Source organism: Hippocampus guttulatus, chromosome 4 (genome assembly GCF_054856545.1).
Source record: "Hippocampus guttulatus isolate MCC_2025c chromosome 4, RoL_Hgut_1.0, whole genome shotgun sequence".
NCBI classification, from domain to species: Eukaryota; Metazoa; Chordata; class Actinopteri; order Syngnathiformes; family Syngnathidae; genus Hippocampus; species Hippocampus guttulatus.
Genome location: NC_141264.1, coordinates 4,536,074 through 4,644,284, shown reverse-complemented (window position 1 = coordinate 4,644,284; position 108,211 = coordinate 4,536,074). Strand labels below are relative to the sequence as shown.

Genomic DNA, 108,211 nt, shown 5'->3' with positions numbered 1-108,211 from the left:
ATTTGACCACAACACTCTCCCAATGTACTTTTGACGCAGAATAGTATTAGAAATGATGTCGTAGATGATGTTTTCACAATGGAGGCAACAAAATGCAAGAATTATGTTGGTTACCTTTTCATCTCCTTTTGATCAATACACTTTTATTGCATGTTCTAGCAGACATACAGTGGTATGATAAACCACTCATTTTTTTTAATCGATAGAGCTTCAAGAGTAAATATGAATCAGCTATTGTCCTCAAGTGTGGGCGACCCCCTCTCTTCAAATTCCTTCAAAGAACTCATTCATTCATTCATCTTCCGAACCGCTTTATCCTCACTAGGGTCGTGGGGGGTGCTGGAGCCTATCCCAGCCATCTACGGGCAGTAGGCGGGGGACACCCTGAACCGGTCACCAGCCAATCGCAGGGCACACAGAGACGAACAACCATGCGCACTCACACTCACACCTAGGGACAATTTAGTATGATCAATCAGCCTGCCATGCATGTTTTTGGAACGTGGGAGGAAACCGGAGTACCTGGAGAAAACCCACGCAGGCCCGGGGAGAACATGCAAACTCCACACAGGGAGGCCGGAGCTGGAATTGAACCCGGTACCTTTGCACTGTGAAGTCGACATGCTAACCACTGGACTACCGGGCCGCCCCTTCAAAGAACTATCCATCTCAAATAGTTTGTGTTGCAATAGAAGATTCAGGTATGTATGAAATTAAACTGAATCTGAACTGGCTTTCACACCATACCTTACTCGTAGTCCACTCAAACTCTTGTAGCAAAATCTGTTTTGGTCCAATGAAAATGTAGCATACAGCCATATATAGCGATCAAAAGGTTTGCAAAAAACGGTACTGGGTCACAGATTCCATCAGAAGATGCAGCTCTGTATATACAGTATACCAGGGGTCACCAAACCTTTTGCGATTGGGAGATACTTCATGTGTAGTTATTGTGTGAAGGGCTACCAAATTGATGCACGTCTGAAATAACATCTGTACAAATAAATTTAATAATATTAGAATGTGTTATTTTTAATACTTAATGATTTTAATTTTCAGGCTCTGATCATCTTAAAGATGTCTCACAATACTGCCAGTGTTTGCATTTTTAAATCATAATTTCTACTAGCAAATCACAATCCTAGCACTGGCGGGCTATTGATGTGGTCCTCATGGGCTACCTGTTGCCCACGGGCACCACGTTGGCGACCCCCTACAGTATACACACTTACACAGGTGGTGGTTGACTGGTTAGCGCATCGGCCTCACAGTGCAGAGGTGCAGTATTTGATTCCAGCCCTAGCCTTCCTGTGTGGAGTTTGCATGTCCTCCCAGTGCCTGTGTGTGTTTTCTCTGGGTGCTCCAAGTTCCTCCCACATTCCAAAAACATGCGTGGCAGGTTAATGGAACACTCTGAATTCTCCACTCTGAATTGTGTGCCCTGCAATTGGCTGGCAACCAGTTCAGGGTGTACCCTAAAGACAGCTGGGATCGGCTCCAGCACGCCTGTGACCCTGTGAGAATAAGCGGATTAGAAAATGGATGGATGGATGAATAGATGAATGACAAGCACCCTGAAAATTACTAGGCATTGGAGTGGAAACCACCCTCATACTCTTTAGACCAGAATGGGGTGTGCATATAACTTCATAGTACCCACAATTGGAATTTGTTGACATTCAGGCCCATTCCACATCAGCGCACTAGAAAGGCAACCACTTGTTGCAACTCGTACACCCACCGAAGGGTAGTGCTTTATTTCATGTAAAACCCTGTTGACAGACAGATGCGGGACAAATGTACAATTTGTAACAACACTTCTGGATGTAATAGTGAGTTAGTTCACTTTAACTAATGGCTTGTTTGTTATGTCTGAAAGTATGTTTCCTTACTTCCGATTTTATAGTCCACTGTGAGTAGTCTGTATGTCATAATATTTAGGTTTTCATTCGTGTTATAGATACGTGGTCGACCCAGTTGCCCGATGGAACAAAATTATTATATACTCCAGGCCAGGCAACGGAAGTTTGACAACATCTTTTACATTAAAGTTTTTTCTTTTTTTTTTCTTTTTTTAAGTAACACCTCAACAGTTGGCGGAAAGACCTGTGGAACAATTCTCTGTTATATATCGTTTATCTTTTAAGCAGTAAAGCAGAAACTCTTCTTACCTCTACATTGACATTCTTTAGAATGTTAGAAGTATCATAAAGAGTTACAGTCCTGCACTGGTTAAGTGTAAGAGTCTCTGCTGTGACCTCATGGTTCAAGATGTGCATCTTTTTCTGCTGCCTAATTTCCATCCATCCATCCATCCATCCATCCATCCATCCATCCATCCATCCATCCATCCATTTTCTGAACCGCTTTATCCTCACAAGGCATGCTGGAGCCTATCCCAGCTGTCTTCGGGCAGTAGGCGAGGGACACTTTGAACCAGTTGCCAGCCAATCGCAGGGCACACAGAGACAAACAACCATTCACACTCACACTCACACCTAGGGACAATTTACAGTGTTCCATTAACCTGCCAAGCATGTTTTTGGAATGTGGGATGAAACCGGAGAACCCAGAGAAAACCCACGCAGGCCCAGGGGGAACATGCAAACTCCACACAGGAAGGCCGGAGCTGAAATTGAACCTGCTACCTCTGCACTGTGAGGTCAATGCGCTAACCACTCACCCCGAACTATTAGAACAGTCTTTGAATGGAAATATTCTTTGTATTTTAACTGAATTCCAAAATTTGACTCAATATGTAACAAGCATCAATGTGTTAAAAGAAAATAGTTGATAATTGCGATGATTGAGTAAAATTGTGCGATTAATTAGTTCAAACATTTCAGTTGCTTGACACCACTCGTTTATATGAATGCTTCGATTGCATTATTCGTGTTTTACCTACATTTATGTTTATTGTGAACTCAAATTCAGCATGACTGAGAGCACTGGAGTGGTAGTAGTAACTTTGTTGACACTACTTTAATGGCAAACCCCTTTTCGGTGTTATGCTTATGCTTCATTCACTTTTGTATGCAGCCACTTTTGGTAAAAGATTATAGCACACCATTCAAGGCTCCCACTGAACTACGTCAATGACTTTTGTATAAGGGCGGACTTGGACATCTTTATTGGTCTACTGTGATATGTTCGCTGATTTCATTGGTTAAAGGTTATGAGGCTACCTGTAAATCTTTTAGCTGTGTGAAAAGCAGTAGGCTTCAAAGCGTGGGGAAAAAAGTAGCGGCTTGTGGTCAGGTAGGTACAGTGCAACTTTTAAAAAAAAAGCATTGTATATTTTACATTTTACTTTGACTTCATGGTCACTGTCGGTGTCAGTCAGAGACTAAGGTCGGGTTGGATGTGGCCCCTGGGCCGTACTTTGCCTAAGCTTGTTTTAAGTTAATGTGTACATGTGACAGCCATCGGGATAAAGGACCGTTGATACACTGTCATTGTACTCAACTTACTGGACACAGCAGAAACCAAGGTTAAACTTTTGGGCAAAAAATCCCAAAAATATGTTTGGCACAAACACAACATTGTTCATCACCAAAGCCACACCATTCCTCTGAAGTGAAGCATGGTGGTGGCAGCATAATGCTTTGGTTCAGTTTTTCTTCAGACAAGGTTGAGGGAAAAATGGACAAGTTTGCAGAAGCATTCAGTGTTAGCATTAACCCAGGCTACCTGCTAGAAAACAAATGAAAATGCAAGGAAAAGCTATTATAACAGTGGAATTTATATGGGGTTCGTCATTGTCGCTTGTGTGGTGGCAGGTGTGAAGTGAGGTCCATTTAATGCTGTACCGGTATTTTGAATGTGACAGTTTGTAAACACAGCCACAGTCCAGGTATAAGGGTATTCACGTGTGCAAACTTATTTTTACTTCCCCTTTCAAAAAGAAAAAATAAAAAAAAATTAATTGAGCTGCACTGGTAGAGTTCAAGTTCAAAATGGCAAGTGTGTGCACTAATAATGGCCAAAATACTGCTTATAATGCATGAATCATCTGGCACCCGCTTGCAGATCAGCAGAAGTCTCATACACACGAGGTGTGTGGGAACACCCTCCAGAAATCGATAATTAAAAGCAAGAGACAAACAGAGGGTCCCCGGAAGTGGACTGGCCAAAATAAATAATCAAGTACAGTAATAATAAATCCACAGAAGGAAGGTCTGTGACACCACATCACAATTTCCTTGGTAAAACACTAATTAATCACGAACACAGATTTAGATTGATTTGCGAACAATATTTGAAAGGGATAGATAGGCCTTTTGTGTACACTCTTAGAGCTTTGAGTTTAGCTCATAAAAATAAGAGCAAAAAAAATTGTTGCTATTCTATTTGTGTGTGTGCCGATTAAAATTACTTAAAGATATATATTTATACATTGCAACGAGTCAAATACATTTTCACTGTCAATTTGTTGAACACGATGCCAGTTCTTTGTTCGATCAGAGATGGAAAAAGAATAAGAACGCGTCATGAATTGTCAAATAAGTTAATACCACTAGATGGCAGCGTTAAGTCGGATAAATTCAAATGAGTCGTTTTTGTCATTGTGCCTGGAAAAGTTTATGCTGTTGTGGAAATCTTAGCAATATATCCCTAATACAAATGAAAGTGTCAACTATAAAGTCTCCAATACCTTGGGTATCACACTACATAGTTTTTGATAACATTGGGAAATTACATTTGTCACATCTATTTTCAAGCACGCACGTACATTCGTATTACGTATGTCTAACAATGAGAAACATTGTACAAGCAACAGTATTGATGTATCAAAATACATTGTGTCTAATTTTAAAAACATATTTTATAAGAGGTTTGATGGTAATCCTGCTGTGAACGGCATTTATTTTAAGGAGCCTAATTTAAAAAGAAGTAATGTACAGTACTACGTTCATATTAATTCCGAGGTGCTCTTGAATGCATCGTGGCTGTCACATGGCAGGTGGAGTTGATGGGGCTTGCGCTACAGTTGAGCGACTGACTACAAGCCAGGCAAGTTTTCTCTTCGACCAATTCACCTTGCGTGCGACACCCTGTTGTGTCACTTTGGGAATGTTTGTGTTTCCCCGTGCTCTCATTTAATCGGGAAGTGTCTTCAAAAGGATACATTGAAGCATTTATAGTTCGACAACCGTCTAGAGGTGACGCCTATGTAAGTAAAACAAAGCTACACATTCGTGACATTTGCCTTATATTTTGTCTGTTTAAAATATAGCTGACGTTGAATTCCATGAAAATTATCTAGTGCAACTGTCTTGCATAGTAACAAACCTGAACTCTGGAAACGCATTAAAGCCTGGTCCGAAAGGATCACCGGTGTTGCCAAAAGGAACGATAGTTCCCAAAAATCAAAGACAATGTTGCATTAATAGGTACGGTAATTTTACGGAGTAATTATGACATCCAATATTGCACTGACTGATGAGTTTTTTGTACCGTAGGCCTATTGTTATTTTCGGTGGCTCCACTCTAGAGTAGATCTCGGAGACTTAGTTCCATTTTTTTTGTACACCACGTTATGTTTGGAATCCAGTCATTAAGTAATTTCTGTCCAACATTTTGCCTTCCTCCTTAAGCGGTGTAGGTATCTTGTTTTTTCGGGAGACATTAAAATGCTGCTTTTTTTTCTCTTCCCTAATTCTTTTTGCGTCAGTGTTGGACAGTTCAGCAAGTACTACACGACACATTCCAATTCTACTCTGCAGGTGCCATGTCAAAGACACTGCTCCAACTGTGACACATGGTGTCTGACATAGCTATAGTTACAACCACTTCGTGGCACCAACCTTTTTTTTTTTTTAAATAAAATGTTTGTTTAGGAAAAAGGCACCTGTTAAAATTGGAACATTTATTTAAGCGGTGATTATTTGGAGGTACGGCCATCTTTTAGAGTGGAGGCCACTATTTGAATTACGTATTGAACATTATTTCACGCCAAGTCTATAGAACAGTGTTTCCCAACTTTTGTTGAGCCTAGGCACCTATTTCAGATAGTGCCATAGCTTTGTAAGCCTTGTATTGTGCACTTTTTATGTACTGTTATGTATTGTATGCCACTTAGTCATTGCATATATACACCCCCCCCCCCCCCCCACACACATACAGTATATATAAACTTCATTGCAATGTCTATCCCAGTTTGCTCCTCAATGCACTGTCAGCTTTGTGATGCTAAATGATGTGTTGTTGCTCTGACACATGCTGTGTAATTGCACATCATCAGTTTCTGACATGGAAGAGAAAGCCCGTACGCTTTGGGGGGAAATAGGGGGTGGTGCAGATCAAAACTAATGAGCAGCTCCCCTCAGCTGAAGCATCTGCCGCATCTAAAACTGGAGATGCATACACACCACAACACAGGGGACTTGAGAGGACATCTCTTCTGTCGCAAAACCCATTTAAAAGCGAACAAGTTGAAAGGCATCACTGGCACAGTGAATTGATTATGGCTGCTAAAAGGGGTGGCATCAGCACTTAAAAACAACAGGTGATAAAATGGCTCTTCACATGGAGTGATGCAAGATAAAAGCCTACAAGTTCAATTCAATGTACCATTTAATAGTTACAAAACATGTTTTCACGTTTTTTCCCCGTCAATATGTCACCTGTAGACTTTTGCATATCATATTTATGATGCTGTAGCCATGCAGATATGTAAAGTGGACTAGGGGATTCTGAGATTCTCCCTTTGATCAAATCATCGTTATACCTACAGCCATGTTTTTCCCTGTTGCTATACAGGATCACAGGATTTGTGTGTCATTTTAACTTTTGCAGCTAATCACATAATTGTGCGTTCACCCTATAGAGCACAGGTGTCAAACTCAAGGCCCGGCGGCCAGATCTGGCCCGCCATGTCATTTTATGTGGCCCGCGAAAGCAAATCAAACATGTCAACTTCTACCTTGATTGCTAAAATCTGGACCAAAATTTCAACTTCTCATATGTAATAAATAAGAGGGATATTGTAAGCATTTTCTTGTTACCAAATCCCTCATTACAGTAACTTTAACAATCGTTGAATCAACCATTATTCTTGACTTTTTTCAGTGCTTTCATAGTCATAACGGCCCTCCAAGGAAAACGGTCACTTCAATGTGGCCCGTGACAAAAATGAGTTTGACACCCCTGCTATAGAGATTGACTGCCATCCGTTGTGAGCTGAGCTGTTGAAAAAGGATAAAAAAAGAAAGAGAGGTGTGATCGAGAGGGATGAGAAAGAGAGGAACGGTGCAAAAGGGAGTTGCAACCATGAAGCCAGTCATGCTGCTAATCTGCAAGAAATAATCCTCTGTTTACTGTAGGGATGGAGGGTAAAAAGTGAAAGAGAGAGAGCAAAAGGGAAAATATGAAGTGACTGCAGTTTCTTAGTGGTTATCTGCTCTCTTGTCAGCATAGGGAAAAGTGGGAAGGGAATGTGAAAAGAGGCAAAGCAGGGATGAGGAAAAAATTAAGGAGCGGGAGAAAGTGCAAGAAATGAAACGCATTCGCAGATATCACCCATTCCAGTTTGTTCCTTTTAAAGACCAAGCAGGACAAAGATGCAGTCAAAACAAGTCATTTGTGACTATATTTTTCTGACTATATATTGGACTACCGTGGGACACAATGTGCACGCTGGGTGCGCTCCACTATGTTCATATTAAGTTATGCGTTTCCCCCAGTGAATAATGCAATCCAATAGAACACAAAATAAATGGAAACAGAAATCATATGTTTCACGGTCCCAGTGTGCCAGCATAAAAGTAACATCGGCAGTGTTCCAACACAATGTTTTAAATACATATTATGCTGTGATGGCGCATTTCCGACACGTCATATGGGGAAGTGAGCCTGTTTGACCTCTGTTTTAGTTTTTCAAGAAAAGCTTGAATTCCCAACTGTAGAAGCTCCTGGGCATTCACATTTTGAGATTCCGCTGTACTTTGGTCGAGCTCTCTGCTGTTATTACAGCACGTTTGAGACCTGAAGCTTTGTGGTGCACTCTGCAGGGTAAACAGAGCAACACATCCTCTCTCTTTATTTGATGATCATCATTATTCGTTGTGTCTAAAACGCGCTTTCATCATAATGACATGTTAAGGAAGTGGAATCCTGCAGAATGACCGCTACCTTGATAGTCAATTGTAAGTGCTGCAAATATTAAAGTTCTGCATCAACATGAACATTTTTGGATATTTGTTCCGTGTGCAGTTAGGCATCATATGCATTTTGACTGACATTTGACAGCAGATTGAAGGTCAAGTCAGGCATGTTCCTTTTCAGGCCTCTACTATCCACATTTCCCAACTATCATGAATATCATTTTCACACAGCGTGAATGAATACCCTTTGTTGATTCGCTCTTTTCCACAGATTGAACAAATAATTTGCAATCTCCAGAAGGTTTTCTTGCAGAATTGCACAGTATTTAGCTCGATTCATCATCCCGTCAACTCTGACCAACCCCCCTGCCTCTACAAAAGAAAAGTATCTCCACAGCATGATGTTGCCACCATCATGTTTCACAGTAGGGATGGTGATGAACAATATTCCCTCTAATTTTTCAAGTGTCTGAGCATACACACAATTCTCGCTGAGAATTCCTTCGATCACTGTGAGCAACATCTGACGTGCACGCTGTGGCTCCACCAATATAGCACCTATTAAAATTCTTATATCTTATCAAAATAAGAAGATTTGCCAAGTGGTTTCCTGAACCTTTAACCCTTTCAGGGCCATCGGTTACTACAGTGGACAGCTTATCATGTTATTAGGTTGCAGGGTGCATGAAGGGATTAATATAAGTGATTTGGCCCACTTGGAACGCAAAAGACAATCTTGTTTTTCATGAGCTGTTTAATACAGTAGAACTCCTCTACAACAAAATCATGTTTGCAGCCAGAAATTTTTCACAACGGGAGTCTTTTCACTATAGCAAATTTGATCTCAGACGTAAACACACACAAAAGACGTATATGTGTACTTTAAATTTTTATTCCAATAGCGCGTAAGTAGGAGGATACACGTATTTGACACTTCATATAGCCAGCGTAGAAAGAAAAACAGGGAAAGAAATTGTGAAATTTACAATCAGCATTCACTTACATCAATTTCTTGCACAATGTCTTTTAATTTGCTTCCTCCATCGTTCATCTTTATTACTTCTATCCTGTGTTAAAGCTTTTCTTCCGTTTTGGTGGCCTCAGTATTGCATCTCTGCTTTTTGCAGATGATGTGGTACTGTTGGCTCCTTCAAGCAGGGCTCTCCAACTCTCACTGGAGCGTTTCGCAGCTGAGTGTGAAGCGGTTGGGATGAAAATCAGCACCTCCAAATCTGAAACCATGGTCCTCAGTCGGAAAAAGGTGGCGTGCCCTCTCCGGGTTGGGGAGGAGATCTTGCCCCAAGTGGAGGAGTTTAAGTATCTTGGGGTCTTGTTCACAAGTGAGGGCAGGAGGGAGCGAGAGATCGACAGGCGGATCGGTGCAGCGTCTGCTGTGATGCGGACTTTGTATCGGTCTGTCGTGGTAAAGAAGGAGCTGAGCGAAAGGGCGAAGGTCTCGATCTACGTTCCAACCCTCATCTATGGTCACGAGCTATGGGTTGTGACTGAAAGAACGAGATCACGGATACAAGCGGCCAAAATGAGTTTTCTCCGCAGGGTGTCTTGGCTTTCCCTTAGAGATAAGGTGAGAAGCTCGGTCATCCGGGAGGGGCTCAGAGTGGAGCCGCTTCTCCACCACATCGAGAGGAGCCAGATGAGGCGGCTTGGGCATCTGATTCGGATGCCTCCTGAACGCCTCCCTGGTGAGGTGTTCCGGGCATGTCCCACCGGGAGGAGACCCCGAGGATGACCCGGGACACGCTGAAGAGACTATGTCACCCAGCTGGCCTGGGAACGCCTCGGGATCCCCCGGGGAGAGCTGGAAGAAGTAGCTAGGGAGAGGGAAGTCTGGGCTTCCCTGCTAAAGCTGCTGCCCCCGTGACCTGGCCCCGGATAAGCGGTAGAAGATGGATGGATGGATGGATGGATAAAGCTTTTCTTTTCTTAACTCCTTGGTATGCAAAGGTCCGTTTTGTTGCCATTTTATACCAAGCAATGCAACGTTCGTGCTGTGTCTGAAACTACGAGTGACATTTCTAACCACGTGCTAACAATAACAAATACTTCCTGTACTACTGCGCAGAGTGGTGGGTGCTGTTGCTGTTTCTGAGCTAAGCAGAAGTGGTGGCTGTGGAAGGCTGGATTAGACTTTTGCGGATGGCTTGTTTTCATTGTCATGAACCTCATTGCGAGGCAAGGGTGGAGAAAAGGATGTCATATTACACTTACAGGGGGACTTTTCGTTGTAGGCGAAAGCAGAAAACGGGGAATGGCTTTAATGCATGAAGATTTTTTCACACTAGGGGGTATTGTCTCACATGTAGGTTTCGTTGTAGAGGAGTTTCACTGTATGTTGTATGGCAGGGTGATGGTCCTTCTCTGGTCTGGGTTAGGGTCCTCTGGAAAATTTGAGATGGATACCTTTCAGAGACCCAATATTGCGCACAAAAAAAACAGTAATCCCTCGTTTATCGCGGTTAATGGGGACCAAAACCACCCGCGATAAACGAAAATACTCGAAGTAGCGACCAATTAACATATACAGTATATTTTAAAAAATTGCCCCACGTGGGCCTTTGCGCTTGAGCAGAGCGCACACACACACACACAAGCCAGCGATCCCCCGTGCAGCAGACGTGTTTATGATTAGTCAATTAAGGTTGTTTAGACAATTAAGGATGGAGAGACCTGCTTTTGTTCTTATAAGTCTCTCTCTTTCTCTCAGCAACACACATACACTCACCTGCGCGCCCATGCGTGCACGCATACACACGTGCCCCACGTGGACCTTCCGTGCTTGAGCAGAGTGCCAGCACGTATAGTGAACAACACTTAGACACTGATTCTTGCGGACTTCAAAAAAAACAACAAAACATTATGAATGTTTGAAAAAATCAGCGATGTACCGAAGCCGCGATAAACGAACCGCGAAATAGCGAGGGATCACTGTATTAACAATGACCAATTGCAAAATGACAAATAATATGTAGTAAATTGTTGTGACCTTTTCTATAAAAAAAATAAAACATGAGCATTTCTATGACAAATGCTAATGAAAAAAAAGGACATTTTCTACAACTCATACTCTAATAATGGACACTACAGCTTCGTGTTTGCTTTCAAAGCTTGTAGCAGACGTGTGCACATTTTCAGCATGATGTTTCTGATCCACTGGTGAGAAGACACTTTGATCCTCTCCTCTTTCATCTATAACTGCTTCAGACAACAAAGTGTATGCAGAAAAGTGGTGAAGATTGCACGCCTGTCGGAGTCCTATGCGTTGTGTTGTGTTATTTTTGTTATTGTGACTTCAAAATGGCGCCGCGACAGTAGCTGCTTTTCCAGCAGCTCCGATATTTTGTTCTTCTACTTCCTCCTTTCATAACTTTGCTGCTGTGAATTGGGAATTTCTCCATTGCGAGACTAATAAAGGTATTCTTATCTTATAACATACATACTGTATACAAAGTAATATCTAGTAACATGTTGTCATTAATGTCCATTTACCTTATTTTTCCCATTTCTACAGTGATTATAAACTTTGTCCAGATTGATGACCCCGTGTGCTTCTTGTTTAGACTTTATATGCATCAGCTGGTTGAAGTCCCTGCTTATTTATGTGTGCTCTGTCAGGAAGAAGTCAAGCTAACCGCAGCTAGAATTGTTCATGCTTTATGTGACAGTAACACACCACCAAGGCAGTAAGAAGGTAAGATAAGATAAGAAAACCTTTATTGTCTCACAATGGAGAAATTTACAATGTACAGCAGCAAAGTTCGGAGGAAGAAGTAGAAAAAGTAGAAAACAAGTATTTGCATGCACAAAATAATAATAATAATAATAATAATAAGAAGAACTGTACACAGTACAGAATGCAAAATAAAAATAGAAAATATAGAATATAAGCAACTGTGTATGTGCTGCATAAGGCCAACTACAAAATAAACCTTTCCTTACCAAATAATATATGGACATCAATGCCTTGGCACACTTGTATTTTGAAATTGTTCCTGGCAGCATGTCATGGCATAATGCCTGACTTGACTCGTATTCCAGACTATTTGGGGCGTTTATTGCTGTCACGATCTGTTTCTATTGACGACAACTATACACTGTATTGTATGGCGCACCTTTGGCGCTCTCTTTTAGCTCCTCACATAAAAGTGTTGCCGCGAACATGTCTGAGTATGTGCTGATCAACCCCGAAGCTTTTGCCTCACGATGTACTTGAATTCCGTCAAATGTGGGTGGTGGAAATTACTTCAAAGTAGCAGCATCTGTTGATTCATATTCAAAATTAATGTCTGCGCTCAATGGTATTCAATTTAAAATCGACATATTTATTATGTTACAGGTCATTAATACATTCCGGGCTGTTATTACATTGTGGGGGTTCTACTTTTCAGCTAATCCAAAAATCGGACTTGCTTGAGTTACCATACACTGCTTCGTTCAAGTTGGTGTTATACTTTTAATCGCTGTCATTCTGTCACGAATTTATTACACGAAAAAAAAATCCCCAATTCATTCCATTGCCATTAATAAACAATGAGAGCATAGTTGCCACTTGCCAACTTTCCATATTAGTTTTGTTTTCATGCATCAGAACAAAAACCTATAATAATGAAAGCAAAACAACTGCTACATCATCTGACTCTTCCCCAAACTCTTTGTGGAGGTCTTAAAGACATGGGTGATGGCATAGATAGGCAATTGAATCACTAAAATCACCAGCCCTAACCGTGGAAACGTAGACTTGAGTGGCACCACAATTTTATAAATAATGTTCAGTGAACACTTATGAACTATGAATTAAAGTCTGTTAAGTATAATGTTTGAGTGAAATTAGTTTATGATATCTTAAAAGTGACTTTAAATACGAGGTCTTTGTTATTTGGCATAAACGATCATCATGTGGTGTGACGGATTATAGCAATAATTACATCAAAATAAATACCTAATTTTTTTCACTGTGTGTAAGACCTGATAGTCCATTAAAACTACCTCCTCTCCTCTCTGTTGTATAACATGTAAGCCATGTTTGGCCTCTTGTCAAACATCTACAGAGATGTCAGTGATTTGCAAAAAGGGAACCAATCACCTTTGAAATTTCAGTTTCACCCGAACCTTCACAAAAGGGCGATTTGTGAGCTTCAGGAAAATCATTATTCATGTGACCCCATGTGATGGCCAGCAACTGTTAAATATTACCACAAAATAGGCAAATCTACACAGAAGGAGGTTATGTGTGTGAGCGATTCCTCTTCATTTGACGAAGCCTGTTTGGATTAGTGTCACCAGCTAGAGGCCAAACCTAAGCCGCAGGCCCTAGATACAACTGTGTGTGTGATTGTGCCTAGTTGAGCCAACTGGAGACACCAGATTCTTCACCAATTAACATCAACAAGACAGCACCTCTGACATTTGAGATTTCTACATTCTCTTATATCTTTGAGCTCAACTGAAAATCATATTTATGGCTTCTGGGTGACAGAAACTTGATCTGTAAAGATATGTATGGAAATGTTCTCCGTCTAGATCGTGTTGCCCAGTTTAGACATACTAAAATTGGTTGCGCCTCATCATTTTTGGAGTGTCCGTGGCTCATTGTTAACGACCTGCATCGGGGAGGAGCTCTGGGCTCAATTAGTCACTGTAAAAATACAAAGAACTATTGCTGTTCAAATATTGTCAATGTTGTGTATAAATGAAATAATATTGAATTCATTTTCATGTAGAGATGGGCAATAATACAAGATCAATTTCAATAGAAAATGCCTTCAAAAGTTTGACGGAAAAAAAATCAGGATGCAACCCTGATTCCGGCATTATGCATGTTGGAGGTAGCGCATAGCAGACTCCAAAGATGAAGTAGTGCAACCAATGAAGAAGCAGCAGCTAAACCAACAAAAAAGTAAGACACATACCAGAATCATGATCATAATCATAATCATCTTTATTGGCCGAGTATGTGGAACGCACAAGGAATTTGTTTCCGGTAGAACACGCTGCACTAGTATCATCATAAACAAGGACATGACAAATAAGTATGGAAGGACATTCCGTAGTATAAGTTAACCGTTGTGCGGTGGTACAGCCCAGTGACAACTGTGAGACAATGTGCAAAGTACCAAGCAGAGCTAAAGTGATCAGTAGTAGAAAAATACTCTTGTACAGTTGGTGCAGAAAATCATTGAACCATTTTAAAGTGACCTGTAGCAGTATTTGTAGTATTTCGTTTTCGTTTCGCTTGTTTATTGAACATAAAACATATACAGTAATAATTTGACAGAAAGTAAGGTAAGTAAAATAGTAAAAAGGAAAGAGAAATCAGTCATCATTCAACACAGTTATGTTCAAGGAAGTAGGAAGAAGTAAAAAAAACGTATCTAGTCCTACCCCCGTGTTATGTGTTTATATCTAATAGATCATTTTTATATCAATCAGAAAAGAAAGTAAGAAGAAAGAAGGCTCATGCTTTACCCTTAACCGTGCTATTTTTACAACTTTTGGTTTGTATCGGGATTTTATACATACACACCCCGGCACTCTTGTGTCAATTTTCTCTTGTATTCATAATGGATATTGCAATACCTTTCTCTAGTTATCAACTTAGTTCTGATTTATTATTATATTTAATGTTTAGAATTGATCACATTAACTCTGTTGATGTAGGTTGTTTGTACTATTTTTTTTGAATTTGTTTTTGAACTCAGCAAGCGATTTACTCATTTTCAGGTCAGTTTCGAAATTATTCCACAGATTAACACCTTTGACAGATACACTTCTTTTCTTGATATTTATTCTTGTTTTGAGTTTTTTGAATAAATTGGTCCCTCTTAAATCATAGCTGCTTTCTCGAATTTCGAAAAACTTCAGAATGTTTCGGCAGAGCAGGTTATTGTGTGCTTTGTACATTAATTGGGCGATTTTAAAGGCAACGAGGTCATAATATTTCATCGTATTTAATTGATAAATAGTGGATTTGTGGGTTCCATATATTTTGATCTATTAATAATTCGAATTGCTTTTTTTTGTAGTTTTAGAATAGGGAGTGTGTTTGTTTTACAGGCATTTCCCCATATTTCCACACAGTAGGACATATATGGCAATAATAATGAAGAGTAAAATGTGTACAAAGATCTCTTATTGAGCACATCCTTGGTTTTGTAGAGGATCTCTATGGTTTTGGCTATTTTTCTTTTTACGTTATCGATATGTGGCTTCCAACATAGTTTTGAGTCTATTACAAACCGAGAAACTTGGTTTCATACGCTCTTTCTATCTCAATTGAGTTTAACCATCATTTTAGCTTGGTGTTTGATTGGTCTTGTGCCAAAAACAATTAACTTTGATTTTTCAAGTTAAGTGACAATTTATTTCTGTCGAACCAGTTTTTTAATTTGTTTAATTCGTTTTCTATGGTTGTCAGGAGCTGTTTCAGATTTATTCCAAAACAGTAGAAAGTTGTATCATCAGCAAATAGGACACATTTGAATTGTTTTGAGACCTTGCAGATATCATCTATATACATATATAAAAATTCCTTGTCTCACCCCTCGGGTGGTGTCCGTCCCTCATTCAGCTCGGGTCCTCTACCAGAGGCCAGGAAGCTTGAGGGTTCTGCGCAGTATCCTTGCTGTTCACAGCACTGCGCTTTTCTGGACTGAGATGTCCGATGTTGTTCCCGGGATCTGTTGCAACCACTCATCTAGTTTGGGGGTCACTGCCCCGAGTGCTCCGACCACCACAGGCACGACTGTCACCTTTACCTTCCAGGCTGTCTCCAGCTCCTCTCTGAGCCCTTGGTATTTCTCGAGTTTCTCGTGTTCCTTCTTTCTGATGTTTCCATCACTTGGGACCGCTACATCCACTACAACGGCTTTCCTCTGCCCTTTATTTATGATCACGATATCTGGTTGGTGCGCCATTACCATCTTGTCAGTCTGGATCTGGAAGTCCCACAGGATCTTCGCTCGGTCATTCTCCACCACCTTCAGAGGTGTTTCCCATTTTGACCTTGGGGTTTCCAGTCTATCCTCCGCACAGATGTTTCGGTCGACTATGCCAGCCACCTGGTTATGGCGTTCCATGTAGGCTTTCCCTGCCAGCATCTTATCTTATATAATATATGTGTATATATATATATATACACTAGTACAACAAGTGTGCAATTATGCAGATGTGCAATTAAGCAGATGTCCTTGAGCACTTTAAAGTGTCTGTTGCTGTGGAATATAGATCAATGACAGTGGTTCAAGTGAGTACAGAGTTGGAGCTATAATAACTATAACGGGATGCTGCTCCACAGGGTTGTGCAAAATTGCAAAGAGCCACCATACAGGTAGATTTGGGTTACTGTTTAGGGAGTTAATGGCTAGAGGGAAGAAGCTGTTTAAGTGTCTGCTAGATTTGGTACGCATGGATCGGTAGCGCCTGCCTGAGGGGAGTAGCTGGAAAAGTTGGTGGGCAGGGTGCGGGGGGGGTCCAGTAGGATTTTTCGTGCCCGTGTCTTGGTTCTTGCAGTGTGCAAGTCCTCAAGAGTGGGTAGGGCGATGCCAATGATTTTTTTCCGCCGCCCTAACTGTCTGTTCAAGTCGGATTTTCCTTTTTTGTGGCGGCCCCAAACCAAACCGTGATGGACGATCACAGGATTGATTCGATGACTGCCGTGTAGAACTGTCGTAGCACCTCCTGTGGCAGGCCATGCTTCCTCAGCAGCCTCAAGAAGTACATACTCTGCTGGGCCCTTTTCAAGATGGAGTTGGTGTTGACCTCCCACTTCATGTCCTGGGCGACTGTGATTCCCAGGAACTTGAAGGTCTCAACGGTTGACACAGGGCAGTTGAATAGTGTGAGGGGCAGCGGTGGTGAAGGATGTTTCCTGAAGTCCACGATCATCTCTACCGTCTTGAGCGTGTTCAGCTCTAGGTTGTGTCGGCTGCACCAGAGCTCCAGCTGCTCCACTTGTTGTCAATACGCAGACTCGTCGCCGTCTTTGATGAGACAGATGACCGTGGTGTCGTCTGCGAACTTTGAGTTTGACAGCGGGGTGTGTTGAGGTGCAATCGTTTGTATAGAGGGAGAAGAGCAGTGGAGAGAGGACACATCCCTGTGGGACTCCGGTGCTAGGGTGTGTGTTGATGATGTTGTTCTTCCTAGTCTCACCTGTTGTGTCCGTCCCGTCAGGAAGCTGAGGATCCACTGGCAGATCGTAGGGGACACACTGAGCTGGAGAAGTTTGGGGGTGAGCAGTTCCGGGATGATGGTGTTGAACACAAATCTGAAATCCACAAACAGGATCCTTGCCTAGGCTCCTGTGCTGTCGAGGTGCTCGAGGATGTAGTGCAGCCCTATGTTGACTGCATCCGCCACTGACCTGTTTGCTCGGTAGGCAAACTGAAGAGGGTCCAGCAGGGGTCCGGTGATGTTCTTTAGGTGGTTCAGCAAAAGGCGTTCAAAGTACTTCATGACCACAGATGTCAGAGCGACAGGCCTATAGTCGTTCAGTTCTGATGTTGTCTGTTTCTTGGGAACTGGGATGATGGTAGATTGTTTGAAGCAGGATGGGACCTCACACGGCTCCAGGGATTTGTTGAAGATTTGTGTGAAGACCGGAGCCAGCTGGTCAGCGCAGACCTTCAGGCAGGAGGGGGACACTTTGTCAGGCCCCGCAGCTTTCTTGATGTTCTGCTGCTTGAAGAGCCGTCTCACGTCCTGTTCATGGATCTGTACGGCAGAGAATGAGGGTGGGGGCGTGGATAGAGTAGTTTCTGGTAGACATAGAGGTGGGCGTATGTGGGAAATGGGGGTGTCCTTTTCAAATCAGCAAAAAAACATTAAGCAGAACAAGAGTGTGGAGTAACTTTATTCAAATAAATGACCAGTCGACTCAGCATAACTCTTGCAATAAGATGTTATTGTGCATACTAACCCGATTAAACACCTCTGTATAGATTGATGTGTAATACAAGTAAAGGAGTTCCAAGTAATTGACGTGCTATAGTGCCAGTGATAGCCATGTTCGACCCTTGGCATCGGAGGCAAGTGAAATATGAATGGACTCTGGCAATAATGGGTTGCTGAAAAGATAGCCGTCTAGCGCAAATAAGCGTTTGTAATGCAGTGGTGAAGTAACTGCACATTACACTACATTACAATGTACAAAAAACTGTTTATTACTTTCTATGTAGGTAAAAAGAAATCAAGCACATTTGTTTAATGTTTCAATTGACCACTTTATATGACCTTTTCATAGTAGTGTTGACCTCTCATTAAAGGTTATGTAGTAAATAAAATTACCGAAATACAGCATTTTTCTTTGGGTCCTTATTTTCAATTGTAGAGAAGAAAGACAAAAAATTCTCTCTCTCTCTAATATATATATATATGTGTAATATGTATATATGTACAGTATATTATATGTTTATCAGGGGTGCCCATTACGTCGATCCTAAGCTACCAGTAGATCTAAGACAGGTCCCAAGTAGATCCGAGGATTGTCGAGGAGTAAAAAAAACAAACAAACAACCATTTGTGTGTCTTTGTACATATTAGTAATATATATTTTTTGTGTTAATGTACGCTGCACCCTAATCATCCTATCAGTCTCATTTTCACGAAAAAATTAAAAAATAAAATAAAGCAGGTAAATCTTGAATTTACGGTGGTGCGTGATTACGTCACCGGAAGTTGTTTAAGCTCAGCAGTCTGCAATTGCAGCTTGTAATCGGAGCTGTTGCGCTCTATCTTTTATCGTCATTATTCTCATTCAGAGTTTGCTTCGTGTACAATTCACCGAGGGCACGGGCAAAGAATAGGAATCTAGGAGGGCCCAGGGAAGCACTTTAACGTACGGTACGTGTGAGCTATGAAAGTTAACAGGCTGCAAAAGTGCATCGCATGCCTCGGTTTCAGGCTGTTTCTCATCATGGCGTGTGTGTGTGTGTGCGTGTGTGTGCGCATGCGTGCCGGTAAGGGTAGATCCCGGGAGGTTAGTTGATCGAAAAGTAGATCTTCGGTCCAAAAAGTTTGGGCACCCCTGATGTATAAATCAGCATGTATTGTATTGTATATAATATATATATCTCAACCAATATGAAATACTTATCGCGATATTCTCTTCAGTCATATTGCCCAGCCCTCTACAGCAGCAACAATTTGGGTAGAAAGAAGAAAAAAAACAAACACCGTTCAATTAAGTGCAATATAAATACAAATATGGATAAGGTCGCAGTGCGATTTACAATTGTTTTTCACATCATTTAATTAATATTTTTCTTTTTATGATTATTATTATTTTTTTATTCAGCAGCCTGACTATTTTTTTTTCCATCATACAGATGAATTGAGTGTGGCCTTAAAAAATGTCCGATGGTGTTCATTATCTCAGAATTATATATATATGGATGGATTAATATATATATATACAGTATATAATAATAATGATTATTTTTACAGGTTCTCAGAGGCATCAAGTGTTTAATAACACAATGTGTGTTTTTCTTTGAATTCTTTTCAACAATGATCTCTTACTTAAGTCCCATACTGCCACCTTCTTTCCTCCAAACATGATGGGTTATCTCGCTTACCGCAGGACTATCAGGACTTCTAACAGTTTCCCTGACTCCGAACAGTCCTGACCAGCTGTTTAAAAGGGGTAGAACCTCCCGTTATCTCCACTCGCAGTCCAATTTGTGCAGAAATCCAGGTAGTTTCCAAGGCTTCACATTCTTTTTCTTACAATTGTACTTGTTGCACCCGTCAGCATCTGTTCACAAAGTAGTCCCATTTGTGAACTTCCCAAAAATATGATGGAATCGCAGTTTAGACGGCAGCATGCTAATGTACATTGACTGTGTGCAGATTGGCAGTGTGAGCTGTGTGAGTGAATAGTCGCTAATGTTGATGAGCATTAGGACGATCTCTTGGGGGCTTGATTTCCCCTAAGCAAGATTACATCACATCATCCCCTTTGCTTCCTTGATGATCATGTCTTTCGAAGTTGGCATGACAGTACACACGATGAGAGCCTTAAACGAGAAGATGAGAAAAATGGCAGACCAAAGACGGAGTTAAGCAAAACAGCATAATAGTATATGGAAGTGATGAGCTTATTACAACCATTCTGAGTAAGTGAAATGAAGAAATTATTGAATTTATAAATTATGTTGGTTGACCTGGGGCTTTATAGATTGCATCGCTTACATAAAACATTGGAAAAGAGACTTCCAGATGTGTTAGAAAATGTGTTTAAACTCATTTTTTTTTTTTTTTTTTTTAAATACACCTTTCATTGCAGATGGGTCAGACGAGGCATTTCAGTCTTGCTGCCACATGGAAGAGGCATTGGCCTCCCTGTCAGGCAGAGGGAAACCCACAAGCAGGATTAACCATCTGCCCAAACGCTGGCGGTAGTTGCCTGGCGGGTGACTTGTGGCAACTGGTTAGAAAAAGAAAGGGTTTACTGATCTACAGGGTCCGGCAAAATGATCTGACACATTTGTAGGTTAAATAAATAAATACATACATGCATACATAGGAGTGTGAAAGAAGTTTAATTCTGAAAATGAGGCGCATTTTGCCTGTGCATCTGTCAAAATGAGTTCAAAAAACAAACATATTTGGGGGGCTTTTTCAAAAAGGGGAAAAGATCATTTCTCAGAAAAAAATGAACCTGTATTTCAGAGACAATATCCACAGTCTTACTGAAGTTTGCTATTCCAAAATGGTCTGATAATACCACCAAATCGTCATAATGCCTGTGGAGTTTTTTGAAAGGAAAAAAATAATTTCAGCAAACTAATTACAGCAACTCCATTCAAAGTAATGGTGAGTTGTATATATGATGGTAAATGTACTGTCACTTTATAGCGCTTTGCTCCCTTCGGTAATTAAAATGCTTCTGAATGTTTCCTCATTTACCTACTGATGACACAGCATCAGGAGGAACTGGGGAGTCAATATCCTGCTCAAGGCCACTTCGACATAGTCACAATGGCTGGGGATTGAACCTCCAACCTCTGGGTTGGGAGATGACCACTGTACTGCTGAGCCATGCCCCCAGGAATTGTTTTAATCCATTCTTTGTCAATACATCAAAAAATTAGTCTGGTGCAAAAAAAAAAAGCTTGAGGACTGCTGGTGTGGGGACCTTTAAGATTGTCCTTTGCCTTTTTACTAAATACAGGGTGACCCAAAAAAAACGGGCCCCAACTCTAATTAGGCCCCGTTTCTTAGAGTTTTGTCTGAATGAAATGAAACTTTGGCCATAACTAGTTTATTATATTCAAAACATCACATCAAAACACTAGGGTCTTTGGCCTTTTTTTCTCCGTTCTACAGCATATGTTTTAGATGGTCTCCATTTAGCTCCGTGCATTTCTTGAGGCGCAGCACGAAGTTGTCCATAACGTTCTTACAGACTGAATTGGTAATGGCTCTCATCTCCTCCCTGATGGCTTACTTGAGTTCCGTGATGGTTCTGGGTTTCCCTGCATAGACTCTGTCCTTAAGATAGCCCCAAAGAATAAAATCTGGGGGTCTTGGGTCCGGGCCATGGGGTGCCCACTCAAAATCAGTCTTGAGACTGATCACTTGGCCTCCGAAGTTCTCTTTCAGCCAATCCCGGGACAGGTTTGAGGTGTGAGAACTTGCTCCGTCTTGCTGGAACTAGAACTTGCTCATGAGCGACGGGTAGATGGTCTGGAGCTCATTCTTGAAGGTTTTGAGGACCTCCACATACCGCTCCTTGGTGACTGTCGCTGCTGCGCCAGATTCTTCGATGAAGATTGGTCCAATGATGTCTCTGGCTGAGATTTCTGGTTCCAGCAATTACCAATTCAGTCTGTAAGAACGTCATGGACAACTTCGTGCTGCGCCTCAAGAAATGCACGGCGCTAAATGGAGGCCATCTAGAACAGGGGTCCCCAACCTTTTTTGCCCCACGGACCGGTTTATGTCAGACAATATTTTCAGGGACCGGCATTTAAGATGTGGCGGATTAATACAACAAAATAATATGGTATGAGCTGCATGAAAACTGTGGTGTTTTCGAAATATAATAATAAACACAAGGAGCGTCTAATCTGCCGCAACACTGATCGCTATGATAATGTTTAATGCCTTCAAAATACGATACAGCGCAAATTCAAAGTGCATGAAAATGACGACTCACCACAGCCCCGAGCTTGATTTTCTGCAACTAGACGGTCCCATCTCGGGGTAATAGGAGACCATGACACCTCAAGTGTGTGGTTTATGTCCAGTCTACTTCGTAATTTTGTTTTAGTCGCCTTTGCTGCAGAAACCCCCCACCTCACACAGGTAGGATGTCGGAAATAGCAGCAGTGCTATTGTGGCGATCTCAGAGTATTCAGCCATAACTTTAATCCAGTTGTCTCGAACGTACTTTTAAGGCCGTCGTCATTTGCGATCTTAAGCAGTTTTTTAACTCATTTTGCGACCTCCAACGTTTTGTTTTTAGCGTAATCGGTCACGTGACGGAGAAGTGTGGTTTGACGTGAGTCAAGCGTGACACAGACGGATGTAACGGACAATCCGGTAATTTTTCAAAATAAAACATCTTTCGTATTCCGAAATAAATAAAACGGAATTAAGGCAAGTTCTTTCTGTGTGGCCTGGTACCAAATGCCCTGCGGACCGGTACCGGTCCGCGGACCGGCGGTTGGGGACCCCTGATCTAGAACATATGCTGTAGAACGGAGAAAAAAAGGCCAAAGACCCTCGTGTTTTGATGTGATGTTTTGAATATAATAAACTAGTTATGTCCAAAGTTTCATTTCATTCGGACAAAACACTAAGAAATGGGGCCTAATTAGAGTTGGGGCCCGTTTTTTGGGGGGTCACCCTGTATTAATGGCATTCACCAATCTTAGAAAAGGTTCATGTGCCATGATTTACAGCTAGTCTTTGTTATTAATGAATCACACCTCATTGCAGTGTTGCTGATTAACATTTTGTGTGTGGTGGATATGTCAGAAGTTTGGATAGGTGGATTTGCATAAATGAAAAGCACATAAATCAAGGTGTTTTGAAATGGACGTAGGCGTGAACGGGGCGTTATGGGCCTAAATTAATAAGGCTCCATTGATGCTGAACTGTAAGTTAATATTGTCATTGTTGGTCGTAATTCTCGCACCTCCAAGATGACTATTTTTCAGGAGAAACAAAAAGTGACATCTTTCTTGAGTTCCCAAACACCGCCTCAGTCAGGCTGGTATTATACATTGTCTTGCAATCTTATTGCGTTGTGCACTAATACTAACCCAGCACAACATTTTGAGGTAAAAAAAAAGAAAAAAATATATATATACTGTATATCATGTTTAGTTGCTTATTTAAGATGCTACAAAATAATTAATTGCTTATGCTGTCATTGATTAAAAGGGTTGAGAATATGTTGCCGGGTATCCAGTCCACATCACAGTCTGTGCTCATCCCGAGTCCCTGACTGTCCAGAAAGCCTTTACTACTTCATGAAACGCAAACCACCATGTTGTCAAACTTTTTTTTCCCCAGAAGTCTCTGAGCCATGAGTGATGCATTAAATAAAACAGTGGTTTGATAAACACTGGGAATCAGCCAGATATTAATCTGCTAATTAAGTGTCTCACAAGCTTCTTTCTGCAAAGAAGCATTACAGTGATAGTTTTTAACCAAAGAAGCCTACTCAAACGTATCCAACCCGTTTTCACTCGTTTTATGAAAAAATATCCGGACTTTGATTCTAGGTAACAGTTATGCGGCACGGGTCTCCAGAGTCAGGAAACAATCGACGGTTTACACTTCTCAGCCGGCGTTGAGAGCATTAATAGATTTGCTCTCAGGCTATTTTCAACACATTAAAGTGGTTAGTGATGCATAGAAAGTGTGGAAAAACCAGCTCATTTCCAGTGGCCTTACCTCAAACGAGGGTAAGCGGTATAGAAAATGGATGGACAAATGGATGACGCCAAAGTGGATAGTGTGGTCATGCCTGTGATTTATTTTTTTCAGTTTCAGGATTTTCCTTTCTTATATAATATATATAATAAACAGCATCCTCATCACTGTGTACCAACATCTTGTAGAAAGCAATGTTCACAAATAACTTTGTCACTGTTGTCTTCTCTGCAGATACATTTCTTGAGGTCTAATGCTAACCACCATTACCATGGAAACTGAGGCTAGTCACATGCTCGAGGCAGCTCTGGAGCAGATGGATGACATCATTGCCGGTATGGCGCTACCTTGCAATAACTTTAATTCAGGGTTTGTGAAAATGTTGTCATGTCGTGTTCCAGTTTTTAAATGACTTATGGGGACTAAAAAGCTTCATTCTCAAGATGGTCTATCAGTTTAATTGATTGTATTTACTTAAAATTTAAAGTATGAGTACATGCCTGATTGCTATATGTAGTTGCACATCTGCAAAATGTGTTGTTTACTTTGACATCTGCAGTTTTCGTCACCAAGATTTAACATTTTTTTTTTAAACCCAAGATCTACTTTTCAAGCAGCCAACCTCCCATGATTGAGAATTTAAAAAAATTGAAAAACATTGTGTGCATGAGCCTGATAGGTTGTGCACGCTGTAGCATATGTTATTTTTTTCTGTCCCTCTGCATCACTCATGGTCGACTTGGTAGCACTCTTCAAACCCTGAACCTCTGCATTGTGAGGCCAACGTGCTGCCCTTTTTCTTTGTCTTAACCCAAAATGAAGATTTGGGTTAAATGAGGCAAAAATCCTGTCCAAAAAAGGGAAATGAAAATCTAAAATAAATGCAGTATTGAAAAAAAAGTGAAAATATTTCATGAATTGCCTTCATTAATGACCAATATTATGCTTTAGCCCAAAAATATATAACTCATTGTTTTGTTCTGTGGAGCATTATCTTTTCTTTTCACACTCTCATTAAAAACTCTTGAGTAAATTTATGCAAGTTTGTTCAGGAATAAGCTTTTTACAAATGTCTTCTGAGTGTTTTGCTCTGATTAAACTCTATTTGAAGTTATACAGACCTCTTACCGGTCAGTCTCTTTGCAATTTATTTCAGTTGTACCCCAGTAATGAAAGTATTTTTTTTTTCCTCCTCTTGTTGTCTCCCACATTCACCTTCAGGTTCAAAAGCAGCAGCGCTGGAACTCACTAATGGCATGTATGACCTTGATTCTGTCGTCAGCTCCGGCCCTTTGCAGGTCATTCAGTTGGCTGTAGACCTCAAACTTGCTTTGGAGCTTCAGCCTAACCAGGAAGACAGAGAGCGCCTCAGAGCACAGTTGCCCATCGAAACCGCAGAGGCTCTCAAAGACTGGCTCCAGAGTGGAGATGTGAGTGTACATTGGGTGCTTGAATGGCTCATCTTTTTCAACTATCATTATTCCTTATATCAAGGCATGAGAGTGCAGAGGGTAGGGCCACAGCATTTCCTCTAAAAACAATCAAAACAACCCCCCCCCCTTGCCCCCCCCCCACACACACACAAACAAACACAGCCCACTTTACAAAAGAGAACGATTTAAAAAGCAAAACAAATGACAGTGAAGAGTTGAAACATTAAATGTTACTACCACAGCAATACTAACGAACACTGTGGCCCTATTATCCTTTTAAAGGGATCATTCGGTCGGGATGGCCCAGTTCTTGCTCAAAAACAATTTTTTGATCAAGAAAATTATATTAGCTTGCATTTTCAATTTCATCAATTAGTTTCCGAGACATCAGTAAATAACTACAGGTACCTCTATCGAAACGCCCTTTTCTAGTCAGAAAAATAGCCACGTCTCTCCGCCTCTTTCCATGTCTCGGTAGGAGTCAGCGGAGGTCCATCCAAAATCATTATACATAATCACTAACATTTCTGAAAATGGCAACCAGTCAGCCCCAAAATGTATGTGGCCATCTCTACTTATGCTCACTTCACTCTCTGAAAATAGTACAAAGGATTAGCCTCTCCATGTCTTACTTATGAGAGAATGAAAAAATGAGCAGCTTACTTGTTCTCACCCTGCTTGCATGGGTTTTCTCCGGGTACTCAAGCTTCCTCCCACATTCCAAAAACATGTTTCTTTGGTTCTTAGTATTTTGTCTTACCGTACTGATCTATCATTGTAGTTGTAGCTCTCTACATACTTGTACAACTGTCGATCAATATTCCTCAGCACCAAACACTTAAAAGCACCAAAGGACTTTTCTGCAACATTGCACACCCAAAGTTGCAAAACAATTATTGCTAGTGCTGCTGGTCACTTTATAGTGCAACCATTATCTGCATCATCAACCGTTATTTTATTGTATTTACCGCACCACTGGTCACTTTATCATCAATGTAGAAATCTCAAGAATGACGACCGATTTAAGTTTTCTGTAGGTGTGAACGTGACTGTGAATAGGTGTTTGTCTGTACTGTTTGTGCGCTGTGATTGGCTGGCGCCCAGTTCAGGGTGTTCCTCACCAAATGTCAGCTGGGATAGGCTACACATAAGTCGTACAGAAAATTGATGGATGTATGGTTGGATGGATTTCAAGCTTAGATTGAATAGGGCTTTTGACATTTTTACATTTTTAGAATGATATATTTTCACAAAAACTATCATTTTAAACGATTTTATATTTATTTAATGTGGCTGGTGTTGATGTGAACCACAGTATTTCCTGCACTCTCAACCATCCAGCTTTTAATGTGACACTGTTTATCTATGAATGTCTACTGACAACATTCAAGCCGCCAATAGATTTTACTAAATTTTGCTCACATCTTACCTATGAAATTAGCAAACGAGTTACAGTGGACCGATGAAATTGTCTAAGTCTGCCCTCATTGTGAATATTCATCAGCCATTTGCCGTTGGAGTGCTTATGCGGGGTGCCTGCAATGCGGAAATCTGCATGCGTAGTGGTAAGTGGTTCAGTAGGAGCAAATATAGAATATATAGTAAAGCGGAAGTAAGCATCTGCATAGTGAAAAAGTGCTAAAAATACAGCCATCTCTGCAGTGTGACCTCTGCCTCTGTTGTTTGTTTCGGGACCAACTCCCAACATCCTTGGCAACTGTCGACAGGCACTAACGGCTAGCCATGGAAGACGGCATTTCTGGCCATGGAGTGACGTGCCCTGTGTCTCTCAAACACATATAAGACCGATTTCCAAAGGCTGCACTGCTGCCTAATGAAGCTCCTCTGCAAATTGGTCTCATGTGACACGTGTGACTGGGAGAGATTCCAGGGATGCCACTATGTAACTGGCTGTATTCGGGATTGTTTGATAGAAAATGACATTTACCGGTGTTGAAGGTAAATGTGTGACCTCTTTCTTTACAAATATCCCATCTTGTAATGTGGAGATACACAATGCTTAATACGCACCAGAAAATGTATGTACAAATGTGTTTTTATGACTGAATTTAGCATTTGTGGCTGTTAGTGAGGTCCGAAAATGATGGTGTATACTTATTAAAATCAGGAACTCAAAAAATATTGAACAGTGACATTGAAATGTAGAACGATAAATAGATTCATTTAAAAAAATAATAGATTCATTAAAAAAAATACATAAGAGTAACAAACTCAGGCTGTGTTCACAATTGTGCAAAAATTGCGCAAATATTAAACATTTGGTAGAGCAATATTGAAAGTCACTAATCCCTTCCTCAGCTTGTGAACATCACATGACCAAACTCAGAAAACAGGTGGGCCGTGATTGGTCGTTACCTGAGCCCGCAGGCGCTGTATGGCAAGGACATTTTACAAAATGACCGACATTCAGATGGATAAAAACATTTGCTGCTTATTTCATATTCAAGAAATTCAAAATCAATTTGAATACCGTGTTTAGATGGTGTAAATGGCCATGTTATTGTAAAAACAATTTTAGGGTTGACTTCTCCTTTAAGAATCGAATATTTCTTCTACCCTTAATATGTATGAATTGTGTAATGAGGAAAAATAGGTACTGTAGTCAATTAAGTCTCTTGTGTTGTTGAATTGTGTGTTTCAACCTAAAGACAAAAACTGCTATTGTACAAAGCACCTATACAGTAAATACACCCAGATCATCCACAACCATGATATTGATTTATTTTTACAGATCTGGTTTACAAGCTTGTCTGGATGTCTCTTTGAATAAGAGTTTTGTTCAGTTTCGCATGGGAAAAGGCAACGTGTCCAATACCGCATGACTTAGATAAGTAGTTAATCTCTTTCATGGAGAGTCAGCTGGTTTTAAAAAGTGAATAGCCTCAAGCTATTTTATACTTTGATTTAATCTCATTTATGCTTTATCGATTTTTTTGGGCACTTTTATACGTATATATTTACTTGTTGTGGATAAAGTGCAGTTGCAAATAAAACTTGAGTCAAAGAACAAACCACATGAATTATCTAGTAATTAATCATTGAGTGTTTTCACAGTCCAAAGTCAGTCAGTTGCAGTCTGGTAACACAGGGTCAAGTGGATGGTCAGAGTGAGGTGAGGAATTTGGCTGCTGTGTTACAGAAAGCCTGTTTATTTTCAGAACCATGCATAATTTTGTTCCTTTTCAAACTGATATTTTCTATTTCACAAATTAATTTGTGGGTCGAGTGGATGGCAAATCCGCCAGTTCTGAGGTTGGGGTTTCAAATCCGTGTTCTGGTCTTTCTGTGTGAAGTTGCATGTTTTCCCCATGCTTGCCTGGGGTTTCTTTGGGTATTCCAGCTTCCTCCTGTATTCCAAAAAACATGGATGTTAGTTTCATTGACTACCGTACTCTAAATTGTCCAAAGGTCATGAATGTATGAATGCATGGCTCAAAATAACCTTTTTCTTTGATTAGCAGTTTTCATAATCAGTAACCTCATTTGAGGAGCAATTTATTAATTTTGAGGAGAACATTTTTGGCAGGTTAATCCCAGGGACCTGAAGCAAGGGTTTTGTTCAACAATCAAAATACATAAAACAGTTGATGTAGGGCTGTAAGTACAGTATTGAATATTTCAGTATACCCTACTGAATATTCTGGAGAATAATCATGTATTCAGATAAACTATATTTTTTAAGGAAATGCATTTCACTTTATCACAAACAACCACTTGTTTTCCTTTTTAATGTAATCAACAGTTTTACTTCTTAAATTCACATACAGTAATCCCTCGTTTATCACGGTTAATGGGAACCAAAACCACCAGCGATAAACGAAAATTCGCGAAGTAATGACCCCCCCCCCCCCCCACCCCTATAGGTACATGTACATAATATTCATAAGTCAAGTCAACAAGTCAAGTCAACAGTATTTATAGAGCACTTTCAAACAGCCATCGCTGCATACAAAGTGCTGTACATGGAGCAATTTAACATGCACAATAAACAGTAAGACAAATCGGTAATAAAGGCGGTAGAAAGCACCAAACAGTAAAAACAAGAACAAATCTAAGTCATGCTGAGTCGAATGCCAAAGAATACAAGTGAGTTTTGAGGAGGGTAAGGCCAAATTTAATGGTATACATGCATGTAGAAGTAAATTTCGAAGTAATTAACATGACTTAATGCTGTATACTAATAGATTTAAGCATTGGATTGGATCCAAGTTTATTGTCAAATGTGCTACAGCACAGATGAAATTTCTTCCCTCTCAACATAAAACAAGAAACAAGAGGATGTATAAGTTAGGTTAGTTTATGAATAACAAAATATAGTAAACATATACATGTAGTACTGTATATGTTGCTCTATGTGACTCGCTGTTGTTTTGCTGACTTTCGCTGCTTCTCGCGGACCTTTTGCGGACTTAAAAAAAAAATTATGAATGTGTTTGAAAAAATCCGCGATGCACTGAAGCCGCGATAAATGAACCGCGAAATGGCGTGGGATCACTGTACATGAAAAATGTGAATTTATCCATCCACGCATCCATTTTCTGAACAGCTTTATCCTCACGGGGGTCGTGGGCATGCTGGGTGCCAGCCAATCGCAGGGCACACATAAACAACAACCTTTCCCACCTTAGGACAATTTAGAGCGTTCCATTAATCTGCTATGCATGTTTTTGGAACATGGGAGGAAACTGGAGTACCTGGGGAAAACCCACGCAGTCACGGGGAGAACATGCAAACTCCACACACTGAATTTGAACTCACGACCTCGACACTATGAGGCGGATGTGCTCACCTCTCAATCACCATGCCGCCTTGTGCATAACAACAAACGATATTTTATTGTCTCGAACTATTCAGCTCGGATAGGCTCCAGCTCACCCACATAAGGATAAGCGGTATCGAAAATGGATGGATTTATTCTTCACCTCAAATTTTATCCATCTACCAAACAATTTTGGATACCACTTGTCCTAATTACCATTTGTCCACTACACAACTTGCACATGCCTACTTCATAGTTGTTACATGCCCACTAAACACAGGAAAAAATAACTCATGGCGTCAACCCACAAAATTAAATTAGAACTTTGCAACAGCTGCCAGTCTTAAAGGAGTTGATGAACAAACGGACACAATCAGTTGGTGGAGAAACTTCTAACCCTTTTGGAACTAGGATATTGCTCTGGTCAGGAATATTTTGTGGATGATGGCTTCCTAACCGCAAGCATTCTCATGCTACAAATACATTTCAAGGTTTTAAGTGACACACCTACACTGCCACTCATTTTAAGTTGTGTGTGTGAAATAATGACATTGTCAATTCCTCAACGTCCATGGCATTGCTGGTAAAAATTAGTGCAATGTAAAGCAAGTATCATGTCTGTACTTATTTTAATAGGATACATACCAGCAATTCTTCAAGTAAAGAAACACATAGGGAGAAATATGTCACTCCTTTATCACAACAAGAATATACACAGGGTGAGCGATTGGATGTTCGAGCTTTGATCGGACTCACCGATCATGCACGTTTTCACGAATATGAACAGATTATTATCGGCCATTTTTTGATCAGGTCATTCCTAACCAAAAACGCTAGTTTCCAAACCAAATTATCTTGCAAACCCAATAAAAGAATACAAAAGATTCTAAGAAAATGTAAAACCAAAAGGAGACACTTCATTATCAGTTGAGTGTTTGCAATGTATATTCGGCACAACAATTTCCTCAAAAACCTTTACTGTTGCAATTGTAAGTATTATGAAAGACAAGCTATATTCTTGTCCCCCTTCTCTTCTTTTGGGGTTCCATAAACTTTCATTTTGTTTTTCCTGGTATAGAAACATGTTTTTTGGGGTGGGGGGTTGTTTTTTTAAAAAGTCTGCTCCAGACTTGTGTTGTCCTGCAGAGGCTGCTGTTGTCTTCATAGAAAGCGGTTTGACAGGATATTCAAGATACTTGGATCCAGTTCAGCAACTTTTAAAATCCTGCTTTGTTTTAAAACAGTAGCTGTCTCAAAGGGTTCCCACTGCACACCCTACCTACCCCACTGTCTTTGGTTTTCATCGTTGTGTTTAAACACAAATGAGTATGAATTTACAATGGACTGTTCCCGTACTACTTGTGCGGGTTAGGGGCCTGTAAATAGGAAAAATCTGTGCATAATTGAAATGCATTGGAGTGAGTTTAGCAAAATTATTGTTTGTCCGGTCAATTCCTGTTTTATTTTGAAAGAGTGACTCTCCAATCATTTCAGGCTACTTAACCTTCCTCCTGTGCCTGATTGTCAGCCCCACCCTGATTGCTTTCACCTGTTGTCCCTGACCTTGTGTTTAAATGGTCCTTGTCTACCTTTGTACTGTGCCAGTGTGTTTCCTCCTTGTATGTGCACTCCAGGCTCTCGCCACAGATCTAACCAGTCCATGGCCTGTTTACACCGCCTTGCCGTTTCGAGTTGTCGGTCGCTGATCCTCAAATCATTATATCTTTTTACTTTGCACCCTGCAACTGTGTCCTGTGTCCAAGCCTGGTTCTGACAGTACACACTGGCCAGTATGGACATGGCAGGGGCAGTGAAGCTAGCTGCAGCTCTATCTACACAGGGGATTCGCCTGTCTCAAGAAGAGCAGGTGGCTGCATTACACCATGGATTCAAGGGGCTCGCCCACAGCCAGGAGAGCTTCAAGGCAGCCGTCACAGCTGGGCAGCTTAATAAACAAATACAGCAGCTACTCATTCTCTTAAAAAAACAACTGTGAAAGCCGCCAAACTTTAGACCCAGCCTGTCCCACCAGCTCCAGTTCAGCCAATCTCCCATGTCGGAGCTGGAACCTGGCAAGCTTCTGCTGAGCGTTTTGCAGGAGACCCTGTTTCATCTGAAAGGGAGAAAGCAAGGGAGCAGAATGGACTGAAGGCAAGGGAAGGAGTCTGTCTGTGACTATTTTGGATTGGATACAACTTTATTGTCAAATGTGCTGTATGTGGAACAAATGCACAGATGAAATTTCTTCCCTCTCAAGACATCCATCCATCCATCCATCTTCTACCGCTTATCCGGGGCCAGGTCGCGGGGGCAGCAGCTTTAGCAGGGAAGCCCAGACTTCCCTCTCCCTAGCTACTTCTTCCAGCTCTCTCCGGGGGATCACGAGGCGTTCCCAGGCCAGCTGGGTGACATAGTCTCTCCAGCGTGTCCTGGGTCGTCCTCAGGGTCTCCTCCCGGTGGGACATGCCCGGAACACCTCACCAGGGAGGCGTTCAGGAGGCATCCGAATCTGGCTCCGCTTGATGTGGAGGAGAAGCGGCTCGACTCTGAGCCCCTCCCGGATGACCGAGCTTCTCACCTTATCTCTAAGGGAGAGCCCGGACACCCTGCGGAGAAAACTCATTTTGGCCGCTTGTATCTGGGATCTCGTTCCTTTGGTCATGACCCATAGCTCGTGACCATAGATGAGAGTTGGAACGTAGCTCGACCGCTAAATTGAGATCTTCACCCTTTGGCTCAGCTCCTTCTTTACCACGACAGACCGATACAATGTCCGCATCACAGCAGACGCTGCACGAATCCGCCTGTCGATCTCTCGCTCCCTCCTGCCCTCACTCGTGAACAAGACCCCAAGATACTTAAACTCCTCCACTTCTCAAGACAACATGAAACATAAAACTATGCCATTCACGACAGGACTGGCTCCTGAGAGTGGGTGGAATGCCACAGCACTATATGATGTCTTTCTTAGAGGGCTGGCGGGCCCCGTTCAGAAAAGGCTGTTGCCCTTAGACTTGCCTTCAGATCTAGGCTCTCTCATTGCCCTAGCCATTCAAACAACTGGCTTCAGGAGTTCCAGGCCCACCAAGGATGACGCCAACAGAGGCCCGCCCGCAGCACGTTCCAGTCACCGGTTTGCCTTCCAATCATCCACTGGCAGAACAACACCAGTTTCTGCATGTGGAAAAGGAGGAACCCATATAGCTGGGCAGAACTCGGCTCACTCAGGCCAAACGCCTGTGTCATCTCAAGGAGAGGAGGTGATTTTACTGTGGGAATCTGGGCATCTTGTGGCCGTCTGCCCAGTCAAAGCAAAGCATGTGGTGACCCAATTCACTTATTCGGCTTTGCCTTCACGCAGTTTGACCCCTATCAAGGCAAGACCCGAAGCCACCATCACAGAATTGAAGGCTTTGATTGACTCTGGGACTGATGAGAGCTTAATCAACTGGGGGCTAGCCAAGAAGTTTGGGGTAAAAACAGATGCCATCACGCCACCCATTAATAATGTTGATGTTTGCTCCTGTAAGAAGCTGCAACTACTGGCAATGCCGTGATTGGCTGTATAGCGTCATTGCATCATATCGTGTGATTGGCTGGACACCTGTCACTCACTAAATTCCACAGCAAATTGATACAGAAAAAAAGTTATGTCTAATTCATTTTTCAGTGCATTCATTGCACTGGATAGGTTTTCTCATGCGTTGAGAGTGTGCGACCAGTGCGCAGTTGCACAGCTTAGAGGAACATTGGTGCCGTTGCATCTCCAGTAAATGTAAATCTAAATGAAAGATACCTTTCATTGTCTTGCCTCACGTTGGAAACTTGTCTTGTCTCGAAGCATAAGGCAATTTCCTAGCTGCTGCTGTTCCCTACCGGTATGGTAGAGTACTAAATGATTACTCTTCCAGGCGATCGACCACACAGGCATACATATTGTGTAATTTCCCACGGCACACCTGACAATATCTTACAAAAACGTGGAACAAAGAGAACAAGAACAACTATGACCGCGCATCTCACAGGTTTCACACTGCCTTTGTCCCACCCTCTGTTCCTTACGCTCCCTTGATCTATGTCAGCAATTCTCAAACTTTTTACACCAAATGCCACTCAAAACAATTGAGCTCTTCAAGTATCGCCACTGTAATGACAAACATAAGAATTTAAAATACAGTCTTGGTGTGTTCATATAAAATCAGGCAAGGTTTATTCCTAAAAAGTATATTTAATATTTAGTAGACATCACAATATTATGCTATTTGAATATTAAAAACTTATACATGATATATAAAAAAATACCTGTACAAAATGAGTCTATTAAAATGTCTCACACATAATAGGAAAATAAATGAACCTAAGTAAAGTTTTGAAAACTAAAGTTAAATACAACTGAAGTGAACTTAGTAGTGAGTCTTTAGTCTTTAGTTAGAAACCATTAGTGGTAGTAATTCACACGCGAATCATTGACCTATCCTATTGTTGATGTCTGAACAGTGTGGTCAGCTGAATATGCTGGCCACAAATATTTAATATCTTCTTGTCAGTATGCATGGTGGATCACTAGATTTCATGTAATATTCTGATCTATGAAAGCTTTGCAACTTGACTTGGTATGAGGATTTTGAAGTGGCACATGAGAACCTTGCTAAGGTCCCAAAACGCACATGTGCTTAATCAATTCCTATTTAGGATCATTGTGGTAGCAGAATAGTTCAACACGAGCTTCTTCACTCACCAACCCTTTTCCTCTGAGTAATATCTAACACATACGAGGTACAGAGTTATTCAACATGAGCTCATTTACTGTGGATATACAAGTAAAAAGTCTACTCAGCCTGTTCAAATGCCAGGGGTTGTGTGGGTGTTTTTTCCTCCCACCATTTATGTGACCTTTAACCCGAACGACTCAATTGGAGGATCAGGGGGGTGGTCTCTTCCAGAGGAGAAGTTAAACAACTGGGATCATGAGGTTGCAAAGTGTGCTATACACCCTCTAATAACTGAGGATGTGGCTGTTTTCAGAAATCTTATCTCTTAATCTTAATTCTGGTCTTTTTTAAATCTCATTCACTTCCAACAGGGGTGTGTTGACTTTTTAAAAATACTTTTATCCAATATGTTTTGTAATGGCTAAGATATTTGCCACAGTTTGTTTTGGAGGGTTTTCAGCGGTGCTAGAGGCTTGAAGCTCGATTCTAATAGCCTGATTGATGATTTCGCAACTATGAGGATATGTGTATGAGGATGATCGATCCTTCTTCTACGTGGAATTGTACTTGTACTTAATCTGTCCACCTTTTGCATTTCGTTTTCCTTCTAGCTGACTTAGTGGAACAGCATTAAATATGTTCGCCCTCTACAATTATTCTGACCCCTGGGGGAGTTCTTTCCATTGGATAACTCCATGGAGAAGCACAAACACATCTAAACACAGGAAGTGATTTGCAGGACTTTGTGATTGTACAGTAATTGCTCGGAGCATCACAGGCCTTTCAGCTTTAAAATGTGTAGTCCTGCGCAAAACAAAACTGGTGTTTCAGCAATGTTAGAAGTGCCGATATATTGACATTGTTACATAGCAAAACCAGAGACCTCTCTGCCAGGGCTGAACTGGGAAAAAATACTGCAGCGCCATTTTTCTATTTGTTTTGTCTATCTGTTAGTTAAAAGACTACTGATGCTGATGAGTGACACCATTACGATTCTGATGATGTTTATTGCGCAGAGATTTTAATGGACTTTCCGAGGATCCGGCTCAATGTAGCTATCCTACTATTTACTGGTTTGTTATTGTATGGCAAATGACGTTCATAAAAGAACAAAGCTATTGGACTTAATTTTTATCACGTCAGAAGCAATGAATTGCCAAACTGTTATTGGTAATAACAGAAGAAACAATTTGGGACACTCCTTTTCCATACCCTTTGTAGTGGAACTTGCATACTCGTAGTTTGGCGACTTGCATATTTGATTTTTTTAAAATTTTGTTTTAATATATTTTCTTTTTTGCACCTAGTATTTTGAAAATATTTTTCATATTTTCCCCCATCCCTTTTTCCCCGTTTTTCTTGGGAAACGCATATTGAATGACTATCAGCATTTTAAAAACTAAAATTTAGGGCTCATTTTTACTTTTCAACGCTCGTCAACATGCAAATTTTCACTATTAGTGGACCGTCCCGGTCCCTATCCCCTGAGAATAGCTGGGATTCCCTGTCTTGCACTGCATATGTTAGTTTTATTTGGCCAAAAGAAAAAAAACAAATTCTGTGGAGGGTTACTTTAACATAATCTTGCGTAGCGCCAAAATGCATTACTACTACAAACTACATTATACAACATCAAACAAAGCCCTATCATTGGCTACTGTATTTTTACTTTTACTTTCATTAATTTTTATCCAGTGTAATGCAGCGACTTCTTGATCACACAGTCCCAAATTTTGTTTAAAATGTTGACATGGATGCTCAGGAAGTAAACATGTTTTTATCCATATGATCTTTTATGGGTGGGATTTATGAATGCAGGTCTCCCTTGTTGATGTCATGAGATGAATAGCTGACAGTTAGTGAGAATGGTTCCATTGGACACGCGCTGAATCGAAACCAAATTATGTTGTCATGCAGAGTCAAACTCTTGAGAGAAAAGAGAAATACAGGATGTCGACAGTGCAACATTAACTCACTCTGACACTTATTTGTAGAGGTCTTTCAAAACCACCACAGCTCCACACAAAGTGCCATACATAAGATAAAACTCAGATTTTAAAACTTCCATCCAATTTTCCGAAACAAAAAGTTATAAATTAATAGCAGAGAGCTTAAATACAATATTTTACTAAAACAATGGCGGGTCTCATCCTGAGTCGAAAGCCGAAGAATAAATACAGTCTGTGTTTTAAGTTGGGTTTCTAAAATGAATATACATGTGACACAAAATGAAAATACATGTGCATCCACGAGATTTTCATATTAACATGTTAAGCAGATGTTTGTATGTGTGCGCGCGTAAGAACCTGACATTGCGCCAAGATGGACACAAACAGATGACAAAAGAGGCCAACTTTTTCAACCACCCCCTCTTTCTGGGCTTGGCCATTTGGCTGGAGGACGGACAACTGAAGCAGTGGGAGAAGGGAGCTGAGAAAATATAGCATGAAAGGCGAGAAAGCAAGCAAGGAAGGAGTATTTGTTGATAATAGGGTTAACATGAAACACAAGTGGTGGGGAAAAGGGGGACAGAATGCAGACAAAAGAGGTCAGTTGCACTAAAACAGAGAAGGAAAGCGAGCAGCTGTATGAGCGGGCAAAACAGTGGAAGGGAGTTTTCCGCTAAGCAGAGATCATTAAAATATATAATAGCCGTGAACAGTGAAGTGACACATTTTCACACTTAACAGTACTTTCTGCAAACTCAAGACTCACTTGATGTGGGCTGGGTCAAAATACGCACAGAGGGAGGGAGGTAGGGAGGGAGAGAGACAAACACACACACAGTCTCAGATTCTGCCCATCTGAGATAAAATCCGAGAGGAAATAGACGGGGCAGAAATGGGCTGGTAGCATGGAGACTGCCATTGATATCTATAAGCACTTCTCGTGGCTCAAAAAAGTAAGTGTTTAAGCTTCAGCATGTCATTTCTCGATGATGTCATTTCTTGATCACTTCTGCTCTTCATTTCCAAAAGCACATCACGCTGAGTCAGTACTTGTGTAGAGTAAAATTGTGTGGTGCTGAAAAGTTGTTTCTCTAGTAGTAGATGATTACTTTTCTAGCTTGGATGCTTTCGATTATGAGACTATTTTCAGGTTTTTTTTCCAGTGTTATTTTTTTTTATTTTTTGCTGCTTCTTAGCAGAGTTGTCAGGGCATTTCCAGGGACGCATCACCAGGGCTGTGCTATCAAATTATGCATCAGCTGATTCCTGTTGACAAAGAGGCATCTGATACTGCTGGATTCAATCACTGAGAGAGACATATTTTTTTCTTTTACAGTACTAGCACAGCATTGACTGAGGACTCGCTTTTGGGCTTTGTTGAAGTTGGACGCATTTCATGTCATTGGTTTTTAGCAACGATTTGGTGTTCCTTTGAGCTGACACAGCGGAAAGTAGAACACAGACGATGGTAATTGATGGTAAATGTGTCTGAAGTCGCCAAGCACAAAGCTGGACAAATCTGAGGGATATGACTGAGAAACCTGCTATGATTTCAAATAATTCAGTATTAAATATGAAAATACAGTCCTCAATTCAATGAGGTTGCAAGGATCCTGGCCTGGAGAGTTGGGGGTTAATTTAAGAATCATGTTCAAAGAATTTGCTGCTCATCATTCATGACACGAGACTTATCAGCAAGGATCCAAAGATCAATTCTCTTTTGCGTTGGCTATCTATGGCTTTTCAGCAACGTATGGGAAAATATGAGCTGCACTGATGGATAGTTTCTACGTTAGGCGACGTTCACACTGTAGGGAATGATGCCCAGTTTAGATTTTTTTTTCTTAAATCCTATCCTTTTTTACATAGTCGCTCACATACCAAAAACATCTGACGGGCATGTACACTAAATACATCACATGGCGCTGTGTGTTTATAGAAGTAAATATTGCCCCTCATGTAGGTCTGAGTCGTGATACATTTGTGGCAATTTCAAGAATTTTGTGCTTTTACAGACCACTCCCCCATATCTTTATCAGTTTGAAAGCATCTTATCTAAGACCATGAGGGGATGTCACTCCATGGCCAGACTTCCCTATGCTCATGAAACTCGACTCAAGATGCTTATTTTCATTCGACTATATACTATATCCTCTATATTCGCGCCTAAAAATCCGCTGACCGCTACGCACGCACACACACACACACACTGTCACGTTCCTGTTTTGGCTTGGCCAGCAGGTGGCACCCTGTGCGGATTTGATTTCTGATTGCACACCTGCTGCCAATCTATCCATCAAGGGACTCTGTATTTAAGGACCCATCTTCAGTCAGCTGGTCGTCGGAGTTTTGTTTATGCCTTGCTGCTTCCTTGCTCATAGACCTCTTTGCTATAGACCTCGTTGTTTTCGCTTTTGAACTCTCGGTACCATTGGTTTTGTAATTATGGTTTTTGTTTTGTGATTCAGCTTTTGCATGCGTGTATTTTGATACATTGTTTTTCGTTTGTATTCTCGGTTCTTGTTTTCCCCCCCTTGCCTTTTGTGCAAGCGCTTTTTGTTTTTCGTTTTTGTGCTCTCTGGTTCTTGTTTGGATCAGCGCTTTATGTTACTACTTTGTCGGTGCGATTTGTTTTTGCTACGGAGACCTTGTTTGGCGTCTACACTTTTGGGATCCAAAAAAACTTGATTCGGTTTGTCCGAATCGTGACGCACACAAAACCTACGAACTTGTTTCTCACGGCCCACATGGGCACGCCAACCACACATGGGTAATGAATATTCAGTATGAGGGCGGACTCGAATGGTTTCATTGGTCCTCTGTGGCATGTTTGTTAATTTTATTGTTCAGATGTGACGTGACTCTGGGTAAATCTATTGACTGCTTGAAGCTCATCAGTAAAAATTAAAAAATAAATTGTTTCACGTTAAAAGTGGCAGGGTTGAAAATCTTGGGAAAAAAATAGCGATTTATAGTGCGGATTATATAATAATCAGTTATCAAATTAACTTTTTGATAATCAATCAATCATTTAAATCCCTTTTTAATTTAAGATTGTACAAATGCTAGGATGGCCCTGTGGACGAATGGTTAGCGTGTTGACCTCACAGTGCAGAGATTGTGGGTTCGATCCCCGCTTCGGCCTCCCTGTGTGGAGTTTGCATGTCCTCCCCGTGCCTGCCTGGGTTTTCTCTGGGTTCTCTAGTTTCCTCCCACATTCCCAAAACATGCATGGCAGGCCGATTGAACACTCTAAATTGTCTTTCGGCGTGCGTGTGAATAGTTGTTTGTCTCTGCGTGCCCTGTGACTGACTGGCAACAAGTTCAGGGTGTACCCTGCCGACTTCCCGAAGACGGCTGGGATGGGTAGACTGCAGCATGCCCTGCGACCCTTGTGAGGATAAAACGTATCAGAAAATGGATGGATGGCTGGACAAATGCTTGGAATTTACGCATCCCAACAGTAAATATACGATTTCTGTAGTCCTCAATGAAAGTGGTGAACCAAAATAAAACAAAATAAAAAATGGATGGATGGATGGATAGATTATTTTGTAGATTAATCAAGGTAACATATTTTTTCTAAAGCAATAGATTACTTGATAGTTGCAGCCCTATTTAAATTTTCACCATAGTCTACATACTGTGTGTATCTACTGTAGTAACAGTCATTGTGGTAGTCAGATGCGGTCCTGCATGTTGTGCAATATTTTTTGGCATTCTTCAACACTTGTGTCATGCATTGTCCCACCCACTATTAAAGCATGTGTTGCATGTATATTGCATAGAAGGATGGACAAGTTACAACATTTAAGCATTTTAAAACCATTGCACATCGTAAGTGAACTTTATTTGAGACGAGTACGAAATTTATATTTTTGATTTGCGTGGGTAATGCTGAACATACTGTAACCCCCCCCCCCCCAAATAAATAAGCCTGAAAGTCAAGCCAATCCTTTCTCATCAGCACTTTGAAACAGTAATACATGCCTTTGTCACATCCCGGCTGGATTACTGTAATGCATTTTATTTTGGAGTTAACCAATCTGTTAACCAAGTGTCTCCAGTTGGTCTAAAATTCTGCTGCTCGCCTCTTGACCGCTACTCAGAAGAGGAAGCACATAACTGCTACTCTGGTGTCCCTTCTTTTCATCCCTTCACTGGCTTCCTGTACATTTTAGAGTTCTTTTTAATATACTATTTTTTGTTTTCAAATCTGGAAATGGTCTCGCTCCACCTTACCTTCCGGAGCTCCTGCCCAAGTGCCCTAGGTCTGCGGACCAGACGCTATTAGAGGTAACCGAGATCGAAGCAGAGGTTCAGAGGGGAGCCTTTTTCATTGCTGGTCCCTCTCATTGGAAAGACCTCCCGCTGAACGATAGGCAAGCCCCCTCGCGGTCCATTTTAAAACTCGTCTTAAAACAAGCATGAGACTTGATTTGAGTTTTACCTTTTTTGTGCTTTTTACTGACTTTATTCATTTATTGTTTTTGTCGTTTATTATTGTACAGCTTATTTTCGCTCCATGTAGAGCACTTTGTGTACAGCAGTCGTGGTTTTAAAGTGCTCTATAAATAGAGTTGAGTTGAGTTAAATATAGGATACATTAATTCCTTACATACTGATGTCTTTAAAAATTGTTTTAGTTAAAATGAAGTTCGAAGTTAAAGAAAATTAATACATACAGTCCTTCCAGTTAAATATCTTGCCTGTGGGTAACAAGTCGGTAGCCTCGGCCACAACAACACATCAAAAACATGATAGTGTTGTGGAGATGCGGTAAATGATGAGATGCAGAGGTAAAGGCCAGTTGTGTCTCTTTTTATTCTCCACACAAAATTAATTGGTTTCAAAGCCAGCAGCAAGCTACTTTCCTTCAACACTTTCTTGGGGTGTAGTGATACATCTTTTTCATGGATGTATCAATCTGTCTGCAGGGTTTCGCCCAGAAAACTTGCTAAGACTGGTGGTAGAGATAATAAAATACTTTGTTTTATTAATGGTAGGCCCGTCAGAACAATTTTTTCCTGGATAATATATTTACCCAGAAATGATCATGATAAACGTTGTGATAGTATCGTTTGTTACGATACTCCCGGGCTTTCACACGACAAGCGTCGAAAACGCCTCGGCAGTGGTGATGCCATTCAAACGAAGGCGCTAACTACACAGAACGTACTCCGTCAGCCTATCATAAATCCTGTAACTTGATTGACATAGATGGCAACCAATCAGATGACTGCATCACCGCTCATACGCAAACAATGGCGCTAAGCGCTAAGCTAGTCAGCGAATTACCTCTGATTTTAAAGCAGGGGTGCCCAATACGTCAATCAGAATCGACCGGGAACCAGCGAACTGGTCTCAAGTCGCCCGCAAACGCAAATCAAACATGTCAACTTGATGCTTGCTAAAAATCTGTACCAAAATGTCAAATTCTCATATGTAATAAAAAAGAGAGATATTATAAGAATTTTCTTGTGACCAAACCACTATTTGTAGTAACTTAAACAACAGTTGAATATTATTTTTGACTTTTTTTTTATATGATTTCACAGTCATAACAGCCCTCCATGGGAAACAGTAACTACAATGGGCTTGACACCCCTGACTTCAAGCAACATTTATACAGTATGTGTTGAAATGGAAGGTTAGAACATTCAGAACAACTTTTCCATTTCGTTAAAAATAATGTGTAATAACTGAATGTCATTTTATTTTCCCCTCTACAGGTATTTAGTCAAATACCCAATTTTCCTATTCATAATTATATTCATATTTTTCTCCATATGTATAGAAATCTAAGAGTCTTCCTTTACCCTGCAGCTTTTTTATGTTCATTTCGGAAGGTATCCACAAAGATTCATGAAAATCAGTGATGGAACTGAGGGTGAAACCAACACCTGGCACGTAATAGTGGGATGATTAAACGATTTTGTCCCCTAAAATAATCTATCTATATTTTGTAGACATTAGTTATCATCCCCTGTTTTTGTGATACATGTAATTATGACGTGTTTGACTTAACACACTCGATGCTCAGACAACAGTTTCATTGGTACCAATTAGTTCAGCAAATATAATGATGTCTTAAAGTTTTGTTTGATTTAAATTTGTATTATTTCGACAGAGGCAATTGCACAATCCTCCACCTCAACTGGCATGATATGTTTATTTCTGCTTGGTGTGGTTGTCCAGGTGAACCTGTGTCCTCCTGCCAACAATGAAACCTACCAAGAGAGACTGCTCCGCCTAGAGGGTGACAAGGAGTCCTTGGTTTTACAGGTACAGTAAACCATTTCTGTGTGTGTGTGCGTGTGTGTAAATTTCCTCTTAATTTTAAGCAACTGCAAAAACACGAATTCAATTGTGTTTGTGTTGATGTAATCATTGTTAGCGTAAATGGGATGAGTCTGGAAGGGTTGGTGCCACACTTGATAAGCATCTCAGTTCCTGGTTCTGAAAATAATCTGTTATTCCAAATAAAGCATGCTTGAACAGCTTTGGCCCATTCAAGCAGGTACTTGCATTCACTGGCAACGGTTGCTGTCACAGGCAGAGGTGATAAAGTCAACAGATTCTTCTGATTTCACCTTAATAACTACTTCACGCAGCACTGATAATTACAATGTTCACCTCAAAGTCAAAGTGTCTTCACTACTCCTCAGGGTCATTAATCCTGTGTGTGGCAGGTTTGTTTTCCCCCCCTTTTGGATGAATCAACTTTGTGGCATTTATGTGCACTAACCAAACCTGAAACTGAAAAAATAAAATTATAGCCGTTTTGATGTGATTACGATTGTTGGAACGTGTTTTTCCAGACAGGAGATTGTCTTGATACGTTTTGGCCCTTTCACTGGCCACTTTTCCAGGCCTACCTGTATTTGTGTGTGTTTGTGCATTTGCGTTACTAACGTTAAACACTACGTTTTCACAAACGGGCCTCGCTGTCACTTAGAGGGAAATATTTCTTATCTTAATTTGTGTGCCGTGTTCGTCCCAATTTCTTGTCGTATGTTGCACAAATAATCTTGTATTTCTTGGCGGCAAATTATGTGTTGGGGGGGGCACATTTTCACATGTACTGTACATGCCCTCTATCATAGATTCTTTGTAATCAATCTTGAGACAGTTCATGAAACAGCAGCTTCACTCTAACAAGAGTACTTGAGGTTAGAAAATGGCTGCGGGGTGAACATAATGGCAGTTGAAATGACATTGAAACAGCTGCTGTCAGAGGAATCCCGCATCATCTCATCGAAAAGATTGGGCGTCTGTCTGTGCACAAGTCTGTACTTTGCAGGCTTGGCAGGAGGTGAGTGTCAAGTCAAGGGGATCATTGTAAATGTCTAGCCCAGATTCCTGGGTGACAGGCTTGCTGAGTAATAGAATTGTGGTGTGAAGTTGAGCAATGTCATGTATAACGTTGTTGTTGACTGATGAAACACAACACGGAAAGGTTGTTAAACTGGCTGGTAAAACATTGTTTTCGCACCTTATCTGTTCATTCACTCATACTGTGTGTATGTAATAATGAATGACTGTGTCAACCATTAGGTAAGCGTACTGACTGACCAGGTGGAGGCTCAAGGGGAGAAGATCAGAGATCTCGAAAGCTCCCTCGAGGAACACAGACAGAAACTAGCTTCCACTGAGGAGATGCTGCAACAGGTAACACTCACACTGGAAACCTGCCACATCTGAAAACTTTTTGTTTGGGTACAAAAGGATGTGTATTTATACTTGCACATTAACATCCTATAAGATTGTAATGACTCAGTCATAATTAATATAACTCCAACATTTATAAATAATTAATTGACCAGTTATTGGCAGTTTCAATTACAATTGTTGTTCTATATCGTCTTTCCACTAGTGTTATTTTGCACAGACTTTTGACCACAGCCAGCCCGGGCTCAACAATGCAACAACTGAGTGTGTACCAGTGTATCTCTTCTCTGTTCCAACTTCTCAACAGACCCTTTGTCTTCTGCATTGTCAGCAAAGTAAAACCCTGCAGCTGAATAAATATCCCACTGAAGCATGTTTATTATTTGTATTTAGCAAGTTTTTGTAACCCACATATTTAAAAGTAAAAAGATTAATCAATACCATTCCAACAGTTTATTTTTTTCATGAAAAAAAAATCAGATGATGGGAAAATGTTTTCTTCCTTGCGCCAATGTCATCCATAACACAATACTGTATACAGTTTTATTTAAGAGGACAGTGATTCCTTGCTATATCGTGGTTCATTCATCGCAACTTCAGTACAGTAATCCCTCGTTTATCACGGTTAATGGGGGACCAAAACCACCCGCGATAAATGAAAATCCGCCAAGTAGCGACCAATTAACATATACAGTATAATAAAAAAATTGCCCCACGTGGGCCTTTGCGCTTGAGCAGAGCGCACTAACACACACACACACACACACACAGAGGCCAGCGATCCCGCTGACATACAGTAAACGTGTTTATGATTAGTCAATTAAGGTTGTTTAGACAATTAAGGATGGAGAGACCTGCTTTTGTTCTTATAAGTCTCTCTCTCTCTCTCTCTCTCTCTCTCTCTTTCTCTCATCAACACACATACACTCACATGCGTGCACGCACGTGTGCCCCACATTGACTTTCCGAGCTTGAGCAGATTGCGCACACTACATCAGGTTTTTTTCCAAAGTACTGTATTCAGAAAAAAATGCAGAATGGCTTAGAGCTTTTGTACATGCAATGTACTGTACTGTATATGCAACGGGGACTCATTTAAGGCGCATGATTGGTTCCCGGCGCAATGTCGACGAATGACAGCACGAGTGGATTTATCCCGTGAACTGATTGGCTGCGCATTACCGCACCCACAAGAAACCGGTCTCTGGCAGAAATCACGTTTGGGACCACTGCCATAAAGAGTGTATGGTCATAAATGTGCTCATATTAAAAGTACCTTGTAAGTGTTTTAATTAGGCACTAATCTTATAAAATAAAAGTGTCAATGTAACAATATGTTACAGTACTTTTGTTTCATTTTTAAAATAATAACTATAAATTAATACATATATTTTTAATGTACTTTTCAACGGCACATTTTAATCAAAAATCACTTAATGTGTCAGGGTTTTTTTTTTAAATCTTTTCATTTTTTGCTTTTAACGTTTGACCGTTAAAAGCTTATGCAATACGGATTTTACAATAATTTTGCCATGATGACGATAATGTGCAAGAGAAACGACCAGGGCAGATTTGGAATCAATGCAAAAAAAGCACACCTGGAAGTTTTCTTCCATCTCTGATTTAAAAAAATAAATATAACTTTTATTTGCCACTATTATTATTCCCATTGTGGCTTATGATCTTGTCTTTGTTAGACCATGTTGCGTGTTACTGAATATTACATATTTTTGCTCTAAAGGAATTATCAAAGCAATTCAGAGCTGCTAATGCAAAGTGCAACGAGCAGACAAAGAACCCTTTTTGAATCCAACATGGGATTTTCTTAGACAGCTCTTAAAAAAATAATAATAAATTTAAAAAAAGGAGGGAACAAAATGGCTGCTGACTGCTTCAAACAAACTGAAAGCGGCATTAAAGCCAATGGGGATTTCAAACCACACATTTCAAACAATACAGTTCGACCTGCCACTACCAGAGATCTCCTCAACAATCCTTCCTGACTGTTTTAAGTTGAGAGGTTTTATTGGATCTAGCTGTATTGATCCACAGCTGTTGTTTTGCTTAGTAGTCATATCCGTGCTGTTTGTGTGTAACGTTGCCCCCTTTTACACGTAAGGAGTTGGTGGTATAATACTGACAACCTAATGTGGGTTATTTTCAAAGTGAGATGAAGGAAAGGAATAACAATGATTGTCTTGGTTTGTGTGTTGCGCTCTGTGTTGTCATTTTTGTGAGTGTTTAATGTAAGACCTCACTCAGTTTTATATCTCATGGACGATTTATGCACCGGCCGAAGTTTAGATGTGCATTTGGTGTCATCACTTTTTCAAGTGATTGCTCAAATCAATGGATGCTGTAGTCTGTTATGTTAAAGAACTAGTTGGAAACAAATATAACTTTTTTTTCCCCGCCCTTAGATCTATAAATGCTGGTGAAAAGATCATTTGTTGCCTGGTTGGCCTCATTACGGCATAGCCAGTATCTGGCAGCTGACGAGGAGGCCATGACCGCAGATTTCTGATAAATTATGTTTTAAGACTGACGCTTATCCTGCGGTAAGTGAGACTGGTGTTAGATTGCAAACTAACAGCCAGCTGTCATTACTATGTAAATACTGTGTGTTTGTGTGTGCGCATTTGTGAGTGGCTCATCCCTGGGACAGTTTGGGGGTTTAAGCTGTCTGTCTGTGTGTGGCTGTGGTGCCGACATTATTTGTTTGCCATGTGCTCTCCATTTGGTGGCATCGTGAGCACACTGTGATAAAATACAGCTGATATGTCTCATGTAGACATTTACATGAAGTTGAAATTTCTTCAGCGAAGGTAAAATTGTTGACTTTTGAAATCGCCCTTAATATCACCCATACTGTATATTTACGTATATACAGTTATTTACTCGGGGCTGCTACGATTAGACGACTAGTCACAACGATGTTAACTATCAAAATCCATCCATCCATCATCTGAACCATTTATCTAATTTCAGGGCACGATCAAAACCGTCAACAATTGATTTAATAGTCGACGAGTTGTTTATTTATGAGCAGTCTTTATCAGATATGAAAGTGGACTTCTCTGAAAATTACGGAAAATTATACACACACACACACGCACACCTGGCCGATCACGCATGAATTAGTTTACACAAAACGCTATTCAAATACTCGACATTCAATGATTAATCTTCCTTTTGTGTGCACACGTGCACCCTTTGTGGCTTCCGTTCTCGCCGAAATTTCGAAATCTCCGAGATATGGCGAGGCCATGAGAATGCGAGGCGAGGGTATTACTCTTGTGGCGACGCCACTCGAGCGAAGCGCGCCTCAGCCGTAGATAGTCCGCTGCTCTCTGCTGTGCGTGCGTTAGCGCGAATGTGTACGCAAGCGTGTCTTTTGATTTCAACCAATCAGCGCCGACGCAACCGACGTCACACACGACAACAGCTAAACTAAGCTAATCGAGACGACACTCGAAGTCGGACGGACACGTTTTTCTGCCAATCTGTGCGTTTCCCTTTTTGTCCAAATATATTTTTTACGACAACAACTGTCTTGTCCACGGCGTCTTTTATTCGTTCCACTGGGGTTTAAGCAAGTGTGTTTGTAAAGAGACGAAAATCTCTTTACTGTTACTAGTGTTAGTGCCTCAACATGGCTACGCTTGTGAAAGCAAAACAACAAACTCAAAAGCGTGTTCGTTCAGTGTTGTCAACTAATATCCGGATTAATGTTAGCCAATTTTGCCTTAATTCTCCGGAGAATTTTTCATTAAAATTTGAAAATCCGGAATTCCCGGAAAATCCGGGGGACTTTCATCTCTGTATATTTATTTGGCGCTTTTTTATTTTTTTATTTTTTTCCCGCTCGCCTGTCTGTGACGTACATGCGCTGTAGTGGAAATCCGGGCCATCCGTGATGGAAACTGAAGCATTTTGGGTAATGCAGTGTCATGGCTAGCCCGTGTTAGCAATAGAGTCAGACAGTTCAGGCACAATTCATCCAAACCACTTGATACAATGTAAACCTCCCTTTCTTGGCAGCACGGCGGTGATGAGTGAGCATGGTTTCCATGTTGATTAAAATCGCTAACTACTCAAAATGGAGTCATCTCAGGCTTAACCCCAAAAAAAACCCCATTCTGTTCAATGTTTCAATAAGCAACGTCATAAGACACACATTAGTCAGTCAGATGTAGCAATATGGTCAATGGAAAATGGGTTTTCACTTGTATAGCATTTTTCCACTTTCAAGGTACTCAAAGAGCTTTCACAATCTCCTCATTCACCTAAATGACACAATATCAGGAGCGACCGATGGTTCCGTTTTCTTGCTCAAGGACACTTGGAATGGTGAAAAGGGCAGAGGGTCATACCCACAACCTTTGTGGGCTGGGAAACGGCCACTCTGCCAGCTTAGCTATGCTGCAGCTTTTGCTCAAATGACAAACAGGTGGATTCTAACAAAATGTGCTGTCTTCTAGGTTGTGCTTCAAATCCTGATGTAAACACTTGGAAATGAAAGCTTAAGCTTGTTGTTGGTCTTTTCTCATAATTGTCTATTTGGTCTAAAGCAAAAATAAAGGAATTGACCACACTTTGCCAATATGTTTGGAGGAGAGCGCCTGTACTCAGCATCCTGATAAAGGTGCAAATGAGAGATAACGTGTCAGAGGTCAGTTGTGCCTGGCAGCCCGTGCTGAGGTCTCGTTTTAAAGGCAGTTAACTTAACATTGCCATCTTGTAAATTGGGCCGGACTTTTACGACCTTGGTCCAGAAAGGAGTACTGTGACAAGTCATTCCTGCCCACAGCAATAAGACTGTTCAATTACAGAAAAATAACACACACACACACACAAACAACAACTACTACTACTATTTATTGTGATTGTTAGCTGATGTAACCAGTAAATTTCCCACAGTCTTCTTCTTTTTCTTGGTCTTCTTCATCTTGTGCTTTGTCATCTTCTTGACTTACTGAGTAAACAGATCACAAGTGTACCACATCTGCTTCGCAAAACATATTATTTCCAGTTCTATTGTTATCATCACGCTTTTACTCTTTTCAGTTACTGGAATTGTACCTTTGTTAATACAAAATGTATCATTTGTCTTCATCGCATTTGTTCATTTTTTTTCATTGTGATGACCATCTACAAACTGATATTTTAGGCCAAAAGTAATGATCCTCCAGAATGAAAATTCTTGGCCGAAACTGAAAATGAGGAAACCTAGGCCTATACCTGAAACGATAATACCTTTAACCTAAAATAAAAAATATATAGTATATTCATCCACTGGATCATACTCTGCACTTAACCAAATCGTAATCAAAGTGCAAATTCCCCAGTTCCTTCTTTCGTGATGTCATATAAGTGTCACTCACAGTTGGCCTTGTCACCTCAGGTGACCTTGATAATGTGATTTCACCGCATCAAATAAGAGCGTCTCGTTTAAGATAAACAGCTAACTGAAGCGAGCATAAAAGTTCAAGTTGTCTTGTTTATTAAGCACAAAAACGTAATAAATTCTGAGAAAAATCGCACGCAATCTTCTAGCCACTGGCCGGCTGAAACCGTGTCGCAAATTTCGGCTTACTGCTCACCTCTGCTCAGTTCACGGGGATTTCAGCGCATGCGTGACTGAGTTGCGCCGTTGGTAGCCAGGCCAGTGTGACGTATCGCTAACTTCTCTCCTTTGTTTTCACCTTCCCGGAGATCCATGGCAGGGCACCTCGATATTCCCATCATTGTGGCTGGACAAGCGAGCGCTCTGTTTGGGCTAACCAATACAGTACAAAACCCCAGTCTCCTCGGATGCTTCTCTTTCAATCTAATTTTACCCGAAGCTCCAAGGCAGTGCCCCGAGGTCTGTCACATCAACTGTGTTCAGGATTTAGCATTGCTGAAAATGCACTTTTGGGTCAATTTTGGCTAAAGATTTTCAGTAGCCCAATGTCCAATGCACACTGAGCCAGTAGACAAAAGCTCTGTAAAACTAGTCGGAAAACAGTGGCCAGAATTTTTCATTTATGTGTAAAATGCTTCTTTTTTTTTTTTTTTTTTTTCCCCCAACCACCTGGTGCAAGACTTTGGTTAGAGCGTCTTGAAAAAAATAATCTTTGGACATTTATATTAAATATTAAAAAGAGGAACTAGGATTAGTTTGGGAGAGGAAATGAAAGCAACACTCGTGGTTCGCAACTGTTAAGAGAAGACAAACGGTACATATACTTTTTGGTGCCCACCATCAATTTTGGTGTTTACACACTTTAGTTTTTTTTCTTTGCCATACCACAGAGGCATTGGGTTTTATTAATAGAGCCCTTGACTGGCCTGTGTGTGAGCGTGTATATTTAGCTTCATTGGGTCTGTGTCCCCAGTCTAGCCTCGTCTGTCAGCGTGGGAAGAACACTGAACTCAGCAAATGAGTGTTCTATACACCTACTACTCTTTGCTCTGGTATATTGTATTTGGACATGTACTCCAGTATTTGTGATTATAGCTTGTTGTTGTGGTAGCTTTTTTTTTTTTTTTAATACTCATCTCATTTATTCTATGTGTTTGTTTTTCTCAGGAGCTGGTGAGCAGGACGTCTCTGGAAACTCGGAAGTTAGATCTGATGGATGAGGTTTCATATCTGAAACTGAAGTTGGTTAGCTTTGAGGAAACTCACCACAGACATCTCCAAGAACCCATGGACGCAAACCAGAATAAAGCAGAGGTAGGGAAATCCATCAGATTTGTTTTTGTGTCGGTGTGTGTGAATGTGTATGTGCGAATGTGTGTGTTTGAATCGCTTCAATCGCATTGTGTCACGTCATGTAGTTGTAAATGCAATAAAAAGAACAATAACATTGTCATACTATGGAGCTGTACATGGTGTTTGTACAAGATTATGACAATGAATTGTAGTCATACCATTTAGATCCTTCATAGCTTGAGTTCCAACTTAAGGCTCTCAACTTTTCATTTCTATGCACCTTTGTTATATTCCTTTTTTTTTCTACCTCCTGAGTGAATAGGAATCCTGCCGTGCTTTACAAAAACTTTCTGCAGCTTACCAGACGTCTTCCACATGGCTGTGATATATGAGAATGCTTGACGCAAATTCCACTTAACTCTTGTTTCCTTGATGTCAACTGTTGTGTGATGACAGATAAACCCTGTTGCGAATTTTTCTCAAAATATCAGTGAATTCCCATCCTCAACAATTTGCTATGAAATGTACTCAGCCTTTTTATCGGAATGCACTTTCCGAAACCCGCCAAAAGTCTGCTTTTACCAATCGCTCACATATTCTCCCACATCTCATTCGCACAGTGTTCTCCCCTCGCCTTCATTTGCATCATCCTCCATTCGCCTGATGAATGGTTGTCCCAAACACACATTTACAGGAAGCCAAATGCGTCAGCCAAATTCTGAACAGACAAGCAATGAGCAGATGGTCCCCACACCCTGCCATACTCCCCCATTCAAAGCCCCTGTCATCACAGTCAAAGGTAACAATAAAAGGTCTGTAGACACATACTTTAGTGTTGGCACCCTGAAACAAGCTCAGTCAACCAGCTTCTATAGTGTTTCAGCAATACTCTTCAGCAATGCTTGGCCCTATTCATCAATACTATTTTTTTTTTTACTCCAAATTGTTCACACGTAATTAAGGTCTAACATGACAAGGATAGCATTAAAACGTAAAAGCTTTTTTTTCTCTTTTTTTAAAATACAGACTATAGGTAACTGAAAATAACCTAATGTGCATCCTCGACAAGAAATTTGTGATGTAACATGATGCTCATTACTGTCAGCTACTAACTTCTCAGGATTTAACCGAAAGTTTGCAATGCTCGTTTTGAGAATATTTAGGTTTAACACGTAACATAATGCAGTTGAAAGTTGAAGCTGAAAAATGCACTTCATCCATGTGATCTGAATTGGAATTAGTCGGATCGGAACACCCCAAGGTACCTCATATTACCTTTGTCAAATTTCAATGATACACCTGCAATAAAGTCCGAGCTGATGGGCATGATGGAAAACTCGGAAAAAGTTGCCACAGGAACGCTAAGAGCATGCATGGATACCTTTGTATTGTCTGAAACAGTGGTCAACAGCAAAAGATAGGAATGAATGGCTGTGACATTTTGTTGCATTTCCAAAAGGAAACCCGCTGGTCACTCTTAAATGTGGAGCACAATTTTCAAGCTGCTAGCAAAATTTGAAGGGCGTGTGACTTCACGAAACCAAACCCCCCAGCCCCAAGCCCCTCGCATTCATGACAAAAGCCATGCCACTCACGAATGTGCACGCAACATACACTGCATGTACATCACCCACTGTATACAAGCCAACGCTTGACACGCTGATAGCATGGCTTATTCAATTAAGGAAGTTGGCAACCTCGAAATGTTACCTGTTTGGTTTTGTATTTTTGGGGAATGTACAATCAATTCAAAGCTGGAAGCGTCTGCATTGAAAATCACCACTACATATTGCACGTTGACCCTCGATTTGACTCGAGACCTGTCCAGTTCCTTTTTATTTTTATTTTTTTTTCTGTCAGCACAAAGTTGTTTTGTTTGGTAGCCTGCAGGCTGAGTGTGCGTGAGAGTGAGAGTGCATGCAGATGAGAACACGACTGACGCACTATCTGGTCACACTTTCTGTGTCAACTGTCTCTGACAGGCCAGTTCTGTTGTCTTGTGACAAGTTTTGAAATCCATCCATCCACTTTCCGATTCGCTTATTCTCACGAGGGTCACGGTGGCTGCTGGAGCCTATCCCAGCTGTCTTTGGACAGTAGGCAGGGGACACCCTGAACCGGTTGCCAGCCAATCGCAGGGCACACAGAGTCGAACAACCATCCACACTCACACCGAGGGACAATTTACAGTGTTCAATGAGCCTGCATTGCATGTTTTTGGAATGTGGGAGGAAACGGGAATACCCGGAGAAAACCCATGCAGGCCCGGGTAGAACATGCAAACTTCACACAGGAGCCAGGATCGAACCCATGACCTCTGCACTGTGAGGTCGACGTGCTCACCACTGGACCACCAGGCCCGCCCTGAGGTTTGAAATAATGATCAAAATTAATTATGGGTATCATGTGGTGCCAGAGAGGGATGCGTTTTCAAAAGGTCCTTTTCAATAACGCAGATCAAGTCATACAATGTACAGTACATGGATATGACAGGAGTTATTTTTGTTTTAAAACCCTAAACTGCACCTTTAAAGGGCCACCACTCTATTAAAAGTGCAAATAAATTTACCAAGTGAATTGATTGTAATCCAGATGAAACTAGGCACACTTAAAATTGCATTACAGTTCACTGATACTGTAAATTCAGTGCATTTAGAAAATTATAGTCTAAACATGTTTGAATGATTAACAACGCCGTCAATTTGTAGATATTGACATTAGCAAAATATAATTGATGGAATAACCCTCCTGAAAAGTCCTGCTTGTTAAAATTAAAACACGGAGCCACAAGTTCATTCATTAATAAACGCTATGTCTGAACTGAAGTTCTGAAATAAAATGTGAAAATATGGTAATTGTTGCGACTTTCAGCTGGTCCTATCAAGGTTACCACTGCGAGTCACTCTCATGATTTGTTTGGAGTTTTTTTTCCGCCGGATACTCTTACTGATACAACCCACCCATTTTTTTTCATCTGGACTTGGTCAGGGCAGTGGCTGGGTATTGAGGCACTGGCCAAGAAAAGCTGTTTCCACGAAAGGCATGTACCACTACATAAAAACAGAAAATAATAATTTTAAAATAAAAGGCAAAAGCGTTACAGAGATTGGATAGATGGGCGCTAATTTGTCATGGGGTTGCTCCATTTTGTCCTCTCATCAGTTTCTACGCTTTGAATGTACTGTAATTGTGCCAGTTTATTTTCTGTGTGGAGTGTCACAAACAAACACTGACTAACATATGCCTTAACCAATAGTGTTTAGCTGTTTTGCAAGCCTTGCGTGGAGTTTATACTCAGCTGCTCTTCCACTCTGCCACAAAGCATCACTTGTAGTGTGGACATGAGTGAATGTTAAGACATCACATGGGATCCAGAGCCATTGCCAGAGGATACATTGGCCAGCAAATGTCAAATTTGCACTGCTGACTACACTGGTCACCCAATAATGAAGTGGCGAATGATGTGGGGGTTAGGGGTTGTGCAGTATTATTAAACATAACTTGAATGTGTCTACCTATTTATATCTATACCATAAGTGTCACTTTGCTTGTGCACACTGCTGGAGGAAGTACTGGTCAGCGTACAGACTTGGGTGGGGTGAGTCGGGGGCTACAGAAACACTGGTCGCGACTGAAATGCAATGAGCAGTGCATTCTTTGACTCTGCATTTTGTTAACTCGGATTCCCTAGAGTTAATCTATCTATGTTCTATGAGACTATGAACCTACTGGTCACATTGACTCAAAGGCCTCACTTAGCCTCTGGCGGCTGCTATTCTTTAACTGAGTGAACTGGATACATATGTGATCAGCACAGACGTTCATGATGGAAGTGCACAGAAGAGAACACAAAAACAATAAGCATGTAACAAGGCAAAAACGGCGGCATTGTGGCATGCATTTCACATTTCAACAAGCATGCTTGATGATAAAAAAGTGTCAAGAAAAAAAGGGCAGAGAGAGGCACGGGAGATGTGGCTTCGCTCTCCGTCTTGCAAGCCACCCGCACAGTAAATTCTATTTGACAGTAATATCCCTATATTTGACTCGTCTAGTCATCCAGGTATTTCTGATTTTGAGCACATCGCTTGAAGCATCCTTTCATGACTGACTGAAAAAGCATTGTCCGGAAGTTGTGTAACTTAAACTGTTTACTAGCGGACTCTTGCCGTTTTTCTGTGTGTGTGGGGGGGGGTGCGTGCGTGCGTGCGTGCGCGCGTGTGTAGAATGTACCCTGTACTCTGCATAGAGGTGCATAGCTTGATTACTTCTTCTTCAGGAAAATAGTGTTTCTAATCAATATTTCTCAGCTTTGCTTTCCAGGTCCTGCCCTTAAAACATTTGTCACTCACAGTCTAGCACAGTGGTTCTTAACCTGGGTTCGATCAAAACCCAGGGGTTCGGTGAATCAGTCTCATGGGTTCGACGGAGACTCTGCCATGGAGGTTAAGACAGCAGACTCAAAATGTCATTTAGTTATGACACACCCGCTTGGCCGTCACTGGCTACAGATGATCACATTATATTGCTTGTCCAATCAGTGCTGCAGGAAATTTAGTTCACTCAGTAGTCAGCGTGTGACTGTCAGCATGTGACTGTCAGCGTCCTATCTGCATGATTTGGCATGCCAAGTTGAGCAACTCCAGTCTCGCACCGGCAAAACTGAAGGAACACTTCTCGAATCATATTTTTATTTTTCATGAACTGTTGATCTGCATATGAACTGGTTGGGTTTGGTACCTCTAACAAGGTTAAGAACCACTGGTCTAGCATATCAAACAGACAAACAAACAAAAAAATGCTGTATTGGAAAAATACTTTATCATTTTAGTTTTCTCGCTTCAAAGAAACTTTGGTGGGTTCAGTTATTGATTAAACCTGTTATAAATTTTATCATACATTGTCACGGTGGTTGTTTTTATGTCTTTGAGTTTGTTTTACTCATTGACTCGAGGCAGGTCACCCGCATTTCCACGTGTTGTTTGGGTAACCCCCCCAAAAAAAATCCACGATTCAGGTTTTTTATGACCTTGCAACTGACTGCTTTCATTTGTATTTTTCTTCATCTCAACAATTTGCTGCTCTGCCACCACCCTTGACTTGCCTGCCATGCATCATGGGCTGCTCCCTCCCAGTGCGTGGTAAATCTCATCAGTGAGCTCCAGGAGCAGATGTGCAGGTTTCAGGAGGAAATCAGCACTCGCATTCAGGAGAAGCGGGCCCTGGAAGATGGTGACGCCCAGCGCGGAGAGCCAGGTGCCGAGCAGGCCCGCGCTCACAGCCCTGTGCTCAGGCTAAGTGCCACAAACCTGAGCCTGTATGGACTGACCGCAAATGTAGGGACACTTCATGGATGACTGTGCTTTATAATCTGCTGCACCCCCCCCCCCCCCACCCCCAAATATCTTCTGACATCTTCGCCTCTCCCCCTTTAACCAGACCACACTGCACCTGGTATTAAAACATTTCCAGAAAATCAAACTAACGTTTGTTGTCATGTCTGCAGTGTTCATTTCTGGATGTTTGGGTCGAGATGTGCTCTGGTTCTTGCAGAAATGAAGACTTGTGGTTTTCAGAATGCTTCCATTCCATTCTTTGAGGTGATGGCAAACGGCCTTAGCAACTCCAAACAGTATCACTTACTTGGATTTCTGTTTTAGGTCACAGCAAAGTCTCTATTAGCTTAAAACAAATGTGTGGCTTCACAATCCCTTCATTTTTTTTTTGTGTATTGCTTGCATGACAGGATCTTTGTACTAACCGTGTTCATAGGAAAGCGCTTGTCCGATCTAGAACTAGCATGGTTGACCTGTAAAATAAACATTGCCATTGGTGTTTAAGGTGTACAGCCTCTTTGTCTTCATACCTGTGACCACTTCTGGGATTCAAACTTCCCCCTCTTTTTGATAACTGCACGTGTACTGCTGGCTCTTTCCGGGAGATCATGGTTCCTACGTTAACTACTTTTTCTGGCTGGGGAGACCTTCACAACTGCAATGAGTCTTCACCTGCTGTTTGAATTCCCTCCCATTTTAGCATGGGCACAGTTTGACAACGGGGTTACCCATCTAATGCGACTGTTTTTCCCCTCTTGCAATCATTTTGTTGGTGAACTCATTCGAATGGCCCTTCTGGGTTTACATTTTTCAACTCAAAGAGTTTACTTTTTATGTTTTCCCTGCAGGATTTATTGCAAGAAGTGAAGCAGCTCAAGAATAAAGTGGAGGAGCTGGAAGGAGAGAAGGGACAGTACGAGAGGCAACTTCGAGTCACCAAGGTACAGTACATGCATAATAAAAAAACGCAGTTTCAGTTCTTTAATAGGTTCGTTTGAAACTACACAAACAATGTTATTAAAGGGGAAGTCATGTCAATGGTATTCTGATGAATGTTTGTGGAATATGAATTAAGCAGAAAAATCCACTGTTTTTATCCAGGGGTGACCGTTTTGTCCTGTACTGCCACTTGCTGGCGACTGAAAATTAGGCTTCATATGAATAGAATTTTTGGGGTCGATTGGCGAGTTTGAAAGAAACTAAACTCGATCACCGATTTGATGAGAAGATGGAGCAATATGTCTATTCAAACAACTCCCGCCATAGCGAAAATGCATTTGAAAAAAGAATTACCACCCTCCTCCAAATTCTTAAAAAAAAAAAACGCTGACAAGCACCAAGTAGACTACGCCTGCTCCTTTTTGGCTCATACAGTGGTCCCTCTACTGACGAACGTCTCTTCATATGAAATCTTCAAGTTACGAAACATCTCAACAGGAAAATATTGCCTCTTGTTACGAAAGAAATTTCAAGATACGAAAGGTAAAAAATACAGTATGGGCTGCTACTCGCAGCTCTGAGTTTCCTGAATGCAACATACTTGACTGTGTTGTAAGCGCACAGGCACCGCCACGCACAGAGGGCAATGATGTTTCCCTGCTTTTTACCGAGCATGCATAAAATTTTAAGGTGTAAAGCAGGGGTCTTCAATCCTGTTCCACGTGGGATGATTTCTTGGATATTTTCCATTTCTCTCTGCTGCTTTCAAATGATCAGGTTATCAGCAAGGTCAAAGCTGAATAACGAACCTGATCATTTGAGTCAGGTGTGTTGCAGCAGGGAGAGATCCAGGAAACCGGCCATTGAGGTACAGGATTGAAGACCCCCGGTGTAAAGTCTACTGAAAAGTGGCTTCTTGCCTAAGGTCTCGGGTAATTTACGGCCAATCACGGCTCTCCTGTTGGTTGGATATTGTCACAAGACGTTTGCGAGACGAGCCCCTGGGCACTGTCTTCTTCAGTCAACAGCAACTGGCAGTACATGACAAAATGGCCGCCATCTGAGATGGATAAAAATGGGTGGATTTTTCTGCTTAATTCAAACACAATATTAATGAGAATGCCATGTTTAAACTGGTGGGTGCATGGAACATATTATTGTGCAGACATTTTTTCATTTCAGTTTCCTTATTTATAAAATACAACAATGGATATCCCTCGGGAGAGGTGCAATTTTCTCAACAAAACTCCAAAAAGCAGACTAAAAATGATGACGTGGCACAACACAGAGATGAAACTATATTCGTAACTGAATATTCACCTTTCCCCAAAGAGAGAACGTAACGGAAAAGAACATAGTGGTCAGTCATTACAGGAGGGATTAAGATGCGTCTCAGTAGCTTTACTGCTTCAGTTTGGATTCGAATTGCATCTACGATCATCATCTGGTGTAATGAGCTGTTAGAATGAATTTTCTGAAAATGGGGTCAACGGTGTAAATAGTTCTTGTTTTCACAAATCTGAAGCGTTTCATCTCCTTCTTGTCTTTTTTATTTTTCAATGTATAATAGGAACGTTAAAAACACCTCAATACCGCAAATCGCTACAGCACTAACGTCAGGGCTACGCAAGTTAACCGCATGTGCACCTTAACCGCCTTCTCCCACCTGACACATTTTTTGAGTGCCATTGCATCCTCTGTGCTCACATTGCTTCCTTCTTCCCCCTCCTCTCTTCTTTCCTATTCACTGTCTTCTCTCTAAAACCCTTCCATGTGGCCCGCTGTCCCTTTATCTGCTCCACTATTCTCTCCATCTTGAAATCTCCCCCATCATTACCCTCCTCCTGTGTGTCTCTTTCTCTCCCCTCTAGCTCTCTATCTCTTACTCTCTCCACGTGTGTTACCAGTCGCTCATGACTCAGCTCTCCAGTCTCAAGCTGACTGTGGGGCACACACAGCTGGAGAAGCAACAGTGGGAAGAGCGCTGGCGCAGCGCACAGGTGCCTCCTCTTCCTCTTTTTCTGGCTCTTTTTCTCTGGTCCCTTTTCAACCTACCTTTTTCTATCACACCCTGTGCTCTTGTATGCACTTTTCCTCCTCTTTCTAATATTTTGAAATGTTTGTTTGTCACTTTACAACATAAATCTTTTCTTGCTGCTTTTTCATTCAGCCTTGGTAAGATTTTTTTTGGGGGGGGGTGTTTTTGTGTGGTACTTAGTGTACAAATATTGAGAACCACAGAATTAGTTATTCCATGAAGCTTTTTTTCCACATGATTGCGACAGGACCGGGAATCCTCCCCCCCCCAAAAAAAAGTGTGACAAGCATACAAGCAGCGTGGTGTTCGAGCAAACCTGTTGCAGATACCTGCTTATGTAATGACACAGGTAACCCACTAGATATTTTTCTCTCTTACATATAAATGCAACCAAACCCTAACCAAAGTTATTTTCCTCTCCTAAGTATCAAAAAAGAAGTGTAACTTGTTCACATTAACCGAGTTCTTTGCTCATGTTTAATCTTAACCAGTACCCTTATAGGAGCACTTGATTGGGTTGAGGATTGGCACTTATATATTAGGTCACTAAAATTCACCCCCCCAGAAAAACGGATTTAATGCATTTTTTATTCCTACATTCAGCACGTTATGTCCATTTTTTTTGGGCCGTGGCCTGCTTTTTGTCGCGTCAGCCTGTCAACATCATAGAGGGAAGGAGGCAAGCATGGTATTGATTCCTGGATTGTTTTGTCATGTTCTCTTGTCATCTAGTGTCTGAAAATGGTGACCAATAATCACTAAAATTCACATGCACAGCTCTATTCATACCCATCTCAACCTGTAAAAATAAAAAACCGATCTGCACAATATTTTGGATTTTATTGACACTAAATGTGAGCTCCGACAAGGAAAAGCCATTATCACCTCCACAATGATACAGCCAAGGTGAGCAGCCAAATGCTAATTGAGCCCTGACAGCTGCAATGGTGTCCGCCTCTTAGCTGAGGGGGGCTTATGGCTGCCTGCCCACGGGGTCTAACAAAGCTTTAGCGTTGCTAAATGCCTGACCAGTTCAAGCTGGTGTAACTTGACCCAGATCATCCTATATTCTCCAAATTTCACACATTCGATGATAGTCAAGTCTGAAGACATCTCCAAACATATTTTTCATTGTAGTGGTAGCACTGTTTACTGTCTAAATGCATGTTTTATTCGTTGGTTTTCTCCCAGCCATTTAACCAGCTCAACCTCATATTTGATCAAGAGAGTGTTAAAACACGAAGTTTGTGAGTTTTCGTGAAACACTAGCCGTGGCAACACACTGTTCGCCAAGAAAAGGTTCATTTTGAGGGTCTTAACATGCAAGAAAACTCTGACAAAAATCACTATTTTGTTTTAGTTGAGTATGCATTTTCTTAAATGGCTCAGTTAATTTTTACTACAATTTTTAAAATATGTTCAAATGTCCACCAACCCTACCCTAACATGCAAGTTAGACTTACCCTGACCCAACCTGCCCTCAGAAAACACTCACGGCTTACAGCTACAGGAATTGTATTGGAACAAAACCATTTCAAAAAGCTATAGCATACCTTACAAGCGGCAGTGGCGGCACCTCATCGATTAAATGATGAGTAATAATAATTTTCTGTGTCTTCATTTTCTTTCATTAAATCAGATGATGCAACATATGGCCACATACAGACATGTTTATCCTCAAAATATATGTGATCATTTGGTCATTGTGCTGTTTGGAGGCCCCATGGTCTGCAGCAGATGTGGCAGCACAGCCTTTGTTTTCCTTTTTTTAATTTTTTTATATCTAGCTGATAGAAGTTATTTTATTGACTGTTGGGGTTGTTTCTTTCTATAATGTAAGCGTACTAACAATTTTGTGGTCAGACGCGGACTGACTTTATGAATTTGGTCTGCTCATCTGCTTCCACAGGCTGAAATCTCAGACCTGCAGCAGCTCCTTCGCTCCAAAGACGTTGAGATTGAAAGCCTGCAGACCCAACTTCTGGCCAGAGGCAGCACAGCCAATGACAACGCAGAGAGAGGTACATGCTGATGTCAGCCTGACTGTCATATTACATCGACAGTTCAGGGACAGTGTTGTAAATGTGTATGCACATCTGTCAACTTGAATTACTTGCGCTTCAACAAACTGAACAGCTTCACAACTTTCCCTTCCTTTGCCATCTATTTGACTTGCTCTTGACTGTATGCTGCCCTCTGCTGTAGAGGAGGTGTATATCAAACATCTGATCAACAAATGTAAGGCACGGGAAGTCCTTCGGTCATTGATTCATGTCATTCTCATTCAGATCATCTGCCTTTTGGACCATCAGAATTCCTGTTTACCCCGTTGTTGATTCTGAATGTTATTCTGCCACTGTTTCACTGTGACTATTTCACACCATTTGAGTCTCGATTTCAGTATAACTCATTGTCCTTGTAACCTCAATGTAATCATCAAATGAAGTCACAGTTCCAGAAGGATTAGAATATCAGAATATTACAAATACTTGAGATTAGGAGTCGAGGCTTGAGATTAGCCCTCAGCATTTTTTTTTTTTTGTTGCTGATATGCCTCGTCAGCTAATCATAAAACTGACAGTTTCAACAAAACCTATGTTCTCCTTGAGAAATGTAGCTCCTTTCATAGGCAAAAAGGATGAAGCTCAATCTTAACACACTGTCTGAGAAATGTGAGTTCAACAATACGTTTGGTTGCAATTTCCAATGGTGTAATACTTAACTCTGCTGTATCGCATCATCATGAGATCGGTGTCTCATAGTTTTGCTTAACTCATCTTTGATCCATTTTATTATTATTATTATTATCATTATTATAATTAATGTTATTATTATCAATGAGTTTCATTGGAGAGTAAAAAAATACTTGGAACAGCTCTATGTATGATTCTGCACAGTTTTACACCACTGCAAACTGCCACTACAATAATGACCATCTCTCGAACAGCATTAGTTACCTTTTCAAAGGTATAATATTTGATATAGCTCTTATATGGGATGTCATTATATAATACGGGGATGGGCAACTGATGACCGCTGATCACACTCTCTGGGGACCCTTGATTAATTTCCCCCAAGAAAAATATTTAAAAAAATGTACAAGCCCCCAAAAACCCGGATAAACATTTACGTTATCACACGTGTCACACGCAAGGCCCGGGGGGCCAGATCTTGACCGCCAAATCATTTTATGTGGTTCACGAAAGCAAATCATGTGTGTCAACTTCCATGATCCTTGCGAAGATCTGTACCAAGATGTGTAATAAATCATGTGGACACTTTGCAATAATTTTGTTCGCCTCTTGACACTCACTTGAACAATAATTGAACAAAATATAATAATTGACTGATGTCAAAATGAGAAATCCATTAATTTGTCGTGTACAAGTAATAATACGATGAGATGATTAAACATTTATTCGGTTTCACTGTCATCATGGCCCTACGTTAACACCCCTGCATTGTATGTATATGTAGATATACCTTCACCGAAAATGGGGCATGGTGGTGGTAAAATCCCGGAAATTTTTTGGAACCCCCCCACAATTTTTAAATTCTGAAAAAGTGTTTTAAAAATATGTAATCCCACCGGTGCCAACTGTAGTTTTAAATTATAATGTGACCATTCACCACTAGATGTCAGACATGGCTTGGTCCGATACTGCCCTATACTACCACGTGAGCAAGCTTAATATTTTTGTGCAATTTATGAACGATATGTGGGGGAAAACGTAGTACTTCAATAATAACATTTTAAGTGAGTGATTTTTTATTTATTTATTTTTTTTTATGCCCAGAATGAGTTGGTTTGCTGGTCCGCAGTTTTGTGCCATCCTTGAATGGTACCATAATTTTGTATGCAAAAAAAAAAGCCCTTTGGGCGTGGGTCACAGTATGTGGTCTCTTTTTTTTCTTTTGTTTTCTTCAAAGGGTAGTGCATCTTTTATACATTGAGAAATGTTTTACAAGAAATGAAACGTATAAGGAACACATATTTTGCATGTATGCACATATTTCGTCCACATTTTCAATGCCATTCTTCTCATACATCTGGTTGGGAAGTTGGTAGTCTTAATTGCCATCCAGTAGCACTGATGAAAAATTGTGACCCACCTCCAGCATTGATTTGCCCATCCCTGATATAGTGACTGGTCAGTATGAACTTGCAAGTCAGACTCCTCTGCATTATTAGTCAACTGAACTATTAAAGGTAGTGGTTGATTCCAATCTTCGTCCTCTATATCCTGCATGACATCATGTAACACAGTTGCCTTTTTTTCTTTTTTTTTTTTTTAAGCAAGTGAACGCCACCCTCATCATGGAAGTAATTTCACAGTTCATTTTAGTTTCAGATGACAGATAGTTATGCTTCATGTCAGCATGCATTTGTTTTGTTTGTTGCGTCGTATTAGCATGGTTGTCCTGTCTTTCACAAGCATCAGCCAGTGCAGGGACTCATCAAATTAAGTTGACTTGAGCTTGGATGTATGAAATTAAATTGCACGGTTCATGTTTTCAGACCAGGAATACCAGCGGCTGAAGGTGGGGATGGAGTCTCTTTTAGCTTCAAATGATGAAAAGGTAATGAAACATATTTTAGGGCGTTGAGAGATGAATGACAGAACTCAAAATTCCACCTGGTTTGCATGAACAGACGCGCCGTATCGAGGAGCTGACAAGTCTGCTTGGCCAGTATCAAAAAATTAATGAACTCATGGCACTCACGCATGGTAAGAATATCATCCAACAATTTTTGAACCCATGTTGTGTTTTCCTGAGTAAAACATAGACAGCTTACATGCTTACCGGTAAGTTTTCCTTTCTCCTCTCTTCATCCATTTTTCTACCATCTAGGAAGTAGTGAAGAGGAGCTCAGTGGCAGTGTGAAAGTCAGAGCCATCACACAAAAAGCCCACTGTGATATCTATAGGTCAGAGGTAAGATCACACAGCGCCCCTTATAACCTAAAAAATTTTTTTTCAAAGGTTTGTGTTGCTTTGTATTTCATCACAGATGTCTTTTTTTACATTTCAATAGAATGGCACTATTTTTCAGGGGGACCATCTTATTTAAGAGGGTATGGTTGCTAGTGTAATGGTTCACATAGCTGACTTTAGCGTAGCTGACGTGGGATCAGTTCCTCCTTGAATGCGCTTTTCACAATCGCTCCTTGATTGACTGACAACTGGGACACGGTGTCGGCCAACTTTCATCTTTTGTGCGCTGGGGAAGACTCCAGTCCCTCTTGTTAGCCTGAAGAAAAAATTGGTATACAAATCGGATCGACATTTTATGAATCGTAACAAATGATTTTGTTTTTCCTTAGATGTCATCAAGAGGATCTTCACCACTTATGTTATCATCATCACCTTACCAGAGAGAACTGGACTCATGGTATACGATGAACACAAAAAAAACATTAAGATGTTGCACTCCCCACAATGTACTGTGGATCAACATGTTTACCCGTATGTTGTGCGCCATTTATTTTAGTTTTCAGACCCCGATGGACTTGTCACTTTCTACTGGCGATACAAGCTTGTTAAATGGATTATGGTGAAGATTCACTCCTTGATTTTCATTGATACAATAGCATGTACAAAAAAGGAAAAAATTGAGATGAGTACTGTATTTTCTGCACGATAAGGCGCACCTAAAAGCATTCAGTTTTCACAAAAGCCGATTTGAGTTGTTTCCCTGTTAGTGTTCCTATGCCATCTAGTGGCGATTGTTAGCATTAATCAATTGTAACCTAAAAGGGCACTGCCCGACACTAATTGACGTATGTTTTCGCCACACACACTCAAACAGACAACCACTTTGTGAGCTCTGCGTAGGCATTATAAAACGAAGATAATACCAAAAGCATAGTTAACTACTGACTAAACGAAGGAAGAAGGAGACAAGCAAGACTTCAAAGGATATATAGCCCCTTGTGGACGTGAGCCCACAAGGTTTGTGTGCCTTTTTGTTGAATCATAACATTTGTATTCCATTTATTGTTTTGTAATGCCATTTGCATTTATATGTCCCTGTTTGTGATCGGGTTCTCATTGTTACAGCTAGTGCTGAAGGCTCTTTATAAATAAAGCAGTATTGTATTTTATTGTATTCCGTTTAGCGTAGCTCCATCTAGTGGATGCGTAAAGCAACCACAGCCACTATTTTAGCTTCTATTCTCTGTCCCTTATAATCCAAAGCGCCTTATAGTGCAGAAAAACGGTAAATGTAATAATTGAGGTCGAAACAACAGTACTTCTCTTTTTCTTCAGGCATCAACGCAGGTTGCAGTCTAGCAGTCTTGAGGAACTGCAGAGCAGATCTTTACAAAAGGTTCTCACAATATATTACTGCTCCCGTTTGACTGCCATACTGCTCTTGATCTAATTGGATTAATCAATACAAAGCATTCTTAGTGATCTTATAGATGTGCTTCTTTTTAACAGGCTAACTGAATTTGTTCTTTATGCTTGCATGTGTGTATTTGTGTGTGTGGTAGCCTGTAGAGACCCGACCAGATGAAAGTGAATCAGACATAGGGGGAGAGGTACTGGTCAACTGCATGGCATAACACAATCTAACATGCTGCTTTTTAACATTTGTTGATTGTTTGAAGCATAAAGGTCTACATACAGCATTTTTCGATCAAAAAAACAAAAACAAAATAAAACCAAAATAGGGACACACTCCTCAATGAGCTGTGGGAAAAGATAAGATCAGAAAACCTTTATTTGTCTCACAATGGAGAAATTCCCAATTTACAGCAGCAAAATTATGAAAGGGAGAAATAGCAGAGCAAAAGTATATATATGTATATTCTCAACTCAACTGTATTTATAGAGCACTTTCAAATAGCCATCGCTGCATACAAAGTGCTGTACATGGAGCAACTAACATATATATACAACAATAAAGCTATTAATCAGAAACAAAGATGGTAGAAGGCACCAAACAGTAAAACTAAGATCAGATCTGAGTCATGCCGATATATATATATATATATATATATATATATGTGTGTGTGTGTGTGTGTGTGTGTGTGTGTATCTATATATGTATTTATTTATATGTGTGTATATACATATATATATATATATATGTGTGTGTGTGTGTATATATATATATATATGTATTTATTTATATGTGTGTATATACATATATATATGTATGTATGTATGTGTGTATGTGTGTGTGTGTGTGTATGTATATATATACACGTATATATATATATATATCGGCATGACTCAGACGATGGTATATTTTTTGCTGCACAAAGAAACGATAGGACACACTCCAAATCTCCATACAGAACTTTGGTACCACTGCTTACTAAGTTACCACTGCAGTTGCAAATAAAATGCAAAATGCTAAATAAATATGACACAAGTACGGGATTGCCCCAGGTGCCCAGTGGCCTTCTTTTCCCCGTTCACAGTTTCAGAACAATTACAAAGATCCACAGTAAATATTAATCAGAGATGGCCTTATGTGTCCCTAAATGAATTTTTGATGCTGATTAATAACATATTTTTTTCCTTCCACATCATACGTTATGATTTGTAGCCATGACATCCTGATCCGCTTATCCTCACAAGGGTACATAGTAGGACGTGTCCACCCTGAGCTGGTTGCCAGCCAATCGTAGGGCACACATAGACGAACAACCATCCACGCTCACATCCACACTTAGGGACAATTTATAGTGTTCCATGAACCTGCCGTACATGTTTGTGGAATGTGGGAGGAAACCGGAGTACCCGGAGAAAACCGACGCAGGCACTGGGAGAGCATGGAAACTCCACACAGGAAAGCCGGAGCCGGAATCGAACACTGCACCTCTGCACTGTGAGGCCGACGCGCTAACCAGTCGACCGCCAGGCTGCCCTAGCTGTGAAATTTCAGAAAAAAAAATCCACCTGTTGCCGAACCTAACACAAAATTATCTATCCATCCATCTATCCTTTTTCTGATCTTCTTCTCCTGACAAGGGTCACGGGGCGTGCTGGAGCCTATCCCAGCTGTCTTCGGGCAGTACGCGGGGGACACCTTGGCCCGGTTGCCAGCCAATCACACTCAATTAATATTCTAAAATATATGATGTATTATAATTTTTTTATTATTATTGTTGAGATTAGTATTATTATCATCATTGTATATCATTATCGAAACCTGACAAAAAACATGAGCAGATTCAGAATCTGCACCCAAAAAAAAAAAAAAGATAAAAGTTGACTTACATCTCTCATTAAAAATAAATAAATAAAGTGTGTGTAAAAATAGTAAAAAGTAAAAATGTGATGATACTCTCCGAACTACCCAGACAAAGCTCTCACAACGCCTAGAAATGACACCTACGGGAGGTGCAAAGGCCAGTCAAGTTCTACCACACCTGACTCATATAAGCATCTTAGCATTAAACCTTACATTGTGCACTGGGGCACCGTCATTTTGGACCACAAGCTGTGAAAATGTGTTCCTACAATGGAACAAACCGAATCAGTATCTACAAGGAAAGGACTAGGCAGAACTAATGGTTTTTGTTCATTCTTTGACTGATTAATTACACCCTTCCTATAAACGCTAGAACCGTCTTATGTCAAGTCAAGTCCAACTTTATTGTCAAATGTGCTATTACATGTGCTAAAATATCTATTTTATGTCGTATTTTTTTACATTTAACACACCAAGGGGCTAAATTCCCTTTACATAACGATACAGTGTATGATCTTGTTTGTGAAGCACACACACGCACACACACACACAGACACGGGGGCGGGATCCACATGAAGTAGCTGTCAGAAGTGTTTAGTATCATAGCTGCCTCCAAGCTCTTTTTTTCTGTTGGCCTTTCTCCTGTTATTTCCTCATAGCCCCAATGACTTTGATGCAGCGCCCTACATGCACCGTCCCATTATGCAACAGTACGACATCAAATCATCGTCATGATCAAATGGGATGTGTTGGGCGCTGACCAAAGGCGAACACTTGACATATATTCGCAGTCATCAGAATTAGCAAAGGAGCATGTATCCCATGCATTAGAAAGAGAATTACTTCCACCATACTGTTTCTTTGAAACACTATTGAGGCTGTGGCAGTTAATTTAACAGAAAATTGAGCCCTCCTTTAAAATAACAAATCATAATAACGGATCGTTTGTCTTTGGCAGAATGCTCACATGGAGCTGAACAAGTACCAGACGCTGCCAGGGAAGCTATGTCGAAAAGGTGAGCTCAGGACCAAGCTGAATGATGCCAGGGAAAGAGACGAAGAATATTTATCTCCTGGAAGGCTCTCACCCGTCCATAGCCATGACCAAGACTACAGTCTAAGTGAGTTTCTCCATCTTGGCTTTTATCCAATCTGGATTCTCTCTTTAGCAGCTTTCAATTTTGGATTTTCTACTCAAATATATAATGTGAGTGGGTGCCCAATTCCTATTTATTGAATACCGTATTGGTCCGAATATAAGACGGCCCTGATTATAACAAGACTCAAGTTTGAAAAAAGACTTTTTGAACACCAAATTAATTTTTATACAGAAAATAATTACAGCACATCTGAAACAAATGATTGTAACAATATATTTGAGAGAAAAAGCATGTTATTTTGCCTCATTCAAATCTTAATATCTGAACATTTAAATATGTAAACTAAAGTGCAATCACATTCGTAAATGAATGGCTTCTGGTTTTTGAAATGTAAATGACATCATAACTTCTTCTCAGCTGCCGGTCAACATGGCCGATCTTCGACCCACTTTTCTCCAGATTATCACTACGTTTCTCCATTTTTCGTTATCGCTTCTATTATTTTCTACTATTGTTTTCTTTCTTACCGCTATTTTTATTTTTCTTCTTGGTGCTACCGCTATTATTATTTTTCTTCTTCGTGACAGGGCTTCGCTTTGCCCTGGGGAGTCAAGTTCAGCATTCGCTTCAATGATATCTGGCGCCATCTAGCGTAGTGAATGGGTATAATGTCTAGACCCCGAATATAAGACGACCCCCACTTTTTCAGTCTTATTTCAATGCAAAAAACATCGTCTTATATTCGGGCCAATATGGTATATACTGTATGTATGTATATATATATATATATATATATATTTTTTTTTTTTTTTTAAACAATCGCTGTATTTTTAAGTGGCCCATGCATGTGACATTACTGTTTTTTTCATTTACCGAATACGTAAAACAATGGTGTCAAGATTGGGCAGCGACTACAGTGAAGTATACAATAATAAATCAATTGATCATAATACGTCCTGCTTAAACGGCTTGATTTCAGTTCACATCTGACTGAACAATTCCGTCAGCTAACTGTGCCTTCAACTGCTTTCCTCTTGTGCTTTTCTCATCCTCCTGCTTGCTTTGCTGTTGGATTTTTCCCTTTCCTTGTTTATCTGGCTACAGTTCGCTACAGGAGTGCCAGTGCTCCAGTTTTAGGTACTGTATGCTCAAGTCGCCATACCGGAAATTCGTCTTCATTAAAAGGAAGCCGCACAGAAATGTCATAAGCAAAATCCAGTTCGTATTGTGTCCATTATTTGCAGCGGATGTTCAGCGGTATATGTTTATTAATTTCATGCAGGAAGAGTCTTTTGCAATGCCAAAGCAACACTATCATAAAATACCAGATTCTCCCTCAGTGAGGCCGAGCTCAAAGCTGGAGGGGACGAGGGCTCCATGCTTTAATGATATGTGCACTTCATTGGAGGTTAAGTATCTGAAGTAACCAAACAAACATCCCACTCGCTGTCTGTGCCCTCATCTGTCATGATCTCGGCGTAGGTTTGGGGCAGGATCATGTTGAGGAATAACAAGCGACACAAATGCTAGCCTGTACACAACTCTTTTTAGGAGCTAGTACGATAATGAAAGCCACAGGAGTTTATTCGAGCACCGCCCTTGTTAAACTCATGTTTTAGGCTGTGAAGATGATGACGCAGACAAATTAAGGACAAACACTGCGTGGTCGCTGCGGGTGTGGCGTGACCTCATTATTCGAGCTTGTCCTGTTCTCACATGTGGACAAAGGCAGATAATGCAGTCGCGTCTGTTAAATAAACATGAATAAGTAACTTTGCAAGTCATTTTTAAAAAGTTAGCAGCCTTGCGCCTGCCTAGGGCTCATCGATTTGCCTATTGCCACAATCAATATATGAGGTCTTTTTGGGTGTGACTAATGCCTGTTTTTTTTCCCTCTCACTTTTTACTAACCTGGCTCAGGATCTCCGGGGAAGTATGATCTTTATTACACTGGTGGGTTTTGCATAATTCATCTGTGCACCACTATCAGTCAAGTAAACATACGCATAAACCTTGCTTTCATTTCATCATCAACAACACATCTATTCATAGGTGACCAGTGCATGTTGTTGATATGACTCCAAGAAGAGTCCCAAGCATTGCAGATGTTCATGCGGCTGGCCTGAGAGCAATTCTTGCCCATTGACTGTAGTTGTGCAAGTCTCAGATGTGAAGGCTTGTTTGTTGCAATGTGCCCTGTGCTCGAATGGTAACAAATCCCGAGTGTAGGCAGGCTTTCGCCCTTGGTCAGCTGGGATATTCTCCAGCCACCGTGAAGCAAATAAGGGGTAGAAAATGGATTGATGATGCATTTCAGTATGTCCTGATTATGACGGTAATGCAAACATCTCTCAAAGGAGTCACTGTGCAGGTGATGTACTGTCATGCACGGCAGCCTAATTTATGTACTTCTTATTTGTTCTTGTCTGATAGAATGTTCAGAGCAGCTAGAAGAATGTATCTTGTCAGACCAGTCCCCTCTGTCCTCTGGAATGGACTCTCCTATAGCACTCGAAAACAGGAAAAGTCAAAGAGGCATTAAGAAGCTCTGGGGCTTGTAAGTAATCACATTAACAGAGAGCATTTGCTCAATTCCACCACATTTCATCGAGATGTCTTTGATTACTTTCAGTCCTGCCTTCCTCATCATGTAATCTTCATTTTCTTGGGTGGTTATGCTTTTTACAGAATTCGTCGCAGTCAGTCAGGTAGTCCAGGTCAGATACATGACCCAGAGCTTGGCGATTTCAAGAGGAGAGGCCCCAGAATGAGACAGTCACGTTCAGGGAACATACGGTACAAAAGACATTCACTGTTGTCGACGCGCGCGCGCGCACACACACACACACACACACGTAAATATAGTGGTAAAAAATTTCCTTCCTTGCGGAATTGACATTAAATGTACAGACAAAAACCTCTGTCCCCTGTCTGTCAGCATAAGCTAAAATAACTACTCAGGGTGCATGCACACTGGACAAATTGGGATGCTTGACATCTAAAATCTGGTTGATCTGACTATCACGCAGTGGCAAACAATCTGGACTTCTTGTGTAATCGATTATTGCGCTTGCCTTATCGCCTTACATCGTAGAAACAGCCAGAAAGTCCCCACATCATCCACACAGTGGATTACCAAATGCCCATGTTGTATAAAAATTGCAATTGTTGTTCATGCTGGCTATTACAAACATCTACCTTGCACATCGGAACAAACACAAAACAGTTGTCAACGGTGGTCCTTCTGGTCATTTAGTTGGAATGCCCGCTTACACACACACATGCACCGATAAGCAATAGCCATAACGGCCCCTAAGATGAATGAAACAGAAAAATTGACACAAAACATTGTGAGTTTGTGAAAAGCAAATCACTGCCTACCTTAGTAAAGACCTGACGCGGAGGCATGGGATGCATTTTGCAGCCTCTTAACGACCATAGCTCCCATGTACGGTTTTAAAATGCTTCTCCCGCACTCCAAATTCCCATTCTTTGCCCGTGCCCTCAGTGAATTATCATGTAACAGACTCTGAATGAGAATAATAATAACCATAAAATATGTAGCGCAACATCTCTGATCGGAAGCTGCAATTGCCAATTGCTGAGGGCTAGCAACTTCCGGTGATGCAGGTCACGCGCCACCGTAGGTTGAAGGTGACCTGCTTTTGTATTTTCTTTTTTAAATACTTGTTGTGAAAGTGAGACTGATAGGATGCTACGGGTGGACTGTGCACCAACACAAAAATGTATCGTATTACTAACGTGCACACAGACACACAAATGTTTTGGGTTGGATTTTTTTCCCCCCTTTAAACCCCTCGCGATCGACTTGGGACCAGTCCGACAGCTACCGGTCGATCGCAATCGATGTATTGGTCACCCCTGATGTATTGGCTCACGTCCTTCAAGGGTCTGCAATGAATTCAATAGCCCCATGATACACCTCCAAATAAAATCCATTTTCTTCCATTTGAATCTTAGAGACCTGAAGATGCATTTTTCTAAGTGGAACACCGAGCAGGTGTGTGAATGGCTAGAGGACATTGGACTGCGCCAGTATGCCGCCATGGCTCACCAGTGGGTCAGCAGCGGGCAAACTCTACTGTCTGCCACTGCACAAGACCTAGAAAAGGTACCCACGCACACACACACACACACACACACACACACACACACACGTTGAGCTGTCCATCATGTTTGATGATGAGGCTTGCTCCAAGGGAGGGGAGAGGAGGGGGGAGGGGGGGTCAGCGACTTTGTCGCTGGTGCCACTTCTCATGGGCATAGAGACCGATCCTTGAGCCGCAGACTCGACCGCAGATGGAGCAAGAGAAGCCAGATACCAGGGGGGCACCAGCTGCCCGCTGGTGTCGTTGAATGCGTCTCTCTCTGCTCGTCTGACTTGGTTAATTTGGTGAATTTGAGAGGCTGCAGTGGCACAAGTGATCTGCCAGGTTAGTCTGTTGAGTGCAAGAGTTTCAAGTTGCGTGGGGTTGATGTTGGCTCACCTTAGGAGGTCCCTGGTGTAGTCCTTAAGGCGCCGCTTTTGCCCCCCAGCAGAACCCTTTGCACCTCTCAGTTGTCCATAGAGGACCTGGCGGGGCAGGCGGTTGTCGGGCATGCGGATGGTGTGTCCGATCCACCGAAGATGTTTTTTCGCTACAGCCTCTTTCATGCAGATGAAATTGGTGCTTTTGAGGATATCTATATGGGGAACTTGATCTTCCCAGGACAGGCCAAGGATCTTTTGCAGGCAGCAGATGTGGAAGGCCTCCAGGGTAGTAATGTGCCGGCGGTGTGGGGTCCATGACTCTCTGCCCTGTAGAGCAGAATGGAGAGACATACTGCATTGTACACGGCAAACTTAGTACAGATCTTCAGGCTTCGGTTTTCGAAGACCCTGCTGCGTAGGCGACCAAAGGATGATGATGCTTTATTGATACGGGTGTGGACTTCAGTGTCAAGGGAGCAGTTTGAGGACCTGGTGGAGCCATGGTAGGTGAAATGGTCCACTACGTTTAGTGGAGTGCCATTAATGTGAAAGCTGGGGGATGTGGAAGTTGGGGTAGTGAGTTGGAACATGACCTCAGTTTTTTTAATGTTGATCTGAACACCAAAGGATTGGTACAGACTGGAAATAGTGTCCAGGGCATGCTGCATAGAGTTTGAGCTGTGAGCTAGTACAGTGCAGTCATCAGCATACTGCAGCTCACAGATCTGACAGATTTTTGTCTTTGTGCGGGCCTGGAGCTGTACGATGTTGAAGAGGCTTCCATCTAGGCGGTACTCCATATGAACACCGTCTTCATGTCCCATGCCACGGTGGAAGAGGCACGTCGAAGGCTTTGCTGAGATCGATGAAAGCTTTGTAGAGGTCCTTGTGATGTTCTCTGCTTTTAAAACAAAGATCATGTCCGTGATGGAGCTAGTCTTCCGGAAGCCACAGTGGGTTTCCGGAAGCGCACCTTCTGAGATGTGCTTGACCAGCCTGCCGAGCATGATTTTGGCCAGAATCTTTCCTGCACACACACACACCAGAGATGTGTTCCTCGAGCCGGTCCTTGGCCTCGAGGACCGGCTCGAGGACCGAGGGGCGGTCCTTGGTCCTCGGCCTTGGCCTCGGAGTCAAGTCCTTGGTCCTTGGCCTTGGCCTCGGGAGTCAAGTCCTTGGCCTTGGCCTTGGCCTCGGATTGCCGGTCCTCGGACACAATGAGGGATTAGAGCCTCGAAACACTTGTATAAGGACCGCAAAAATCACGAACGAATCTAATAAATTCCATTCAAGGAAACCCATGTTGATGGTTTAACTCTGGCGCTTTAAGAGGGGCGGGTCTGCCACTGACAGGTAACAGTTAGCCCAACGTATAAAGAGCGGCATCACAGTTAGTTTCAATCACGGTTTGTTGCGTTCGCGATCGGCAGTTTAAATAGCGTGTAAAGCCTTTCTGTAACAGTGGTGTCTTTTATCTAGTTATTTTTGCACAGTCGTCACGTTTGTGCGGTCGCACTAGAATGTTTGTTTGAACCAAGTAATTTGCGTTACAGCTGGAGTCAATAATGTCGGCACTTCACTTTTGGGTTTGGCCGTTGGCTTTTGGAGTCCTTTTGCTCGATTCCAGTAATGTTTGCTGAATGCTTTCTCATGTTTGGAATAATGAATATTGATAATACATAGTTTAAAATCATGGTTGATTTAATTAATTTTTATGATTATTGTGAATTTGAAGGTATTAATTAATGTAGTATTAGTGGGAGTGGTAATAATAGTAGTACTCAGAGAATGTTTAGAGATCAGCCATCTCATTACCTCTGCGTCCCGCGTCCTAGACGCATAATTTTCCCACAGGACGCACAGTTCCAAACAATGGACGCAAGGAAATTTCTCAGTCAAAACAAATAAACAAACAAAAAAACTACGGCAAGCCTGAGGATTTCACAGTAACAATCGTTACCGGTAGCGTGTCGTTTCCGTGTTTTTCACGGTACCGAAAAATAGTTTAATTATAAAAGTCACTGCACTTGAATTGACTGTGTGATCCACGCGATTTCACTGCGCCTGTATGTGTGTTTGTGATGTGGTGTGGTGTGTGAGTGTGTTTCTTCTAATTTACTTTCGTTTTGTTTTGTTTTCAGTGTTGGGGGGGACACAACAGATGGCGTTATGTGCGCATGCGGGTTGTTATTTTAGTCCGCAAACTGAGGAATCGCACGGATGAAAGTTTGAGATGGCGGGGAAAAAAACTCACCAAGGTCTACTAATTACGATATTTAAGAAATGGGAATGCTTGTCTGATTTTTTGTATGAATCGTCCAAAGGGCGTATCACTAAACTCACCTGTGACGTATGCACAGAACGCGAGAGCGAAATACGACGCGAGGCACGATTACGAGGCAAATTGGTCATTAGATTTGTAGGCTAATCGCTGTGAAAAATATTATGAAACAGTATTGGTTATTGTATAATTTACTGGTTGTAGCATGGTAACTTTATGAATAAAACATTCGTCACAAGGTGTAGTAATGCTAATGTTAACTGTTGGTAGAACTAATGATGACGTGTGTTAAATTCTTTCGTCAAATTGATAGTAGATTACACATGCATCGTCTTGGGAAGAGGATGTCAAGCCACATCAATACTTACCTGTATTAATGATTACCAGTCAATTACATACCTGGCAACTTTTCGGAGCGCCAACCTGTATAAACTACCAAAAAAATCCTTATAAAGATCAAAAAATCCTTATAACATACCAAAGCATTTTATATGTCAAAATAACGGCAGAAAAAAACCCCCACGAAATTTTCAATGATATTTATTGTAGATCTCCATAATACAATGTCTGGTTAATGTCTAATCATCATTCTACTTAGTGGCATTACTGTGTTCAGAGTTGTATTCCTGCGTTACCTTTTTCAGCAACTCCAAATCATTTGGAGTTGGTGAAAAAAAAAAACCGGAAATTTTCAGAATCCGTATGATTTGTGCGATACGGCCATATACGTAAGATTCACCACAAAATCCGTATGAACTATGGCTAAACTGTATGAGTTGACAGGTATGCAATTAATCTTTGCAGTGTGAGATTGGAAAAAATACTCTGATGATGCCACATGAGTACACCAGTTTTTATCCAATTATTTTTGGGAATAAACCTGGAGTACACAGCTGCTGATGTAATGTTCATTGTTAATGCATAGTTTTCAAACATTGACCCTTGAAACATTATACTTTTGAGTTTCGGAATTCTTGATTATCAATATCAGTCAAAATAGAAAAATGGGTTCCCATGATGAACGTTTACGGAACATTTGTTATCGTGGTTTCCCATTGGGTGATCCGACGGAACCGAAAAACGGTTACCATGAATTTCCGAAATCCTCAGGCCTGCTCCTGAATTATTTAAATTTTTGCAGCATTTGTTTATCATTGTAAGTATATGTTGTTGTTTGTGTTATTATCATATGCAATTGAATAAGTAGACCCTTTCAGAATTCGAAATTTGGGACTCTCTCAATTTGTAATGGCACTCATACTTTTCTGATCAGCGAGTCCCTGGGACTCGCTGCCGGTAAACTGTAAAATTATCACTGAGAGATTACCGCTTTTTCTGCAGTCAGTGATTGACTTCTATGCAAAGTCATTTCTCAACTTGTCTTCCGTGCCATGTCATGCCTGTTGAGTGTTGATTTACTTCATATTAAGAAACGACTACACTAAAACATTAATTCATAAATGTACAGTATACCATATGCTTTTATTTTTGTTTTTCTAAGTATAAATAACACGTACCCTGACTGTTCTACTCTTTGAATAAAAACACTTCATTCAAGCGTTAGGGAGTGCAAAGGGTTATGATGGAGGGGTGTTGCAAATCATGAAGACCTGCCAAGTGGTATGATAGCATTGTTTTATACATGTCCTCGGCTAGGCCTCAGTTTCAAAATCAGTCCTTGGTCCTTGGCCTTGGCCTCGGAGGCAAGTCCATGGTCCTTGGCCTTGGCCTCGGAAAATTTCTCAAGTCCTTGGCCTTGGCCTTGCCCCGGAAAATTTTCCAAGTCCTTGGCCTTGGCCTCGGGTTGCCGGTCCTTGGACACAACACTGACACACACACACACAGAACGGCTAAAGCGCAAAATTAATTGGCCTCTGATGTAAATCCTACTGAACACCCATGGAAGGAGCCATGTGAAGAAGGTGTTTTTCAAACCAGAGACAACTTGAACAGGTTATCAGAGTCGGCCAAAATACCTGCTGAGAGGTGCCCAAAGCTCATTGAAAGTTACCAAAATTGTTTAATGGCTGGAATTTCATCAAATGGTTGTACAACAAAATATTACGCTAACGGTACCATTATTTTGGACTGTCATGTTTCATTTTTATAATAATTCTGTTGAACCACAATGAAAAACAGTCTTAAATTGGTCAATTATTGTCAAGTTTTTACATATTACTTTTGTCATCTGAATCATCTGCTCATTGAGCTGTCAGGCTTATCTTCTGCGCAGCATGTTAATTGTTTTTAGTTGTACCTGTCTCTTCGCTCTTGTTGTTTGTCCGTTCACTTCACCTTTAGTAACACCTGTCTCTGATTTTCAGCCTACGCTTTAGTTCTGCCTTCAACAATGTCACGTCACCTTCCCCACACCTTAGGCTTCATCTATCTGTCTCTTTCAACAGGATGATGTTTTGGGTTTTTTTTGCAGGTGCAGTTTTCAAGTGTCGACTGTCAAACATAGCTGTGACAAAGAAATGAATTGTCACAGCTATTCAGCTATCCTCTTCTTCTTTCTAGGAAATGGGAATGAAAAATCCATTGCACAGGAAGAAACTCCATTTAGCCATCAAGACATTTAATAGCAAGCAGCACGAGAAGTCTGCCGAGCTGGATTACCTCTGGGTCACTCGTACGTACAAAACACCGGACGCGTATTTCTCACAGTAACAGTAAGACGTGAAAATTAACGTGACGTGATGTTCCGAAGGCTGGCTCGATGACATCGGCCTTCCTCAGTATAAAGACCAATTTAATGAAGGAAGAGTGGATGGGCAGATGCTGCAGTACCTTACTGTGGTGAGTGAGTTCTATCGAAAGTGAAATAGCATAACAGCAATACAGCGTTGTTGTCAAACCACTAATGTTTCCATCTGTCTTCTCAGAATGACTTGTTGGCCCTAAAAGTGACTAGCCAGCTGCATCATCTCAGCATCAAGTGTGCTATTCATGTTCTACATGTTAACCAGTTCAACCCTTACTGTCTCAAGCGCAGGCCTGGCACCGAGGTCAGTGAGAAATGCTTGCACGTTGGCAAAAAACAAACCAATAATGGATGAGATGAAATTTCCATGTTACTCTGCTGCCGTTCTTTATTGCATCATCTGCCTATCAAGGGCACCTTGGTATGCTCACAAAGCAGAATTGTCACCCCAATGTCATTTTCTTTTTTTGATGAGTGGATTGCAATTTGCCTCTACAGCCCAACATCTGAGTTGTTGGCACTTTGCCCGCCTACAATAACTCCTTAAATAACCAAATAGAGAGACCTTGTAACTCAACTCAACTGTATTTATAGAGCACTTTCAAACAGCCATCGCTGCATACAAAGTGCTGTACATGGAACATATACAACAAACAGTAAAACAAATCGGTAATAAAGACGGTAGAAAGCACCGAACAGCAAAACCAAGAACAAATCTAAGTCATGCTGAGTCGAATGCCAAAGAATACAAGTGAGTTTTGAAGATGGGCAGCGAGGAGGCGTGCCGAATGTTCAGTGGGAGGTCATTTGAGAGAGAGGGACCAGCAACAGAAAAAGCTTGATCCCCTCTGAGCCTCAGTTTAGTTCTTGGTACTTCTAATAATGTCTGGTCCGCAGACCTGAGGCACCGGGCAGGTGCGTGGGGGCGGATGAGCTCAGAGAGGTAAGGTGGCGCGAGGTCATTTAGAGATTTGAAAACAAATAAGAGGATCTTGAAAATAACTCCAAAATGTATGGGGAGCAAGTGAAGAGATGCCAGAGTAGGAGTTATGTGCTCCCTCTTACGAGTACCAGTCAAGAGGCGAGCAGTGGCATTCTGGACCAGCTGAAGGCGCTTAATGGAGGACTGGCTGACTCCAAAGTAAAGGGCATTGCAGTAATCGAGCCGGGATGGGACAAAGGCATGAATTACTGTCTCAAAGTGTTCATGAGAGAGGAGAGGTTTGACTTTTTTTAAAAGCACTTTTAAACTTTTGTAAAAAGACAGAAAGGGGGGGTGGGGATAACGGTCAGTTACTGTAATGTCTGTAGATCTGAAATTCTGGTCTCTTTCATGGACCCGAAAGAGCTGTTGAGACCAGCAAAATAAGCAGGATATGCTAGCCAAAAAAGTAGCCCCTCCTGAGGAGCAAGTTTTTCAGTTGACCCAGAATGCAGTCTTACTGGCTTCCACTAATGCTGTAAACTAGTTACCTGTCCAATGTTAAAGACAATTTTAAATTTGCCTATTGTGATTTTCTGACCACTATCAAACACCCGTGCCCCCCCCCACCCTCTCAGCGATTTAACCTATGCATATGAGGCAGAATTGATAACCATGTGCAGAACTGAGTGATGAGTAAATAGAGTCACCATCCATGTTTACGTTTGTGGTTCAGAACCAGTGTTCTCCTCGTGAGGTGGTTCAGTGGTCCAATCATCGAGTCATGGAGTGGCTGAGATCTGTGGACCTGGCCGAGTACGCCCCAAACTTGAGGGGCAGTGGGGTTCACGGAGGATTAATCGTGAGTATGCTCACAGCGGGGTTGCGACACAAGTTTCAGGCATTAATTTCAGTGCCTTTTTTTGTTTTTTGTTTTTTAAATAGATGCTGGAGCCTCGGTTTAATTCCGACTCGCTGGCCATGCTGCTTAACATCCCTCCTCAGAAAACACTGCTGCGGCGCCACATAGCCACCAATTTCAGCAACCTGGTGGGAGCGCAAGCCCAGCAGGAGAAGAGAGAGTACACCGAGGCAGTTAACTACACGCCGCTCAGCATCACTGCCAAAGTCAAGGTGAGCTCGTAAGAAGCAAGTTAGGCTTGTGCGACCGTAATCTCACAGCGTGGAGGTGGAAGAAAGATGAGGCCAAAAAAAAAATAGTTGCGTAAGAGGAACCCACTCCTTTCTCCCTTTAACATAGGAGAGAAAGCACCTTTATATGCGCGAGTCCTCGTTGTGTCAACTCACTTTAAGCTCCACACATTTGCAGTGTGGTGATAAAGTGAGGTGGGAACTCCCCTCCTCCCCCTCCACAGCTTCGAGGCTCAGCTTGCAATCCTCTTCGCTGTTCCTTCCGAGGAAACAAACAAGCAATGGAGCTTGTCCCTTACATGACTTGGAAGACTTTTTTCCTAACCTTGAGTGCTGCGTTAAAATGCTATGATAGCAATAGAATACAATGTATGCAATGTGGTTGGATGCACTTTCTACCACCAACAGAATGAATTGTACTCGTCATGCCAGCGGACTAAATGAAGGGAAGCTGACACGTGTGGACAAACAACACAGCAATAGTCACATGAATTTTTTCTTTATCCTCTGGGAAATGACTAAAACTGTAGTTACTGATTCACTGACACTAGTTGTGAAAGTCTTCTTTGATTTTAATACCCCCACTCCCCCTCAAGTTGCACACAACAGGAGTGGCTATGAATTTGCAAGATGGACAAACTCTTTCACTCTTCCATTTTCTACTTAATTATGTTATTACTGTGTTTGTGTAAACCAAAGTTGTATTGAGTTGTATTTTCTGTGTATATAAAATTTTGGGGTTGTTTAATTGGAGGAGGCCACAGCAGATTAATAGCATTCACATTTATTTCAGTGAGGAGTGAAGTGTTTTGCGTTCCAAGTGTTTGTTTCTTGAACATGTAAAAAACGGATCACAGAAATTTGGTCAGAAGTAAAAGATTTAAAAGATGAAAAAAACAAGTGGTCCTCATTTCGCAAAGTTTCCAGTCCTACCCCTTGTTCTTCGTGTGTTCCATGACATTACACTCCAACTAACACCCTCCAAAAATGATGACATTTAAGCAATTTGCTGACTTCCTCAGTTGATTTGATTTAATGTTGTTGAACTGCACATATTGATATCTATTGTCTGAATAACTTCCTTTAATATGCTACACCTCTTATGCCATATATCTCTAAGTGATTCAATAATATAGTGTGACCCATGGTATCAAATGCTTTATTATTATTTTTTTAGATCTAGAAAAATCCTAGATCTAAATAGATCTAGGTAAATTCGTTGTCTATACGAGTGGCTATTGCTTCCACAAGCTCCATTACTGCCACTGAGGTGGCCCGTTTTTCCCTGAAGCTAATACAATAAATTAAACTTGTATCTCCAGGCCCCACTGGATAACAAAACGATAGTCTTTTGTCTTTTTTGTTGCAGCCCAAAAAGTTGGGCTTCTCCAACTTGACGCATTTGCGGAGGAGGCGGCCAGATGAATCCACAGACTACGTTTGCCCCATTGAGTCTGCCGGGCCTCTTGAGGGCCATTCGACAGGGAACAGTACCCAGGCACATCACTACAACAACAACTTCCGAGGCCTGAGCACCATCACGGACAGAAAGCCGGATCACTCCAGCCACCAGGTGGGCACCAACGGCAACATTTCTCCACGACATCACATGTGTCACAAACGTGGACATTGTCATGATTATTCACCAGCCAATCGGTACCTCTGTTCCTTCCTTTGCTTGCAGCCCTCAATACCTCAGCCCGCATCCCACCCCCATCCCGTGCTCCTCAATCCTCAACCCAGCCCATCAGTGTGACCAAGTGCCTTGACAAGTGAAGAGATCTCTGTGATGTTCTGATAAAGCTGCCTGATGGCTCCACAATCACAGCTGCCTGTCATGATGGATCTAGTCCGCCTCCTGTATTATTGGTCAGGTGCTAAACGAACCCAGCGTCAGCCTCCTTTCCTGGTGACAGTGTTTATAAAGGCACTCTTCACAGTATTTAGCAGTTCTCCTAACCACTGTGCGCCAACAAGTGATAATTTTATATTTGTGTGAATTCACTCGGGCACCCTTTCTACTTCTTATTTTCCAGCTTGAATACCACGTGCTTAAAATAAACTTGTGACATACCGGTACTTGCTTTTATTCTCAGAGAGTTGTATTTATTATTTATGTAATTGCAGAGCCAAACAAGAAACAGAAGGGTTATTTTGGAAACGGGAGCTGATTTTGTACAATGTCCTTACTTTACAGTAGTAGATAAGCTTTTATACTAAATTAACGAATGCTTCTTTGAAGAACGCGACATGTTGTGTAATTTTTAAAAAAATGCAATTTACATGAATAAGAGTGTGTGCACATGTGCAAAAGTTTATTCAGTTCTTTACATTTGGTTTAGTTTAGCTTTCGGCTCAAACTGTGGGATTTAATTTGAAGTCGGAATGCTATCGCTATGTCAACTACACATTAAAATCCTTCCAATAACTTGGTTTTATAACTCTGTTTTATTGGAAATTGTTTTAGAATGTATTGATATAAACATTACTGTCAGGGTTCCTTGGAATAAGAGTTTAAGAGGAGAACAGCCTGGGGGACGAAGGTGGATCTCCTCCTCGCAGTCCTGCAAGCTGGGAACCGCAGCCTGCGGCCGGAAGGCAGCCATTCGAACACGGGGAAGAGAGCATGTGAGGGGTCCTTTATGATCTGAGCAGCCAGACCATGAATCTGCTGCTCACACACTGCAGTCAGAAGGCGAGTGGGAAGTCCAATGATCTTGGAGCACACTCTGCTGATGCTGTCCAGGTGGTTCTTCTCCTGCAGACTTTGGGAGTGGAACCATAGAAAACGAGAGGACGGACTCTATGAATGCCTGGTAGAAAGTCAGGAGGATTTTCCCGCTGACGGAGAAGGAGTTCAGTTTCCTGAGCAGGTACATCCTCTGGTGGCATTTTTTCAGGATCACCTCGGTGTTGGAGGAGAACCTCAGGTTATTGTCCAGGATGGTCCATACTTGTATTCGGATACAGTTTCCACTGGAGTCCCCCGGATGATGGTGGGGATTGTTGAGGCCAGCTCTCTCTGTTTTCTGGAGAAGGTCACCAGCATGTCCTTGGTCTTGCTGATGCTCAGTTCCAGCCGGGAGGCGTCGCACCACTCGACGAACTGCTGCAGGGCGGGACCATGGTGTTGCGTGGAGCCGGAGAGCAGAGACACTAGGACAGTGTCATCAGCGAACTTCACCAGGTGGCTGTTGGGATGTGATGACCTGCATTCATCCGTGTACAGGATGAAGAGCACGCAGCCCTGTGGGGAGCCTGTGGAGGTGGCGAGGAGGTCAGACAGGTTGTCGTTGATCCTGACTGTCTGTGTTGTGTGTGTGAGGAAGTCCAGGATCCAGAGGATGAGTTGGTTGTTCAAGGAGAAGTTCTGCTTCAACCTCTGTGCCAGGATGTGAGGCTGCAGGGTGTTGAAGGCAGAGGAGAAGTCAGCAAACAGAAGCCTGGCCAGAGTGTTGGGGAATTCCAGATGTTTGTGGATGGTGTCGATGATGAAGGCTTTGGCATCGTTGACACCTTTGCCTGTCTGGTATGCAAATTGGAAGGGGTCGAGGCGTGAGCTGGTCTTTGTGAGGATGTGCTGCTTGACGATCCTCTCCATGGCTTTCATCATGTGGTAGGTGAGGGCCACAGGGCGGAGGTCGTTCAGGGTCTTGGGGTTATTGTCCTTGGGAATGGGGGTGATGGTGGAGTGCTTCCACAGTTTAGGAACGGTGGCGGTGTTCATGGAGGACTGGAATAAAAGCTGGAAAACGCACTCGAGCTGGTCAGCGCAGTACTTGAGGACCCGGCCACTGACGTTGTCGGCTGCTGGTGCACTGTTGATCTTGGTCCTCTTGAGAGCCCTCACAACGTCCTCTGTGCGGAATGTGATTGAAGAGTTGCCGGGCCGGAGGTGGGACCTGGTGTTGGTGAGCTGCGTGGAGTTATCAGTCTCGAACCTGGTGTAGAAGGAGTTGAGGTCATTGGCAAGCGAGGCTGGGTTGCTCCCAGGGATGAGGATGGGGGCGGTGCTGGTGGTGGTGTTCACAGCTGCCATTTTCTTCAGGCCCTGCCAGGCTGCACGGAGGTTACCGCCATTAAGTTTCTCCTCCACCTTGCGCTTGTATTGCAGCTTGGCGATCTTGATGGCTCTCTTGACCTCCCTGTTGAGCAGCACGCCGACAGTGTTAATAGTGCACGGCTTCCCCAACCTGAGATGCCGGATGGTGGACTAGAATTTCCTTGAAGCTGTCCATGTTCTCCATGGCCTCACTGAACTCCTCCCATGCCAGAGTTTATTCCTCCACCAAAGCTAAATGCCGCTTTTGCCCTGCTCAGACCTTCATAATACAGTACATTTGGGTCTGGTAGTTGGATCACATCGGTTTACAACTTTGCCTCTCTTTTCACCCGAGTGTCCAAAACATGCGGCCTGAAGTCCGTGTGACCCTACCACAACATCTATCAACAAATTGACATTTCTTCTCGATATTACTAGTTTTCAGTTAGTTTTATCATAAAGGTATACTGTTTAATCATCGTGTCGTCATTGTTACTATTATTCCAATTAGGATTGTTTTATGATTTGATACGTTTTTTGTGTTCCGTCATAACATCCACCCCGTCCTCTACCGCTACATTGTTTCTCCACTATTTATCCACACGCACGCACGCACACACACACACACACACATGCAGAGTCACAAGTTTAAGATGGTTTCTTTGTCTGTTTCACTTTAGCTAATCAGTGATTGCGTCTCAGAAAAAAAAGAAAAGAGTTGAGGACATACTCAAAACAACTCCGGATTGACGAGACTATACGGATATTTAAAAATGCTAATAATAAATCACTACTTTTAAGTATATGAGCATCAAGTATCACTTCAATGTGTGGAAAGAACATGCAGAGCTACAGCTTTGTTAATTTAGCATGAAAGAACTCTCTTTCATATTGGAAGGGGAAAATGAAAATCGGAGCTTTTCAAAAATATATTTATGCCCGCAAAAAATATGAGTAGAGCATTAAAGCAATCAACGGCTTGGACCTTAGCCACGCGCATCATGCCTTAATCCTCCATCCTAAGTCGTCCTCACTGTCATATTGGCTGACGAGGCTGCTGACTTCCACACAACCTGAAAAGCTGGAAAAAAAAATCTAATAAACTCACACTTCATCATAAATCACCACTGCTTGTGCATGCATGCGTGTGTGTTGCAGATGGGGATCACAAGGGGCACCATGTTGCAAATCGAAGCGCTTTCCGAAAGAATCAACAACATGACAGTAAGCAACAGCACGCTGTGGAGTTTCTATACAGGGAAAAATCCAAGCAGACACTGAGGGGGGGAAAAAAGTCATTGAAGTCCGATAAGTCATGAGCGTAAAAGTCATGGATGCTGGCGTCAAATGAAACCCCAGCTTCCCAAACTAGAGCTCAGTTTAGTGGGCATCAATGGAAGTGAATGTGAGAAGAGAAGAATACCTTCACCAGAAATTCTATTAGAAAGCAGTTTAATGGTTTGTTTGTTTGTTTTTAAATATGTTTGGAAGTGATGGTGATGTAAGTGGTCAACTATTGTAGACATGTGTGACAATTGAGCATCACCTTCTCCGTTGTTTTGCATCACAGGTTAGTACGGAGCCCCTAAGGGGACATGGAAGGAAAAAAAAACCTGTGAGATCTCGCAAAGTATTGATATGTCATTGCGAGGTCTCGCAATCTTTTTGGTTCTGCAATATTTCCATGATAAGGCGTATTCATTATTCCTAATCGGGCCATTTCTTGGTAGTTCACGGTGTTATTTAATTTTATTCTACATTGTTGTGCAGTAGAAAAGCACTGTTTGAAAGGAGTGAACGTCAATAAAATGTTGAATTACTCTACAATTATTGTTGTTGTCAGTACTGGTGCTTTTAAAACAAACGCAATGAAAAAAAAAAAGGTTGCCGGTCTACAAACAGCATGTGCTTGTCTCAACCGGTCCGTGACACAAAAAAAAGGTTGGAGAGCACTGGATTAATGTCCAAAGACATCCCGTAATGTCAAATCCTGTCGCCATGTCTATGTTTTCAAGAAATTTCCCCACAAGTTGAGCCCCAATCCTGAAATGTTTCATGAACTTCGATTGCGGTCATTAAATTGACATAAAACGAGAAAAACTGACATTTCATTCTAAATATACTGGATACATGTTTGAATGAATGTTAAAAATTTTCAATAATCTCAAATAGGATTCAAATTCTTTGCACTAAAACCTTGGTCATTCCACCCCAAATCACCCCACAATTTAACCATGTGGATTTTCATTTGAATGAAACTTGCTGGATTGTTGATAGTGATGGCAAACACTAAATCTCAAATTTTAGGTCTATCGGAGCAGGGGTTTGGGAGCTACGGCCTACCGAATTTTAATTGGTTTGGCCTTCCATCTCAGGAACTATCGAGTCATTCTTCCCAAAACAGGTTTTGTTGGAAAGGGAATTCAACAAGGAATCCAAACTTGCGATCATTTAGAAGATTGGTGCATATTTTCGTAACTCGACGCTTTGACCTTGGATTTGATCTTGAAATTGACCTTGTGGGTCACGTCACCTAAACCGTTTTCCCACCATAAAATGTAATCTCTCAAATCTTCTTTGAAACATAGAAAAGTTTCACAACTTTTTAAAATTTTTAGCAGCAACAGGGAGTCCAAATATACACGTCTCAAATATTCATTGAATATTTGCTGTACATCAAATATTCTATGAATATTCAATGAATATGCATTGAGTGTTGAATATGCATGCGGTATTTATTATAAATTGAATATTTGTTTAATACCCATTGAATATTCATTGCAAATCTGAGTCTACGGATACTTTGACTTCTTATTGCTGCTAAATTTAAAAAATATATCTGAAACTTTTGTTTGTTTGAGAGAACGTGACAGATTACATTCCTTGTTCGGTCACATGATCCTCAAGGTCAAATTAAAGCCCAAAGTGTAAAGTTAGTAAAATGTGCATCAATCTTCTAAATGGCTGCGCATTTAGTTTCCTTGCTGGATTCCCTTTCCAACAATATTTGTATTGTGAAAATTGGCCAAGTAATTTCTGAGATTTGAGGGCTCAAAGAAAGGCGGCCACGCCCCTTTTTGCTGAACATAGTCACATTTTATGGGCCGCAGCTCCCGAACCCCTAAAATTTGAGATTTAGTGTTGTGCCATCACTGTAGAGTACAACAAGTTTCATTGGTTAAACCCACAGGGTGATTTGGCATGGAATGATCCTATCATCAAATTTCATTACACTTGTTTGAAGGTGAATAGCGTTTTTTTTTAATTAACAACACACAAAAAAAAATTACCAAAAGTTGTACCGTCTTATTTCAAAAAGTTGTACCGTCTTATTTCAAAATGGCCAACTACCGAGATCTCTGAACCATTTCCCACCATGCTTTGCCTCCAGTACCTGCTCAGCCGAGATGAGGCGGAGAAGGAGCTAAGGAAGTCTCAGACGGCTCTGGTTTGAAGCAACTTCAAGTGACGCTAACCACTGAGCTCTGGCCTAACCACACTGCATCTACTCCAACAAGCCACTGCAGTCAACGTAAAGTGGAACACGATACCATTTGGAGTGGGGGAAAAAAACGGATTCACCATCATTGTGCTCCCAGTTTGCTCCCAGTTTACCATATTGTACCCGTGAACATGTTTAGCCCTCTAATGCAATGCCGCAAGTGAGCATCAGTCATCACATCAGTCTTATTGTGTGTTTCTTTGCAATGCATGAGTGTGTAGGTTTTGATCTAATGTGGTAAAAAGCAATAAAATACACGAATACCTCAATTCTTTTAACAGAACATGTGAGATATATGTTGTGTAAAAATAACATTTTGTTAATGACCTCTTCACCTAGTAACTACTATGACTGATTGACTTTTACTAGAATTCACATCGGATGCTATTTTTGGAAGCCACGTGTTTTGTGCCAGTCCACACAGGTAGTGTAGGGGCACATGCAGAAGTTGTCATGCAGATGACACACATTTGATTCCCAGTCAGTGCATCGACACCAGCGGAGCTGGCAAAAATAGGTGGAATTGCATCAGGAATTGAGGATGTGAAAACTGCCAAACAAGTTGTGAGTGACTCATTGTGATGATGGGAGATTTGGTGCTGGCCCCCACCGTGCTGACCGACAACAGGTGGCGTTGTATACTCTGGACAGATAGTGAGAATTACTTCATAAAGAGATATCTTACTATTACAAAGATGGATGCGTTCAAGGGATCTGTTCATGGAGTTCATTTGCAAGTGTTTATTCAATGTCTCTGTTTTCTAAAGGTGGACTCAATTTGACTCTCATGCTTATCAAAAAATACCTAAGACATCACAAGTCATTTAAAACAGCAATACTTCTCACAGTAAGTCACAGTGGCTGTGTCAACATCCATTTGAAGGGCTACACATTTGACAAAAGTTTGTTTTGTTTTTTAAATACGCATTATGCTCTTCACTCCCTCAGCTCTCAAAGGGGTCGGTTTGGGCACTCCCAGACCCCTTTGAGAGCCAAGAGCTTTGTGTACGCCCATTTCATAACTTGCAGTTAGTCCAAGTCATTTTCTCTTTAGACATGAGTTTGGTTTTTTTGTTTTTTAATTCAGCAACCCCAGAATGTAGCACATGTAATATCATTGGTTTTATTTCTGGCTCATTTGCCAGGAAGCTGCGCCACATCTGTGTAAAAACGTTTTTAAAAAGTCATTCAACATTGTGCAAAGGAGTCAGTATAACACAATTTTGCAATAATAATAAATATATTTGAAGAGACTCCGACATGTTGTGATTTTCATTGAATAAAAAGCAAGATTCCACAAGTTGCTTCATGTTCTAATTAAGTTACACTTAATTTGAAAAGGAACAATATTCTGTCACTCTCACCAACATCAAACACGAATGGAGCCTTGTGGCAAAAATATTGCCCCAACACAGATCCATAACTAAATGTTTTGCACTCCATTTAACGCTATAGTAATATATCTCTGGATGTTAGTGTAAAATTACTGTATCAATCAATAATATGATTCAGCAATATTTGTATGTGGTGAACATATTTGTCCGCTGTTATGTTAATTAACTTGAGTCTTAAAAAAAAAGCGTGATTTTTTTTTCCCTGTATATTTAGAACAGATATAAGAAGTGGGATTAATTTGCGATTAATGGCAAGTTAACTACGGAAAATTGCAATTGACAGCCAATCTTAAAATTATAGATACACACATTCATCCATCTATTTTATAGTCCGCTTACCCTCACAACGGTCGTGGGTGTGCTGGTTAGCATATCCGCCTCACAGTGCAGTAGTGCAGGGTTCGATTCCGGCTCCGGCATTCCTGTATGGAGTTTGCATGTTCTCCCTGTGCCAGCGTGGGTTTTCTCCGGGTACTCCGGTTTCCTCCCACATTCTAAAAACATGCATGGCAGGTTGATTGAGCACTCCAAATTGTCCCTTGATGTGAGTGTGAGCCAAAATGGTTGTTTGTCGATGTGTACCCTGCGAGTGGCTGGCAACGAAATTCAGGGTGTACCCCCGCCTACTGCCCGAAGACAGCCTGGATAAGGTCCAGCACCCACCGCGACCTTTGTGAGGATAAAGCGGATTGGAAAATGGATGGATGGATGAATGGAGTTGGCTGCGTTATCTCCCACAATGGCTCAAACACCCTCTTGTATCTGTGCTAGCCTAGCAAAATACTAACAGAAAGAGAACTCTTAACTATCCACACAGTTAGACTGCACTTTGGCGAGACTTGCGCTGGGCATGAAAAAAGGGCCCTTGACTTCAGTTGTTGCTGCAACTAGTTTTTAGATTTAAGGAGCAGCTACTTTTTCACACAGGGCCAAATAACGTGGAATAGTTTTTGTATCATTGTTTTCATTAAAAAATAATAATAATGAATGAAATTTTTAAAAACTACATTTTAGGTTTACTTGGGTTTTCTTTGACTCTTATTTACATTTGATAATTGTAAACATTTAAGCTTCGAAACTATGCTGTGCAAAAAAAATAAATATAGTAGATATTTTTTAAGAAGGCAAATACTTTTTGCAGCATTGTATAAAACTATGCATGTACATGTACATTGTGTTTTGCATCAGAGTGGTCTAGCTGGCCTTCTGCTGCATGGTTTGTCAAGTTCCTGTTTTTAGAAATGAGGAAAGACAAAAGAATCACCGGATAGTGTTCTAATTAAACAATGTATGAAATTGCTCATGCCAGTTTTGATGTTCACTTTCCCAGTCCTTGAAACTCTCCATTTTCTTTTTATCGCTGTTAACTTTTGCTCCACTTTTGCAAACCAACGTCCTCATTCGAGCCTCCCTTGAAAAACAGTGAAAGGGAACTTGTTTACCTGTCAAACCCTTCAGGCCAACCGCAGTCGAGAAAAAGCTTCTTCAAGTTTATAACTGGTAAGATAACTTTTTGTTGACTTACGTAAAATGGCGTAAATGACAAAAACCCCACCCTTGCTAACACTTTCACCTCCCATTTGAAGCTGGGATGGAAAGTCCTTCGCTGTACTGAAGACTCCTGTACACACCAAAAAAAAAATTTGAACGCACACACCTTGTGTACATGAGCAGGCAAGGGAAGAGGAGCAGAGGAACTGGACTTGGAACGGCTTAAAACATCCGGGGCCGTCCTAGGTAAGCTCCATATTTTCAGCAAATAAATGTTTTTTTTGCACAAATTTGTGACAGTGACTATAATGAAAGTTGCAGCGCTCCATATGGCAGTACATTTGAATCTGTTGAATCCGCCATTCCAAAACATAACTGCATTTGTTGTGTACATTTATCTTTTATCCATGATGATGCCATATTGCTGCTTTCGCCGCATTCTACTGAGCAGTCAGGACTCTATTTCTGGTACCACGCATACATGGTCGTTGACAATGACAATGATGGTCGCAAAATCTGGAAAATGCAGAAGTCTCGCAGGATTTGCTCATGATCATTTTGGTTGAAATCCACATTGTATGACTTCAAAGTATTCAATTTGGGAAGTTCCACTGTGCTGCGGACACATCAGCAGCTCTCAAACTGCACTGGTACCTCGACTTTCAAGTTTACCGTATTTTCCGCACGGAAAGACGCACTGGATTATGAGGCGCACCTTCAATGAATGGCTATTTTGTACATTTTTTTCATACAGTGGATGCTTCGTATCAAAAGGCGCAATCTACAATGCCTCCACTAGATGGTGCTCCACTACGCTCCTTCCATTCAACTTGAGAGGCGTTCATGACCGCCTCTGAAAAATGTAAATTAACTATTACTGTACTTAAATGAAACTACGAAAATTGAAAATAATGCATCAAATCAGAAAATCAAGCAAGGAAATAACAAAATAAATTCTATATCCCCCCCCCCCCTACAGAATTTATTTTGTGATTTCCTCGCTTGATTTTCATCGTGGTTTCATTGAAGTAAGAATTAATTTACGTTTTTCGGAGGCGGCCATGAACGCCTCTCGAGTGGAATGGAAGAAGGCACGGAGATGGGCAAAGACGTACAGTACCTGTATTTGTTGAGACTGTGAAAACCATTAATAAAGTCTGCGTTTAAAAAAATAAATAAAACCACAGCTCTCCTTTTTTCAACAAATACATGTGAGTCTTTGTCCATCTCCGTGCCTTCTCTTAATCCGTTCAACTCGAGAGGCGTTCATGACCATAGCGCCACAACTACTTCGATCCGAGGTCAGTAGTAGTTATTTATTCCTTCGTTGTGTATTCACAAATGATGAAATCACAATATAAATTCTGTAGGGGTGGCTATAGACTTTATTTTGTAATATCCTCGCTTGCCTTTCAGTTTTGATGTATTATTTTCAATTTTCGTAGTTTCATTGAAGTAATCATTACGTTTTTCGGAGGCAATCTTGAACGCCTCTCGAGTCGAATGGAAGAAGGCACGGAGACGGGCAAAGACGTACCTGTATTTGTTGAGACTGTTTTGAAAAATGAACACCACAGCTCTCCTTTTTTCAGAGCTGCAACAAAAACTTATTTAATAAAGCAGCGACACAGTTCACTGAACCAACAGCAAGTTGTAACATTGGAAGCATGTCTCCAGGAAGGAGCCATCTTGGAGTCGACATATTACCGTAATGACCATACAAAAGACGCACCTGATTTTAAGGTGTTTGGTGAACTTTTAAGAAAATTGAAGACTTTTTGGTGCGCCCTATAGTGTGGAAAATACAGTAATTCCTTCCCAACTGGAAGGAATGGACATTTTCTAAAACAATTTAATTTCCACTTATAAATAAAAATGGAAAAAAAACATTTATTTCTTGTATCTACTAACTGTTTTTGCCTTGTTCACCTTGCTATCCTCACTTTCAGCAGCTTCTCAATCTATCTGGATAATACCCGTAAATAAAATATATAATCTAATTTGCATCGAGTTTTGTATCTTTTTTTTTTCACGGACCTTGGCAGGTGTTTATCATTTTTTAACTTTATTTATTAACTCCTTATGCTTCTGCTCAGTACATAATGTAGAAGAAGCCTATGGTGCACACACATCTCCCACTTTTCTCTGATTTTAAGCTTTAATTCATTGGACATTTTCCACTTGTTCAAAAGCACAAAACCTTCTTTGGAAACATGGTTAGAAAAAAGAAATTTGGCAAAAACACAAGCTCAAAATGTAACAGATGCTATCAGTTTCACTGCAGTGTAACCACGTGAACTGATGGTGGCCAGATGTTTGATTGCACAAATTTTTGCTCACAATACAAAGAAAAAAAAAAAAAAAAAAGAAAAGGCCCGCTGGCATTTAAATCGGGGCCCTCACAAGGCAAGGTAGTGTTGTACGTTGTTGCTAATATCAGATTCGACTCATCTCATTCCTACTCTTCTCCACAGTGTATCGTGAGACCCCACTCTGATCTTCACTGTCCGTCGACCATGGGGGAGAACATGAGTAAACCCTCCACTAAGCCCTTTCAGGATGTCACCTTCTTCACCTCTTTCAAGCCCTACAACCCTCCCGCCACCAATGACGCCGCACCCCCTCGACCAAGCATCTTCTCCACGCTAAGACGGCCCCCGGTTGCCAAGCCCAATGATTTCATCCCTCTCTTCAGTGACTGCATCACCGCTGCCTCATCCCGAACTCAGGAGTACCTCGTCTTCAAGGATCCAGAGGACAAGTTCCACCCCAGCCCAGACGCCCTCACTCAGGTAATATGCGGGCGCGGCCCTACACCAGGGTGAGTGGGTGCTATCATTCCATCATAAACCTGTATAGCCCCAGTAAAGCCCTTCCAGCCTTGTAGTTTATATTTAGAATTTTTTTCATTTAACTCATTCAATACCAGCCAATTCTGGACCAAGTCTGAGAAGACGTTTAAAAACGTCATTGGGAGTGAATGAGTTTTAATAAAGTTTCAAAACATTAAGAAGTTCACAAGTAGCCATTCTTTTTCCAATCCAATGCCGGCTGACATGTTTGTGCGGCACCTGTTCCATGTTTGTGTTTGGCAGGGGAGTGGAAGGCAAGTTTTGATGAGAATAATAATAACGATAAAAGCTATAGCGCAACAGCTCCGATCGCAAGCTGCAATTGCAGACTGCTGCCACCGTAGGTTAAAGGTGACCTGCTTTTTTTGTTTTATTTCATTTTATTAAATACTCTTTGTGAAAGTGAGACACACCACCAGACACACAAATGCTTTGGGTTTTTTGTTCCCCTCTACACCCCTGTCAATCAAATTGGGACCAGTCCGCAAGCTCCCGGTCGATCGCGATCGCCGTATTGGGCACCACCGGTGTAAAGTCATTTCAGAGATGTGTTTCTAAATGTATTATACTTTACATGAAAATGTGAAAAGCCTGAAAACTGTGTAACTCACTTCACTCACAAAACCATTTCGGTTTTCCTGATTTTGTTTTTTTTGGGGGGGGGGGCATGGAGCCCAGCATTTTGGCATCAAAGATAAGTCGTCCCTCCCACTAGATATCACGAGTGAGTGACTCCATTCGCATCAGTGGTTTTCCAGCGCAAATATGGCATGCAATTGCCTCACTAGCTTTGGCCAACACCCCGAAATGCATCTCCCCTTTGGATAGCATGCAGTTATGGCCGCTTGAGAGCACTATATTGTCTCCTTTTTTTCGTCTTTTTTTAAAATTAGGAGTACTTAGCAGCCAGGAAAGAGATTCGTACACCACTTTTCGATGTCCATGTCCAGTTCTCTTCTTTGTTGTCACTTGTGCACACTGTCACCGTGGTATAATCACAAAAAAGAGGTCGTACATATTTGAACGTATTTGCAAAGTATGTTAGAACGTTTTGCTAAAACATAGGCAAAAGGCTAAAAATACAGCATTTTTTTTCCGTCATAGCACAGGGTATTGCGCAAGTCAATAACTCATGACATTGTGGTAAAAAAGACCAAATGGATATCAAACACTGCAGGCCAAAATGAAAAATAAAAAATGTTTACTTAATTTTCGAACGCATGATTATAAGGTAGGGCAAATGTTAAACACTTTGCATTTTTTAGCATTGACTTGCATTTGAGTCAATACCCCGTGTCTTTATGGAAGAAAATCTGTTTTTAGCATGTTGCCTACATTTTATCAATATGTTTGAAGGGGCTTTGTAAATATGTTCAAACAAGAGTATGCCAGTCAAAAACGTTTATTCCACAGTGGCAGTTCCACGCTTGTGGTGTGTATCGTAATTTTACAAAAATAAAGGATGCATAGTCATTAATTTTTCCCCCTCAGCCACAGGAAAGACATTCTATTTAAATGTTTTTAATATATTAGCAAAATATATGGGGTATCGTGTGAAAGAGTTCTTTTGGGGGGGGGGGGATAAAATAAATATATAAATATTTTGTGAGTAAAAGTAATAAGTTGTCAGAAAATTAGAGACTCAAGTAAATTTGTTCTTACCCCCAACGACCGTGTCCAATTTCATTGAGACGATTTGCCCTCTTATATCTCTTGCAGATCTTCCTAATGACCTACATCTCCCAGAGTATCAACCTCAACCTGACCGACATCTTTAACTGCACGGCCATGACCCCCGAACAACGCATCCTGCTGGGGGCTGACTGGGTGTGGGCCGTGTTGGAGAAGTCGACCAAGAACCCTCGCATCCAGATCGCCGTGCAGGTGCTCCACCTGTCCGACAAGGAGGGCGGCGAAGAGGACGGCGTTCTCCCGGAGACATGCAGCGAAAGCGTCCAAATGGCACAGAGGGAGTCCAGCGACAGGAACATGTACGAGAGGATGGTGGATTTCTGCACTTCAGTGGGCAAGGACTGCTACGCTCTATTCTTGTTCTTTGGGAGGAAAAACGACAAGAGCAATATCTACGGTGTTCTCAGCAACAACTTGGAAGCGGCCATCGGGAAGTGCGACAAGATCGATAGAGCTCTTCTGGAGAACTTCTTCAAGGGGTCGCGGTACCTGCACACACCCTCCGGGATGATGCAGTCCATCGTCACTCGGAATGAGGGAGACCCACTCACCCTTATGATTAAATTCAGCTGATGCCAAGATCTTGAGTTCAAGATAATCATATTCTCAAAAGCAATTCTAAGCACGCGTAACACCGGTGAGAAAGGGTGGGGAGTCCCGAGTCAAACACTCTCAATCATTTTGTTCTAATTTCAGCACAAGTTTGTGATCATAATTCAAATAATTATTGCGAGCATAAATCCATTGCCTTTGTAAAACCTGAATTTCACTCATTGAAAGTAAGGTTTGAACAGCCATGCAAGTGTACCAGTAAATGTAAGTTAACGAATGCATATTATGTTGATTGTAAAATAATTTCCAAGGATGGTCACTTCTATGGCTTTCTATGACTCTTCCAGTATCTCTGTTGCAACAAAGCCAATTGTGAGACTTCAAACCGGGCGTTCTCAGTTAGGGGGAAGTGGCCACTGAGGTTTTATGGTCAGCATTTCATCTCCAAGAGAGAGAAAGTGAGGCGAAGGGAGGGAGAGAGAGAGAGAGAGAGAGAGAGAGAGAGTGGAAGAGTCACATTAACGACATTCTTGTAAATCTATTTCATGGTTCATGGATCAAATACTTGTTCTGAATTTTGCTGGTCAGTTCCTTGTTCGACAACATCAAGGTGTGCCTGAAACATTGAGCAGCTGGACCAGCAGCATTGAAAAGTTGAGAAAAGGTGAAATTAAGTTGGGCTGTCAAGATTAGCGCCTTTGCGATTAATCCTGAAATTTCATGCCAAAACCCAAGATCCTGAACTTTTTGTTGAGTCGTGTACTTGATGAATGCAGCGATGAACATGGAAACTGCCTCTGCAAAAGTCACTCACCATCCTCCTCATACATACACAGCTGACTTCACCCTTTAGGCGCCAGAGTTTTGTCAAGAAAATATTCAGTTTTAATTATTTCTAAAGGGTATAGCTAGAAAATAGTTAGATACAGAGTCATTGTAAATGTTGCATTTTTGTTACTTTGGCACCGAAGGGGATAAGACATTTATTTCTTATTGCTTTTTTTTTTTCGGGTAAAGGATGGATCCTTGAATAAATCCGCTGGATTGATTGACTTTTGAAAATTCATCAAAAGTGATCAGTTAATTGATGTGTGGAATTGGACCATAGTTCGGATGTAACATTTACACTTCTCACAGCTGACGTCGGGGGTGCAGATGGGATTTTAGAACTGGGGGGGACAAAATACAGAGGTACGTATATATATATATATATATATGTGTGTGTGTATAATATGTGTGAATTTAAAAAAAAAATCCTCGTCTCACCCCCCCTCGGGTGGTGTCCGTCCCTCATTCAGCTCGGGTCCTCTACCAGAGGCCAGGAAGCTTGAGGGTTCTGCGCAGTATCTTGCTGTTCACAGCACTGCGCTTTTCTGGACTGAGATGTCCGATGTTGTTCCCGGGATCTGTTGCAACCACTCATGTAGTTTGGGGGTCACTGCCCCGAGTGCTCCGACCACCACAGGCACGACTGTCACCTTTACCTTCCAGGCTCTCTCCAGCTCCTCTCTGAGCCCTTGGTATTTCTCCAGTTTCTCGTGTTCCTTCTTTCTGATGTTTCCATCACTCGGGACCGCAACATCCACTACAACGGCTTTCCTCTGCCCTTTATCTATGATCACAATATCTGGTTGGTTCGCCATTACAATCTTGTCAGTCTGGATCTGGAAGTCCCACAGGATCTTCGCTCTGTCATTCTCCACCACCTTCGGAGGTGTTTCCCATTTTGACCTTGGGGTTTCCAGTCCATACTCCGCACAGATGTTTCGGTAGACTATGCCAGCCACCTGGTTATGGCGTTCCATGTAGGCTTTCCCTGCCAGCATCTTACACCCTGCAGTTATGTGTTGGATCGTCTCAGGTGCCTCTTTGCACAACCTACACCTGCTGTCGCTGCTGTAGATCCTGGTTGTGTGGATCAGGGAGTCTATGTCCCTTTCGCTCTTAGCATACAGCTTTATGTCATCCATGTAGAGGAGGTGACTGATCGTAGCTCCATTCCTTAGCCTGTCTTGGTGATTACTTGGCTTAGGGGGTTCAGTCCTATGCAGAACAGCAGTGGGGAGAGTGCATCACCTTGGTATATGCCACATTTGATGGACACTTGGGTAAGTGGCTTGCCATTGGCTTCAAGTGTGGTTTTCCACATCCTCATCGAGTTCGCAACGAAGGCTCTTAGGATCCTGTTCACCTTATACAACTCCAAGCATTCAGTGATCCATGTATGTGGCATCGAGTCATAGGCTTTCTTGTAATCAATCCAGGCTGTGCACAAGTTGGTATGTCGGGACCTGCAGTCTTGTGCGACTGTTCTGTCAACCAGGAGCTGATGTTTGGCTCCTCTGGTATCTCTACCAATGCCCTTCTGTGCTTCGCTCATGTATTGATCCATGTGTCCACTTATCTTAGCCGCAATGATGCCTGACAGACATGAGCTTCCATGTTGTGGAGAGATAGTTGGATGGGACCTTCATGATCAGGATCATTCGCCCTTCGGTTAGCCATCCTGGGTGAGTCCCATCCCTCAGCAGCTGGTTCATTTGTGCTGCTAGGCGCTCATGGAGTGCTGTGAGTTTCTTTAGCCAGTAGGTGTGGACCATGTCCGGGCCTGGTGCTGTCCAGTTCTTCATATCTGAGACTCTTTCCAGTATGTCTGCCACTGTTATGGTAACTGGGTTCTGTTCAGGGAGGTTGCTGTGCTCCTCTCTCAGGGTCACCAGCCATTGTGCACTGCTGTTATGTGCAACCTCCTTCTCCCATATGCCTTTCCAGTACCTTTCAGTTTCCAGTCTTGGTGGGTCAGCTCTGTTGTTAGGACCATGCCACTGAGCGTACACTTTTGCAGGTTGTGTTGCGAACAGCCTGTTTATTCGTCTGGCCTCATTCTCTTTCGTGTACCGCTTTAGGCGGCTGGACAAGGCTTGGCAGTTTGGCAGTTTCGAGTGCTTCAGGTATGGTCATCTGGATGTACCTCTCGGGTATCGGCCTTTTCATCACACTTCTCTGGGCCTCCGACAATTGACTCACATCTTTCCGAGCCGCCTTGATCTTAGCCTCCAACCGTCTTTTCCATGGTGGGTAACGTATCTCATGGCTCTCATGGTTGCTCTTACAGCCAAGCATCTCTAGGATCACTGATGCTGAAGCGTATATCAGCTCATTGGTTTCCGCGATCGTTACGGTAGGGATCGCCCTCAGTGCTGCATTCACACTTTCCATGAGACTTTCAGGTGGTACTTCACATAGCCGTTGTAATCGGTTTCTAGGTTGCCCACCTTTCATTCTCACCATGATCTTAGCTTTCAGGTCAGTTGCTGCCTCGCTCAGCATTTCATTCATTGGGGCTGGCCTCCCAATCTCATCATCTGCATTCATTGGGGCTTGCCTCCCAATCTCTGGTATGACCTCCTCCTCTGATCTGACAGCCTGGGGCCCTTCACCATGGAACCTGCGTTGTACCTCATCAATCTCAAGTTGTGACAGCAGTTGCCGTTTGTGGATGTTGGAACACTGAGCTACTAGTTGTTTCGTGGTCAACCGTGACTGTGGGTTTCCAAGTAACCATTTAGCCCACATTCTCTGCATGTAATCCCCCTGACTAGGGTTGCTTGAGAAGTAGCATTCCAACAGAGCCATGTTATCGCATCTCGCCCATCTCCGCTTTGTTCCAGTAGCCCATTTTTCATCAAGGTGCTCTGGTTCCCCAGCACCTGACGCAGACCTTGTTTGGCCGGGCGACGTCTGAGCCGGCATGTCATTCGTTTTATTGTCTCTCATCATTGTATGAGGTAGGCATTAGCGTGAAGGATCTTGCCCAAGGACCCACACTGGATGATGTATGTGCTCATTTTTGCCCCAAGGGATTCGAACCACCGTCTCCCGTACGCCAAACCGATGCCTTACCAATTGAGCTATCCAGCCGCTTGAAAAAATATATACTGTATATATATATATTTTATATATATATATATGGACCTGTTATTTGTCCCTCCCAGTTCAAACAGTTCTAAATTCATATATGAAACGACACTGAATTGCTAAAAAAAAAAAATCACACATGATCATACAGACATGATCACACGTGATGCCAATCTCCCACCAAAATCATTTGCAAAATAAGTTTAATTTTAACATTTACGGATGGATTTTAGTATATAAAAACAACAACCAAACAAAACCCCCCAGCACATTTACCTGAATATTTATCTAACAGTATCCAAGACACTTCTCCTTACGAAGTTCGCGGGTGAGCCGGAGCCCATCCCAGCCGTCTTTGGGCTGGGAACTGGTTGCCTAATTACCAAACCTCTACAAGTGTTATTATTTGGTTTCGCTACAGTGCATTTTGCTTCAAATGTTATTTTACACTTAGCCTACTTTCGGTAAGTGTAAATGTTTATCGTTTCTGTCTGTGTGGAGTCTCAATATTTGATTATTGGGAGACAAAAGTGATATTCAAAGTGACAACACGATAAATTATCACATCTTGTCAACAGGCAATATGTATCGCATAGGTTAGCCTCCTTACACTCTTATTTTTTAATTACTAGGATTTAATAATAAATGAAAAGAAAAGTGACAAAAATGCAGCAATTGCCACTGATATTTTGAAGGTATTCAATTCAGTTAGCGTTGCCTAGCGAATTAGAAATAAAGCAACTTGAAAGAAAAAGTTTAATAAATCGCATTGAGCATTGGGGGGGGGGGGGGGGGGGTGAGACTCATGCCCACCACAATGCCGTGTTCTGTTGCCACAGAGAGTCGGAAAATTCCATCTGTGCCCATGGCCGCCATGCTGTTCTTACGTGCATATGAGTTGAGACTGAATCATCGAGCGCCAATGCTGGTTGCAGCCAACGAGGCTTTAAAATACGGTTACAGGGGTCCACGGTTGATGACGGAAAAGCCGAATTGATATTATGGCTCGTACTACTTGGCAGCCAGGAAAGAGATTCACCCACCCCTTTTGGACGTCTATCTCCAGTTCTCTTCCTTGCTGTCACTTGAGACCTTCTGTGGTGTAATCATTAAAAAACAAAACAACAACAAAAAAAAACCCTCCAGCAAATGCCATCAGTGTCGTATTATGAAGTCTTGCAAGATTTGCTGGTTTGACATCACACATGATGGTTTTTCTCTCTTCTGTGTGACAGAGACAGATTTAGCTGAAAATTGAAGTTGAATTTTGAAAGTGTAGCTTTGGGGTTTGAATTTCATTGCTCCTCTGTATAGTGTCCCACTACGGATGGCATTTTGCTGTACGCTGTCGGTACCAATTGTCTTTTTTTCCTTCTCAATATAATATATGGCCCAAGACCTCAATTTGGTTAAAAACGTGATGAATAAAATCCCTAAGGTTTTAAAGTAATGCCCCCCCCCCCCCCCAATTCCACTGCATTCTTTGCCTCCAAAATGTAACAATGTGAAATCAGACCCATGAACGGGGCCTTTTACTTAAATGTACACACAATACGGTCAGGTCATAAGCTTGGAACAGATTTCTCTTATTTCAAGACTAGAATTCACCCAAACTTTAACTCATTGAATACCACCCCTTTTCACTGGAGCAACCCCCTCAATCCCTCACATTTTACTGAATTTTGACTGATTTGCAAGGCCCACAGAATTTTCTAAAAACTATTGAACTATGAACAAAAGTGCAGCTGTGGAGAAGATGGTTTTTGGCTTCCATCCAGTTTGTCACCATCGATTCATCCCACCACGTCCAGATGCACGACCTATAAATTATAGAAACATAAAAAGTTGCAAATATATCTTGCTGCAGAGTGAGGTACAATAATTTTATTTACCTTTCTTTCCACCACCAAAGCGAGGAGTCGTCATCTTTTGGCTTCTGGTTGGACAATCTGTAATTTATAGAAGTATGTACAATTACCACACTTTTATTTTTCTATTTTTTTTATTGTTGCTTTCCACTTACATTTCAACATCTCTCGCACACACACATACATGCTCGCACACTGCTATTTACACCATTCATTCCACGTTGCTCAGCATCCAATTTGAAATGAAATGGAATATGAATTTAACACTAGTGGTTTTAGCAGAGCTGAGTGGACCAAATGTGTCCTGTTTTTTTTTTTAAACCTATGGCGACATGCAAGTCAGCGCATATTTTCATCCACATCTACGAGACGCATCAACCGTACATAAATGATTAGTGTTACTGGCAACTTCATAGTATAGCGGGGAATGTAGCGGTGCATAAAAGTGACTGAGGAGGCATAAGAAGTGATGAAGTTTTGAATGGGAACTTGCAAGCTAGTCAGCAGTTACCTCCTCGTTCCAGCGGCTCTGGCGAGGACTCTCAGCTGCTTTCCGTTATGTCCGAAGGCACATATTCATCCAACATATCGGGATCCAAATCGCTCTCCAATTCATCGTTTTCGCCGTCGTCTTTACGAGACGATTCCAACGAATCGCTGACGTCGGCCATGCGAAGCAATGCAGCCTCTTTGCCGTCATCGCTGGAAGTCGCCGGGGAGACGACTTGTGGGCGATGTGGGGCATCGGGAGGCACAAAATGCTCTGCCAAGCGATGATCGCTGACGTGGAGCAAGTTCATCTTCATCAGATGAACTCGAAACTCGGCATGAGCTATGCGGGCCGCGTGTAGCACGCCATGTTTGTGCAGGCCGACGTTCGTTTGACGGGTGCCGCTTTCGATTACGTGACCGAAGCATCATTTTCTCTTCCACACAAACACCATCTCCTTTGTTGTTTTGTTTCGAGGACACTTTTATACCGAAAATATAATCATTTTTAGTTAGTTATTTCCTTTTCTCCATCGTTGCTAGTTGCTAATGTTCCAATCCACTATCCACATACGCCCCTCCTTCACTGTACGCCCTTTCTACTACTTCTGCTGCGTGATCCTGGTTGATTTTTGCACCACTGCCACCCGATGGCCATTTTTTTGCTATTTAACATTGCCGTCAAGCCTAATCCTGTGGTGAGAAGTTGCATCGGACTCTCTTGCACCCTCCCCCATGAAAACACGTGATTGACGTATTAATACGTCATGGGGAGGGAACGGCTATGCGCTAATTGACGTATTTATACGTCAAAGGGTGTAAATGAGTTAATGACGCCCACAATGCTACACACGTTCAACCAAAGAAGCAAAGTCTGTCGCATGTTGGTGCCCCACTCCCTGTAACAGTAATTCGATTGACGACAGCTGTTTGTCAAGGTGCCTTGTTGAGTGGAGGTATCAAGAACGCCTCAGAGTTCCTTTGGGAAGATATTCAAAAAGTGCATGCAATGCATCATCGCCCAGCCAAAGTCAGACAAGTTTGGCACTATTTACTTAGAGCGCATACAAATGACACTTAAGTTTGTGACCACTGCATTGCTAATATTTGCACTGTGGGACGAAACCCTCAAGTGACTAGAGGGTTTCGTGACATGGGACTTGAGTCTAGTCCCATGTCACAAGTCATGAACAGTTTCCTTTTGGTGGCGAGCTTCCTTTTCAACTTGTTTTATACTTTACACAAAATTTGTGGTTGAATATTTTTGTCTCTGTTATATCCGTTTCATAAATGTCTTTTCTTCACCCTCATGAGACAGCGTATGAGTAAATAGGCATCCTTGCACTGAGGGCGATCCCTACCGTAACGATCACGGAAACCAATGAGCTGATATACGCTTCAGCATCCGTGATCCTAGAGTACACGACTCATTTGACCTAAATTTTGATTTTATTTTTGTTGAACACTTTAGAAGGAAATGAATATGAAAACACGGACGGGGTGACCGGAGGAGTAAATAAAAAATATGATACGTGAAAGTAAAATTACAAAGTAATAAAAAATATTGTTCATAAAATCATGAAACTTTTTTTTGGTTTTAATCTGGAAAAGAGTCGTACTTTCCCAAATGTTTCACAACCTACTTTCAAAATTCACAGACGGTGCTGGATTGCGATATTTTCTCTGTCGAAGGTGTGTCATAGTTCATCTCTGACAGACTTTTCTTCTTTGTTGCCGTCACGCCGACACGTACACCCATTTGCGTGTTCATCCGACAGAGGCACCGGTTCCATGTCGGCGTGGCGGCTCGGCCGGCCCGACTGCCGTCCGGCATACGTCAGCAGCACTCGGTAGTAGTAACAGTAGAGTCTGTTAGGGCGCAGCAGCTCGCGGGCCGCGGCCTGACCGGCCTTGGCCATCTTTCGCGCCTCGGCATCATTCTCTTTCGCCCATTTGATTTTTTCCAGCAGGTCTGACAGGTTTCTCTTAAAGGGGAGGTAGTGGGCGCCAGCTTTCAGACTACTGTAGAAATGTTCATAGTAGGGCGAGTCCTGCTTCAGAACCAGACTGTTTCCAAGCATCAGGTAAGGGAAACGATACGCTGCCACCGTACCGTCCACGTTCACCTGGTACTTGTACTGAGGAGAACAAAACATGGTGAATAAAGAAACACGCATGCTTTCGCACGTAGATCCAATGACCTAACCCTCACCTTAAAGAAATCAAAGAATCCAACAAGCGGCGCTTTGCCAACATGTTTCTCTCGGTCTCTGAAAAAGAACCATCCTGTGATGCCGGCATCCAGAAGCTCGGGATGTTTCTTGGACAGAGAGACCAGCTGGAGACGTTCCTCTCGGCTGTCCCTGCCACGGAAAAAGGCCCGATCGGTTTTGTTTACCCACGAGGAACCTGAAAGAGATTGTCCAGAGTCTTTGCTTTTATTTGGTCCAAACGCGATTAAATCCATCACATCGGCGACACTAAATTTTTCCAATTCTTGACTGGAGTGGTGTTGCACTTCCCGATAGTTGTATGATTATGTCTTCAGCTCGGCAGAATTCATATTTTCACATACCGTATTTTCACGACTATAAGGCGCCATTAAAAGTCTTAAATTTTCTCCAAAATGGACAGGACGCCTTATAATGCGGAGCATCTAGTGTATGTATAAAGTACAACCAAACTCAGTTTTGCTTCCGTTGCCTTTTTAAAAACGTGTTTTTAGCGTGCGTGCATGTATGCCGTATGTTTAAGCTGGCATATGTTTTACCATGCCTGGCGGCGCCCAATAATAGTGCGTTTTGTGTATGTGTCAAATACAGAAATAGCACCCCTTACTGAGACTGCGCCCAACAACACGGTGCGCCGAATGGTCGTGAAAATACAGTACTTGACATGATGAACGTTATTTGTTTACAGTATGCATTATTAAGTAGAACATAGTCTGTCCATAATATAGGAGTCACAAGTGTAGGGGGTACAACGTTTCATAATGAAATGCATGCTATGTACGGTATATATACTGTATTTTCCGCACCATAAGGCGCACCTTCAATGAATTGCCAATTTCAAAACTGTTTTCATATCTAGGGCTCAGCGCATTATAAGATGCACAGAATAGAAGCTACAATATTGGCTGCGGTTGCATTATGCATCCACTAGATGGTGCTACGCTAAAGCAAATACAATACAGCTTCATTTATATAGAGCCTTCACAACTGCTGCAGCTGTAGCATTGAGAACTGGTCACAAACATGGGCATGAAACATATACTGTACCTGTAAATACAAATGACATTACAAAACAATAAATGGAAGACAAAAGTTATGATTCAACAAAAAGGCACACAAACCTCATGGGCTCACATCGACAAGGGGCTAAATATCCTTAGAAGTCTTGCTTGTCTCCTGCTTCCTTCGTTTAGTCAGTAGTTAACTACGCTTTTGGTATTATCTCCGTTTCATAATGGCTGCGCAGTGCTCACAAAGTAGCTGTCTGTTTGTTTGTGTGAGTGTGTGTTGGCGAATGCACATGTCAATTAGTGTTGCCCAGAACCATTTTAGGTTACAATTGGTGCCTGCTGATTATCACCACTAGATGGCATTGGAACACTAACAGGGATACAACTCAAAGCGAGATATAAAGGGACTGTGACGCCATATATAAGACGCATCGGATTATAGGGCGCACTGTTGGCGTTGGGAAAATTGAATGCTTTTAGGTGTGTTAAAGTACACCCTTGTCTGCATTACTAAGTAGATAAAAAGTTTTTCATGTCAATTCACGGTTCGGTTATTATTTTAGCACAAGCCTAACCTATAACACTAAAACATTCCTGCATAGTACATCTGATATTGTTTCTTGTAAAAAATAAAAAAATGAATGCATTGCTTGTGTTTGTTAAAATAAAACTAAAATATATGGGAAAAGAACCTTGAACATAGAATCACATCTTAAATCGGACTTGCAATACTGAGGGGTATACCGTATTGGCCCGAATATAAGATGGCCTTGATTATAAGACAAACCCCCTCTTCAAGACTCAAGTTTGAAAAAAATACCTTTTGAACACCAAATTAATCTTTAAACAGAAAATAATTACAGTGCATCTGAAACAAATGATTATAACAATATATTTGAGAGAAAAAGCATGTTATTTTGCCTCATTCAAATATAAAGTGCAATCACATTCATAAACAAATGGCTTCTGGTTTTGGAAATGTAAATTGCATCACAACTTCTCCTCAGCTGCCGGTTAACCTGGCCGATCTTCGACCCACTTTTCTCCAGATTGTCACTACGTTTCTCCATTTTCTGTTATCTCTTTGATTATTTTCTTCTCTTTTCCTTCTTACCGCTATTTTTATTTTTCTTCTTCGTGGCAGGGTTTCACTTTGGCCTGGGGAGTCAAGTTCAGCATTCGCTTCAATGATATCTGGCGCCATCTAGCGTCGTGAATGGGTATAATGTCTAGACCCCGAATATAAGTCGACCCCCACTTTTTCAGTCTTATTTCAATACAAAACACACTGTCTTATATTCGGGCCAATACGGTATATATATATATATATATATATATATATATATATATACTGTATATATTTTTTTAAAATAACAATTTGATTGTTTTTCAAAATCATTCAGCAGTCCTACCTATGAGTATTGTTTTTATCATCCTCACCTGGGGCACTCAAAAATATACGTACATTGTTTGTGAGCTAGTGGAACAGAGTGGCACGCCACTTCGGAACAAATACATACAAATGTATTCTTCTATCTGCTCTTTGCCAAGCAGGAAGGCAGTTCGTACAAGAATAGAAAAGGCATAGTGACATTGCACAAAACACGAACAGCGAGGGAACTCCAGATGTCTCCGTTATCCCTGCTGAACTCTGGCGTGACTCGGCAGCACGAATGCAGAAAAACTTGAGTTATTATGGAGATTTATTCCGCACAGCGCATCTGCTTTAGACGAATTGCATGTACGCTTTGAATACAGCGGTTGAATTAGTGGGATGATGTCAGAAGCATTTACAATGCGTGCTCAGCCAGGCACGGTAATAAATTTTTTGTTTTTATTTTCCTCCTGATCGTTAAGGGTGTGGTGGGCACATTTATTCTGATCTGATGGCTCCGATTTGCAGGTTACAGGTTATCATTATTGATGCATGAAAAGGTAAACATCAAAACTTCCTTCCGGTGACCCACGAGTGTGTTACCCGTGTTGCCTTGAACAGAGAGCAGGTCATTGGTGACGCCTCTCATGCTTTCCAGAGTTGAATGAGTGATCTCGTAGGTGGGGAGGACGATATCTCGTGAGTCTGTAGATCCGCACCACGACAAAATCGGGACAGGGCCCGCATCAGCCGGCCTCGTCTCCAACGGCCAGTCGCCGACGTTGATGTAAAACTCGACATCGGGTACCTTTACCTTCACGGGTGTACGGTAACGATCCGGTCAGTAATCAAAAGCTACTTATGAAAGACTTTCTTGAAAGGTGCTTGAAAGATTGTGAAGGCTGTACCTTCCTCGTCAGGGATAGCAGCATTTCATCAGAAAACATCTTGAAGTCGGTGTATTTTCCCAGCGCTCGGCGGTACAGACGATTATTCAGAATGGCGTAGTGAATGATGCCTCCTCGGTTTGCAAATCTTTGAGGCCCCTGCTCCCGGAGGCGCTGCAGGTCGATCGACAGGAATGATTTAAAGTCCGCCTCAATCTGAGGCTCGTCAAGTGGACACTGCATGACACTCTGCCAGGCGGAGGCATCGGGTTCAGGACAGTCACAGTACTCATGATAGACTGGACCTACACATTGAAAATAATGATCAAAATATTAAGATATTTTTCACACAACAGTAACCTTATTTTTGTGTTACAAGTAAGGATTTTTAAAAAATTTGACTTTAATTTAATCCCACTTGAAACATGAAGCACAAAGAGGACATTTGTGGCGATAGCATTAATTCTGACACACAGACGT

The 108,211-nt window shown here is 41.6% G+C and overlaps 3 protein-coding genes and 1 long non-coding RNA gene across 4 annotated transcripts in view; 2 read left to right on the top strand and 2 right to left on the bottom strand.

Annotated features, from left to right (window-relative positions):
* The first annotated feature begins 5,019 nt into the window (after positions 1-5,019).
* Positions 5,020-82,856, top strand: ppfibp2b (PPFIA binding protein 2b). Its single transcript, XM_086108355.1, is given in 32 exon segments — positions 5,020-5,173; positions 24,243-24,343; positions 25,230-25,438; positions 43,081-43,167; positions 44,440-44,553; positions 51,128-51,274; positions 56,389-56,589; positions 57,438-57,530; positions 59,400-59,528; positions 61,476-61,587; positions 61,772-61,804; positions 64,086-64,147; positions 64,221-64,296; positions 64,421-64,503; positions 64,893-64,960; positions 65,060-65,122; positions 65,839-65,899; positions 66,066-66,113; positions 68,736-68,898; positions 69,982-70,014; positions 70,798-70,830; positions 71,311-71,434; positions 71,566-71,673; positions 72,859-73,009; positions 78,171-78,282; positions 78,361-78,449; positions 78,536-78,658; positions 80,013-80,138; positions 80,222-80,410; positions 81,798-82,001; positions 82,113-82,160; positions 82,162-82,856. Coding segments are annotated over 31 exon segments (3,207 nt in total). The 5' UTR covers positions 5,020-5,173; positions 24,243-24,261; the 3' UTR covers positions 82,198-82,856.
* An 8,158-nt stretch (positions 82,857-91,014) lies between these two features.
* On the top strand, positions 91,015-96,965 carry rep15 (RAB15 effector protein). The gene is made up of 3 exons (XM_086109423.1): positions 91,015-91,103; positions 93,332-93,649; positions 95,429-96,965. The coding sequence occupies exons 2-3, from the start codon at positions 93,374-93,376 to the stop codon at positions 95,972-95,974; spliced, it is 822 nt and encodes a 273-aa protein (XP_085965549.1). The 5' UTR covers positions 91,015-91,103; positions 93,332-93,373; the 3' UTR covers positions 95,975-96,965.
* A 4,627-nt stretch (positions 96,966-101,592) lies between these two features.
* LOC147205704 (uncharacterized) lies at positions 101,593-102,305 on the bottom strand. Its single transcript, XR_015100741.1, has 3 exons — positions 102,251-102,305; positions 101,764-101,820; positions 101,593-101,691 (listed from the first exon to the last, which is right to left on the bottom strand). It is a non-coding gene; the product is annotated as an uncharacterized LOC147205704 (long non-coding RNA).
* Positions 102,306-103,809: 1,504 nt separating this feature from the next.
* The window catches only part of poglut3 (protein O-glucosyltransferase 3), a 7,025-nt gene continuing 2,623 nt past the window's right edge, over positions 103,810-108,211 (bottom strand). Inside the window, exons 3-6 of the mRNA XM_086109584.1 lie at positions 107,753-108,036; positions 107,448-107,658; positions 104,441-104,637; positions 103,810-104,366 (exon numbers count right to left, since the gene is read on the bottom strand). Of these exons, the coding sequence (XP_085965710.1) occupies positions 103,926-104,366; positions 104,441-104,637; positions 107,448-107,658; positions 107,753-108,036 (1,133 nt within the window). The 3' untranslated portion in view covers positions 103,810-103,925. The remainder of the gene's footprint in view (positions 104,367-104,440; positions 104,638-107,447; positions 107,659-107,752; positions 108,037-108,211) is intronic.

Coding starts and splice junctions, on each gene's coding strand:
- rep15 (XM_086109423.1), top strand. CDS start 93,374: ATGGGGGAGAACATGAGTAAACCCTCCACTAAGCCCTTTCAGGATGTC. Junction 93,650..95,428: donor GCCCAGACGCCCTCACTCAG/GTAATATGCGGG, acceptor TATCTCTTGCAG/ATCTTCCTAATGACCTACAT.